At 40.9% G+C, this 144179-nt stretch overlaps 6 protein-coding genes across 9 annotated transcripts; 4 read left to right on the top strand and 2 right to left on the bottom strand.

Annotated features, from left to right (window-relative positions):
- The first annotated feature begins 829 nt into the window (after window positions 1-829).
- ubald1b (UBA-like domain containing 1b) lies at window positions 830-6040 on the top strand. Its single transcript, XM_062990313.1, has 3 exons — window positions 830-1027; window positions 1431-1484; window positions 5093-6040. The coding sequence occupies exons 1-3, from the start codon at window positions 920-922 to the stop codon at window positions 5354-5356; spliced, it is 426 nt and encodes a 141-aa protein (XP_062846383.1). The 5' UTR covers window positions 830-919; the 3' UTR covers window positions 5357-6040.
- A 22006-nt stretch (window positions 6041-28046) lies between these two features.
- On the top strand, window positions 28047-45372 carry cdip1 (cell death-inducing p53 target 1). Of its 3 annotated transcripts, XM_063012313.1 has the most exons (6): window positions 28047-28137; window positions 32129-32263; window positions 33854-33934; window positions 39072-39221; window positions 40005-40278; window positions 43401-45372. In XM_063012313.1, exons 2-6 carry the CDS (start codon window positions 32179-32181, stop codon window positions 43510-43512), a joined length of 702 nt encoding a protein of 233 aa, XP_062868383.1. In that variant the 5' UTR covers window positions 28047-28137; window positions 32129-32178; the 3' UTR covers window positions 43513-45372. The 3 variants fall into 3 exon arrangements, with proteins under 3 accessions (XP_062868383.1, XP_062868384.1, XP_062868385.1); XM_063012314.1 differs by lacking the exon at window positions 33854-33934; XM_063012315.1 differs by lacking the exon at window positions 33854-33934 and having other exon boundaries at window positions 39075-39221.
- On the top strand, window positions 40201-66730 carry snrnp25 (small nuclear ribonucleoprotein 25). 2 transcript variants are annotated; one of them, XM_063012335.1, is made up of 7 exons: window positions 40201-40278; window positions 54024-54268; window positions 54398-54488; window positions 58457-58562; window positions 61549-61623; window positions 66213-66294; window positions 66582-66730. In XM_063012335.1, the coding sequence occupies exons 2-6, from the start codon at window positions 54065-54067 to the stop codon at window positions 66268-66270; spliced, it is 534 nt and encodes a 177-aa protein (XP_062868405.1). In that variant the 5' UTR covers window positions 40201-40278; window positions 54024-54064; the 3' UTR covers window positions 66271-66294; window positions 66582-66730. The 2 variants fall into 2 exon arrangements, with proteins under 2 accessions (XP_062868405.1, XP_062868398.1); XM_063012328.1 differs by lacking the exon at window positions 40201-40278 and adding an exon at window positions 52561-52847.
- On the bottom strand, window positions 49086-52237 carry polr3k (polymerase (RNA) III (DNA directed) polypeptide K). The gene is made up of 3 exons (XM_062990314.1): window positions 52041-52237; window positions 51854-51941; window positions 49086-50596 (listed from the first exon to the last, which is right to left on the bottom strand). Exons 1-3 carry the CDS (start codon window positions 52149-52151, stop codon window positions 50469-50471), a joined length of 327 nt encoding a protein of 108 aa, XP_062846384.1. The 5' UTR covers window positions 52152-52237; the 3' UTR covers window positions 49086-50468.
- A 78-nt stretch (window positions 66731-66808) lies between the features above and the next one.
- LOC134331059 (cell death-inducing p53-target protein 1-like) lies at window positions 66809-75111 on the top strand. The gene is made up of 5 exons (XM_063012317.1): window positions 66809-67255; window positions 69157-69261; window positions 69450-69542; window positions 72855-73002; window positions 74420-75111. Exons 1-5 carry the CDS (start codon window positions 67111-67113, stop codon window positions 74526-74528), a joined length of 600 nt encoding a protein of 199 aa, XP_062868387.1. The 5' UTR covers window positions 66809-67110; the 3' UTR covers window positions 74529-75111.
- A 9530-nt stretch (window positions 75112-84641) lies between these two features.
- mrtfbb (myocardin related transcription factor Bb) lies at window positions 84642-121827 on the bottom strand. The gene is made up of 14 exons (XM_062990315.1): window positions 121724-121827; window positions 109622-109687; window positions 107219-107274; window positions 106985-107060; window positions 101631-101792; window positions 101342-101532; window positions 99784-99921; window positions 97072-97313; window positions 95075-95234; window positions 92129-92749; window positions 90463-90594; window positions 86838-86972; window positions 85659-85719; window positions 84642-85552 (listed from the first exon to the last, which is right to left on the bottom strand). Exons 1-14 carry the CDS (start codon window positions 121761-121763, stop codon window positions 85119-85121), a joined length of 2514 nt encoding a protein of 837 aa, XP_062846385.1. The 5' UTR covers window positions 121764-121827; the 3' UTR covers window positions 84642-85118.
- Window positions 121828-144179: the final 22352 nt, after the last annotated feature.

A 144179-nucleotide genomic window follows, 5' to 3' on the forward strand; every position in this document is an offset into this window, starting at 1 on the left:
TACTTTAAGAAAACACCATTTCTAACTTGAAGTCAACAGCTGAAAAATCATTAATAATAAGTTGGATAAGTTGAGTTCTTGTTGAGATCATTAAAGGGTTAAAGATGTGCTGCATGTTCCTCAGCACCATGAATCTCTTCTCTACTGGTCTAATACAGAAGTTATCTGAGGAAATATTTGTCCGTAGGTGAGTTTTTAAAAATAATGGACGTGTGTTCATGAGTTTTGCAGTCAATGAATTCCAAACAAATGTAATGATTTATGAAACGTTTTATTTGTGGTTCGAATGTAATCGGTAAAAATGGTAGGTAGATATCTGAACAATGTTAATGCTAATAATATGAAAAAAAACGCTGATGCTACAGCTTTACTTTGTTAATCATTGTTAACTTACATCAGTGTGTTGGAGCTTCTGAAATGTCCATATTTGCGTGTCTTTGGGTGAACGACGCACTTTTAGAAAACTCCGATAGCTTTTAGAGAACGTTTGCACATGCGCATTAATGTGTTTAACCACCGTCTAATTTACAAGCGCAGAGTCACCAAACCAGCGCGCAGTCCGTCACACATCTCACATCATTTACCTTCATTCTGTAGTAACGAGTAACGGATTTACATACAGCGAATGTAACGGAGTAGTACAAATACTTCAAAAAACTACTTAAGTACTGTACCGAAGCATTATTACTTCGTTACTATACACCACTGGTGACTCAGATGAACCCGAGTCCATAAAATGAACCGAATTTACCACCACTCATTAGGGTGTCAGTGGTGTACTTCAGTCTCTGAACTACCGGGGGCGCTGTTCGATACTTATGCATAAAGCTAAACACTGCATTAGCTGCATGGTTGGGTACGTCGAGTTAAAGGAGTCTAAACAAAAACGTTGAACTTTACAGATACTTTTGTATGAAAAATGGAGGAATTAAGACATATAGTTATGATAAACCAGTTCGTTTTGATAGCTGGATGTGCGTCAGACCAAGCGAAACAGCTTCTTCAAGCGGCGCACTGGCAGTTTGAGGTAAACTAGTCTACCAGTTTGTTTACTAATGCAGATCAATGTAACACTAGTGTATGTGTGTGTGTATATATATATATATATATATATATATAAAATGTACGCACATAACTATTAATTCAAAGATATTCGCAATTACCCATTTGAATTACATCATGTCTAACTTGAACTTTAGTTTTTGTATATATTACAGCAAAGGCGTTTAAACAGTTCACACGGTTAACTTGTTTTCTTGCTTAAAACACACTAACTTCTTGCAGTCAGTGATCAGATCAGTAACCGATTCACAACACCGATTTCCAAATAAAGAAAGTAGCATTTTATCATGTTTATTCTGTGCGAGACCTTGTATTTTACGTCCCGATTTATTTATTACAATTAAATCTGTGTTCTTTTTCGCCCATAGACTGCCCTCAGTACTTTCTTTCAAGAAGCCAATATTCCATACAGTCAGCAAATGGTAAGTTGAAGTTACACCTTATTTTAAATCCTATGTCTTATGTGAAGTAATGGACTTCCGCCATGTTGTGTTTAAATCCACGAGAAATAACGAACATACATTATAGGCTGTTTTAATGTAGTGATACAGAATGAATGTATTTCTGTTCTTTATATTTTAAGTAATGTATTATGGTACTGTAGTGTGTATGAGTTTAAAAGTTGCTCTATTTGTAAACGTGTCCTTAGCGGGGGAGGGGTAATTCCTGGAAAAAGAACATACCACAGCTTCCGAGTCTTCTGTTTACCACAGCCTCACCACACACACACACACACACACACACACACACACACACACACACACACACACACACACACACACACACACACACACACACACACACACACACACACACACACACACACACACACACACACACACACACACACACACACACACACACACAGCGTCCGTCTGTGTTCATTAAATACTCCCAAATAATCATTATAACTCTAAACTTAAAAAGATACCGTTTTTTTTTTACATTTACTTCGACTTCTATGTAATCGCAGACATTATGGACCCAAGATATTTCATGTTTTGTCTAGTCAGCTTCATTTCATTTGTTAATATACATCCATTCCATCCATTTCAGGCCTGCAACACATTCCAAAAAAAGTTGGGACGATAAAGCATTTACCACTTTGTAATGTTGTCATTCCCTCTCACAACACTTTAGTAAAGCAATAAGCTTATTGCTTTTATAAAACGGTGGTCAACATAAAATATAATAAAATAAAACAATGTTCAATTTATAAATGTTTTTATTTACAAAAAGCATTCTTCCGCGACACCAGGTAGTCTGTTAACAGTGTGCCATGTTGCTAGGCAACTTGAGGGCGAACATAACATTCGCAATAAACTTTCCTCCACAAACACTATTACACTATTTCTTGGACGAAACACCCGCTTAATGATTAGGATTACTGTTTGTATTAATCTGGACATTTCCGTGTATAGTACATGACTTAAAATAGTGTTCAACCAAGTTTGTACTTTTTCTTTTCAGTGGCGTATTAATATGGAATGATGTGAGGTGGTCATAGGTGCGCTTATATCGGGGATTTTACTACGGCTTCGAACGCGGCTCAGCCAATCAGATTTTAGGACCGGAACTATCCGTTTTATAAATAACATTTGGCACCAAGGTATTCATACCAAGCAATGAAGTGTTCCCATTCCTCACTGATCACTAGGGATGTAACGATACACTCTACCCACGATGCGATGCCATTCACGATACTGGGTTCACGATACGATTCTTTCCCGATTTTTTTAAACTGAAATTGAAGGTTTGACAAAATTTCCTTTTATTATTTCCCTTAAAAAGTGAATTAAAATACTGTATTTGTGATTATCTTTTATTTATATAAATAATGAATACCCTTTTATTTCTGAGGTAGGTACAAACTATGCAAAACAAGGGCTGGGCGATTTTCACGCGATGTTAGAAATGTGACAATCGCGATTGTTTACATACTTTATATTTTTATTAAAATACCAACATGTCACGAGGCAGAAACTGACCAGACGCTCGCGGAATATAAATCAAGGAAAGTTTAATATCAAAGGGGCAAAATCAGTGTACAAAATCATGCAGAGTCCAAAACCAGAGGATAAACAGACAGGCAGCGAAAACCAAAACAGTAAACGAAAGACAACAAGAGTCAAACACTGTAATGGTTAGATTTAGAAATAAGGCACGTAAACACGATCGGCAAAACTTCGCAACAAGACAAATAAACAAAATAGTTTAATTAAGATTCATGGAATTGAAACTAAACTAAATCAAAACTCCGGAGCGTGAGGACCGATCAGGATTGGCTGATCGGGGACATGTGATAGTCACGTGAGAGTCCATGGGCGCAGGGGAATTGTAGTCCATATTGTTAGAAGCAGACCATGCCACCTCCATCCACCCCCCAGACACAAAGCTGAGCTGACTGCTGATGTCCCCTAGTCTAGATACTGATACAGACTCACTTCATTGGTGAAAACAGTACACAGGCTCGTGTTCCCCTCAAGAAACCTTTTTGAAGTTTTGCACTTTTTGCACTTTTCTCAATGTAAGGAGGTTTTGCTTGCACATTATTTAAAGTGAGTTGTTTGTGAGCTATTCTTAAAAAGGTTATAGCTAATTAAGATTTATATTTTGTTTTAATTATTGTTAATTATTGTTATACAGTTATTGTTATAAAGTTTGAGCCCCTTGAAAGAATAATTATAGGTGGTGCTGTTACTATTTTCGCACTTCTACAGTCTTTTAAATTAAAATGCAAAAAAAACTCAAAAACGTTTGAGTCTTTTTTTTTTTAATTGCATTATACAAGAACAAACAAAAAAATCGTCAATCTGTAATAAATTTGAAAATAATTGAGATTTTTTTTTTTTTGTGCAATATCGCCCAGCCCTATGCATAACAATTTTAAATTAATCCCAATTTAATGCCAAGTTCACACTACACGACTTTCCAAGTCGTCAGGTCGCTGTACAGTTCACACTACATGACTGGATCTCTTGTAATCAAGAGTCTTTCAAGTCGGTGTGGCTTTTACACTACGCGACTGATCGGCGATAGGGGGTTTCACACTACACCATCTATCACCAAGCGAGCTTCTCTGGTCTCACGAAACCAAACGCGAGAAGTAACGAGGGGTTTAATGATACCACGGAACTGGACCATGGAGCAATGTAGGAATGTGTCCTGGTCTGATGAATCACGTTTTCTTTTACATCACATGGATAACAGGGTGCGTGTGCGTCGCTTACCTGGGGAACACATGGCACCAGAATGCACTATGGGAAGAAGGCAAGCCGGTGGAGGCAGTGTGATGCTTTGGTCAATGTTCTGCTTGGAAACCTTGGGTCCTGCCATCCATGTGGATGTTACTTTGACACGTAACACCTACCTAAGTATTGTTGCAGATCATGTACACCCTTTCATGGAAACAGTATTTCCTGATAGCTGTGGCCTCTTTCAGCAGGATAATGCACCCTGCCACAAAGCAGAAATGGTTTGAGGAGCACAACAACGAGTTTGAGGTGTTGACTCCAAATTCCCTAGATGTTAATTTAATCGAGCATCTGTGGGATGTGCTGGACAAACAAGTCCGATCCGTGGAGGCCCCACCTCACAACTTACAGGAGTTAAAGGATCTGCTGCTAACATCTTGGTGCCAGATACCACAGCACACCTTCAGGGGTCTAGTGTAGCCCATGCCTCGACGGGTCAGGGCTGTTTTGGCAGCAAAAGGGATGGTGGTCATAATGTAATGCGTAAACGGTGTGTATTCAAGACATGCAAGTGAGGTGAATTGGTGATGCAAAATTGTCTATGACTGTGTTTGACATTGAACTTGAACTGATGAACCTTGTGTAATGAGTAACTACCGATTCTGTCATGAATGTAACCAAAGTGTAAAACATGATGTTAAAATCCTAATAAAATAAAGAAATAAATCTTTAAACATGCATGCATTCAAATATACAAATATTAAGTGAAATCATGGTGCAACGTACAGTGTATGTATGCTTTTCACCTTACACCCATTTCTTATCTAACCCAACAGATGTGCACGCCTGCCAATACCCCAGCAACGCCCCCCAACTTTCCAGATGCTCTAGCCATGTTCTCCTGTCTCCGAGCTTCAGAAAGTAACGGTGCCAGTCCCATTTCATCTGTGGCTACTTCTCCTCCTTCTTACATCAACTGGGCCGTGGGTTCCACAGCACCCCCCGGGCAGCAGGCGCTCTGGACAGCCAATCAGCTCCCTTCACACAACTCCGTTAGTCAGCAGGCCTCATCTGCGCAGTCCATGGAAGCTGAAAGATGAGAACAAGCTGCTACTGGGTCAGGCAGGACTAGCAGCACAGGTTGTCCTGTTTGAAGATTCTGATTTCACAGTGGCCTAGAGAGAAACAATGACTGACTGTGAATAAAACACTGAAATACTGAACAATGTGGCACACAAGAAACAAACACATTGAAATTCTGAATGACTGCGTACAAACTAGAGACTCTTTAAATGTTGTGATGTAACAGCATCATGGATAAGTGTGTATTCAGCCCAGATTATTTCTTAGTTCCTACAGCAGGTCAGTCAGCCTGGAGTCATTTGTACTAGTGATTGCACTGAATTTTTTGAAATATGTCTAATTTCTGTCTGTACTGCCACGATCATGCCAGAAACTTGCCATCATGTCGGCATGTATTAGCGTGACCATGGCTGAGCTGAAAATTTTGAAAGCAATTGTCTGCCATGGTGTTTCAGTTAACAATTTAGCCTTGACTTACCGTTTAAGATGTGGCTGCCTTGCAGTTTAAGAATGAATTCTGGTTTTCTCAGCCTGGTTCATGTAATTTGACTTGAAGGCTGAAATTTAAATTATACTTTATGATCCATTGTACAAAATTATTTTGGTTTGTAATTTAAAAAGAAAAAAATACCCTGATTATTTGTTAACACTGATCTTTATTGTTTATTAATAAATATTGTTCCTTTCTTAAAACGAATACATCAATTATTCATTTAATTGAATTTTTATATTCATAAAAAACAAACAAAACACATCCAAGCAATCTTTTTTAATGCATTTTCTCCCCTTTTTCTCCCCCTTTAGTGCGTCCGATTGCCCAATCGCATCATGCTTCCTCTCTGCCTATGCCAATCCCTGCTCTGACCGAGGAGCTCGAAGCTAACCCACGCCCCCTTCGTGTCGTAGGCAGCAAGCCGTATGCATCTTATCACCCACCCACACATTGACGAGTGTTGTGCCACCTAGCGTTGTGTACGGAGAGACACACCCTAAGAGCACTCTTTCCTCATCTCTGTGTAGGCGCCTCTAATCAGCCAGCAGAGGTCATAATTGCACCAGTCTGACAGAGAGAGACCCATATCCGGCTTGGTCCCGCCCATCTGGGCAACAGGCCAATCGCTGTTCATGTAGCCACTCGGCCTCAGCCGGCAAGGCAGAGCTGAGGTTCGATACGAAGTATTCGAGATCCCAGCTCTGGTTGCAGCGTGTGTTTTTACCGCTGCGCCTTACACGCAAGCAATCTTATGGTTGCCACTGATGCCACCGATTGTCCCAGTTTTCATCAGGTCATACTTCAGGTCTGTTTTCACTATCACTGGGGTTTTTCTTCATTGTTCTGATGAGCTTGCTAAGGTCTCTGGATAGATTTTGGGCTTTACAACATGACTAGGCAGGGTTGCTGCTGTGTCATAAGTCTGGAAATGTAACTGGTAAAGACTTAATTTAAAGCAATGTTGAGCTCTGCAGAACAGTCCGTATTTTCTTGTATTGGTTTCTGTGTGTACAGGGTGGCTCTGTTTATCATCGCTTACAGAGTGACTGAGTAAATACATTTGTTTATGGGATGATCAGCATGCAAGCAGCAGGTTTTTGTGATTTAAAAACAATCAAACGAATATAAATCATTTCACATTTATTTCCACCCTAAATGTGAAAAAACTTTGTTTGACATTCTTTATACACTGATCATCCATAACATTAAAACCACCTCCTTGTTTCTACACTCACTGTCCATTTTATCAGCTCCACTTACCATATAGAAGCACTTTGTAGTTCTACAATTACTGACTGTAGTCCATCTGTTTCTCTGCATGCTTTGTTAGCCCCCTTTCATTCTGGTCTTCAATGGTCAGGACTCTCCCAGGACCACTGCAGGGCAGGTATTATTTAGGTGGTGGATCATTCTCAGCACTGCAGTGACACTGACATGGTGGTGGTGTGTTAGTGTGTGTTGTGCTGCTGTGAGTGGATAAGACACAGCAATGCTGATGGAGTTTTTAAACACCTCACTGTCACTGCTGGACTGATAATAGTCCACCAACTAAAAAAACAGTGCCCCACGTCCTGTGACCACTGATGACGGTCTAGAAGATGACCAACTCAAACAGCAGCAATAGATGAGCGATCGTCTCTGACTTTACATCTACAAGGTGAACCAACTAGGTAGGAGTGTCTAATAGAGTGGACAGTAACAGGACATAAAAATAACATTTACAATTTACATAACCTTGTAATGATCTTAACATTCCTAATAATAAAATTATTTCATTTTAATAATTATTAGTATTATATGACACATTCTGTCATATATTCTTTCTGTCAGAAATATTATTTCTTTAACTCCTGTAAGTTGGGAGGTGGGGCCTCCGTGGATTGGACTTGTTTGTCCAGCACATCCCACAGATGCTCCATTGGATTGAAATCTGGGGAATCTGTAGGCCAAGTCAAAACCTTAAACCCGTTGTTGTGTTCCTCAAACCATTCCTGAAGCATTTTTGCTTTGTGGCAGGGCGCATTATCCTGCTGAAAGAGGCCACAGCTATCAGGGAATACCGTTTCCATAAAAGGGTGAACATGCTCTGCAACAATGCTTAGGTAGGTGGTATGTGTCAAAGTAACATCCACATGGATGGCAGGACCCAATGTTTCCCATCAGAACATAACCAAAGCATCACACTGCCTCCGCCGGCTTGCCTTCTTCCCATAGTGCGTCCTGGTGCCATGTGTTCCCCAGGTAAGCGACGCACACGCACCCGTTCATCCACGTGATGTAAAAGAAAACGTGATTCATCAGACCAGGCCACCTTCTTCCATTGATCCGTGGTCCAGTTCTGATGCTCACGTGCCCATTGTTGGCGCTTTTGGCGGTGTACAGGGGTCAGCATGGGCATCCTGACTGGTCTGTGGCTATGCAGCCCCATACGCAACAAACTGTGATGCACTGTGTATTCTGACACCTTTCTATCAGAACCAGCATTAACCTCTTCAGCAATCTGAGCTACAGCAGCTCATCTGTTGGATCAGACCACACGGGCCAGCCTTCGCTCCCCACGTGCATCAATGAGCATTGGCCGCCCATGACCGTGTCGCCGGTTTACCACTGTTCCTTCCTTGGACCACTTTTGATAGATACTGACCACTGCAGACCGGGAACACCCCACAAGAGCTGCAGTTTTGGAGATGCTCTGACCCAGTCGTATACCCATCACAAATTGGCCCTTGTCAAACTCACTCAAATCTTTACGCCTGCTTATTTTTTCTGCGTCTAACACATCAACTTTGAGGATAAAATTTTCACTGGCTGCCTAACTGACAAAAGCACCTCCCAATGGCTAGGCTGTTTGGTCACTCCACCCCCTTCCTCAGATAGAGCCAATTATGTTTGCTGTAGATGCCTGATCTGCCGAAAGGACAGCAGAGATTTAAACCCCGAATCTCAACTGTAGTGATTTTCAGAGCATCCTAGTGTGTGTGACAGTGAAGAAGCCTCTGAAACGACTTGAGTATCATTGTTTACAAAATGCAAAGAACTATTTAAACACAAGCCTACACATCAGCCTGCTCAACAAGCCATTCTTAGCTTGCTCATTTGCAAAATTTGTTTAAATTCCATATTTGCATTTTTCACTTCAGTCTAACTTGCTCCGATGCTGCACCACCATTGCCCTGATTGAGGAGACCCGCAGACTATCACATGCCACAGTCTTACAGAGAGCCATATCACATAAGTAGACTCACACTCTGCTCTCTGTGAGACATCCGTTTCCTCTGCAAGCATCTTGACTTGCCAGCAGAAATGAGAAAACACTGTTGACCTTTCTCTTTCAGGCACAGCCAATTGTGCCAGTTGGATATGCCAGGCTAGGTCAATAGCATAGCTGATATTTGATCTCAGCAGTGCTGGGCTAACTGTGCCATCTGAGAAATTGAATCCACCAGTAAATAATCCCTTTAAACTAAACCACTACATGGATTTGGATTGCCTTTTAAAAAAAAAATTTCCCCCCTTTTTCTCCCACTTTAGCGCATCCAATTTCTGCCCTTCAATCATCCTCTCACTAATGCTGGTCTCTGCTCCTGATTGAGGAGGACGAGTCCGACACGTGCACAGCAGTCAAACATCTTATCACCTACACTGCAGTACAGCACTGTGTATGGAGAGCCACACCCTCTACCACACTCCTTTCTCATCTTTGTGCCGGCGCCACCAACCAGCAAGCAGGGGTCGTAATCGCACTAATCTGAGAGAGAATCCCTATCCGGCTTAACCCCGCCCCTATCTGAACAACAGGCCAATCGTTGTCCATGTGGTTGCTCAGCCCCAGCCGGCAGGCAGAGCCGAGATTTGATACAATGTATTCGAGATCTCAGCTCTGGTGAAGATCTCAGCATGTGTTTTTACCGCTGCGGCACCTGAGCGGCAGCTTGCCTTTTTTTGATTTGTGGTGACATCATAATTCCACATGGATGTTCGGGCCAGCTGCATGAAATAATGTAATTCAGGGTCACAAGAACATTCTGAAATCCAAGTCCAATCATTATCACTCATTCACTTTCTTAAGCGCTTATACAAATAGGGTCTTGGGGGGAGGGGGGGCATTGGGATGCTAGAGCCTATCCCAGCTTTTCAATGGGCGCAAAGCACACAGTAACACCCTGGATGGGGCGCCAGTCCAACGACACATACACACACACACCCATTCACCTATAGGGCAATTCAGTGTCTCCAGTTAACCTGACTGCATGTTTTTGGACTGTGGGAGGAAACCCACACAGACACGGGGAGAACATGCAAACTCCACACAGAAAGGACCTGGGGATCAAACCCTTCTTGCTGTGAGGCGACAGTGCTACCCACCGAGCCACCGTGCTTCCCCCAGTCATTATTATGACTAATAATAAACCCACTTTATGTAGTGTGTGTATGCTATATGATGGGGTGCAGTCAAAGTGAAAAATCCTTTGGTGGTTTTCTTGATGATCTTTAACTTAAGAGCTTAAGGTAATGTTAATTGCTATTTATTAAGTCATGTATCATTTACAAATTACAGACCACAGGGTGTTCCATTCCACTCTGGCATTACCACACATCTGCAACTACTGATACTCTGAGCTTTATCTAACGTAGTTTCACTATGACTGAGGTTTTACAAGAGCAAACCATCAAGCCAAGTTTCACACCAGAGAATGTGCTTCTACTCACGTTTCTTTTATCTTAGACTGTCAGTGATCCTGAATGAAATGATCAAACACAGCAGCTCCAAATTTCACCTGGCGATGTTAAAAGTCTTTAACCTGGTTCTGAGTGTCGGTTCCTTCCCTGAAATCTGGAATCAAGGTCTCATAACACCCATCTACAAAAGTGGAGATAAATTCGACCATAATAATTACCGGGGCATCTGTGTGAGCAGTAACCTGGGGAAGTTATTCTGTAGTATAATTAACTCACGATTATTACACTTCCTTACCGAACACAACGTCCTGAGTAAAAGTCAGATTGGTTTTCTACCAAATTACCGCACTACCGATCATATTAACACCCTACACACCCTGATCGAAAAATATGTAGTTCAAAATAACTCTAAAATATTTGCATGTTTTATTGATTTTAAAAAAGCTTTTGATTCCATTTGGCACGAAGGATTGTTTTATAAAATGTTAGAGAGTGGTGTAGGGGGTAAAACATATGATCTTATTAAATCCATGTACACAGAAAACCAGTGCGGAATAAGAATCGGCAGTAAGAGAACACATCTCATCTCTCAGGAGCGTGGAGTGAGACAGGGCTGCTGTTTAAGTCCAACTCTATTTAACATCTATATTAATGAATTGGCCTCCATGCTAGAGCACTCAGCCACGCCCGGTCTCACTCTACACGACTCCGAGATTAATCTCCTGCTGTATGCAGATGATCTGGTCCTGCTGTCCCCCAGCGCTCAGGGTCTCCAGCACAAACTGGACCTGCTGCAGCAGTACTGTCAGACCTGGGCCCTGACAGTCAACCTCAAAAAGACCAAAATTATGACCTTCCAGAAAAGAGCCAGATCTCAGGGAACCAAACACACATATAAATTAGGACACCATGAAATTGAGCACACTAAAGATTATACTTACCTCGGACTAAACATCAGTTCCACAGGAAACTTTAATCCGGCAGTAAATGAACTGAGAGAAAAAGCTCACAGGGCCTTCTACGCCATAAAACATCAAACATTCGTGGAAATTCCAGTTCGAATCTGGCTTAAAATTTTTGAATCAATAATTAAACCGATTGCTCTATATGGCAGTGAAGTTTGGGGTTCGCTTACACACCATCAATTCCATAATTGGGACAAACATCCATTAGAGACCCTGCACACAGAGTTCTGTAAAAGCATCCTAAAGGTGCACAGACACACCACGAACAATGCGTGCAGGGCAGAATTAGGCCGATTTCCACTAATTATCAACATACAGAGAAGAGCAATCAACTTCTGGAACCATCTAAATGAGAGCGACCCCCAATCTTATCATTATAAAGCCCTGAAACACCAAGAGCTCAGCAAACATACTAGTCCCCTCATCCAACTGGTCCTGAGTCACTACACCCATACACCACTAACACACACAGATACACCACTAACACACACAGACACCCTAATAACACACACAAACACATTACTAACACACGCCGCCACACCACTAACACACACTAACACAATAAAGACTCAGGAACAGAAGAAATCTGCAAACCCAATTAGAATAAACCAAATTACACAAAAACTCCGAACTAAATATCTGAATTATTGGGAAACTGAAACTAAATCTCAAAGTAAAATGCAGTGTTATTTGACCCTAAACAGACACTACAGTGCAGCAGATTATCTGAGCGCAGTATCCGACTTTAAATTAAGAAACACCCTGACGAGGTACAGACTGAGCGCACACGACCTGGCCGTGGAGACGGGGCGACACACCCGGTCCTGGCTGCCCCGGGAGGAGAGGTTGTGTCAGCACTGCACTCTCAGTACAGTAGAGACGGAGCTGCACTTCCTCACCCGGTGTACCAAGTACCACCACGTCCGCTCCCAATTCTTCCCTAAATTTAATAACATCATCCCCAACTTCACCTCCCTCCCAGACCCCGACAAACTGCCCCACCTACTGGGGGAACACAGAGAGAGCTGCACACTAGCAGCACTCTACACACACACCTGCCACCAGGTGAGGGACAGTGGGTGACCATGTCCCATACACACACACACACACACACACACACACGCACACACAAGCACACACACGCACAAACTGATTGTTTTACTACCTCATTATTGTAAATATTATACTTTTTATTGTTATTATTTTGCACTGTTTTTATTAATATTTTATTCTATTCTATATTTTTTGCACATGTAACTGTTCTGTATATTTTTGTTCTTTCTTATTTTTATTGTTTATATTTCCCTGTAACTTGCTTTGGCAATACGAATGTCCTTATTTGTCATGCCAATAAAGCTTCTTTTGAGTTTGAGTTTGAGATTCTCAGGTTGTTAATGTCACAGCTGTAAAAAAGGCCTAGACTTCTGCAGTGTCACTATAGTATGTGCTGTGGTTGTGCATTTTGCATGGTGTGATATGAATATCTGAAGGTCCCTTATTTCGAGAATTAAAATAGGTATCAGAATTGAAAGTGAAATTGTCATTATTTTAATGGACGAGAAAGACAGTTTGGGTGCTGCCTGCTTTTTTATGTCATTGTGTTTGTATCAAGAGGGTTGAAAGAGACACACACCTTTCGCAGGGACTGGCCTTTGTCACGTAACACTGGTTGTGGCTTTTTTCGCTGAAGTGTTTTTCTCAGCTCACAGCCTGAACACAATGTTCTAGTGAAACAAAGCAAATGTGGTATTAAAAAGATTATTTCGTAACAGCATGATAACTGTGTCACTTCCTCTATACAGTGAGCAGAAACAAGTATTTAACCCTTGTGAGGTGTTTGGGTCTGTGGGACCCGTTTACCAAAAGGAAAATTATGCTATTTATTATTATTTCAACCTCAGACTCTTTGTCTTTGGCTCATTTTGTGTGAAGAACATATAAAATAACACGTTTTTAATGAGTTTACACACACACACATTTACATTACACATGTGGTGTTCAGGTCCACTGGACCTGCAGGTATAAAAGTGTGTCCCTTTACTCTGTCCTACTACAACGTGTCCTGCTGTGAGTGTGTGCTGAGTGTGTGTGTGTCTGTGTGTGTGAGAGAGAGACAGACAGAGTGCCAGACAGAAACAGAGGCAGACAGACAGAGACACAGAGAGAGAGAAAGACAGACAGAAACATAGAGACAGGCAGAGAGACAGAAAGAGAAATAGACAAACAGACAGATAAAAACAGACAGACAGGCAGAGACAGACACAGAGAGAAACAGACAGAGACACACACAGAGAGAAAGACAGACAGAAACAGACGGACAGACAGAGAGAAACAGAGAGACAGGCAGAGAGACAGAGAGAGAAATAGACAAACAGGCATAGACAGACAGACAGACAGGCAGAGAGAGAAACAGACAGAGACACACAGAGAGAGAAAGACAGACAGACAGACAGAGAGAAACAGAGAGACAGAGAGAGAAACAGACAAACAGGCAGAGACAGACAGACAGATAAAAACAGACTTACAGGCAGAGACAGACAGGAGAGCAGGCAGTCAGAGAGAGACATACAGAGAGACATACTGATACAGACAGAAACCCAGACAGAGAAGCAGACAGACACGACATACATGCATCAAATGAATGTATGTAACACACACACACAGTAAAGCTGACCCTCATGTTTTGTATTGTTGGGAAACTGAAACTAAATCTCAAAGTAAAATGCAGTGTTATTTGGCCCTAAACAGAAACTACAGTGCAGCAGATTATCTGAGCACAGTATCCGACCCTAAATTAAGAAACACCCTGACGAGGTACAGACTGAGCGCACCCGACCTGGCCGTGGAGATGGGGTGACACACCCGGTCCTGGCTGCCCCGGCAGGAGAGGTTGTGCCAGCACTGCACTCTCAGTACAGTAGAGACGGAGCTGCACTTCCTCACCCGGTGTACCAAGTACCACCACATCCGCTCCCAATTCTTCCCTAAATTTAATAACATCATCCCCAACTTTACCTCCCTCCCAGACCCCAACAAACTGCCCCACCGACTGGGGGAGCACAGAGAGAGCTGCACACTAGCAGCACTCTACACACACACACCTGCCACCAGGTGAGGGACAGCAGGTGACCATGTCCTATACACACACACACACACACACAAACTGATCGTTATTACTACCTCATTATTGTAAATATTATAATTTTTATTGTTATTATTTTGCACTGTTTTTATTAATATGTTATTCTATTTTATATTTTTGCACATGTAACTGTTCTGTATATATTTGTTCTTTCTTATTTTTATTTTTAATATTTCTCTGTAACTTGCTTTGTCAATACGAATGTCCTTATTTGTCATGCCAATAAAGCTTCTTTTGAGTTTGAGTTTGAGTATAGGCAAGCATGAATAGACTGTGTTCAGTGGGACTGATGTGTAGACTGATACAGATACTGTATCAATATACACCATATGGCCAAAGGTATGTGGACACCCCTGCTACCTTACCCTCTTTTAACTTTGTTCAGGGAAGGTTCTTTCCTGTTTCAGCATTCAGACTGTGTCTTGAGGTTTTAATCAGTTTAAAGGAACTCCAACCTGAACCCCATCAAACACAGTTAGAATAAATTAAAATGTTGATTGCAATCCAGGTGTTTCGATCCATCAGAAAGCAAACGTGCCAATACCCACAAATACTTTTTCGACCTAAGATAGACAGATATACACTTAATTTATCCTAAAATGAATTATTGTTAATAATAAAATTGTTAAATGGGGTCAAATTCTGTTAAAACGCCTTCCCAGGGCAGCCTTCCCTTTTACAGCCACAAGGGAGGGGGATTAGGGATTATGTAAGGCAATTCCGTATTGAGGCAATCTTTTTGGAATAGAAAGTTCAATAATATTACGATCAGGTATATCTAGTATTCCTATTAGTGGTGGTAAATTCGGTTCATTTTATGGACTCGGGTTAATCTGAGTCACTCAGTAATGTGATCCGGTTCACTTGAGTCAGTTGAGTCACATGTACTGACATCTTGACTGCGATCCAAATATTTGGTGTCTGTTGTTGTTTTGCTTACAAAAATATGCTGTATTACTAATCTATACCACTACTACTGATAATGATAATAATAGCATGTGCATAAAATCAGCCACATAACGAACACCAGCGTGTTTAGTCGCTTGTTTATTGGAATATTTAACTTATTACTTAGATTCACGGACTGGAGTGAAGTCGGTTCAGCCAAATAATCTGAGTCCTTGGTGTTTTAGTGAGTCGGCTCACTCGCCTTGTGCACTTAGCAGCAGCCAGTCAGAGACTCATAGGATTCGGGTTAATTGAGATTTTGGACTCGTGATTCCTGATTCAGTACAAAGATTCGAATAATTAACCCGGGTGAATCAGGAACCGCCCAGCTCTAATTCCTATGCTAATCTACCACCGATCTGGGTTAGAATATCACCAGGGTCAATTGTGTTGACTCACTACCACTAGGGTCCAGGCTCTGAATCCCTGACAATATTATTGGGTGATCGGGCGCCTACATTAAGATATGATTAGCTATGTCTGTGTGAGGGAATGACTGAGGCCTGTGCCCAGTGATTCTGGGAGAGCCAGACCCGTCGCCACTTTTCGCACAACATCTTTGTTGATGCAAATTAAAACTTTAAGCATGTCAAAATGCACTTATGCATTGAAAGTATATTCTGTGGCAAAAGGGGTTTTTAGGGGTCTACTTTGCACTAACTTGCACAGTGTCTTAATGCTTTTATATACGTTTACACCTGCACCAAAAGAAATTCCTTGTACATCTCGTACTTGGCGAATAATCATGTTCATCAAGTTCACAGGGCTAGGAGGCATCTAAGATGGACCATCCCAGAGTGGAAATGCATTGTATGATACATGTGCATTTTTCATACTATACCAATTTTTATGATTTGGGTTTGTGTAATTGTTTTTTATACATAGTAGCAACTGGGGTGACCAAAACAACTGGATTTAATAATGAGGAGAGATGTACATATATTTTCTGGCCATATAGTATCTATTAAATATCATGAATTTTAATAATAGTTTAATAGTTTTCTCTCACTATATGCCTGGTGTGGCTTTGTCTTCTGTTACACACTTATTCATGATGATATTAAGGGTAGCATCAAACATTTATGTAACCACAAAGCCTAGAGCTTAGAGCAAAACAGGCAAGATTTTAATCTCAGTTTTATTCTACACACACACACACACACACACACACACACACACACACACATACACACATACAAATAAGTAAACTGAAATGAAACTGAGGGTTTAAGCCCCATCACTAAGAAGCTGACATAACTGGGCACATTAGCAAGACCTTTTACCTTCAGTGCCTTCAATTATATCCTCAACTGTATGTGTTTTTGCATCTGCTTTTACCATTTATTTTAATTTTCACTGACCTCTATCCTGGTCTGACTCATGGTGGGCCATATATCACATAAAAACACTGGCAGCAGGGCAGGAATACACCCCGGGGATCCAATGCATGGCCGTGCAACACTCACTCATACGTTTATTCACTTACTGACTTAGACCTAGAGGCAATTTAGTGTAGCTAATTCACTTTCTTTAAAGCACTAGATACAAGGATCCAAGTCCTTGATATGTTAGTATAGCATGAGGTCTACCAGCTGTGCCACAATGTCACAATTAATATTGGATCATCAAAAATACTTTTAAAAGCATTTAGACCCTTTGAATATTTGTGTTTTGGATTTAATTTTAAATGGATATAATTAATATCTATTAATCTACACCAAATTTTATTAACAATAATGATGAAATGAATACACATTCTTAGAATTTTTGAAAAAAGGAATTGAAAAAAACACACCTGGGTCTATAAAGCCCCACAATTATCATTTTGTGTGTGAAGAACATAAAATAACACGTTTTTAATGAGTTTACACCCCCCCCCCCCTACACATTTATATTACACATTTATATTACACATTTATATTACACATGTGGACCTGCAGGTATAAAAGTGTGTCCCTTTACTCTGTCCTACTACAACATGTTCTGCTGTGAGTGTGTGTGTGTGAGAGAGAGGCAGACAGAGAGAAAGACAGACAGAAGCAGATGGACAGACAGAGAGAAACAGAGAGAAGGACAGAGAGACAGAGAGAGAAATAGACAAACAGGCAGAGACATACAGACAGGCAGAGAGAGACATATATATATATATATATATATATATATATATATATATATACGTATATACATACTGGTGCTGGTCATAAAATTAGAATATCATGAAAAAGTTGATTTATTTCAGTAATTCCATTCAAAAAGTGAAACTTGTATATTATATTCATTCATTACACACAGACTGATATATTTCAAATGTTTATTTCTTTTAATGTTGATGATTATAACTGACAACTAATGAAAACTCCAAATTCAGTATCTCAGAAAATTAGAATATTGTGACAAGGTACAATATTGAAGACACCTGGTGTCACACTCTAATCAGCTAATTAACTCAAAACACCTGCAAAGGCCTTTAAATGGTCTCTCAGTCTAGTTCTGTAGGCTACACAATCATAGGGAAGACTGCTGACTTGACAGTTGTCCAAAAGACGACCATTGACACCTTGCACAAGGAGGGCAAGACACAAAAGGTCATTGCTAAAGAGGCTGGCTGTTCACAGAGCTCTGTGTCCAAGCACATTAATAGAGAGGCGAAGGGAAGGAAAAGATGTGGTAGAAAAAAGTGTACAAGCAATAGGGATAACCGCACCCTGGAGAGGATTGTGAAACAAAACCCATTCAAAAATGTGGGGGAGATTCATAATGAGTGGACTGCAGCTGGAGTCAGTGCTTCAAGAATCACCACGCACAGACGTATGCAAGACATGGGTTTCAGCTGTCGCATTCCTTGTGTCAAGCCACTCTTGAACAAGAGACAGCGTCAGAAGTGTCTCGCCTGGGCTAAAGACAAAAAGGACTGCTGAGTGGTCCAAAGTTATGTTCTCTGATGAAAGTAAATTTTGCATTACCTTTGGAAATCAAGGTCCCAGAGTCTGGAGGAAGAGAGGAGAGGCACAGAATCCACGTTGCTTGAGGTCCAGTGTAAAGTTTCCACAGTCAGTGATGGTTTGGAGTGCCATGTCATCTGCTGGTGTTGGTCCACTGTGTTTTCTGAGGTCCGAAGTCAACGCAGCCGTCTACCAGGAAGTTTTAGAGCACTTCATGCTTCCTGCTGCTGACCAACTTTATGGAGATGCAGATTTCATTTTCCAACAGGACTTGGCACCTGCACACAGTGCCAAAGCTACCAGTACCTGGTTTAAGGACCATGGTATCCCTGTTCTTAATTGGCCAGCAAACTCACCTGACCTTAACCACATAGAAAATCTATGGGGTATTGTCAGAGTCAGAGTCAGAGTCAGAGAGGTTTTATTGTCATTTCAGCTACATACAAGTACATATTGAAACGAAACAGCGTTCCTCTAGGATCACGGTGTAACACGGTACAAAAAGTGCAAGACAATACAAAACAGTGCAAATACAACAATAATACAAAAAATCCTATAATAAATAACTACAAAAGATATTCCTTATTATCCCTAATCTAAACAAGTAATTAGAACACAGGACTAAAGACAAGTGTTAGTACATGATGGTGAATAGATGGTACAATGGTTCCTGAGGTAGTGACATGTTGTACATTAGCAGCGTAAAATTGACAATGCAGATAAGGTGCCTAAAAAGTAAATATGGTGCAAAATACAAGTAAGGTGCAGAAATTATTGTGCATTTCCAGGAGGTGTGCAAAAATGCAAGTAACATAGTCAAAAATGCAAGTAACAGTCAATACAGTTCAGTGTGTGGCAGCAGAAAATGTCCGGAGGAAATTGTTACAGTACTGAGTTTAGGAGTCTGATTGCTTGTGGGATAAAACTGTTACACAGTCTGGTTGTGTTGGTCCGGATGCTGCGGTATCGTCTCCCAGACGGGAGCAGAGTAAAAAGTCCATGTGATGGATGGGTTGGATCGTCCACAATGCTGAGAGCTTTGCGGATGCAGCGGGTGTTAAAAATGTCCGTGAGAGATGGAAGAGCGACCCCGATGATCTTTTCAGCTGTCCTCACTACTCGCTGGAGAGTCTTACGGTCCGACGCAGTACAATTTCCGAACCAGACAGTGATGCAGCCGCTCAGGATGCTCTCGATTGTTCCTCTGTAGAACGTGGTGAGAATGGGGGGTGGCAGATGAGCTTTCCTCAGTCTTCTCAAAAAGTAGAGACGCTGCTGGGCTTTCTTGGTGATGGAACTGGTGTTAAGGGTCCAGGTGAGATTCTCCTCCAGATGAACACCGAGAAATTTGGTGCTCTTGACGATCTCAACAGATGAGCCGTCGATGTGCAGTGGGGAGTGGTCCCTTAGTGTCTTTCTAAAGTCAATGACCATCTCTTTGGTTTTATCCACATTCAGAGACAGGTTGTTGACTTGGCACCAGTTCGTTAGATGTTGTACCTCCTCTCTGTATGCTGACTCATCGTTGTTGCTGATGAGTCCCACCACAGTTGTGTCGTCTGCAAACTTAACGATGGAATTCGTGCTGTGCATCGCTGTACAGTCGTGCGTAAGCAGAGTAAACAGCAGTGGACTGAGCACACAGCCTTGGGGAGCGCCGGTGCTCAGTGTGGTGGTGCTGGAGGTGGTCTTACCGATCCGGACGGACTGAGGTCTCTCAGTCAAGAAGTCCAGGATCCAGTTGCAGAGAGAGGTGTTCAGGCCCAGCGTGCTCAGCTTTCCAATTAGATGCTGAGGAATGATGGTGTTGAATGCTGAGCTAAAGTCTATAAACAGCATCCTGACGTAAGTGTTCTTTCTGTCCAGGTGTGTAGAAGCCAGGTGAAGTGTAGTGGATATGGCGTCGTCCGTTGAGCGGTTAGGACGGTACGCAAACTGCAGTGGGTCCATGGTGGGAGGCAGTAGTGTCTTAATATGCCTCATGACTAGTTTCTCGAAGCACTTCGTGATGATAGGCGTGAGTGCTACGGGACGATAGTCATTGAAGCATGACACAGATGACTTCTTTGGCACGGGTACGATGGTGGTCGTCTTGAGGCACGTTGGAACGATGGCGCTGCTCAGGGAGATGTTGAAGATGTCAGTGAATACATCTGCCAGCTGGTCTGCACATCCTTTGAGCACTCGGCCAGGAATGTTGTCTGGTCCAGAAGCCTTCCGTGGGTTGACTCTGTGCAGAGTTCTCCTCACGTCCGCTGTGGAGAGACGAAGCACCTGGTCGTCACAAGGTGGGATCGTCTTCCTCGCCAACATGTTGTTCTGCGCCTCGAACCGAGCGTAGAAGTCATTCAGCGCATCTGGAAGGGAGGCATCACTGTCACAGACGGGTGGAGTCGTCCTGTAGTTGGTGATGGCCTGGATGCCCTGCCACAAGCGCCGTGTGTCACCGCTGTTCTGGAAGTGGCTGTGGATGTTCTGGCCGTGTGCGCGCTTTGCTTCTCGGATCGCCCGGGACAGTCTGGCTCTCGCTGTTCTCAGAGCCGGCTGGTCACCTGCTTTAAAAGCGGAGTCTCGGGCCCTCAGCAGTGCACGCACCTCTGGAGTCATCCACGGCTTCTGGTTGGGTCTGGAAGTGATGGTTCTAGTGGTAGTGACGTCCTCAATGCATTTGCTGATGTAGCAGGTCACTGAAGTCGTGTACTCCTCTAGATCAGTGTAATCGCCGTATGTTGCAGCCTCCCTAAACATGTCCCAGTCAGTGCACTCAAAACAGTCCTGAAGAGCAGAGATGGATCCTTCTGGCCAGGTTTTCACCTGTTTCTGTACAGGTCTGGAGCGCCTGATGAGTGCTCTGTATGCTGGAATTAGCATTACAGAGATGTGGTCTGAGTATCCGAGGTGGGGGCGGGGCTCCGCCCGGTACGCACCGGCAATGTTCGTGTAAACATTATCCAGCGTGTTCGCTCCTCTCGTAGCAAAGTCCACATGCCGATGGAATTTAGGGAGAACAGACTTGAGATTTGCATGATTAAAATCCCCAGCGATAATAAACAGTCCGTCTGGATGAATGGTCTGTAGTTCGCTGATGGCTCTGTAGAGTTCGCTTAATGCTTCCTTCGCGTTCGCGCTGGGTGGGAGATACACCGCGACAACAAGCACGCTGGTGAATTCCCGTGGTAAATAAAAAGGTCTGCATCTAACAATAGCAAATTCCACCATCGGAGAACAGTACGCCACAACAAGCACAGAGTCCTTGCACCATTCGGTGTTAATGTAAACACAAACGCCTCCTCCTCGTGTTTTACCGGACTGAGCTGCATTTCTATCGGCGCGATATGATGCTAGCCCGTCTAGCTGAATGGCACTGTCTGGAATGTTGTCGCTAAGCCATGTTTCAGTGAAAATTAAAACACAACAGTCTCTGTACTCACATTGGGTAGTTCGCTGAAGTCTGATACAGTCCAGTTTATTCTCCAGAGAGCATGCATTTGCGAGGAATAACGATGGTAGAGCCGGCCGGCTTGGGTTAGCTTTTAGCCTAGCACGGACCCCGGCTCGCTTTCCACGCTTCTGCTTCCTCGAGCACCGCTTGCGGCGCCCCCTCCCCCGGTCACCTGCTTCAGGTAACTCCGAGGACTGCAGGCCTGGTTCGCGAAGTAGGCAGAGTTCATGCAGAGTACGCCGCAGATCATCTTGGAGGTTGGTTTCTGATTGTTTTCTCAATTGTAGCAGTGTATGGCGGTTGTAAACTGAGTCAAAAGTGGTTTCCATACGTTTATAAACAAAACTGTCCTAAACAAAACTTACAAACTTTTCTGCAAAACAACAAAAAACACCGTTTTTCGACCCCAGAGCGGCCGCTGCGTGTTAACGCGCCGCCATCTTGGTTCATATGTGAAGAGGAAGATGCGATACGCCAGACGCAACAATTCAGAAGAGCTGAAGGCCACTATCAGAGCAACCTGGGCACTCATAACACCTGAGCAGTGCCACAGACTGATGGACTCCATGCCACGCCGCATTGCTGCAGTAATCCAGGCAAAAGGAGCCCCAACTAAGTATTGAGTTCTGTACATGCTCATACTTTTCATGTTCATACTTTTCAGTTGGCCAACATTTCTAAAAATCCTTTTTTTGTATTGGTCTTAAGTAATATTCTAATTTTCTAAGATACTGAATTTGGGGTTTTCATTAGTTGTCAGTTATAATCATCAACATTAAAAGAAATAAACATTTGAAATGTATCAGTCTGTGTGTAATGAATGAATATAATATACAGGTTTCACTTTTTGAATGGAATTACTGAAATAAATCAACTTTTTGATGATATTCTAATTTTATGACCAGCACCAATATATATATATATATATATATATACATATCTACATCTAAATTAATGAATAAATAATATGTCAGCTGGTGCTCAGGAGGTGCAGCGGTCTATAGTCCACCACCGTTGAGATCCAGGTTGGAACACTTGTTATTCTATGTCTTTGTCTGTTATATCATCTTTAATGGACTGTTCCAGATTTCCATTACACACAACACACACAGCTTTTTTCAAATTCAGACATTATGTTATTAGTGCTGTTTGTGTGTATGTGTGTGTGCGGGGAGGTGGAAACAGAGTTGCAATTCCTCCTTCACTGACAAAAATTCAAAATTTCACACAGATTTAAACACACACACACATACGTATATATATATATATATATATATATATATATATATATATATATATATATATATATACAGTGTATCACGAAAGTGAGTACACCCCTCACATTTCTGCAAATATTTCATTATATCTTTTCATGGGACAACACTATAGACATGAAACTTGGATATAACTTAGAGTAGTCAGTGGACAGCTTGTATAGCAGTGTAGATTTACTGTCTTCTGAAAATAACTCAACACACAGCCATTAATGTCTAAATAGCTGGCAACATAAGTGAGTACACCCCACAGTGAACATGTCCAAATTGTGCCCAAATGTGTCGTTGTCCCTCCCTGGTGCCATGTGTCAAGGTCCCAGGTGTAAATGGGGAGCAGGGCTGTTAAATTTGGTGTTTTGGGTACAATTCTCTCATACTGGCCACTGGATATTCAACATGGCACCTCATGGCAAAGAACTCTCTGAGGATGTGAGAAATATAATTGTTGCTCTCCACAAAGATGGCCTGGGCTATAAGAAGATTGCTAACACCCTGAAACTGAGCTACAGCATGGTGGCCAAGGTCATACAGCGGTTTTCCAGGACAGGTTCCACTCGGAACAGGCTTCGCCAGGGTCGACCAAAGAAGTTGAGTCCACGTGTTCGGCGTCATATCCAGAGGTTGGCTTTAAAAAATAGACACATGAGTGCTGCCAGCATTGCTGCAGAGGTTGAAGACGTGGGAGGTCAGCCTGTCAGTGCTCAGACCATACGCCGCACACTGCATCAACTCGGTCTGCATGGTCGTCATCCCAGAAGGAAGCTGACGCACAAGAAAGCCAGCAAACAGTTTGCTGAAGACAAGCAGTCCAAGAACATGGATTACTGGAATGCCCTGTGGTCTGACGAGACCAAGATAAACTTGTTTGGCTCAGATGGTGTCCAGCATGTGTGGCGGCGCCCTGGTGAGAAGTACCAAGACAACTGTATCTTGCCTACAGTCAAGCATGGTGGTGGTAGCATCATGGTCTTGGGCTGCATGAGTGTTGCTGGCACTGGGGAGCTGCAGTTCATTGAGGGAAACATGAATTCCAACATGTACTGTGACATTCTGAAACAGAGCATGATCCCCTCCCTTCGAAAACTGGGCCTCATGGCAGTTTTCCAACAGGATAACGACCCCAAACACAACCTCCAAGATGACAACTGCCTTGCTGAGGAAGCTGAAGGTAAAGGTGATGGACTAAACCCAATTGAGCACCTGTGGCGCATCCTCAAGTGGAAGGTGGAGGAGTTTAAGGTGTCTAACATCCACCAGCTCCGTGATGTCATCACGGAGGAGTGGAAGAGGATTCCAGTAGCAACCTGTGCAGCTCTGGTGAATTCCATGCCCAGGAGAGTTAAGGCAGTGATAATAATGGTGGTCACACAAAATATTGACACTTTAGGCACAATTTGGACATGTTCACTGTGGGGTGTACTCACTTATGTTGCCAGCTATTTAGACATTAATGGCTGTGTGTTGAGTTATTTTCAGAAGACAGTAAATCTACACTGCTATACAAGTTGTACACTGACTACTCTTAGTTATATCCAAGTTTCATGTCTATAGTGTTGTCCCATGAAAAGATATAATGAAATATTTGCAGAAATGTGAGGGGTGTACTCACTTTCGTGATACACTGTATATATACACCAATCAGCCATAACCACCTCCTTTCTACACTTACTGTCCATTTTATAAGCTCCACTTACCGTATAGGAGCACTTTGTAGTTCTACAATTACTGACTGTAGTCCATCTGTTTCTCTACATGCTTTTTTAGCCTGCTTTCATGCTGTTCTTCAATGGTCAGAACCCCCACAGAACCACTACAGAGTAGGTATTATTTGAGTGGTGGGTCATTCTCAGCACTGCAGTGACGCTGACATGGTGGTGGTGTGTTAGTGTGTGTTGTGCTGGTATGGAGTTTTTAAACACCTCACTGTCCCTGCTGGACTGAGAATAGTCCATCAACCAAAAACATCCAGCCAACAGCGCCCCGTGGGCAGCGTCCTGTGACCACTGACGAAGGTCTAGAAGATGACCAACTCAAACAGCAGCAATAGATGAGCGATCGTCTCTGACTTTACATCTACAAGGTGGACCAACTAGGTAGGAGTGTCTAATAGAGTGGACAGTGAGTGGACACTGTATTTAAAAACTCCAGCAGCGCTGCTGTGTCTGATCCACTCATATCAGCACAACACACACCAACACCACCACCATGTCAGTGTCACTGCAGTCCTGTAGGGGTCCTGATCATTAAAGAACAGGGTGAACGCAGGCTAAAAAGGTATGTAGAGAAACAGATGGACTACAGTCAGTAATTGTAGAGCTACAAAGTGCTTCTATATGGTAAGTGGAGCTGATATAATGGACAGTGTGTAGAAACAAGGAGGTGGTTTTATTGTTATGGCTGATCGGTGTATACACACACACACACACACACACACACACACACACACACACACACACACACACACACACACACACACACACACACACAGAGAGAGAGAGACCCAACTTCAGACCCAACCAGACCCAACCAGAAGCCGTGGATGACTCCAGAGGTGCGTGCACTGCTGAGGGCCCGAGACTCCGCTTTTAAAGCAGGTGACCAGCCGGCTCTGAGAACAGCGAGAGCCAGACTGTCCCGGGCGATCCGAGAAGCAAAGCGCGCACACGGCCAGAACATCCACAGCCACTTCCAGAACAGCGGTGACACACGGCGCTTGTGGCAGGGCATCCAGGCCATCACCAACTACAGGACGACTCCACCCGTCTGTGACAGTGATGCCTCCCTTCCAGATGCGCTGAACGACTTCTACGCTCGGTTCGAGGCGCAGAACAACATGTTGGCGAGGAAGATGATCCCACCTTGTGACGACCAGGTGCTTCGTCTCTCCACAGCGGACGTGAGGAGAACTCTGCACAGAGTCAACCCACGGAAGGCTTCTGGACCAGACAACATTCCTGGCCGAGTGCTCAAGGGATGTGCAGACCAGCTGGCAGATGTATTCACTGACATCTTCAACATCTCCCTGAGCAGCGCCATCGTTCCAACGTGCCTCAAGACGACCACCATCGTACCCGTGCCAAAGAAGTCATCTGTGTCATGCTTCAACGACTATCGTCCCGTAGCACTCACGCCTATCATCATGAAGTGCTTCGAGAAACTAGTCATGAGGCATATTAAGACCCTACTGCCTCCCACCATGGACCCACTGCAGTTTGCGTACCGTCCTAACCGCTCAACGGACGACGCCATATCCACCACACTTCACCTGGCTTCTACACACCTGGACAGAAAGAATACTTACGTCAGGATGCTGTTCATAGACTTTAGCTCAGCATTCAACACCATCATTCCTCAGCATCTAATTGGAAAGCTGAGCACGCTGGGCCTGAACACCTCTCTCTGCAACTGGATCCTGGACTTCTTGACTGAGAGACCTCAGTCCGTCCGGATCGGTAAGAACACCTCCAGCACCACCACACTGAGCACCGGCGCTCCCCAAGGCTGTGTGCTCAGTCCACTGCTGTTTACTCTGCTTACGCACGACTGTACAGCAATGCACAGCTCGAATTCCATCGTTAAGTTTGCAGACGACACAACTGTGGTGGGACTCATCAGCAACAACGATGAGTCAGCGTACAGAGAGGAGGTACAACATCTAACGAACTGGTGCCAAGTCAACAACCTGTCTCTGAATGTGGATAAAACCAAAGAGATGGTCATTGACTTTAGAAAGACACTAAGGGACCACTCCCCACTGCACATCGACGGCTCATCTGTTGAGATCGTCAAGAGCACCAAATTTCTCGGTGTTCATCTGGAGGAGAATCTCACCTGGACCCTTAACACCAGTTCCATCACCAAGAAAGCCCAGCAGCGTCTCTACTTTTTGAGAAGACTGAGGAAAGCTCATCTGCCACCCCCCATTCTCACCACGTTCTACAGAGGAACAATCGAGAGCATCCTGAGCGGCTGCATCACTGTCTGGTTCGGAAATTGTACTGCGTCGGACCGTAAGACTCTCCAGCGAGTAGTGAGGACAGCTGAAAAGATCATCGGGGTCGCTCTTCCATCTCTCACGGACATTTTTAACACCCGCTGCATCCGCAAAGCTCTCAGCATTGTGGACGATCCAACCCATCCATCACATGGACTTTTTACTCTGCTCCCGTCTGGGAGACGATACCGCAGCATCCGGACTAACACAACCAGACTGTGTAACAGTTTTATCCCTCAAGCAATCAGACTCCTCAACTCAGTACTATAACAATTTCCTCCGGAAATTTTCTGCTGCCACACACTGAACTGTATTGACTGTTACTTGCATTTTTGACTATGTTACTTGTATTTTTGCACACCTCCTGGAAATGCACAATAATTTCTGCACCTTACTTGTATTTTGCACCATATCTACTTTTTAGGCACCTTATCTGCATTGCCAATTTTACGCTGCTAATGTACAACATGTCACTACCTCAGGAACCATTGTACCATCTATTCACCATCATGTACTAACACTTGTCTTTAGTCCTGTGTTCTAATTACTTGTTTATATTAGGGATAATTAGGAATATCTTTTGTAGTTATTTATTATAGGATTTTTTGTATTATTGTTGTATTTGCACTGTTTTGTCTTGCACTTTTTGTACCGTGTTACACCGTGATCCTAGAGGAACGCTGTTTCGTTTCAATATGTACTTGTATGTAGCTGAAATGACAATAAAACCTCTCTGACTCTGACTCTGACTCTGAGAGAGAGAGAGAGCAGGCCTCTCTCCACGGCTACGTCAAATCCTCCTTCAATCCATTAGTGAATGTTACTGGAGAAGGCGAGAAGGGAGAGCTGTTTGCTGCTCAACGTAACTTTACCAGGTTTTCTCAGATTTTATTTGCATTGGAATACTCGCTTTAAAGGGTAAATGTTTCTCATGATTTATATTGTTTTAATACATAGTTTTTTTGCATTCATGCCGAAGTGCGTATGTTTAAACTACCGTTATCCGCCCTGTCAGTGTGGCCTGATTAACCGTTAGCTTATTTATGGGGAGATCCCTTATTGATTATTCATTTCAGTGTATTATCTTAATCGTGTGAATTGCATCGTGCTGTATAAATGTGATTTATGAGTTATTTGTGACTGGTATTACTGGACTGGTTATGTATTTGCAGCCTTTGTTTACACACCATATCAGTGAGCTAGTCTGCTGTGAGGCTGCGTTCACAACAGCATACTAGCGCCCTACGTAGGGAGAAACATTACTTACCAGTGCTGGAGAAGTACTTTTTAACAGTACTATGTACTACGCTAGTGCGTTGTTATATTGATACCAAGCCATTATGCTTTAACTGCTCACATTGCACAGTGTAGTCAGACAGCCAGCGTTAGTTATAATGACATGTACTAGATCAATGTGCTAGCTATGTGCATTTCAGCAGATGGGTGTGTGTGTGTGTGTGTGTGTGTGTGTGTGTGTGTGTGTGTGTGTGTGTGTGTGTGTGTGTGTGTGTGTGTGTGTGTGTCTTCAGTCTTACATCATTAGAGTTAACTAAATGTAGCTCACTTGCCAAGCACTCATACCGTAGTGTTGTTAATTAGGTAACTAGGCTCTGTCCCAAGCCACATAATACCTTACAAAATAATTATGTCATTGTTATTTTTACACACTACTGAGTGTGTAGTTTGTGGTTTGGGACGTTGCCCGACCTTTAGAATCTAAATGGAACCTTATTTGGTTTGACTATTTACATAATACTGTAATGTTGTCTAAACATGTCGTTGAGGCTGACTGCTATCACGGTCAGTACCAGGCATTTAGAAAGCAGTCCGAGAATAGACTGTGAGTATTGACACATATACAAATCCAGTAATCCAGGCCTTGGTGTCATGCATGGCCACAGTGGTTATGTTGCTGTCAAATCAGCATTATGTGGACAGAGCTAAATAATGACCCTCCCAGTTTCCAGATTTAAACATAACCGGGTCTCCGGGTGGCCAGCCGTCCGGCTTTAGGTTGGACGGTCCGATTTTAGGTTGGACGGTCCGGTTTTTCAGCTGCCAGTCCTCCGCCCATGCAACGCTAGGACGGACACTTAAAAATCCTGGTTACATTTTTGATCGATATTATCTGTCATTGGCTCAGGTACATGTCAAAACAAATGCTCGCCCACCATTGGCCAATCGCAGAAGGTCCGTCCTCTAAATGCTAGTCTGTGATTGGGTGGTTGAATTTCGCCCGCTCGCTTTGTTCTGCATACACCTCTACCTGAGTCGATTAGTAAACTTTTGGAGGCAGCGAGGAACAGACTTCAATATTAAAAGTAGACACAACATGGTGAGTAAAACAGTAATTTGTTATAGAATTCTTGCTTAAATTGGTCAAGAACTCTGTTATATGGGTTATGGTTTTATTCTGTGTGTTGCAGTATCATGCCCCCCTGTTCCTGGTATGATGTCCTCCTTTTGGGGTGTAATGTCCTCCTTTTTGTGACTATGAATGTGGCCGGCCTATCTCAATGAGAGCTTCTGGAGCTCATACTGTGAAGTAGACCTCCAACTCTTTTATTGTCCTAAAACAACTGCATTATTATCCTCTTTAAAATGCCTCAGTGAACCACCACAAACTAGTCAGGACTTTTATCACAGCATTTATCCCAATTGTAGCCACAACAAGGCTCACAGTTGTACTTCAGACAGCCTGTTTTTTTCCAGTGCCACCCAGAGGCCATGTACAATACAATTATCAAACACACTGGTCATGCACATGATGAAATATTCTGAAAATATTTATGATAATGAGTATGATAAAAAGTGCCTTTGTGGTGGCACAGCGGTAAAAACACACGAATCCCAGCTCTGCTTGTTGTTCTGCCGATTGGCCTGTTGTTCAGATATGGGCGGGCCTAAGCCGGATGGGGTCTCTCTCTCATGACTGGTGCAATTACGATGATTGATGGCGCCTGCACAGAGATGAGAAAAGAGTGCTCTCAGGGTGTGTCTCTCTGTACACAATGCTGAGCTGCACTGCACTCGTCAAAGTGTAGGTGATAAGATGCATACGGCATGCTGCCCACGTGTCGGAGGGGGGGTGTGGGTTAGCTTCGTTCTCCTCAATCAGAGCAGGGATCAGCATTGGTGGAGAGGAAGCATGACGCAATCGGGCAGTTGGACGCGCTAAAAGGGAGAAAAAGGGGAGAAAATGCGTAAACAAAATATATATATAAAAAATGTGGACGCATATCTTTGTCTTATATAGACTGACATTACTTAACATTTGTTGTAAGAACAGTTCTGCATTTCAGCTGCTGGTCCATTACTGATAAGAGTGTTTGTGGTTGGAAGTGTGCTTTTACAAATGAATCAGAACAGGTAAAAATTGGCCCACAACATAAGCAAGCACAATTATGCTGAAGCAATAATACAATTGTTTTATTTTTACTACAACAGTCTTACAAATAAACAAATTAGGTGGGGCGCACAGTGGCTGAGTGGGTAGCACTGTCGCCTTACAGCAAGAAGGTGGGACGGTCCAGGTGCTTTCGGTTTGGAGTTTGCATGTTCCTCCCGTGTCTGTGTGGGTTTCCTCCGGGAGCTCTGGTTTCCACCCACAGTCCAAAGACATGCAAGTGAGGTGAATTGGAGATATTAAATTGTCCATGACTGTGTTTCACATTGAACTTGTGAACTATGAACCTTGTGTAACGAGTAACTACCTGTTCTGTCATGAATGTAACCAAAGTGTGTAAAACATGACATTAATATCCTAATAAATAAACAAATTAGGTGGAAATGACACAACACTAAGGTTCTAAACTCAGAATTCTTTTAGAGGTCAGTGGATATAGAGAACAGAAACTGACCTAACTTTGCTACTTTTGTTTGTTTTAGCTGGATGTTTCTATCAAGCTGTTCTAACTAAGCAGTGAGTTGCAACACTGACTGCCAGCCAGTTATTGATGTTCAATATCATTCATTGCCTGACCTTACAGATGCTTTTTTAATCAAATGGCCACAAATTTCCACAGATGGGGGCAGCTCTATGTTAATGTCCATTGTTTTAAAATAGAGGTCAGTGGATATGGAGTGGAGAACAGACACTTACATAATTTCACTACTTTTGTTTGTCTGAGCTGAATGTTTCTAGCAAGCTGTTCTAACTAAGCAGTGGAATGCAACATTGATTGCCAACCAGGAATTTGTGTCTTATATCTATGTCTGACCTCTGGCTTTTTTGACTAAATGGCCACAAATTTCCACAGATTCTTTAGAGTGGTGGCTGTTATGCTTACACAGGGCAGCTCTATGTTAATACTCATGGTTTTAGAATGGGATGTCCAATAAACGTATGGTAAGGTATCCACATAATTTTGGTCATAAAGTGTATTATTGACTGCAAATTGTGTAAAGAAGGTAAAACAGCCTGGCCTGCTATACAGTTTTTAGAATTAAGCAATCTATAAGGTCGGCCTGGGTTCGATCCCCAGGTGGGGCGGTCCGGGTCCTTTCTGTGTGGAGTTTGCATGTTCTCCCTGCGTCTGCGTGGGTTTACTCCAGGTGCTCCGGCTTCCTCCCACAGTCCAAATACATGCAATTGAGGTAAATTGGAGATTTAAAATTGTCCATGACTGTGTTCTATATAACCTTGTGTGAACTGAACCTTGTGTAATGAGTAACTACCGTTCCTGTCATGAATGTAACCAAAGTGTAAAACATGACGTTAAAATCCTAATAAACAAACAAACATATATCTATACGGTCAAATATCTGTAAGACTTAAGCAATTTATAGACATTTAAGGGGTTAAAGTAATGGTTATTTAAATAATGTAAACTTAAACTTTTTAATTAGTGAATTAATTATTTGTGGTATCATTTAACTAAAACTGAATGTTCCGTTTCTCCCTCTTCAGAGCTTGAGAGACTGTGCAGGTGGAGAGTAGTACTTTCCCTGAAAAGCAAAATGTCCAGCGACCCCCCTCCTCCCTATCCAGGGGGACCCAGCGCCCCTGTTCTTGAAGAAAAGAATAAACATCCTCCGGTCTCTGGTATGTCTCATTATTTTTTATTTTGTCATCACACCCTATATGGAATCATAGTTGTCAAGTACAGGTTTAATTTGACTCTGTCAGAAGCTATACTTTTTTAGTATTTGGAACATTTTGTTACCAGCAGAAGTGGAAAGTAACGAATTACATTTACTCGCATTTTTACAACCAGTAATTTTACTTTTACTTAAGTATGTTTTGTATTAAGAATTGTAATTCACTACATTTTAAATAACATCCGTTACTGAGTAAAAAAAAAAAAAAAAAAGAAAACAATAAAAAACTCGACATTAAACCTTAAACCAGCCTTAAAGTTAGGCTGTTTGATCCGGCCCGCTGAGCATTTATGCATTTATGTGCTTTAGAGTAGGGCTTGCGAACCTAATCACTGAGTTAACGAGTCAGAAACGACTCACTCTGTTTCATTATGATGTTGTGCATAAACAACTCCATGAATCGGTTTATTTGGTGAAGAGATTCAGATGTATAAAGCAATCAGAGCTTCAGAATTCACATTCTGGGCGGAATTTCAATCTCTTTCTTTATTGGTTGTTCTATAAATGACAGTTTAGTGAACGAATCACCAATTTAAGCTTTTTACCGGGAAAGCCGAGAGAATAAATATAGTTTTCATTAGTTAGGTGGATAAAACATACAAGATGGTCTTATATAAAGTGGATTATATCCCTAATGGAACAACACACGGATATAGATCAGGTAAGCAGATAAGTGGTTATGATTTTCTGTTGCTGTGTGACTGATCTGGGTCGCGGTTCTGCTGTTCATGGTTGGCTTTCATTTTGCAACGATAGCAAAGCATTATGAAATATTGTGATTTTTTATGTTCATTTATTTTTGAGTATTTATTTAAGTAAAACTGACAGCATAAATGTGATTGTGAGATTCTGCTGGTTTGTTTTTGATTTTGATCATGTTCCTATGACGGGGTAAGACCCGTTATATTTTTTATAGGTGCAACCCTAACCGCCTAACCCATTAATTGAGGATAAACAGAAATAATGCTGTTTTGAATTGACAACAGCAGTTGCAGTTTGTTGGAAAATGACGTCCCTCCTTCTGTTAAAAAAGTAACGAAGTAACGTTTACTCTGAGTACATTTTAAATGAGTTACTTTTTACCTGAGTAGATTTTTAGACTAATAATTTTACTCGTACTTCATTAAAGTAATAGTACTTTTACTTGAGTACCATATTTTAGTACTCTTTCCACCTCTGGTTACCAGTACCCTCATGTTGGATCACAGAGTTGGCAAACCCCATCAGGAAACCAAGGGGACCAGGAAAGAAGGCTGGCTATGCTTGTTAATGACTGCCATTGTTTCAATTCAACACCCGAACAAAACTGTGGAACACAGAGTTTCACCATGTTTCTGCAACATTTAGTCTTTTCAAGTTTCTAGGGATTCTACCATATCTATTACAGGGTTCAGTCGAGTTCACAAAAATACGAAAGATCTTGGTTTGAATTGGTAAATTAGTAAATTGTTAGGATGTATAGCAATTTTCTATTTTATTTGTAGTTGTTTTACATTTTTTTAAAATCCTGTTTATGCATTTTTCTTGTATTCAGTTACCCAGTTGTATCCATCCTCGACTGCTGCACACCCCTACCCTGACAGAGGAGAGCCGTACCTAACACACGGCCTGACAGGTGTAGTAGCCAATTGCTTCTTTTCACATGCACAAGGCAGGTCCACGCAAGGATCAGTATTGTGTACAGATAGTCACTGTTCCAGTAGTGGCCACAATTACAGCAGCAATGAGGATTTCCTTTGATTCGCCCTCTTTGAGACATAGCCAACTATGTCTGTGTAAGCACCCAGCTGATCGATACCAGAGCTGAGATTTGAGCTTAAGAACTCAGCAGTGGTGGGCTAGCATGTTTGACTGCTGCACCACATGAGCACCTTTTTGCTTTTGTTTTAGTCCTTCATATAATATTTCCGTCATATTTAAGTCATTTAGTTGCTACTGGTTTTAATCTTTAATCGGACTAAATCACAGTTACAAAAATTACATTTTCAAGGAGGACTGTGGCTCCCACCCGCCCCCTCCAACACACATGCAGCCGCCAACTGCTTCGTTTCACTTGCCAGGGATGGGGTTTCAGAGAATGCAGTATTGAATGCGCTTGTTTGTTTGTTCATTTAGATTTTTAACAGCATGTTTTACACCCTTCAATTACATCCACGACAGAAATGATAGTTACTCGTCACACAAGATTCATCATTTCACAAGATTATATAGAACACAGTCATGGACAATTTTGTATCTCCAATTCACCCCACCTGGGGATCGAACCCAGGACCTTCTTGCTGTGAGGCGACAGTGCTACCCACTTAGCCACTTAGCCGTCGTAATTGCTGTGACAAGGAACCCTGTTTAAACCACAGCCAATTGTGTGTCTGTGTAGGTCGGTTAATAACACAAATGAGATTTGATCTTGAGAAGCTTGGGAACCCAGCAGTGGTGGGATAGCAAACTACAGCAGTCTATGGCACATATGCAACAGCTAGCATGTGGGGCATGTTTGCCTGGCACACTGATTTGTGAGAATAATTTTGTGAGAGTAATAAAGGTATTTCAAACTCAGGACCTTATTGGTTGGGTCCTTTTTTACAACAAGCAGTTAAGTGAGGGTGGAGTAATTTAATCTAGTGGCTACTCCAGGTGTCAGGAGTGAGTCAGGTTTAAGTTTGTGCAAATTTAGTGTAATATAGCAGTTAAACGTGCTAAAGTGGACATTCATTCATTTAAACAAGAGTGGACAGATTTGTATGGATTTATTCAGCAGAAAGACCAGACTGTGTGTGTTGCAAGTGTGTTGTTCATTAAAACTTTAAAGCTTGTTTTAGGATGATGCTGACAAAACAGAATCAGTAAAACAAGTAATTTCAAGGTACAAAAGACAGACAAGTGTTCTTCAAAATTTAAGCCATGGTAAAACATATATTATGCTTGTTTATAAGTTACAAGATAGCTTAGTGTATTGCTAATGTACAGAGTATACACTATATGGCTAAAGTGTTTGGACACCTGACCATGTGCTTGTTGTATAAGACTTTTAAAAAACAAATAGTATTTCAACCTTAAATCAAAAAAAGTTGGGACAGTATGGAAAAAGCAGTGTTTCTTACATTTCCATTGACTTCTGTTTCATTGCATGAACCCAAGATACAAGATGTTTTGTCTGGTCAACTTCATTTCATTTATTATTAAACATCTATTCCTGCATTTCAGGTCTGCAACACATTCCTAAAAAAGCATTTACCAGTTGGAAATGTTGCTGTTCCTTTTCACCACACTTAAAAACATTTTGGCACTGAGAATACCAAGTAATGAAGTGTTTTAGGTGTTATTTGGGCAGCTTGGTGGCTTAGTGGGTAGCACTGTCGCCTCACAGCAATAAGGGCTTGGGTTCGATTCCCAGGTGGAGCGGTCCGGGTCCTTTCTGTGTCAAATGTTCTCCCAGTGTCTGCGTGGGTTTCCTCCGGGAACTTCGTTTTCCTCCCACAGTCCAAAGACATGCAGTCAGGTGAATTGGAGATACATGATTGTCCATGACTGTGTTTGACATTAAAGACTTGAACTGAACCAGTAACCAGTGTTTACCGTTCCTGTCATAAATGTAACCAAAGTGTAAAACATGACGTTAGAATCCTAATAAATTTAATTAAATTCCTGCAAACGTCTTGAGGTGTGCAGCAGTTTGGGGTTGTCACTGTCACTTTTTTCTTTCCTATAATTTTACAAATTCTCTCTATTGGGGACAGGTCAGGACTGCAGGCAGGCCAGTCTAGTACCCGTACCATCTTCTTCCGTAGCCATGCCTTTGTAATGTGTGCAGCATGTGGTTTTGCATTGTCTTGTAGAAAAATGCATGAACGTCTCTGGATTTGTGTTACTCCGTATTGTAGTGCTCGACAAAGATTTGCCAAAGTAATCCCCGGCCCACTTGGTTATGTAAGCTATTGATGGATAGTTTTTGATACATTGCTGTCTGAGGGATCTGAGATCGTAGGTGTTAGGCTTGCGGCTGCAATACTCAAAAAGAAAATTCCTCCAGGTTCCTTGTATTGTTTTGTCATATTATGGACAATAAAAGGAGAAATATGCAAATCCCTTTGATCCTTCTTTTCTCATGCATTTGTTGACAAACTGGAGATCCTCTGCCCATCTTTGCTCCTCAGAGGATTAACTTTTTGTGGACACTGCTTTTGTACTACATCATTCTTACAATCACCTTATGTCACTTGTTTGAAATTGCCCTGGTCCCAACTGTTTTTGGAATGTGTTGTAGGTCTAAAATAAAAGAATGGATGGATATTAACAAATGTTAATATTTGAAATATAGTTGACCACACAAAACATATAAATTCATTCATTCATACTGTCTGCAATTTCTGATTGGGTTATATAATAGAGTTACTTCTTCTATGTGATCCTTTTAGCTCTGACAACAGCCATTATTCTGAGAAGGCTTCTTACAAGACTTTGAAGTATGTGGGGAAATTTTGCCCATTCAGTCAAAAGAACACTTATCTGGCTGGGCACTGATGTTGGTCAAGAAAGCCTCAATTTATGTTCCAGTTTATTCCAAAGCTGTTCAGTAGGGCTGAGGTCAGGGCTCTGTGCAGCCACTGGAATTTCTTTAAACCCAGCTTTATAGACATTGCTTTGTGCACAGGGGTGCAGTCATGCTAAAACAGGAAAGGGCCTTGCCTAAACTGTTTCTGCAAAGTTGGAAGCATATCATTTCTTTTATATAAAGTATTTATTATACCTGTTAGCAATTGTTGTTGATGAAACATATGAATTCAGTAATTAGAAGGGGTGTCCTAATACTTTTGTCAATAGTGTACATGCTAACAGCTTGTGTTATACACCGATCAGCCATAACATTAAAACCACCTCCTTGTTTCTACACTCACTGTCCATTTTATCAGCTCCACTTACCATATAGAAGCACTTTGTAGTTCTACAATTACTGACTGTAGTCCATCTGTTTCTCTACATACTTTTTTAGCCTGCTTTCACCCTGTTCTTCAATGGTCAGGACCCCCACAGGACCACCACAGAGCAGGTATTATTTAGGTGGTGGATGATTCTCAGCACTGCAGTGACACTGACATGGTGGTGGTGTGTTAGTGTGTGTTGTGCTGGTATGAGTGGATCAGACACAGCAGCACTACTGGAGTTTTTAAATACCATGTCCACTCACTGTCCACTCTATTAGACACTCCTACCTAGTTGGTCCACCTTGTAGATGTAAAGTCAGAGACGATCGCTCATCTATTGCTGCTGTTTGAGTTGGTCATCTTCTAGACCTTCATCAGTGGTCACAGGATGCTGTCCACGGGGCGCTGTTGGCTAAATATATTTTTGGTTAATGGACTATTCTCAGTCCAGCAGTGACAGTGAGGTGTTTAAAAACTCCAGCAGCATTGCTGTGTCTGATCCACTCATACCAGCACAACACACATGAACACACCACCACCATGTCAGTGTCACTGCAGTGCTGACAATTATCCACCACCTATATAATACCTGCTCTGTGGTGGTCCTGTGGGGGTCCTGACCATTGAAGAACAGGGTGAAAGCAGGCTAAAAAGGTATGTAGAGAAACAGATCTACTACAGTCAGTAATTGTAGGACTACAAAGTGCTCCTATATGGTAAGTGGAGCTGATAAAATGGACAGTGAGTGTAGAAACACTGGGGCCAGTGATAGCTCAGTGGTTAAGGTACTGGACTAGTAAACAGAAGGTTGCCGGTTCAAGCCCCGCTACCACCAAGTTGCCACTGTTGGGTCCCTGAGCAAGGCCCTTAACCCTCAATTGCTCATTGTGTTCCGCTCAGTGTGTAAGTCACTTTGGATAAAAGCGTCTGCTAAATGCTGAAAATGTAAATGTAAAATGTAGAAACAAGGAGGTGGTTTTAACGTTATTGCTGATCAGTGTATGACTTCAATTTATTGTATGGCTCTTTTTTGTAAATCAGCATATTGTACCCAAAAGATTGTTGACCCCTACAATGTTCCTACAGTTTCAAAACAAAAAAATCTATGTATAATAAACAGTTACTGCCCACTTTATTAGGAACACAATACTTTGTACTGGGGACCTCCCTCTGCTGCTCTCCCTTGTTTTTAGAACAGCCTCAGTTTTTGTGGGAAGGTGTTGGATGCATTTAGTTGAGATGTTGGTCTGTTATTGCTACAGACGTTCTGCTTTACCATATCCCAAAAGAGCTTTTTTGAATTGAGGTCAGAATCCATTAAAGTGCACTGAACCCATCGTCACGTTTATGAAACCAGTTTAGGGGAACTTGTGGTTTGGGACATAATGCATTATCGTGCTTGAAGTAGCCATTATAAAATGGTAATTCAGGCCATAAAGGGATGCACATGGTGAGCAAATTCTAATAGGCTGATGCATTTAGAAGATACTTAATTGGTAGGTTGGGTCCGTGGACTCCAGCATTTTTTGACACTATCAGGATTTAGAAACAGGGTGTTTTTGGCTTTAGAAATGTCATTTCTTGGATGTGTTTATATAGTCTTCTCACGTTTCCTTGTAAACTTTATGGGGTTTCCAGTTTTGGAGATACTTAAACTAGCCTATCAAGCACCAACAACCATGCCACACACAAGGTCACTCAGATTGTATTTTCCCTATTCAGATGTTTTGTCAGCTGCCACGTGACCGGCTGATTGGATTAATAGTTCAAATCTGAAATAATTTATAATGTTCAAACGATTACCATAATACCATTCATTTTATTTCTTAGCAGGCCCAGCCCCGGTAATGACTGGACCCCCACATGGACAGCCGTTGCCTCCAGAATATGGTCCCCCACCTTATGAAGCCACAATGCAGCCAGGGTTCATTCCGCCACATGTGCCAGGCGAGGGCCCTATGCCCATGCCCGACCCACATGGTAAGTCTAACATGGTTAGGGTAATGCTTTTTTTTAATATATATATTTAGTTTTATGCATTTTCTCCCCTTTTTTTCCCCTTTTCTCCCGTCATGCTTCCTCTCCACCAATGCCGATCCCTGCTCTGATTGAGGAGAACGAAGCTGACCCACGCCCCCTCCGACACGTGGGCAGCATGCCGTATGCATTTTATCACCTGCACTTTGACGAGTGCAGTGCAGCTCAGCGTTGTGTACGGAGAGACACACCCTGAGAGCACTCTTTTCCCATCTCTGTGCAGGCGTCATCAATCAGCCAGCAGAGGTCGTAATTGCACCAGTCATGGGAGAGAGATTCCATCCGGCTTAGTCCCGCCCATATCTGAACAACAGGCCAATCGTTGTTCATGTGTCCGCTCAGCCTTAGCCGGTAGGCAGAGCTGAGATTCGATACGATGTATTCGAGATCCCAGCTCTGGTTTTAATCTGTTATACCACATATTGACATTTTGGGGGAAAATGTTTACCCCGGTTTAATACAATTAAGTCATCCTTTTCACCTAGAGTGTGGCACTTTTGATCTTTTGGATTCCTGGTTGGAAATGGCTATGATCTATGGAAACATTTATTTCTGTTTTTTATCATGGAATATTCAAAGTATTGATTTGGATGAGGTGCAAGCATGAATGTTTGCATGATGATGTTGACACAGCTATTACTAACCATCAATACATTTCTTACTGCCTTGGTTAGAATTCTACTTTGTCTTGCTAGAATCTCATAAAATTCTTCTTATGCTTTGAAGGTGGTTACTACCCTCATCCTGGGCACTACCCCCACCCTATGCCAGGGCAGTTTGGTCCAGGGCCCAGTCATTTTGCCCCGCCTGTGGGACACACGGCCACGGTGATTGGCCCACCAGGCACCGCTACAACAGTTACAGTGTTGCAGGGTGAGTTATTCCAGTCAGCACCAGTGCAGACGGTGTGCCCGCATTGCCAGCAGACCATAGTTACGCGCATCAGCCATGACGTGGGCCTCATGAACACGCTCTTCTGTCTTTTCTGCTTTTTCGTGGGGTAAGTTGAGCTTGTGTCCTTCTGCAATCAAACTTAAATGTGTTTTTTCCTTGTGCATATTTGGAATTGATTGAAATAGAGTTAGGTCAGTTTGTTGGATTGTGAGGAGTTTTAAGTCAAGTTAATGTTATTTGTATAGCGCTTTTTACAATGGACATTGTCTCAAAGCAACTGCACAGACTCCAGGACCAACAGACCAAAACCCCCTGCTGAGCAAGCCAAGGGTGACAGTGGCAAGGAAAAACTCCTTTAAAAATACAGGAAGAAACCTTGAGAGGAACCAGACACCCTGGAGGATAACTTAAATGAGCAGAATCCACACAAATCATAACACAGTTGCACTCGAGAGCGTACAAAAAAAATCTATAAGTGCAGAACAAGATACACAAAGCCAAGCAGGCATTACTTTTCGGACTTTGTGCTACCAGACTTGTTTAATCTTTTATCATGTCACAAACGCAGCCAATTGCAAAAAAACAGCAATTAGTTTTACAGCAGCTATTTGGACATCTTGGTTTTTGTTTGTGTTACCCTTTGTGTTGTGTTACCCTTGTGGTACTTGTTTCCCTTTGGGAAAGTTAAAGTATTGCTCTTTATTTTATTTGGAAGGTTTTAAAAAGAAAAGGTTTATCCTATAACCTAAAGCACGCCCATATGTTTTAATATACACCGATCAGCCATAACATTAAAACCACTTCCTTGTTTCTACACATACTGTCCATTTTATCACCTCCATGTACCATATAGAAGCACTTTATAGTTCTACAATTACTGACTGTAGTCCATCTGTTTCTCTGCATGCTTTGTTAGCCCCCTTTCATGCTGTTCTTCAATGGTCAGGACTAGTCATGCAACGATACACACAATGCGATTTTTTTCCCCCCGATTTTTTTAAACAAAATGAATTTAAAGACAAATTATGACAAAGATTCCTTTTATTGTTTTTCTTTAAATAAAATAAAATACTGTATTTGTGCTTATCTTTTATTTATCTAAATAATGAATGCCCTTTTATTTCTGTGGTAGGTACAAACTATGCCAAATAATGCTTATTGTGTATATGAAAATATTGTACAATGAATATATTATTATGATTATATTTTATTATTAATATTATGAAATAATTATTAAAACAAATCCAACATTATATAAATAAATGAATAATACAAATAATAAAGTATCCTCACATGAATACATTTGGCTGGAAAATCCCCTACCTGGCAACTTTGTGAAGTGCTGTCAACCAGGCGAGGTGAATAGCGCCAGTGCCCTCTGCTGTTTAAAGTGAATATCGATTCATCTTAAATGAATAACCGTGCACCGATTTTTAACTGACTTGTGGTGCATCGTTACATCCCTAGTCAGGACTCTCCCAGGACCACTACAGAGCAGGTATTATTTAGATGGTGAATCATTCTCAGCACTGCATGATGCAGACATGGTGGTGGTGTGTTAGTGTGTGTTGTGCTGGTATGAGTGGATCAGAGTTTTCCCTTGCCACTGTTGCCCTTGCCCTTGGGGTTTTTTTGGCCCTGAAATTTGAGACAATGTCCATTAAAAAAGCGCTAAACAGATAAATGATAATGATTGATTGATTGATTGCTAGCCCACTACTGCTGAGATCCGGGTTTTTAAATCTTAAGCAGTGCTTTTGACCGGTTGGGTGTCTGAGGTAGAGGGTTTGGGGTATGGTCGAATAGGCTAGCCATTTGGAGATGCACTTGTTAGTGCACTCTTAGTGCTGGTCATAAGCGCAGATAAAAATAAGAGGAATGCATCAGGAAAAGCATCCGGTGAAAATAAGATGTCTGATTATTAGGGATGTAATGATACACTCTACCCACGATACGATGCGTTTCACGATACTGGGTTCACGATATGATTTTTTTAAACTGAAATTGAAGACAAATGATGACAAAGTTTCCTTTTATTATTTCTCTTAATAAAATAAAATACTGTATTTGTGATTATTTTTTATTTATCTAAATAATGAATGTCCTTTTATTTCTGAGGTAGGCACAAACTATGCAACACAATTTTGAATTAACCCCGAATTTGGCAACCAGGCGTATGGCGCCAGTGACGTCATCAAGGCGAGGTGTATAGCGCCAGCGCCCTCTGCTGTTTAAAGTGAATATCGATTCACTTTACATGTGAAATTTGAATCGTGGAATTTTTGAATCAGATATTAACTGTATTGTGGTGCATCGTTACATCCCTATTAGGGGTTAAAAATCGGTGCACATGTGCCACAGTTTGAATCGGTTATTCATGTAAGGTGAACAGCAGAGGGCACTGGCGCTATTCTCCTCGCCTGGTTGACGGCACTTTACAAAGTTGCCAGGTAGGGGATTTTCCAGTCAAATGTATTTATGTGAGGATACTTTCTTTATTTGTATTATTCATTGATTTATATAATGTTGGATTTGTTTTAAAATTTCATTTCAGTTTTTTTTCACAATAAGCATTATTTGGCATAGTTTATACCTACCTAAAAAATAAAAGGGCATTCATTATTTATATAAATAAAAGATAAGCACAAATACAGTATTATTATTATTTTTTAAAGAGAAATAATAAAAGGAAACTTTGGCATAATTTGTCTTCAATTTCATTTTGTTTAAAAAAAATCATTTTTGTACGTAAAAAATCGTATCGTGAACCCAGTACTGTGAATCGTATCACATCGTGGGTAGAGTGTATCGTTACATCCCTACTGATTATGCATGCAGCTTGATCTTATAATGTGATTTCAAATACAAATTACTCACACACATTTTAATCAGTGTAAGGTTGGATAATAATATGTAAATAATACTATTGTTACACTTTATTAAGCTAAAACTCTCCACAAACTGTATTTATTGGTCTCCATGGGTTAAATCGGACCCAAACTGTAAGGCTTAACTTTTTGCAATGTAAGCCTCCACAATGATTTCCAAAAAAGCATTGGCAGTTGTTAGACATTTGTTAAGCAGTTAAGGTTGAATGCAATTATTAAACCGAGGTAGGACAGGCCATGCCAGTAATATGTGACTACTAATTAAACGTAAATAGAGACTCAGTGACCTCCATGCTGTGCCATTTCTGTCACCTCCGAATCCTCTTTCTTTATTTTGCAGTTGCGACCTCGGTTGCTGCTTGATCCCATGTCTGATCGATGACCTCAAGGATGTAACACACACCTGCCCCAACTGCAAGGGCTACATCTACACATACAAACGCATATGCTAACAGTGTCCCTCAGCAACCCTCAGCGATTGTACCGAGATCTCATGGCTCTGCACCTCTCCTCTTTTCCTTTACTGCTCTGTGTGCCGTGCTCCATTTGGCCCAGGTTTTTGTTTTTTACTAGGTGTTTATTATCAGCTACTGACTGTATATAACTATGTACAGGGTTTAGATTCAGTTTTTGACACTGCAAGTTAATTTAAAACAAAACCTGTTGTAGGAATATGAGGTAGCAGACCTCAGTGAAGAAGGGATGACGAGTCAGTACTTTTTATATGCACAATGCAAATATTCATTCATAGTGTTGTGAAGGTGCTGTTGGGATTTTTGTACTGATTCTTGATAAAGCAGCTAAGGTTTGCTACAATTTGGAGAAGGAACAGTCACTTTATTAATCATTGTGGAGCAGGTAGCAGAACTGAACTATGAAGCCTGTTTCAGGGTCAATGTTAATTTTATTCGAATGATTTCATGTCATTATTTTATGCATTTTAATGTTAATGCTTAATTGAAAGCCTGTAAGGGCTGTATCTGTGACAACAGTAATGGCCAAGGACTATAGTCGTAGTTTCAGAATGATGGTGTTTTAATGACATGAGAACACTGTTGTATGTATATTTAGTGTCTCCTGATAACACACTGCTGTGTAGAATGTGCAGATGTACATGAAGATTTCTTGAGCTTATATGAAATGCAATGCAGCCGTCCATAACAATCGTCTGTGTGATATAAAAAAGATATAAGACGTGTCATGCACCATCTTTAAGTGGTGCCATTGCTACACTGTCCATTTTCATGTTCGTATCATATACAGGTACAGTGTCTGAAAAAAGTATCCCCAATTATTAACACACAGAGCAGTATCAAGGATGGAGAGTCACGCACTGCTCTCCATTATTCACTATCTCTGTGCAGATGCCTTTAACCAGCCAGCCAAGGCCGAAATTACAGCAGTAATTTATTTAAATTACAGCAGTTTTTATTTAAAATTGGGCTTCAATTTAAATTGGGCATAGAGTTTTAATCCAAGATTTCCTCTGTAATGCAGAATGACAGTTAAATTTTGAGGGGTAGCCTGACCTAAGCAGTTTGGCTGTAATTTCACCCTCACCTCCCCCAACATAATGTGTTACTTTACACTGAAGCTAATCCTGGGATAACAAGAGGCAAAAATACTTTTTTATTTGCTGATGACTGATGCCAGTGCAACTGGAAAAATTAGTACTTGAACTGTATGATTTAGACAATGAAATATTAAAATAGTTTGGGGATGTATACTTTTTCAAGGCACTTTGTGTCTATTGCTGTTCTGTTAAACTGTGAATGTTTTACCTAAAACTATCCACCCTTGTGGCTACCTGTTTCTTCCCCTCTTTTTCCACTATACCATGTTAACAGCTTTCTTACCTGTAATAACATTACTATCATTTCTAAGGCAGCATGACGGAAGCCAGAAGGAAGTTAAATAATCAATCAACCTTTTCCTCTCTATGTTTGGGTAAAGTTGTAGGGGCCAGATCTAGCTTTTTTTTCTACCAGTTACTAAAATAAAACAGATAGCTTTATGTTGCGCACATTTACAAATGAATGCATACATACACACCCAATTCTAGTGTACATACCTATGTTACATTACTCAGTCTTTATACACTGATCAGCCATAACATTAAAACCACCTCCTTGCTTCTACACTCATTGTCCATTTTATAAGCTCCACTTACCATATAGGAGCACTTTGTAGCTCTACAATTACTGACTGTAGTCCATCTATTTCTCTGCATGCTTTTTTTAGCCTGCTTTCACCCTGTTCTCCAATGGTCAGGACCACCACAGAGCAGGTATTATTTAGGTGGTGGATCATTCTCAGCACTGCAGTAACAATGACATGGTGGTGGTGTGTTAGTGTGTGTTGTGCTGGTATGAGTGGATCAGACACAGCAGCACTGCTGGAATTTTTAAATACCGTGTCCACTCACTGTCCACTCTATTAGACACTCCTACCTAGTTGGTCCACCTTGTAGATGTAAAGTCAGAGACGATCGCTCATCTATTGCTGCTGTTTAAGTTTGTCATCTTTGAGATCTTCATTAGTGGACATAGGACGCTGTTGGCTGGATGTTTTTGGTTGGTGGACTATTCTCAGTCCAGCAGTGACAGTGAGGTGTTTAAAAACTCCCACCAGCATTGCCGTGTCGTACTCACTCATACCAGCACAACACACACTAGTCAGTGTCACTGCAGTGCTGAGAATGATCCACCACCCAAATAATACCTGCTCTGTAGTGGTCCTGGGAGAGTCCTGACCATTGAAGAACAGCATGAAAGGGGGCTAACAAAGCGTGCAGAGAAACAGATCAGTACAGTCAGTAATTGTAGAACTACAAAGTGCTTCTACATGGTAAATGGAACAAGGAGGTGGGCATAATGTTATGCCTGATCGGTGTAGTTTCGAAAACATTTGGATTAATAATTAAAATGTAATATTATGAATTGGTACAGGCCATGTGTTAGAGCTTATATGTGATGTGTGTAAGTCCTTAAGTTTCCTCAAGGTACTGTTCTCCCACCTCTCAAAAATAATGCAGAAGTTGGCTTGACTGCTTGGCTTGCTTTACAGTCTCAGAAATGGAAGTTCTTAAAAGTACCCTTTTCTTGCTGAAGTTAAAATATCAAGGGTACATCTGTTAGACTGTTTTAGATTTCCCATTGATGCAAGTTGAGGAAAAAAGACTTGTATTAGACAGAGACAGAACCTACACAAATTGACTTGACAAAACAGAACTCGGGCAGAGTGGTCTCAGGAACTACAGCAACTCTGCTCTAAACTAACTGGTTAGCTCTGCTATATGATTTTGCAAGATACAAAATGCACCTTGAAGCTTTATTCCCTATCACACTGGATAAAACGATCCAGTGTCATAGGTCATTCATTAAACATCCAACAGTAAAACACTGAAATAGGAGGACATATTTGTTACTTCTATCAATTCATCACTACTAACAGATTGTACTGTATGTGTGTCTAGTCTCCATGTACCTAAAGAACACTATGAAAATACTGTAACCTAAACCTCGACATATGATTCTCTATCTATCTCAATCTAATGTAAAACAGTATGCATGCTCTTCTGAATTTGAGTCTTTGCACTGTCTGAGCTGACTCCCTTTAATGCAACATTGTGTTAAACCCAGTAGGCCTACAATGCTTTATGAAATGGCTGAATGCTGTGAAAGACTGATTTATATGTAAAGCTCGTCTTGCATAACATTAGATGAAGTTACAAGTAGTTTGTGGTATTATACATCTAAACTGGATCTCTTCTGTGTAAAGTAAAACAAACTGACTGTGTACCGTTATTATTTTAAAAATAATAATAATAATAATAATAATAAAAAAAAACAATTTTCTGTCGGTGGTCACTTTATTTATCCAGCAGATTTTACTCATACACTTGCAGGAGTTCAGTCTAGAGTCATTCACTGTAATTAATGCCTTGCAGATCAGTTTAAACAATATCAAGGTTCAAGCAGAAGTAAGACTAAACAGATTAGGCTCCAATGACTTGGGTTAGTTCCTCGTCCTTGTGGGATGCCTCTAGGTATTTTAGATTTTTCAGTAAATTTAGACTTTAGATTTGAGTAATTACACTGGCTACACTGGCACACTAATTCTGGGACAATTTTTCTGCCTTGTGCCCAGTGGTCCCAGGATTAGCAGACTAAGATGCACACTCTCACAATTACTCTGAGGGTTGCAAAGTAAACACTTACTATTACATAAAAATTGGTGAGCCCACGGTCTTTATATATATAGTGACATATGTGAATACCCCAGCAAGTAAATCTGATTGTGGCAATTGATTTCTGAGAAAATTCTGGTCTTCTTTGATTTGCTACATGACCACCTTCCCATTGGAAAAACTTGCCCTTGATCCAATATGGCGGCCATGTTCCGGACATAGCCTAAAAGATAAGAAAAGAGTGTCCTGGGACTTTACTGTGCAAAAAAGAAGCCTTATGTTAACCATGTCCAGAAGCGGTGTCAACTTCTCTGGGCTCAGAGGCATCTAGGATGGACCATCACACAGTGGAAACGTGTACTGTGGTCAGATGAATCAGCATTCCAGGTCTTTTTTTCGGAAAAATGGACGCCGTGTGCTCCGGACCAAAGACGAAAAGGATCATCCAGACTGTTATCAGCAACAAGTCCAAAAGCCAGGGTCTGTCATGGTATGGAGCTGTGCCCTTGGCAAAGGTCATTTACACTTGTGTGATGGCAGCATTAATGCAGAAAAGTACATTGAGATCTTAGAGCAACATGTGCTGCCTTCAAGACGTCATCTTTTCCAGAGACGTCCATGCATTTTTCAACAAGACAATGCAAAACCACATGCTGCACACATTACAAAGGCATGGCTGCGGGAGAAGAGGGTACGAGTACTGGACTGACCTGCCTGGAGAATTTGAAATGAAAAATGCGAAGACGACCCAGTTCTGTTGCACATCTTAAGACGTGTTTGCAGGAAGAATGGGACAAAATAAAAGCTTAAACACTAAATCACTTGGTATCCTCGGTGCCAAAAAGTTTTTTAAGTGTGGTGAAAAGGAATGGCAACATTACAAACTTTTTTTTTAATGTTTATTAATAAATGAAATGAAGTCGAGCAGACAAAACATGAAATATCTCAGGTTCATCCTGTCTGCAATCAAATAAAAGTCAAAGTAAATGTGTGTCCCAACTTTTTCTGATTTGGGGTTGTACATTTTAAAGCAAGGACTTCTAACAAACGGTTACGCTTATTATATGATTTGTAATAAAAACACTGGATTGAATTAAACAAAACAACAAAATGATTTCTAGTAGTAAGGCAATCAGGTAACAACTGTATGTTAACATTCAAAGTCAAAGAATTTTCTTACTTGTGACAGACAAAACATTCGTGAGGCCTAACAGTAAATACCTTGTTTTTCAAGCAAATGCAAATTTTTGCACTCAACTGTATGGTGGCTGATGGCAGAATCAAATAATCAACCGGTATGGCTACGTATACCTCAGAAATAAAGCTGCAGTATGTAATATTATTTTCTGTTGCAAAAATACATTAAAATGCTTAATTACAAAGTTGGTACACTATCAAAATTAGAGCTCAAATCAGAGCAACGACCCATTTTTGGACTTACTGTTTAGATTCACATGTGTATTCACTGTTCTAAAATATTTCCCCCGACCCCCGCGCACAATGCTGTGTACTGTGCAGGTGAGTTTGCCTCACAGAGTGCAGCAGCTAATCGCGGTCTCGTTTCTCTGGTGCAGGTTTGTTGTTGTACAGTAAAATGTTAATTTGATCGTATTAGTCTATGCACATCAGATAACTAGTTATCAAGTAGTCTGTATATTACAATAATAGACTTTCTGAAATGTAGTTATGGCTTTTGTTTTGGTGTGCCACCTCAAGATTTTCAGTGGCCCCATCTGGCCACCCTTATAAAAATGTCTGGGGGCACCACTGACACCAATTAGGATTGTTTTTAAACGTCCAATATTACAGCTACAGTATAAATTTACAAATTAGAAATAGTTGTAACCACAGCATAAGCACTTTATTAAGAGCATTTGAATAGTTATGTAATTATTCAATCAGCAAGACATGGAGCAGGAGTGCATTTCACAAATTTATACAGACACTGGCATGAGGTTCAGGTAGGAACTTCACATGTGGCATGGTTATGGGTTTGAGTATGGTAAGAACAGTTAATCTCTTTTTTGAATAACAGTCTGTACAATTTACAAAGAATGATGGAAATAAAACATCCAGTAAGCAGCAGTTCATTGGACAAAAATGCCCTGTGTAAAAGAGAAGTCAGTGAAGAATTATCATTCTGGTTTGAGCTGATAGGAAGGCTACAGTAATGCAGCCACTTGTAAACAAAACAGCTTCATGTCAAATAATGACAGACTTACAGAAACAGAAAAAACATAGCCTAGACTGATAAATATGACAAGCAGATGGTTGTGTTGAAATATGGCACAGACAGCATAAATTAATCTACCCAACCTGACTTGTCAACAGTTTTTGCTAGTGATGGTAGAGTAGTAGAGTGTAAAATTGTTTCTTAGCACTATGTAAGCTCCCTTATACCAATCAAGTGTATTTTCAAAGCTAAGTATTGCTGCTTACCATTAGTTTCTGGCCACAAATAAGACTAAAAATTTGTACCCAACTTTTCTTCCAATTTAGTCATATCCAAATACCCATTTGCATTCTGCTTCCTCTACTACTGCTGACTCCTGGCCAAGGAAAGCCATGACTAACACACGCCCCCTCGACAAAAGCATTAGCATACTACTTCTTTTCACCCAGATGAGGCGTTCATATGGAGAACCATATCAAGCATGGTGAGTCACATGCCGATCTCCATTATCCCCCGTCTCTGTGCAGGCACACCATCATCCAGCAGAGGTCAATATTGCAGCAGTCATGAGGAATCCCCTCCGGCATTCTCACCCTTGGTTGAGCTAATCATTGTCTGTACAAAGCGCCCAGCTTGCCGATAGCAGATGTCAGCTAACATGTTTTACTGATGCATCACCCGAGCTCCCCAAGTTTAATGTACTTAAATGGCTTCACAAGATCTGAATCCAATAGAGCCTCATTAGAATGTAGTAAAACAACTGATTGCCGGTATGAATGTGCAGCTGATGCAATCACGTAAACAAGAATTAAAACCTTAAAGAAATGTTTCCAATACAAGTTTTAGCTGTTCTTAAATAAAAAAAAGTCCTTCGCTGTATTGGTATAGTTCCTACAAGAAAGTGGCCAGTAAGTGTAAATCCCATTAATTTAGAACCTGGCAAGACATTTAAGGCAAAACTACTGAATGAACAGTGTGTGTAAAGGAAAATGTTCCTCTTAGATTTTTTTCGTACAGCTGGTTGTCCATATAGAAGCAACACAAACTTAGTCCCTCCATCGATGGCCACACTGTTGACTGCAACACTTGTAGAAAGTAGTCATTGGTTCATCAGCAGATCGGGTCTGTATCTGCATGAAATAAGCTCTTGGGTGCTCACACTTGGGACAGGTTTCTAAAGAATACAGAAAATGCAAAATAGAATAAAATAGAATGAATACAATAGAATGCCTTTATTTGTCATATATATACATATACATGTGTACAGTACAATGACATTTTTTCTTCGCACATCACAGCTTGTTTTTGGAAGCTGGGGTCAGAGCGCAGGGTCAGCCATTGTACAGCACCCCTGAAGCAGAGAGGGTTAAGGGGCTTGCTCAAGGGCCCAACAGTGCTTGCATGGCAGAACTGGGATTCAAACTCTCAACCTTTCAGTTGATAGCCCAAAGCTCTACTCACTAGGCTACCACTGTCTGAAAATATGGACCTTAGCAAGTTTGAAGCTGCTTTAAATTAAAAATAATATTAACAAATGTACTAGTTATTACCCTTTGAGTAATTCAAATGTTTTCTAATGAATTATTAGTTAAGTATGTAACTGAAGGTACAACAGCTGTGTTCTTATAAATATACAAACCCCATTTCCAGACAAATTGGGACACTTACAGAACGTAACTGTCAAAACTCAGAAGCCATGATTATATGTCATGTCTTGCCATATCTGATGGGGATTAGGAATTTATACTTTTATGTACATTTGTCTTTGTTTTATGTGAATCCTACTGTAGTGTGAACCTTTCCCCCCCCCTTTTTCTCCCACTTTAGTGCATCCAATTTCTGCCCGTCAATCATCCTCTCACTAATGCTGGTCTCTGCTCCTGATTGAGGAGGACGAGGCTGCTCCACGCCCCCTCCGACACGTGCACAGTAATCGAACATCTTATCACCTACACTTGACGAGTGCAGTGCAGTACAGCGCTGTGTACAGAGAGCCACACCCTCTACCCTCTTCCTTTCCCATCTCCGTGCAGGCGCCGCCAACCAGCCAGCAGAGATCGTAATCGCACTAGTCTGAGATAGAGTCCCCATCCAGCTTAATCCCGCCCCTATCTGAACAACAGACCAATCGTTGTCCATGTGGCCGCTCAGCCTCAACAGGCAGGCAGAGCCGAGATTCGATACGATGCATTCAAGATCTCAGCGTGTGTTTTTAGCGCTGCGCCACCTGAGCGGCCTAAGTTTGAACCTTTTAGTACGCTTGGTGCCAAAAAGTTCGCAGCGATGCAGACACAAGTAAAATTATGCATTTCGACTCGTATATTTTCAAAAGTAAACATGTTTTATCTTTTCTCAGTAGATGGAAACGTGTCAGAATGACTGTCCGTGGTACTTGCAAAACAACTAAGTAATATTACTCCTTTTATTTTACCTGCTGTTGAATCTACATTCTCCCAAGCAGCAGCTCCACCAAGAACATCATCCACCTCTTTAAGTTTGGGGTATTTTCTGTTGTTTACCTGAAAAGATCATAGTAAAAAGTCAGTCATTAACATAAGGATCAGGATCAGAATCAGAACTAAGGTACAGCAGTATTATTGTGTTGACATGAAACTCACCTTCCTCGTGATGTTGTGAACATATGGGCATGTGTTACAAGCGAACCTGTAACATTTCTGCCCCTCCTCTACTACCAACACATTTCCACATGTTGGACAAAACAGTAGCATTTTTTTAATGCGCTACAAACTATATTTACTCGTCTTACAGGATAAAAGAAGTATTTGCAATGCTTTATTAACTCGTTACCTTCAGCTTTCGTCAGCTAACGTTGCTAATGTACCCGTTTATTAGGCTCGACTAGAAACACAATCAGATGAATTTTAAAATGTTATTGTAGATACATTTTAATAGATATAATTTTACTTTGTTAGGAATTTAAACACTTACCCTTTATAAAGTTAAATAGTATATTTATACTATATTTATGTTGCGTGGAATTCTTATTATTCGTTTATTTTTATTAGCGGAACAACTTACAATACATTCAGTTCTCACCAGGTGCAATAACCAATGAACAGTACTGAAGCCCCTGGCTGGATTACAAACATCGCCACTTAAGACTTAATAGTGCACTTTAAAGGTTACATTGGCTATTGCTTTTTTTTCTACTTAGTGCACTTCTATAGGGAACACGGAGCAATTTTAGTTTCAGCCAGTGACGCTTATGGAAACCTTCTAACAGTGCTGCATGTTAGTGTTGGCGCTCTCAGAGTGCGCTTGTTTGTTATAGTATTAGCCGTATTTGTTTATATTGAGAGACATTGTGGTGTACATTTTTAGAGTCGCATATTAATTTGTTTACGGTAATTTGAAAGCAGCGAGCAAGTCAAGAGCGAACGTAATTACTGGCGTAGCTGCGAAAGGTAAATTTGAGTTCATTGCAAATGTTCCACACTACATATTTATGACATCTAGTATCTTACAATAGTGTAATAATACAATGAAAGCAATTAAGGGACCAGCTCAGGGGCCCAACAGTGGCAGTGGTGGGGTTTAACCACTTGGCTTTAACATAAATAGTGTAGTACCTTATATATAGCATGTTCTCCCCGTGTCTGTGTGGGTTTCCTCCTGGAGCTCCGGTTTACTCCCACAGTCCAAAAACATGCAGTCAGGTTTATTGGAGACACTGAATTGCCCTACAGGAGAATGGGTGTGTGTTTGTGTGTCTGCCCTGCCATGGACTGGTACCCTGTCTAGGTTGTTACTGTGTGCCTTGCGCCCATTGAAAAGCTGGGATAGGCTCCCCGCCACGACCCTAATTGGATAAGCGGTTAAGACAGTGAGAGAGAGAGAGACCGGGGCTTAAACACTTGGTCTTAACATAACTAGTCTAGTACCTTAACCCCCGGGTTACCACTGCCCAATTTTCCATGTAGTTTGTTTTTTAAACCGAAAGCGAGGGTGGCATGGTGGCTCAGTGTCTCACTGTCGCCTCACAGTAAGAAGGTCCTTTGTTCCATCCCCAGGTGGGGCGGTCCGGGTCCTTTCTGTGTGGAGTTTGCATGTTCTCCCTGTGTCTGCGTGGGTTTACTTCGGGAGCTCCGGTTTCCTCCCACAGTCCAAAGACATGCAAGTGAGGTGAACTGGATATACAAAATTGTCCATGACTGTGTTTGACATTGAACTTGTGAACTGATGAATCTTGTGTAAGAGTGTAGCCAAGGTGTGTAAAACATGATAAATAACCTAAAATCCTAATAAATAAATAACCCAAGGTAAAAATCAAACCAAACTTTTTAGGACCCATTTGGCTCTGCAGCACCCATTCTTTAGCTGCACTGTCTACAAGTACCGAATGTACTATGTGTAAATGAACAAGTAATTAATTAGTTCTGTCCATTTTTTTTCAACGATCTTGGACACAGAATGCCTTTATTTGTCATATTGCAGCTCTTTGGAAGCTAGGGTCAAAACACAGGTTCAGCCATTGTACGACGCCCCTGGAGCAGAGAGGGTTAAGGGTACTAGAAGGGCAAAGCCATTTGTAACTAGTATTTGTAACTACCGGTACTTTGTTTGTTTTATATTTTCCATAGAAGATAAAACCAGAATTCAGTAAATTCTCTGCTAATACAACATGGATGAGAACCTAAAAGAGACAGAAACCAAAGCTGTGGATGAAACCGAAATAAAAGATGAACATACTGAAGAAACTGTAATCCCTGAAGAGCAAGAAGAGGAAGATGAAGAGGCATTACCACATTCAGAATTTTTGGATATTTTTGAAGAAGGACTGGCTTTAATTGTACAGGACCCTTTACTATGTGATCTGCCCATTCAGGTTTGTAATCAGATCACTTATTTTACAACATGGTATTATTTACACATTACTTAATTAGATTTTAGTACTTATAAAGCAAAACGATTTATACTTATTCATATTTTATGAATATGTTTTTTTCTTATTTAGGTCACATTGGAGGAGATAAACTCTCAGGTAGCTCTGGAGTATGGCCAGGCCATGACTGTTCGTGTTTGTAAAGCTGATGGAGAAGTTATGCGTGAGTTTATCTTTATTAAGACCAGGCAGTCTAAACTGAGCTGGTAGACTTTTGAGTTGAATGTTTAACTTGGGGCTCTCTATTATGCTTGCCCACTCTTATGCTAGGCTTCGAATTTTATTGGTGCTCCTAGCGTCCACACAGACATGATTGGTTAATTCACGATTGTGAATCCACTGCCGCTTGCACAGCCTCACATCTGATTAAGTAGAGCCAGATCTAGCTACCCTGTTCTTTTAATCTAGTAGTAAATTATGCTTCAGAGCAAGCAAAACCTGCCAGTGGGCAAAAACATTATAGCAGACATCCCAAGTTGCAAAAACTCATTTCAGGGAGGTACACCTGGACCTCGACCCCGACCCCGACCCCCCCAAGCCCAAAAAAAAAAAGCTAAAAAACCTCTCGCACACACCAAAGGATATGGGTGATAACAGAACTTTTAGGAGCTGCTAACTGAGCTACTAAGCTAACTGTTCGTGTTACAAACACATTAATGTGTACTACATAGTGCACTAGATAGTGTGAAAGATAATAGATTTATGTTCCCTACATAGTGCACTTGATTGTATATTAGAAAAGAATGTATGTTCATTAGTTAGTGCACTAGATAGTGTACTAGAAAATAGACTTATGTTTCTTACATAATGCTTTAGGTAGCGTATTAGTTAACAGATTTAGGTTCCCTACATAGTGCACTAAATTGTAAATCAGATAATGGATTTATGTTCACTACATAGTGCACTAGATAGTATTTTAGATATGAATTTATGTTCCCTATGTAGTGCACTAGATAGTAAATTAGACAATTGGTTTATGTTCCCTACACAGTGCACTAGATTGTATATCAGATCACAGATTTATGTTCCCTACATAGTGCACTAGATAGTGTATTAGATAACGCATTCATGTTTACTACATAGTGCACTAGAAAGTATAACTAGATGATGATTTGTGTTCCTTACATAGTGCACTAGATAGTGTATTACATAATTAATTATGTTCCCTACATAGTTCACTAAATTGTATATCAGATAACGGATTTATTTCCCTACATAGTGCACTAGACAGTATATTCGACAATTGATTTATGTTCCCTACACAGTGCAATAAATTGTATATCAGATAATGGATTTATGTTCCCTACATAGTGCACTAGACAGTATATTATACAATTGATTTACAGTGTATCACAGAAGTGAGTACACCCCTCACATTTCTGCAGATATTTAAGTATATCTTTTCATGGGACAACACTGACAAAATGACACTTTGACACAATGAAAAGTAGTCTGTGTGCAGCTTATATAACAGTGTAAATTTATTCTTCCCTCAAAATAACTCAATATACAGCCATTAATGTCTAAACCACCGGCAACAAAAGTGAGTACACCCCTAAGAGACTACACCCCTAAATGTCCAAATTGAGCACTGCTTGTCATTTTCCCTCCAAAATGTCATGTGATTTGTTAGTGTTACTAGGTCTCAGGTGTGCATAGGGAGCAGGTGTGTTCAATTTAGTAGTTCAGCTCTCACACTCTCTCATACTGGTCACTGAAAGTTCCAACATGGCACCTCATGGCAAAGAACTCTCTGAGGATCTTAAAAGACGAATTGTTGCACTACATGAAGATGGCCAAGGCTTCAAGAAGATTGCCAACACCCTGAAACTGAGCTGCAGCACAGTGGCCAAGATCATCCAGCATTTTAAAAGAGCAGGGTCCACTCAGAACAGACCTCGCGTTGGTCGTCCAAAGAAGCTGAGTGCACGTGCTCAGCGTCACATCCAACTGCTGTCTTTGAAAGATAGGCGCAGGAGTGCTGTCAGCATTGCTGCAGAGATTGAAAAGGTGGGGGGTCAGCCTGTCAGTGCTCAGACCATACGCCGCACACTACATCAAATTGGTCTGCATGGCTGTCACCCCAGAAGGAAGCCTCTTCTGAAGTCTCTACACAAGAAAGCCCTCAAACAGTTTGCTGAAGACATGTCAACAAAGGACATGGATTACTGGAACCATGTCCTATGGTCTGATGAGACCAAGATTAATTTGTTTGGTTCAGATGGTCTCAAGCATGTGTGGCGGCAATCAGGTGAGGAGTACAAAGATAAGTGTGTCATGCCTACAGTCAAGCATGGTGGTGGGAATGCCATGGTCTGGGGCTGCATGAGTGCAGCAGGTGTTGAGGAGTTACATTTCATTGAGGGACACATGAACTCCAATATGTACTGTGAAATACTGAAGCAGAGCATGATCCCCTCCCTCCGGAAACTGGGTCGCAGGGCAGTGTTCCAGCATGATAATGACCCCAAACACACCTCTAAGACGACCACTGCTTTATTGAAGAGGCTGAGGGTAAAGGTGATGGACTGGCCAAGCATGTCTCCAGACCTAAACCCAATAGAACATCTTTGGGGCATCCTCAAGCGGAAGGTGGAGGAGCGCAAAGTCTCGAATATCCGCCAGCTCCGTGATGTCATCATGGAGGAGTGGAAAAGCATTCCAGTGGCAACCTGTGAAGCTCTGGTAAACTCCATGCCCAGGAGAGTTAAGGCAGTTCTGGGAAATAATGGTGGCCCCACAAAATATTGACACTTCAGGAACTTTCACTAAGGGGTGTACTCACTTTTGTTGCCGGTGGTTTAGACATTAATGGCTGTATATTGAGTTATTTTGAGGAAAGAATAAATTTACACTGTTATATAAGCTGCACACAGACTACTTTTCATTGTGTCAAAGTGTCATTTTGTCAGTGTTGTCCCATGAAAAGATATACTTAAATATCTGCAGAAATGTGAGGGGTGTACTCACTTTTGTGATACACTGTATGTTCCCTACACAGTGCACTACATTGTATATCAGATAACGGATTTAATACGCGATTGGGGAAAGAAGTCTGTGTCGCCTGCGTGCGCATGTCTGTGTGCGCTTTTGGCCGCTCGTTCTAGATTCCGGGAGATTTTATCTGACTTGCGGGCATCAGGGAGCCGCTATGTACACTCGGGATGTCTGTCATAGGATTCACTTAACTAGTGAATTAGCATATGAATTTACAATTTCTCCCCTCCTGCTATACATCTGGAATATTTGTAGAGAAACAACAGTAGTGTTTATGACCACAGACCATCAGCGACCCAAAATCTATGCATTAATTGCTAGCTCCTTAAGACCATGTTGATGTTTGTCCTTAGCATTAAATCAAGTCAAGGTGTAAGAATACACTAAGCTTGATTGAGTTCAAGATCCCTTTATTTTAAAGCACAAACAATTTGGGACCAATGTGTCACCACCACCTTTATCAAAACCCCAATTAAGAGTGTTCATTCCCTTCATTACAGTTCCAGTACCAAATATTTTACAAAGACACAAAGGTTACCTGTTTATGTGCATGCCACAGTCTATTAATCAATGGTAGATTAATTGTTTGTAATCCAGGCAGTTGGGTAACGCAGTATCACGGTCACTCTACACAAACTGACCAAAAACAGGTGATAGATGGTTCTAGTGTCACAATCAAACTAAAGTTAAAGCGAATAGTAGGAATAGTAGAAGCTAGTACTTTCAAAACAGTGCAGTCTCATCAGAGTAAATCGGCTTAACTATGTAAACAGGTAACTGCACTGTGTTACAGAACATACTTGTATAGACATACACTGTATCTGGTACAGTTATACTCAGCCCAGACTGTAGGTTGAGAACCCCCGCACAAATGTAGTTTACCTTGCAACCACTGCAGCCAAAATTGTACTCCATGCACTTTAAATGCACTGGTGCACGTTATAAGATCAACATTTTGTATTGTCACAGCCTAGCTATTCAAAAGATTGAGAACCATTGCAATAACCCATGCCTACAAGCATTAATTTGGAGGGTTGTTTAAATTAGATACTTTTGATTGACTGTTTTGGAACAGACTGATTAGGTGAATCTGTCTTTCAGAGTAGGAATTTGTCGAATTTATCTTTCCTCCAGCTATTGTGGTTGTGCAGTCTGCTACAGTGCTGGACTTGAAGAAAGCTGTTCAGCGCTACATGGAGCTGAAGCAGCAGCGTGAAGGAGGTATCAAACACATCAGCTGGTAAGTATCTGATCTGTTGTGAATGTTCTTTTTTTATACCACGGCCACAAAAAACCTTGTTTCTAATTGGGTGTGGAGTGAATTCATTCGTTATAACAAAGACCCTACTAAATTCACAGGGAATTGTGCTTAACCCTTAAGAGATCCTTTAATATTCTGACACATTTGTCCCTAAGGACAAAAAATTACCACTTCCCAAAAACTGCTGTAAAAATATCATACATTCATATTTTTTTCCACTTTAAATGAGTCAGACTTTTAAAACTACTTCTGCCTGAAATATACATATCAAATATTTTTGGAATTTTTAACCCTTTACAGGCCAGTTTGTTTACATAGCACCACTGTTTTTTTATCGAAAAAACCCTAAAATAATTTCCATAAAATACATTTCAAGGAGCATTTGATAATTATTGTTATTAGACCCTGAGGTGGGTCAATGTTTTTTTTGCAGTGTCAGATTAAAAAAAAACAACAACTCACACTTGAGGTCCTAAGGACAAAAATTGGCCGCTTCCCCAAAACTGCTGTAAAATATCATACATTAATATTTTTTTCCATTTTAAATGAGTCAAACTTTTAAATCTACTTCTGCCTGAAATATACATACCAAATATTAATAATATTTTTGGAATTTGTAACCCTTTACAGGCCAGTTTGTTTACATAGCACCACTGTTTTTTATCAAAAAACAAAAAACTAAAATAATTTCCATAAAATACATTTCAAGGAGCATTTGATTCTTATTATTATTATTTTCAATGGGACATTTTTTGTCCTTAGGAACAAATGTGTCAGTTTTTGTGTAGCTTAGCCATTTTAGGCTAATTTAAGGAATTGACATAACAATTCTAAAATTAGTTAAAAATGAATATCCTCTGGCAAATATGAGGTGTATTCAACACAGCCAAAATGGTTTGAAAAAAAAAAAAAAAAAAGGCACAAAATGTCCCTAGGATCCCTTAAGGGTTAATTTCGCGGACCTCAGTTTTTTTAAAAATCACAGATTTCACAGATTTCACAGATTTTTACAAAAATGTGCCATATTTCATGGCAGTCATTAAATAACACCCATAAATTGAATAATAGAATAAATGGAAGCTACAATACACAGCACAGCCTACCTTAAAGGTTGAATGTAAACCTGAAATCTCCAGCAACGGTGCGAGACTCTGTCTGAAACAGGAAAATACCCGTCCATGTTTTGACAACCAACCCCCCTCCCCACCCCCCGCGTTTACAGAATAGTAGTAGTTTTTTTTTGAGTAGTGTGTTTAGCTGCTTTAGACTTCAACATCTTGGACATTTTGACTAACTGATGGTTAACTGAATTGCTGTGGATTATCATCCTGTCTGGTAGTAGTAGTAGTAGAACTTTATTGTCACTATAAATTGCAACAGGTACAATTACAGCGAAATTAGCCATCAAGCCGTCCAGAACATTCAATATGACAAGGGGGGGGGGGGGGGGGGGATAAATATGGAAGACAGGACGGGAAGAAAGGATAAGAAACAAGAAATAATAAACACATTGGGAGAGTAGGAGATAAAAAAAAAAAACAGCAACCAGATTGTGCTCCCTGAGGAGCACACTATGGTAACACGAAAAAAAGCCCCTTACAGCACACAAGCACATGTAAACATAAGAACATAACAGTCACACAACCATTCAACAGGGATGTGGGGATCGATGAAAATTTACCAACTACGACAAGCAGCCATCCGGCGATTCGCAGCCATAACCAGCGCGCGCTGCAGACCCGTCCTGCCGTATTGGTGGGATTAAGCTAAGAGTGGAGACGTTGGGTTGGGGGTTGGGAAAATGTTCTGTCAGTCCTTTATTCCTGTAAGCAAAAAGTCTGTACAAAGTTCGCGATAAGATGGCGTTTACAGCAGTTGCTACCCAGAATGAAAAACAAGCCAGAGAGCAGGGGAGGGTAGGATACGAGATGACCCGTAGCAACAGATCCTCTGGAGGAATTTCCTTATCAGCGAGGCCGATTCTGATAACAGGGTAAGCCGAAGAGCAGAAATGACTTGTTTTTTTAATCTGAGCACGAGTACAAATTTCTCATCACATGCTCTCAGATTGAGTCAGTCTCTGGTTCAAACCGTTTTGCATAGCCGTTAGTTTCTCCAAGATGGAATCCATATTGCGATTTATAGTCACAGTCTGAGTTCCAACGGCTCTGCCCATCATATCAATCAAATTGGGCAGTTTCTGGGGACCTTTGACAACTGACCCAACTCTTTTAATTTCCCGATACAGCAGGGTAAAGCCTAATCCAATCAGCAAAAACCCCACAATCAAAGTTCCGAATAGGTAAACATCCTCTATGTCCTCTAACGAAAGAGGTGCCAGGCACACGACCCTCCACTTCTCCCACGAGTCCATCGCGTATCCCTCCATCTGCGTTCCGCCGGGGCATGTGGGTTCCCCCGAACCCGAACTTCTCGATGAGAAGATGGTGTCAATAGCATTCAGAGACCATTTAACCAATTCCATAATTTGTTCTTTGAAGAGCAGTGCTAAGAGAATCCCTGTAGAGTAGAGTAGACGAGACAAGACGATACAGGAGAAGCCAAGCAGGAAAGATAAGGGAGGAGAGAGAAGTGCGACCGCCTTCCACGAGAGCAAGAACAGAAGAAAGCATGACATACACAGGAAACACTGCTTTACATCCCAGTGTTTTTGCAATTGCCCTGTTTGTTATGTGTTTGTGTATTCGGATTTGAATGTTATAAATTACTGGACAGGTAGTTACAGGTTACACATGATTCATCAGTTTAAGTTTAATGTCAAACACAGTCATGGATGATTTTGTATCTCCAGTTCACCTCACTTGCATGTCTGTGGGAGGAAATCGGAGCTACCCACCGAACCACCATGTCACCCGTTTGTTATTTCCTTATAACAGGACAGTTAACTTATGAATCTTAATTGATTCCTGATTTTGTATTTGAAGGTTTGTGTTTTACTTTACAGGAGATACGTGTGGCGGACATTTCACCTTGTCTTTAATGGAGAAAGACTAGAGGATGACAAAAAGAAACTGAAAGAGTAAGTTTGAGCAGTGCTTTTAGATTAGTTTCAAATGTTTATTCATTCTCTGCACTCATTTGTAGGTTTACTGAATATTCCGATGAAATCACGACAATTCTAATCTTGCTTATTATCATTACAAGTCAATGGAAATCGTTTTGGCACCACCAGCTTGTATCGTATTGTATTATCATATGATAACATTAAAACCACCCCTTGTTTCTACACTCAGTGTCCATTTTATCAGCTCCACCTACCATATAGAAGCACTTCTTGGTTCCACAATTACTGACTGTAGTCCATCTATTTATCCACATACCTTTTTACCTGCTTTCACCCTGTTCGTCAATGGTCAGGACCCCCACAGGACCACTACAGAGTATGTATTATTTAGGTGGTGGATCATTCTCAGCACTGCAGTGACACTGACATGGTGGTGGTGTGTTAGTGTGTGTTGTGCTGGTATGAGTGGATCAGACACAGCAGCACTGCTGGAGTTTTTAAATACCATGTCCACTCACTGTCCACTCTATTAGACACTCCTACCTAGTTGGTCCACCTTGTAGATGTAAAGTCAGAGACGGTCGCTCATCTATTGCTGCTGTTTGAGTTGGTCATCTTCTAGACCTTCATCAGTGGTACCAGCACAACACACACTAACACACCACCACCATGTCAGTGTCACTGCAGTGCTGAGAATGATCCACCACCCAAATACTACCTGCTCTGTAGTGGTCCTGTGGGGGTCCTGACCATTGAAGAACAGCATGAAAGGGGGCTAACAAAGCATGTAGAGAAACAGATGAACTACAGTCAGTAATCGTAGAACTTTTAAGTGCTTCTGTATGATAAGTGGAGCTGATAAAATGGACAGTGAGTGTAGAAACAAGGAGGTGGTTTTAATGTTATGGCTGATCGGTATATACAGTGTATCACAAAAGTGAGTACACCTCTCACATTTTTGCAGATATTTAAGTATATCTTTTCATGGGACAACACTGACAAAATGACACTTTGACACAATGAAAAGTAGTCTGTGTGCAGCTTATATAACAGTGTAAATTTATTCTTCTCTCAAAATAACTCAATATACAGCCATTAATGTCTAAACCACCGGCAACAAAAGTGAGTACACCCCTTAGTGAAAGTTCCTGAAGTGTCAATATTTTGTGTGGCCACCATTATTTCCCAGAACTGCCTTAACTCTCCTGGGCATGGAGTTTACCAGAGCTTCACAGGTTGCCACTGGAATGCTTTTCCACTCCTCCATGACGACATCACGGAGCCGGCGGATATTCGAGACTTTGCGTTCCTCCACCTTCCGCTTGAGGATGCCCCAAAGATGTTCTATTGGGTTTAGGTCTGGAAACATGCTTGGCCAGTCCATCACCTTTACCCTCAGCCTCTTCAATAAAGCAGTGGTCGTCTTAGAGGTGTGTTTGGGGTCATTATCATGCTGGAACACTGCCCTGCGACCCAGTTTCCGGAGGGAGGGGATCATGCTCTTCTCAGTATTTCACAGTACATATTGGAGTTCATGTGTCCCTCAATGAAATGTAACTCCCCAACACCTGCTGCACTCATGCAGCCCCAGACCATGGCATTCCCACCACCATGCTTGACTGTAGGCATGACACACTTATCTTTGTACTCCTCACCTGATTGCCGCCACACATGCTTGAGACCATCTGAACCAAACAAATTAATCTTGGTCTCATCAGACCATAGGACATGGTTCCAGTAATCCATGTCCTTTGTTGACATGTCTTCAGCAAACTGTTTGCGAGCTTTCTTGTGTAGAGACTTCAGAAGAGGCTTCCTTCTGGGGTGACAGCCATGCAGACCAATTTGATGTAGTGTGCGGCGTATGGTCTGAGCACTGACAGGCTGACCCCCCACCTTTTCAATCTCTGCAGCAATGCTGACAGCACTCCTGCGCCTGTCTTTCAAAGACAGCAGCTGGATGTGACGCTGAGCACGTGCACTCAGCTTCTTTGGACGACCAACACGAGGTCTGTTCTGAGTGGACCCTGCTCTTTTAAAACGCTGGATGATCTTGGCCACTGTGCTGCAGCTCAGTTTCAGGGTGTTGGCAATCTTCTTGTAGCCTTGGCCATCTTCATGTAGCGCAACAATTCGTCTTTTAAGATCCTCAGAGAGTTCTTTGCCATGAGGTGCCATGTTGGAACTTTCAGTGACCAGTATGAGAGAGTGTGAGAGCTGTACTACTAAATTGAACACACCTGCTCCCTATGCACACCTGAGACCTAGTAACACTAACAAATCACATGACATTTTGGAGGGAAAATGACAAGCAGTGCTCAATTTGGACATTTAGGGGTGTAGTCTCTTAGGGGTGTACTCACTTTTGTTGCCGATGGTTTAGACATTAATGGCTGTATTTTGAGTTATTTTGAGGGAAGAATAAATTTACACTGTTATATAAGCTGCACACAGACTACTTTTCATTGTGTCAAAGTGTCATTTTGTCAGTGTTGTCCCATGAAAAGATATACTTAAATATCTGCAGAAATGTGAGGGGTGTACTCACTTTTGTGATACACTGTATTTAACTTACCTTGGTTTTAATTTGGTTATCATTTCTAAACATCTGCTTTGATGAATTACATGGAAAAGGTCAGCAGCAGTAGCACAATGGAGTAAGGTAATGGACTAGTGATTAGAAGGTTGCTGGTTCAAACCTTGTGACCACCAGTTTGCCATTGTTTGCTCCCTAAATAGGGTATTTAATCCCTGATTAATTAAGCTGTATTTGGTTAACATTGTAAGTCACTTTGGATAAATGCATCTGATAAATGCCATTAATGTAAATCCTAGAGCCAGTAATGCATGCAAAGTGATTTTTTATATAACCCCAAATCAAAAAAAGTTGGGACATCATGGAAAATGCAAATAATAAAAAACACAGAGTTTCTTACATTTACTTTGACTTTTATTTGATTGCAGACAGGATGAACCTGAGATATTTCATGTTTTGTCTGCTCAACTTCATTTTATATATTAATAAACATCCATTCCTGCATTTCAGGTCTGCAACACATTCCAAAAAAGTTGGCACATTAAAGCATTTACCACTTTGTAATGTTGCCATTCCTTTTCACCACACTTAAATAAAGCAATAAGCCATGAGAGACCGTGCGTTACTGCGATTTTATCATGGGGAATGACGTTTTTGTCACGACGCAAAGCGGAGTGCCTAAAACTTCTTTCCCCGTGATAAAATCATAGCAGTAACGCACGGTCTCGAGTGGCTTATTGCTTTTATAAAACGGCGGTCAACATAAAATACAATAAATACAACAATGTTTAATTCATAAATGTATTTATTGTGTATAAACGTACAATAAAGCATTCTTCTGCGACGCAAGGTTGTTCGATTAACATGTTACTAGGCAACATGAGGGCGAACATAACATTAACTTTTTCTTTTCAGTGGCAAATTAATATGGAATGATGTGAGGTGGTCCTAGGTGTGCGTTTATCGGGGATTTTACAACGGCTTTGGACGCGGCTCAGCCAATCAGATTTTAGGACCGGAACTATCCGTTTTATAAAGATGTTTTGGCACCGAGGATACCAAGTGATTTAGTGTTTCAGGTTTTAGACCCTGGCTTTTGGACTTGTTGCTCATAACAGTCTGGATGGTCCTTTTCGTCTTTTGTCTGGAGCACACGGCGTCCATTTCTTTCCAAAAGAAAGACCTGGAATGCTGATTCATCTGACCACAATACACGTTTCCACTGAGTGATGGTCCATCCTAGATGCCTTCTAGCCCAGAGAAGTCGACGCCGCTTCCAAAAGGCTTCTTTTTTGCACAGTAAAGTTTTAAGTGGCATTTGTGCATGTAACTCTGTATTATAGTGCTTGACAAAGATTTGCCAAAGTAATCCCTCACCCATGTGGTTATATCAGCTATTGTTGAGTGGCGGTTCTTGATGCAGTGCTGTCTGAGGGATTGAAGATCACGGGTGTTCAGCTTACGCACTTGAAACTCCTCCAGATTCCTTGAATGGTTTAATGATATTATGCACTGTAGAGGGAGAAATATGCAAATCCCTTCCAACCTTTCTTTGAGGTACATTGTTTTTTAAACATTTTAATAATTTTCTCACACATTTGTTGACAAACTGGAGATCCTCTGATCATCTTTGCTCATCAAAGACTCAGCTTTTACTGGATGCTGCTTTTGTACTAAACCATGATTACAATCACATCATTGTTTAGTTTTTTCCACCTCATTACTCGCCATAAATTGCCCACGTTCCAACTTTTTTGGAATGTGTTGCAGGCCTGAAATGCAGGAATGGATGTTTATTAACAAATGAAATAAAGTTGAGCAGATAAACATGAAATATCTTGGGTTCAAACTGTCTGCAATCAAATAAAAGTCAAAGTAAATCTAAGGAACACTGCATTTTTATTTTATTTGCATTTTCCATACTGTCCCAACTTTTCTGATTTGGGGATGTACTCTTTATTTGATCTCAGTATGTTTATTACAGGTAAAAATTACAGCTGGCTATATATGATCTCCTTTCCTTGCTTAGTATGTTGCTTGAATGTACTGTATATATGTTTGCCCTCAGCTATGGAATACGAAACAGAGATGAGGTGACTTTCATGAAGAAACTGAGGAAGAAATGATTGTATTTGAGAGCTCTCCTTCAGGTAACCACATGCCACTTTCATTTACACAGCTAAGATATCATTTACTTTAAGGAAATGTTTTTTATCTAACATTCACTATTCAAAACGGTTTCAGGGGAAGGATAGTAAGCTTTTGTTACATATAGAAAATCATCTCATTTGCATTAGGATGCAAATGCACAGTTAAACTGGAACTACACAGAGTTTGTTTTTAGATTTCAGTTGATCTACATATGATTTAAACAAACAATTAAACAAAAAAGATGTTTTACACAATTTTGAATCACTTTTTTAATCCTTTTTTTCAGACCTTTCTTGAAATAAGCATCTGAACTCCAGACGGTTCCTTGATCCAGAAATATGCAGCCTCACAATTAACCCCATGTTTTAAATATTGAAGCTTCTTCCTGGTGTCATGATATAAAATCCCCTCTGAGAATAACACACTGTCAATTCAGACGATAGCTGGTATCAGGAGCTTTATTTTAAAAGGATCTTATTTTAGATATGATTTTTATTTAGTATAGGTATAGGTTTCTTTATTGGGTCATTTTATGGCTACTTTGGTTTCAAGGTATAGTACTATGGTTCTTTTTATGTTTGTACATAGTTTTATTTTTATGTAAGTGTTCCATTCTTTTCCACCAATTATTGGTTTGAGGTGGTTTGGTGATTTTAAAGCTCACGTTGTATTGCACCTGAATATGGGATTTACTGCACTAAGCCCTTTGTGTCTTTGATTGACGATATTCAACGAATATGATTATATATGAGCAAAGAAAGCAACGAGCAGCAAGACAAAGTAGTGGATAGAATCACTCTCTCTTGACGTTAATTATGCCTGAGACATCGAAAGAGCGGGAACTAGAAAAAATCTCTTTGGAGTTACGGGAACTGACGCAACTCAAGGAACAGCTTAATGACCGACTCCGTTTACTTGCCATGCTGAGGGAATTCCAGCAGAATGCTGGCACTCATGAAGGTCAGTAACATAAGTGTGCTGGTTCTGTTAGCTTACATAGTGACAAAAAACTTGTACACATACATTTGTAATGACCTGTCTGTCATGACTGTGTGGGGTTTAAGTGATTTTTGAATTTTTTTGTTTATGAATAATTGAATTATGTAAATTTTCCATGTATTTTAGTTGTTTTTAAAACTTTGTTTTGGGTTTTCAGCATTTTTATGTCCTCAGTTTTCCACTCAGTGGGCCATTGTTGCCTGACATTAACAAGCTTCTGGTACAAGTCTGGTTAACTGAAGCTACTCGGCTGAAATTGAAGAGTTCAGTGAATTTTGTTGGTTTACTGGCACTGACTTTTCAGTGAAAGCCAGATTTTCCAGATAGGGGTGATAATAGGATATTGAGAAGGACAGCACAAAGGTTTAATTTTTGTGTAATTGGTTTTTTTAGCATCCCAACATCATCATGCTCCACAAAAAGTACCGTTTAGTTAGGTTTAAATGCCTCACCCTTTTTCTGCTAACATGGACAAGTAACTTAATAGACAAGTAACTGTGGACAAGTAACTTAATCTATATTGCTAATTTTACTACCCTACGAAGGCTTCTTGTATCAGTTTTGTGGTCAGTTTGTGGTCAGTTGAAACAAACTTAGGTCTAGCTTATAGGTTCCAATTTCAACACTCATTAGCCTGTAATATCATGAATATGTGTAGCTTGTTTGACTGGGAACAATCACCTGTGTTTTAGAATTTCTTTTCAGTGGTTCTTGGATTACCTTGGAACAACCGAAGGCATTTCCTCTCAGCATTAGGTTAATGTTTGAGTTTGTGATTTGTTTCATGTATGGTGTACAGTATATGTGGACAAGTGTTGGTACAGTCAATTATGGGACCTAAAGTACTCAAAAATGTAGTCTGTTGGGTGTGGACAAACTAGCTCTATTCATATGGACACAAAGAAGTCACCAACTGTAATCAATCATATGACTAATGAGGATTTAGAAGGCCAATGCTTCAAAGTTGGAGTTTGCATGTTTGCAAGTGGAGTTTGCATGTTCTCCCTGTGTCTGAAGGGGTTTCCTCCGGGAGCTCCGGTTTCCTCTTACAGCCCAAAGACCTGCAAGTAAGGTGAATTGGAGATATAGAATTGTCCATGACATGGAATTTTAGCGATTCCAGTTGCCCGATTGCGTCATGCTTCCTCTCCACCAATGCCGATCTCTGCTCTGATTGAGGAAAACGAAGCTAACCCACACACCCTCCGACACATAGGCAGCATGTCATATGCATCTTATCACCAACACTTTGACGAGTGTAGTGCAGCTCAGCACTGTGTACGGAGAGACACACCCTGACAGCACTCTTCTCATCTTTGTGCAGGCGCCATCAATCACCCAGCAGAGGTCGTAATTGCATTAGTTATGAGAGAGACCCTATCCGGCTTTTAATATCCCACCCCTATCTGAACAACAGGCCAATCGTTGTTCATGTGGCCGCTCAGCCTAGCCGGCAGGCAGAGCTGAGATTTGATACGATGTATTCGAGATCCCAGCTCTGGTGTTCAGCTTGTGTTTTTACCGCTGCGCCACCTAAGCGGCCATGACTGTGTTTGACATTAAACCTGTGAATCTTGCGTAACCAGTAACTACCATTTCTGTCATGAATGTAACCAAAGTGTGTAAAACATAATGTTAAAATCCTAATAAATAAATAAATACCTCATATTAAAATGGTGAAATGTATGACTTCATTATTCACAGAAAAAGAACAGTTATGGAAATAACTGACAACCCAAGACTTTCATGTGCATCTTTTAGCTTGAATTGTATGAATACTGAACTGTGTAGCGAGTGTGTGTAACATGTTTAATTGTCTGTTTAATTCTAAATCATTTTAATGATATCTGTTGTTTAAATAGCTAAGAACGATGAATATGATCAGATCTGTGAGGAAGTTGATAAACTCACAAAACGGAAGAAAGAACTACATGAACTGCAAAAAAGACTTGACTTAAATTCTGCAGGTAACACGTTTTCATTGCATGCTTGCTGTTTCTGTGTATAATATTACATAAATATCCTCATTTTTTTCATTTTCATCAAGCGCTCTGTCCTGGTCAGGGTCGTGTTGGGTCCACATTCACCAGGATACACTGGGTGCAAGACACAACTGACGATGTGAATTGTAACACATTTTTATTTGCATTTACAGGTGACTGTATAATTGCAGTCCCAGTCTATGGTCCTGATGGATCTTCTGTTGGCAATCAGATTTTTGTTGTGGAGAGGCCACCCTCTTATCAAGGTTAGTGCAGAGATGTTCACAAATCACAAAATACGAGTCCAAAGTCACGAGTCTTTAGGCTAGAGTCTAAGTCAGGTCACAATTCTTTAGGCTAGAGTCCGAGTCAAGTCACGAGTCTTTAGGCTAGAGTCCAAGTCAGGTCACAATTCTTTAGGCTAGAGTCCGAGTCAAGTCACAAGTCTTTAGACTAGAGTCCGAGTCAAGTCACGAGTCTTTAGACTAGAGTCTAAGTCAGGTCACAAGTCTTTAGGCTAGAGTCTGAGTCAAGTCACAATTCTTTAGACTAGAGTCCGAGTCAAGTCACAAGTCTTTAGGCTAGTGTCCAAGTCAAGTCACGAGTCTTTAGGCTAGAGTCCAAGTCAGGTCACAATTCTTTAGGCTAGAGTCCGAGTCAAGTCATGAGTCTTTAGGCTAGAGTCCGAGTCGAGTCACGAGTCTTTAGGCTAGAGTCCGAGTCAAGTCACGAGTCTTTAGGCTAGAGTCCGAGTCAAGTCTCGAGTCAATATAATATACACAAATACACATACAGTGGCAAGAAAAAGTATGTGAACCTCTTGGAATTTTATCGTTTTCTGCATTAATTGGTCATAAAATGTGATCTGATCCTCATCCAAGTCAAGTGTATTGACAAATATAATGTGCCCAAAATAATAACACAAAAAAATAAATTTTCTTTCAGGTCTTTATTGAACACACTCATTCAACATTCAAAGTGGTAGTGGAAAAAGTAAGTGAACCCTTGGAATTAATAGCTGGTTGACCCCCCCTTGGCAGCAATAACCTCAACCAGGCGCTTCCTGTAGCTGTGGATCAGACCTGCACATCGTTCAGGAGGAATTTGAGCCCATTCTTCCTGGCAGAACTGCTTTAGCTCCGTCATGTTCCTTGGATGCCTCATGTGTACGGCTCTCTTCAAGTCAATCCATAGCATTTCTATAGGGTTGAGATCTGGGCTCTGACTTGGCCACTCCAAAAGGCGGATTTTGTTTTTCATAAGCCATTCTGTTGTGGACTTGCTCCGGTGTTTTGGGTCATTGTCCTGTTGCATCACCCAACTTCTACAGAGTTTCAGCTGGCGTACAGACACTCTCACATTATCTTGTAAAATTTTTTGATACACTTGGGAATTCATCTTCCCCTCAATGACTGTAAGCTGACCAGGCCCTGATGCAGCAAAGCAGGGCCAAATCATGATGTTCCCTCCACCATACTTGACGGTTGGGATGATATTTTCATGATGATGTGCAGTGCCTTTTTTACGCCAGATGTATCGCTGCGTGTTCTTTCCAAATAGTTCAATCTTAGTTTCATCTGTCCACAAAACATTTTGCCAGTACCGTTGTGAAGTGTCAATGTGCTCTTTCGCAAACTTCAGGCATGCAGCAATGTTCTTTTTAGTAAGCAGCGGCTTCCTTCGTGGTGTCCTGCCATAGACACCTTGCTTGTTCAAGGTTTTACGAACTGTAGACTCATGAACACAGATGTTAGCCTGTACCAATGCCGCCTCCAAATCTTTGGCTGTCACTCGGGGTTGTTTCTTCACCTCATTGATGAGTCTCCGTTGTGCTCTTGGGGTCATTTTGACGGGGCGTTCACTTCTTTCAACCCTTTCCAGCTTTATGTAAATCAACAATTTTTGATCGTAGATCCTCTGAAAGCTCTTTTTGGCGAGGCATGGCTTACATATGCGTATCCTTCTTGTGTGGAGCAAACTCAAAAAGTCTAAGTGGTTTTTATCAGTCAAAGTAGCTCTAGTCCACACCTCCAAACTCATTTTCTTAAGACTCCAGGTATGCTAACACCTGACTCCAATTAGCTTTTTTGAGATCATTAACTCAAGGGTTCACATACTTTATCCACTAGCACTATGATGTTTTTATGGTTGTTCTCAATGAAGACATGAAAGATCAACATTTTTGTGTGTTATTCTTTTAGGCACATTATATTTGTCGATACGCTTGACTTGGATGAGGATCAAATCACATTTTATGACAAATTAATGCAGAAAACCATAAAATTCCAAGAGGTTCACATACTTTTTCTTGCCACTGTATATTGGAAATGTAGCGTAGAAATAAACAAATAATATGTAAGTTCAGATAAAAAACAACAACAGATTAGCAACTGTATTTTGCCGTTTTACTTAGTGACTTTACTTTCCTAGTCATTGTGCAAATGAATGTAATTTCCATAACAAGAAGGTACCAGTTAAAAGCTAAACTGATACGTTTTGTTTTCATTGCAAAACAAAAGCACGCGATAAATCACGACACAGCGGCCAAAATCCAAAACACAGCAAAAACAATCATAACCACTGCTTACCTTAGCTTATGTTCTCCCATATGCTATTACATTTATAACCGTGTGTCCCATTAGGAATATAATCCGTTATTTTGTAAATGTGCTTATAATTAAAAACCTCCAAACTTCCCGGTTGTGAAGTAAAACAGGAACTCGTTAGAAAGCCAATCAAACGTTTCACTGACAATCATCTGTGTGACTCAAACTGAATGAATGCAAATAACAGCATTTCCTACTAAAAATTAAAATCAGAAGGTCTGATTGGTCTTTCAACCATTATGAGCGTTCTATTCACCTCAGTTGTTCCTGTGAAGTGCACTACGTTGGGTACTCCACCATTTTAAGTGAGATTCCAATCCAAAGGTAATGAAAATGTTCAAATGAAGTGAACTTCAAACTGTGTAGGGAGTAGGGAATGACGCTGGCTGTAACATTTGACCATTGCGTGTGTTGCGGGTTAAGGCGGCCGGAGCGTTGTTAGAGAGCAGGAAATGACATATATATAATAACTAATGTTAACACATGTTGACGCTAGGGACTCTTGTTGTTTAGAAGTCATTTTTTGCGAGTCATGAGTCGAGTCAGAGTCATTTGAAACGAGTCCGAGTCTGAAGTTGCTGTGTGTGTGACTTATGTGTGACTCTCTGGGTTAGTGTTTAGTCAGGTTAGTACATTGTCTGGATTTAAAATGGTTCCATTTAAATCAGTAAAAGAATGTAGATAAAATGTAAGTCAAAAGCTGAAAAGCTGATTAATAGAGAAACAACATGTTTACAAAAAAATTACATTTAGGGCTTTTAGCAGAAGCTTTTATCCAAAGTGACTTACAAAGAGACTTGCTCAGGGGCGCAACAGTGGCAACATAGTGGTAGTGCAGATTAAACTAACTTTTTGTTATATTACCAACTGTACCTGATACACTGACATCTCACTTTTAACACATATCTAAGAATTAGAATCAAATATGACCTTATTATTATGGCAAAAAAGTAATAAGTGTGTGTGTTTCAGCTCCTCAGGTCATTTTGGACATAAAACAACTGCCCCCGCAGCCCTCACTAACTCGCTGCCCACACTGTGAACAGCACATCACTACAGAGGTCAGGACTGTTGTTGGGAACACCACCTGGCTACTGTGCCTAGTTTGCACTTTCATTGGGTGAGTTATATTACAACATGAATTTGATTTAAACCACTAATGTATTTTATACCATGTACTCAAATTATGTTTACTCACAAAGGAACATTATATGGCCAAAGGTATGTGGACACCTGACATCCGAGTGTATATACTATATAATAAACAATAATAGGCTGGTTTAGGCTTTGCTTTTTGATGTCTCTAAAAAAAGAGATTAGAATGCAGTATTAATTCATTTTTACCCTGGTCTCCCCACTCACCAGATCTCAATCCAGTAGTGCACCTTTGAGACAGTGTAGTCTAGCTTCCTCAAGGGTTGATGTGTTGCGCATTTAGAGAAGATTTTTTTGCTCACTTCCCTTGTAGTGTTAGTCATGATTGTTTAGGTTACCATAGCCCTACTGTCAGTTAAAACCAGTCTGGTTATTTTCCGCTGGTCTCATTTACTGACGAGCCTTTTACGTCTGCAGGAGTGCTGCTTTTTGTATGTCTAACCTCCCCACCACCACCGTTCTGCATAAATTTCAGAATCTGGCAACAACAACCATGCCTAACAACCATGTGTCAGTAACTGACACCCCTAAAAATTCCAAGAAACAAAATGAAACTAAAAAGGTTCTCATTTGAATTTAACTTTTATTTCATTTGAGGGTTTAAGAATTCTTAAGCAGTTATTCATGACCTACTGTTTTAGATTTGTACCAAATGTAAAGTGCGTTACAAATTAAATGTATTTTTATTATTATTATTACTGTTCTACTGGGGTAAGACACAAAGTTGACACAGAGAATATACAAATAAAAGTAAAAAGTAAGTAAAAAATACTGTAAATACTGTAATACTGTGTGTATTTTATGCCTAACAGTAATAAAGTTAAAACCACCGCTCAGGTGGCGCAGCGGTAAAACATGCTAGCACACCAGCGCTGGGATTTCGAATACATCGTATCGGCTGGGCTGGGCGGCCTTATGAACAACGATTGGCTGTTGTTCACAGGGTTGGTAAGTCGGACCAGGGTTCCTCATAACTGGTGCAATTACGGCCTCTGCTGGCTGATTGATGGTGCCTGTGCAGAGTTGGGGAATAATGCTGATCAGGGTATGGCTCTCCATGCACAAAGCTGATCTGCATATAAACTCGCCTCATGCAGGTGAAAAGATGCTGTCGGTACTGCACATGTGTCAGAGTTGTGAAGCTCCTCAGTCAGCAGTGGAGGGTTGTATCTGTGGAGGTGAAGCATAACACAATCAGGGGAATACGACTAGATTACGGGAGAAAAAGAGGGAAAAAAAAGTTAAAACTGTAGTTTTATGCTTTTTTCTGATAAATCTTATTGGGTGGGTGGTTATTGATTAATAAGCCTAGTCAGCTTGACTTCTTGCTAGTTGCTACCATATGAAAGCATTAATGTCCTCTGTATTGTTTTCTTTCTTAGCTGTTTTGTTGGTTGCTGTCTCATCCCCTTCTGCACAAACAACTTCAAAGACGTGGCGCACAAGTGCCCAAAGTGTCGCAGTCACATACACACATGCACCAAATTGTGAGAGATAAGATGATGATAAGGAAAGGCCTCATTTCTCAGAAGATGAGTTTACATTCTGGCTGCATCAGATTTCACATTCTGTTCCTTTTGTAAGTACAAAGAACTTGACTCATCCTCTGGAACAGGGTTTCTAATCATATCCACAAAGACACACAGGTTTGTCGCAGGGTTTTCTTACAAACCAGACACAAGCAGACCTGATTTTGCACATTAAAATGGCTCAGTGGCATCATTACTATGTTGTTGTAATTATAGTGCTTAGAATGGTGAGGGGGTAGAGGAGCAAAACAAAGTGTGACAGCTGAATTTTTAAAGGAGGCGGTTGATATGATTTGCAGTAATCCCAGTGTAAATACATGTAAAGTTCACCCTGTTTCAGTGGGTTTGCACCAATACACACACAAGGTGGACTGGCTATATGAATGTGTCATGTGTGATGTCCTGTGATGAACTGGCAGCCTCTTTAGGGTTTATTTCTGCCTTTCGAGTGGTTTCAAAATGTACTGGACAGACTGCAACCCATTCTTAGGGTTTTCCTTGGATCTAAATATTTAAACAAAATACTGAATAAAAAGCATATTCATACCTCAAAAACAGCTTCATTCTTTTTTTTAAATAATACAATTTATTATTATTATGACTTATTTTTCAAATGACTGGAATATGTTTAGATCTGTCTTTTTAGGAATTGTTTAAATTTTGAGTATAGTAATGAAAGTATACCTATCAACCACAACATTAAATCCACCTCCTTGTTTATACACTCACTGTCCGTTTTATCAGCTCCACTTACCATATAGAAGCACTTTGTAGTTCTACAATTACTGACTAGTCCATCTGTTTCTCTGCATGCTTTGTTAGCTCCCTTTCATGCTGTTCTTCAATGGTCAGGACCCCCACAGGACCACTATAGAGTGGGTATTATTTGGATGGTGGATCATTCTCAGCACTGCCGTGACACTGACATGGTGGTGGTGTGTTAGTGTGTGTTGTGCTGGTATGAGTGGATCAGACACAGCAATGCTGATCGAGCTTTTAAACACCTCACTGTCACTGCTGCACTGAGAATAGTCCACCAACCAAAAATATCCAGCCAACAGTGCCCCATGGGCAGCGTCCCGTGACCACTGATGAAGGTCTAGAAGATGACCAACTCAAACAGCAGCAATAGATGAGTGATCGTCTCTGACTTTACATCTACAAGGTGGACCAACTAGGTAGGAGTGTCTAATAGAGTGGACAGTGAGTGGACGCGGTATTTTAAAACTCCAGCAGCGCTGCTGTGTCTTATCCACTCATACCAGCACAACACACACTAACACACCACCACCATGTCAGTGTCACTGCAGTGCTGAGAATCATCCACCACCTAAATAATACCTGCTCTGGTGGTCCTGACCATTGAAGAACAGGGTGAAAGCAGGCTAAAAAGATATGTAAAGAAATAGATGGACTGCAGTCAGTAATTGTAGAACTACAAATTGCTTCTATATGGTAAGTGGAGCTGATAAAATGGACATTAAATTATGTTAAACTACTATATATTGACAGATCCCTGCTGGTGACATCCAGTTTAAATAAATATAATGCAAGGCTGTGTCTTAGTAACGCTTGAGAACGAGATGGTTAAGTTGTAGACATGACTTCATAGGTCATATGCTCTCCGGGGATTAATGTGCTCTTGGTATGCTTGGTTCACCCTCCATTTTTGGAATCGTGTGCATAACAGATGATCACTTTTTACTAAGTAGTGGCCATGCAGTACAGGATGCCACCAGCAGGGTTCCTCAATATACGTACATAAGATTATATGGCAAGTTTACCCTGTTTATGTATGGTTGGGCTTAAAGACGGACTTGTAAGATATTGTAAATGTGTAATAAAGTTAATTTCTATTATAAAAACAAACTGTGAGTATTCTCAAAAGGAATAAAAATAGTTTATTCAGACGGCCAGTACACAAACACAAAATACTGTATGTACAATAAAGAAAATACAAAGTTAACTCAATGTGTTATTTACAAATGCACAGGCGTGCCACTGCTTTAGAAAATGCTAATATTTACACCATGCTGAAATATTTGGTATTACAATCTACAAAATGTAAATACAAAGATCATCTACAAGAGCTGAAGCGTTCATTTTCCAGTATGTACTAGCTTTTGTACGATACATCACACTAGGCTGAGGCGTTCTGATCCTCCCTTAGTTTATTAAATCATGTGCTGGAGTCTTTTGTTAATTCCCCATAATGCAAGAGTGTCTAAACCTGTTTATAATAGATCAGCCTCATCCCTCTGGCTTTTTGACTGGACGCTTTGATCTGGGCTCAAGCCGTTTTTGTGTTGGTCACATGGATGCTATAATTCTATAAAAGGTTATGAAACATTCAGATGCTATCAAGTTTCTCTGTAGAACTCTTTCATTCAGGACTCAAAATTCCAGTAATTTAGTGTAAAATATATTTGTTTAGGTTAATACAGTTTGAATTTGTTGTTCCAAATTCGTCTACAATGTTGTTACAATGATCTAATTGTGTGCAGAAAGGTCTAAACTAAGATTAATTATAGCTAACCAAATTATACTGAACTAATAATCGAAAGATCGCTGGTTCAAGCTCCATCACTGCCAGGTTGCAACTTTTTGGCCCTTGAGCAAGGCCCTTAACCCTCAATTGCTTAGACAATATACTGTCACAGTACTGTAAGTCGCTTTGGATAAAAGCGTCTGCTAATTCAAAAAATGTAAATGTTGATTATTTATGGCTGTATGATATTTATGGCTATGCATGAGAAAACACTACAGTAGACCCTTGACTTACGAATTTAATTGGTTCCAAACGGCTGTTCTCAAGTCAAAATGTTCGTTAGTTAAACCTATTTTTCCCATAAGAAATAATGTAAACAGAATTCATCCGTGCCAGACCTCCCAAACCACCCCCTTACCTAACCTTTCTAATGTCTTAAATGGTCTTTTTTGTTATAAATACAAGTATATTTCCCTTAAATCTTAAATTATAGAATAGACATTACTGTAATAAACAATAATAAACAACAATACACAGTAGTACTGTACTGTACATAAACACACACCACATTTCAGTACAGTACGTGTGCTGTACCATACACCATAATACATTACCTTCTTTTTATATAAAATGTATCTACCAGAAACAACAATAACTCTCATATTTCTCTATTATTTCCTTCTTTATTTCAATAGTGTTGTATTTTGTAGGTGTAATTGCACGAAAGAAAGAATACTTTACTGAGACGATTTCCTTCTTCTCTCTCACTCACTGTCCCCTCTGTCTGATACACAGAAACATCTACTGGCAGGATTAATTATACAACAACAAATAATAATAACTTTTTTTTATTTTCTCACCACTGCGCTTTCTCTGCACCTTCTTTGAAGCCATTTTAATATAGAATTTTACAAAATATAAAGAAAACACAGAAAAAACACCGTCCGCTGTCCGAATGTTCGCTCACTGTATATATATATATATAGAGAGAGAGACGGTTGGAGTCAACTTGTTCATGACGTCACGTGTTTCGCGAATTTCGGTTCGTAATCCTAAATTTGTTCGTACGTTAAATTAAAAAAGATTGCTCGTTAATCCAAAATGTTCGTATGGTAAATGGTTCGGAACTCAAGGGTCTACTGTATTTGAAATAAATATTCTTTAAAGCTCTGTTACTAAACCCCAGACAGCTATCAAGCCAATGGAAAATAATGTTTAAATTCAGAACTACTGCTTTTGTCAGAATTTGGTTTGTTGCCACTTAATGTGTCTATTACTTGGATAAAATCAAAGAGATGTGATGCAAATGAAGACTTTGGGCCATTTGAATTTGCTGGACAGGACAAAAGAAAGGACACTAGAATATAAACCAGGGAGTTTCTAACATTACTTACTATTAAAAAGATTATAAATTAGTATTAAATGAGGTCACCCACCTCTACATTTCTAGACTCCCAATCATGTACAGTGTATCACAAAAGTGAGTACACCCCTCACATTTCTGCAGATATTTAAGTATATCTTTTCATGGGACAACACTGACAAAATGACACTTTGACACAATGAAAAGTAGTCTGTGTGCAGCTTATATAACAGTGTAAATTTATTCTTCCCTCAAAATAACTCCATATACAGCCATTAATGTCTAAACCACCGGCAACAAAAGTGAGTACACCCCTAAGAGACAACACCCCTAAATGTCCAAATTGAGCACTGCTTGTCATTTTCCATCCAAAATGTCATGTGATTTGTTAGTGTTACTAGGTCTCAGGTGTGCATAGGGAGCAGGTGTGTTCAATTTAGTAGTACAGCTCTCACACTCTCTCATACTGGTCACTGAAAGTTCCAACATGGCACCTCATGGCAAAGAACTCTCTGAGGATCTTAAAAGACAAATTGTTGCGCTACATGAAGATGGCCAAGGCTACAAGAAGATTGCCAACACCCTGAAACTGAGCTGCAGCACAGTGGCCAAGATCATCCAGCGTTTTAAAAGAGCAGGGTCCACTCAGAACAGACCTCGCGTTGGTCGTCCAAAGAAGCTGAGTGCACGTGCTCAGCGTCACATCCAACTGCTGTCTTTGAAAGATAGGCGCAGGAGTGCTGTCAGCATTGCTGCAGAGATTGAAAAGGTGGGGGGTCAGCCTGTCAGTGCTCAGACCATACGCCGCACACTACATCAAATTGGTCTGCATGGCTGTCACCCCAGAAGGAAGCCTCTTCTGAAGTCTCTACACAAGAAAGCCCGCAAACAGTTTGCTGAAGACATGTCAACAAAGGACATGGATTACTGGAACCATGTCCTATGGTCTGATGAGACCAAGATTAATTTGTTTGGTTCAGATGGTCTCAAGCATGTGTGGCGGCAATCAGGTGAGGAGTACAAAGATAAGTGTGTCATGCCTACAGTCAAGCATGGTGGTGGGAATGCCATGGTCTGGGGCTGCATAAGTGCAGCAGGTGTTGGGGAGTTACATTTCATTGAGGGACACATGAACTCCAATATGTACTGTGAAATACTGAAGCAGAGCATGATCCCCTCCCTCCGGAAACTGGGTCGCAGGGCAGTGTTCCAGCATGATAATGACCCCAAACACACCTCTAAGACGACCACTGCTTTATTGAAGAGGCTGAGGGTAAAGGTGATGGACTGGCCAAGCATGTCTCCAGACCTAAACCCAATAGAACATCTTTGGGGCATCCTCAAGCGGAAGGTGGAGGAGCGCAAAGTCTCGAATATCCGCCACCTCCGTGATGTCGTCATGGAGGAGTGGAAAAGCATTCCAGTGGCAACCTGTGAAGCTCTGGTAAACTCCATGCCCAGGAGAGTTAAGGCAGTTCTGGGAAATAATGGTGGCCACACAAAATATTGACACTTCAGGAACTTTCACTAAGGGGTGTACTCACTTTTGTTGCCGGTGGTTTAGACATTAATGGCTGTATATGGAGTTATTTTGAGGGAAGAATAAATTTACACTGTTATATAAGCTGCACACAGACTACTTTTCATTGTGTCAAAGTGTCATTTTGTCAGTGTTGTCCCATGAAAAGATATACTTAAATATCTGCAGAAATGTGAGGGGTGTACTCACTTTTGTGATACACTGTATGTTAATTTAAGCAGTATTTTATCAGTTATTTCTTGGCTAGGGATACTTTGTGAATGCACTTATGTCCAGGGTAAAGACCCAGTAAAATTGTTGGTACTTTCTTGTAGGTTCATGAATGAATAAAAGGTAATATACACTGATCAGCCATAACATTAAAACCACCTCCTTGTTTTTACACTCACTGTCCATTTTATCAGTTCCACTTACCATATAGAAGCACTTTGTATTTCTACAATTACTGACTGTAGTCCATCTGTTTCTCTGCATGTTTTGTTAGCCCCCTTTCATGCTGTTCTTTAATGGTCAGGACCCCCACAGGACCACTACAGAGTATGTATTATTTAGGTGGTGGATCATTATCAGCACTGCAGTGACACTGACATGGTGGTGGTGTGTGAGTGTGTGTTGTGCTGGTATAAGTGGATCAGACACAGCAGCACTGATGGAGTTTTTAAACACCTCACTGTTACTGCTGGACTGAGAATAGTCCATCAACCAAAAATATCCAGCCAGCAGCGCCCAGTGGGCAGCGTCCTGTGACCACTGATGAAGGTCTAGAAGATGACCAACTCAAACAGCAGAAATAGATAATTGATCATGTCTGACTTTACATCTACAAAGTGAACCAACTAGGTAGAAGTGTCTAACAGAGTGGACAGTGAGTGGACACAGTATTTAAAAACTCCAGCAGCGATGCTGTGTCTGATCCACTCATACCAGCACAACACACACTAACACACCACCACCATGGTATTGTCACTGCCGAGCTACTTAAATAATACCTGCTTTGTGGTGGTCTTGTGGGGGTTCTGACCATTGAAGAACAGGTTGAAAGCAGGTTAAAAAAAGCATGTAGAGAAACTAATGGACTACAGTTAGTAACTGTAGAACTACAAAGTGCTTCTATATGGTGGAGCTAATAAAATGGACTGAGTGTAGAAACAAGAAGGTGGTTTTAATGATATGGCTGATCAGTGTATATACAGTAATATCAGTGTTTTACATATAGACTTTGTCCTAATTTTAGTTTTAATTAGTGCTGTCATCATATATCTCAAAGATTAAGGCCTTCAAACTGTCATTTGCAAAGTTTTGTACAGAATATTTTGTACATGTATTTTTGTACAGATGTATTTTTATGTGTATGTATAACATTTTTAAAAATAATTTAGCAAGTTGATCAACACAATTATTAAATATACAGGCTGCTCTTATATTAAGGGGTTGCCACAGCAGATCACTCTGGTCTGCATACCTGATTTGGCACAGTGTTAACGTCAGGATGTCCTTCCTGGTGTAACCTTTATTTTGTATGCATGTTTGGGGCCAGCACTGAGAGTGCCCATCCAAATGGCTAGGTTGTTCAAAAAAATGTAGCAAATTTTTTAATGATTACATAAAATGCAACATAAATAATGTACCATTTATGTTTAAACTTATGGGAATGGGAGTGTAAAAAAAATGGTATCTCACATACCATTGAAAATTTGCTAGCAATAGTTAAAATATTATAAAATGGATTTTTAAATACAAAAAAGCTGCCAAAGCAACTAGGAGCTGAAAGCTACACTGACAATACTGGAACTTATGACCCACATTCATCAGTCATTAGTGAATAAAATGGAAACTGCCAGCAACCAATTCAAGTTAAATCGGGCCAAGATGAAACAAAAAAAAATTATATTGCTGAAACACTTAATGTCAACATTTGCAATAGACGTTTCTTATAGACATTTGTTTTCATTGCACTGGGTTCAACAGTCTGAAACAGTTTAATACTTTCCACTGGTGAAACCTAAGAGGACCCTTCCACACTAATCCAGATTCACGTGAAATGTTTTGTCTTCCGTCCACATCAAAACTAGTACAAAAAATTTTACATTTAGTTTGTGCATACTACCTGAGCCAGCAGGTTTATGTTTTTTTTCTGCCAGTCATGACATTTGATTTAGTGTGTAGCAGCAAAGCTGACAACATTTATTGTAATTCCTATTATTTTTTTATTTCAGTTTCATATTTCATGCAGCTGGTCTGGGTTCCCTGGAGTCCTTGGGCGCAATGCAGTAACAAACCCGGACAGGGCACCAATCCATTGCGGCTTGTCGGCCACCCCCCCCCCTCAGACCAAGCCAATTACACTGATCAGCCATAACATTAAAACCACCTCCTTGTTTCTACACTCACTGTCCATTTTATCAGCTCCACTTACCATATAGAAGCACTTTGTAGTTCTACAATTACTGACTGTAGTCCATCTATTTTTCTACATACTTTTTTAGCCTGCTTTCACCCTGTTCTTCAATGGTCAGGTCCCCACAGTACCACCACAGAGCAGGTATTATTTAGGTGGTGGATCATGCTCAGCACTGCAGTGACACTGACATGGTGGTGGTGTGTTAGTGTGTGTTGTGCTGGCATGAGTGGATAAGACACAGCAATGCTGCTGGAGTTTTTAAACACCTCACTGTCACCAGCGCCCCATGGGCAGCATCCTGTGACCACTGATGAAGGTCTAGAAGATGACCAACTCAAACAGCAGCAATAGATGAGCGATCGTCTCTGACTTTACATTTACAAGGTGGACCAACAAGGTAAGAGTGTCTAATAGAGTGGACAGTGAATGGACACAGTATTTAAAAACTCCAGTAGTGCTGCTGTGTCTGATCCACTCATATCAGCACAACACACACTAACACACCACCACCATGTCAGTGTCACTGCAGTGCTGAGAATGATCTACCACCCAAATAATACCTACTCTGTCGTGGTCCTGGAAGAGTCCTGACAATTGAAGAACAGCATGAAAGCAGGCTAAGAAAGCATGCAGAGAAACAAATGGACTACAGTCAGCAATTGTAATTGAACTATATATGGTATTCTATATATGGTAAGTGGAGCTGATAAAATGGACAGTGGGTGTAGAAACAAGGAGGTGTTAATGTTATGGCTGATCGGTGTATGTCTGTATGTAGACACCCATCTAGCCGATAACAACAGTAGGGATTTAAACCCTTGATACCAGTGGTAGTGGGCTAACTCAGTTTAGCACTGCGCCACCCAAGCGGCCATAATTTTGTATTCAATGCTAATATTTGGAGAACTACTGCCTAAGTTTGGTGTCTCCCTGAAATATGAAGTACACAATTTTACATCTGTGGAGATTTTAGTGAATGACTTTGTTCGTCATGTTCTTTTCCCAAGCTTTGCATCTATTATATTGATTTCTTATGTTGTACAATCATTTCTGCTGCTGTCCTGCTGATCCTTCGATACTAAATCTGCTGTCTCACATTCCTCATTGAAACCTTCATGAAACTAATGTTGTTTAGTTGAGCTGTAAAACGTTAATGTAAATCCTACATCACAATTATTTTTAATAGTTGTAATGATGATAATCCAGCAAGATTACATCTGCTCAGGTGCATTGATTTAGAACTACATAGTACACTAGCTAGGGTGTCATTTCACACTATGCAGCCCGGAAATGACTAGCAGGTGCCACCTATCTAAACCATGGATGTGAACTATAGATAACTAAATAAATGATCAGGTTACATGTTAGTTAAGCTGTTGTGTTTTGTAAGTGTAAAGAGATTAAATGCAGTAAATCTTATGCAAGGTATGAACTGTAATATGTCTGTACAGAAGGTAAATGGAAATAACGGTACTTGTGAGTTATACTGGAAAACACTAGACAGGGCGGCAATCCGTTGCAAGGCCTCTGTCGTCCCTGCTCCTCAGATACACTGATCAGCCATAACATTAAATCCACCTCCTTGTTTCTACACTCACTGTCCACTTTATCAGCTCCACTTACCATATAGAAGCACTTTGTAGTTCTACAATTACTGACTGTAGTCCATTTGTTTCTCTGCATGCTTTGTTACCCCCCTTTCATGCTGTTTTTCAATGGTCAGGACTGTTCCAGGACCACTACAGAGTATGTATTATTTAGGTGGTGGATCATTCTCAGCACTGTAGTGACACTGACATGGTGGTGGTGTGTTAGTGTGCGTTGTGCTGGTATGAGTGGATCAGACACAGCAATGCTGCTGGAGTTTTTAAAAACCTCACTGTCCCTGCTGGACTGAGAATAGTCCACCAACCAAAAATATCCAGCCAACAGCGCCCTGAGGGCAGCGTCCTGTGACCACTGATGAAGATCTCAAATATGACCAACTCAAACAGCAGCAATAGATGAGCGATCGTCTCCGACTTTACATCTACAAGGTGGACCAACTAGGTAGGATAATAGAGTGGACAGTTAGTGCTGAGAATGATCCACCACCTAAATAATATCTGCTCTGTGGTGGTCCTGGGAGAATCCTGACCACTGACCATTGTGGAACAGCATGAAAGGGGGCTAACAAAGCATGCAGAGATGGACTACAGTCAGTAATTGTAGAACTACAAAGTGCTCCTATATGGTAAGTGGAGCTGATAAAATGGACAGTAAGTGTAGAAACAAGGAGGTGGTTTTAATGTTATGGCTGATCGGGGTATATCCAATCAAGTCGGTGTAGATGCCAAGCTGGCTGATTGAACCTCTGATATTCAAACCTGGATCTCAGTGGTGGTAGGTTAGTGTAATATACCACTGTGCCACCCGTGTCCAAGTAAATACTTTGTAGCATTAAACATTGGCCCTGTAGATGTTTGTACATATTAGCACTGGGGTCAAGCAGTGCACTGTTATCCATGAGAAAGAATGCAAAAATTGCAAGAGTGTAAGAGTGTTTTGCTTGTGATTCAGCAGACTCCTCTGGTGTTAAACTGAGGGGGGTAGATAATACAGTACAGCAAGAAACACGGCATGAAACTATGGTTCAAGGTTTTCACAAACCCACTGTATCTGTACTGGTACGAACAAGGTCTCTAAGACAACTCCTCCCGCAAGTCTGAACATCTATTTGATGTAGCTCATATATCAGAAGGTTGTGCCTTGCTGCTCCTTTTAGTTCCAGTGCAAATCATGAGTGTCCAGAAAGTCGGACGAGAAGACCCCAGCGGGTGGGGAGATACCCGTTGTTCCTGGCACGTTCAGCTCCAGCCACTCCATGTTCTCCAGGTTGGTGTCTTGCAACGAGGGTAACGGCGAGTGGGAGAAACTCAGATGACCGGTGTCCATGGGCGAGTGGTGTGGCTCCAGCAACAGTTCCTCCATCAGACGAAGGCCATGGGGCTCAGTGTCAGGTGCCAGCGTGCCCTCCAACAGTTTCTCCAGCTGGTGGTCTGAAGCCAGTGCTACAAAATTGGGCATGTGGGCCACATGGACCTGTGGTGGAGGACGAGACAACGCTGTGCTGACAGGGAGAGTAGTGACGCTGGCAGTCACAGGTAGACGTTTGTCCTGGGACAGAGGTTCTTCACGGATCAAAGGTGAAATTTCTGGCAGGGTAAGAAAAATAAAAAGTGGGTAAGAGGATTTATGAAGTTAAAATCTGCTGACTGATCTATGCTTACTAAACTCTTTCAAAGCAGATGTTTTTCTCACCTCCTGTTTCAATCAGGACGTCAAACAAATCATCCATGTGCTGACTGGTCGCAGTAGGGACCTTGAAGGGAAAAAAAGGAGTAAAAATAACATGTGGGTTACAGTAAATTGAATCTGACATTACATCACTTTTCTACATGCCATCAGCTAAAAATATGTATATATAAACATACACCGATCAGCCATAACATTAAAACCACCTCCTTGTTTCTACACTTACTGTCCCTTTCATCAGCTCTACTTACCATACAGAAGCACTTTGTAGTTCTACAATTACTGACTGTAGTCCATGTGTTTCTCTGCATACCTTTTTAGCCTGCTTTCACCCTGTTCTTCAATGGTCAGGACCACCACAGAGCAGGTATTATTTAGGTGGTGGATCATTCTCAGCACTGCAGTGACAATGACATGGTGTGTTAGTGTGTGTTGTGCTGGTATGAGTGGATCAGACACAGCAGCGCTGCTGGAGTTTTTAAATTCCGTGTCCACTCACTGTCCACTCTATTAGACACTCCTACCTAGTTGGTCCATCTTGTAGACGTAAAGTCAGAGACGATCGCTCATCTATTGCTGCTGTTTGAGTTGGTCAACTTCTAGACCTTCATCAGTGGTCACAAGACGTTGCCCACGGGGTGCTGCTGGCTGTATATTTTTGGTTGGTGGACTATTCTCAGTCCAGCAGTGACAGTGATGTGTTTAAAAACTCCAGCAACACTGCTATGTCTGATCCACTCATACCAGCACAACACACACTAACACACCACCACAATGTCAGTGTCACTGCAGTGCTGAGTATGATCTACCACCTAAATAATACCTGCTCTGTGGTGGTCCTGTGGGGGTCCTGACCATTGAAGAACAGGGTGAAAGCAGGTTAAAAAAAAGTATGTAGAGACTAGTATGGACTACAGTCAGTAATTGTAGAACTACAAAGTGGAGGTGATAAAATGGACAGTGAGTGTAGAAACAAGGAGGTGGTTTTAATGTTATGGCTGATCGGTGTAGACAGATGTTACATATCAGGTATTCAATCACACGTACAAGCTAAAAAGATGATACATTTGCAATTTCATTGATTTTTCAGTAGGTGGCGCCAGACTAATGTGAAAATTATAGCAGTAGTCCTAACTCTTCTGAGGTCAAAGAGACATTTTCTGCAATCACCGAATTGCACCTTACCTGCATGGTAGTCTGAAGTGCTCTGGTTTGTTTGATGGCCTCCTCGTAGCGAGGGGGATCTTTACTCTTGGGGCTTTGATGATTGCTGAATGGAGATGGTGGAAGGATTAAGGTAGTCTGGCCGGGCGATGAAGGCTAACATGAAAAAAGAGAGTAGATCTTAATTAAAAAGTGAATTATTTAGCTCTAAAGGCTTTCGATTCTAAACCTCCGATTGCTCATAAAATGCCTCCAAGTGTCTGGAACCTAATCTGAAACACTGGGTGCAAGGTGAAAATACACACTTAATCTCTTACAGGGCACCACACACCCACTCGTGAAGCCTAACCTGCAATTACTTCACACAGACACTAACCAGAAAAATAAATCACACCTGGTTCCATGAAGCTGTGCTCCTTGTATCTGACCTGCTGCATCACTACCATCACCATGACTTAAAAGCTGCTGGAGAATGGTTATCACTGTCTACAGTACAGCCAGCTTTATATCAGTATGGATTTAGAGGCTGCTATGCAAGCAAGAAGCTCCTGGTCATGCTCTGTATTCGTCCACAAGGTTAGCAACGAATGTTAGACAGTTTAAGTTGCTGATTTTTTAAGGGGTTCCTTCATTACACAGCAGCCTATAAGCTTATTGTCATGTAAAGCAATCTTTACTGTATACACTGATCAGCCATAACATTATGACCACCTCCTGGTTTCTACACTCACTGTCCATTTTATCAGCTCCACTTTACCATATAGAAGCACTTTGTAGTTCTACAATTACTGACTGTAGTCCATCTATTTCTCTGCATGCTTTGGCCTGCTTTCACCCTTTTCTTTAATGGTCAGGACCCCCACAGGACCACTACAGAGTGCAGTGACACTGACATGGTGGTGGTGTGTTAGTGTGTGTTGTGCTGGTATGAGTGGATCAGACACAGCAGCGCTGCTGGAGTTTTTAAATACTGTGTCCACTCACTGTCCACTCTATTAGACACTCCTACCTAGTTGGTCCACCTTGTAGATGTAAAGTCAGAGACGATCGCTCATCTATTGCTGCTGTTTGAGTTGGTTATCTTCTAGACTTTCATCAGTGGTCACGGGACGCTGCCCACGGGGCGCTGTTGGCTGGATGTTTTTGGTTGGTGGACTATTCTCAGTCCAGCAGTGACAGTGAGGTGTTTAAAAAATTTCAGCAGCATTGCTGTGTCTGATCCACTCATACCAGCACAACACACACTAACACACCACCACCATGTCAGTGTCACTGCAGTGCTGAGAATGATCCACCACCTTAATAATACCTATTGACAAACATTGAAGAATAGGGTGAAAGCAGGCTAAAAAGGTATGCAGAGAAACAGATGGGCTATAGTCAGTAATTGTAGAATTACAAAGTGCTTCTATATGGTAAGTGGAGCTGATAAAATTGACAGGGACTTTAGAAACAAGTAGGTGGTCATAATGTTATGTCTCATCAGTGTATTTAAGTGGATATTTACATAATCTGCGTTATACAGTGTAAATGTCAGTAACATTTTATGGTGTACTTAGTGATCTGTTATTTAATGAAATTGCAGTAGTATTAATTGCTTAGGCCCTGAAGCAGCAAAGCATCCCCACAACATCACAAAATCACCAGCATTTGTAATTATTGATGTACTTACACCAAATAGAACAGAACCTATATCTTTTAAAAAATCTATTTTGACCAACCAGCCTGCAGAATGTTTTTCCAAATGGTTAATCATTTGTTGTTGTTTTTTTGGCAAATGTAATGCATCTTAATCAAATGAACAGCTAAACTAATTGTGAGCTCAGAACTATACAATTGCTTGGTATGCACTCCAAGCAATTTCATGCCAGTGGAGCATAAAATTAGCCAATAAGGACGGGGGTTCTACATCATAGACACTTGTGGCGATCAGGGATGTTGGGTTGCTGTCGTTCTACCTCTCTTGTCCGATCACTCAGGTTTAATGACGGTGGGGAGGTGGGCGCTGACATCCTGTGAAAGCCTTCATGACTTTGTAACTTGTTAGCTCTACCTTTTAGTTATGCTGTAATAACTAGGGGTGCTGGAGTCTTATGCTACTTTCTGTAAAATGCATTTTCTCAATTTTTCTCCTGATTTTTTGCACGTCCAAATTTTTACCCAATTGCGTTATGCTTCCTCTCTACTGGTGCTGACCCCTGCCCCTGACTGAGGACAGCAAACTGACACACGCCCCCTCCGACACGTGCAGTAGCCAACTGCATTTTTTTCACCCGCACGAGTCGAGTTCACATGCCATCAGCCTTGAGTACGGAGAGCCACACCCTGATCAGCATTATTCCTCTACTCTGTGCAGACGCCATCAATCAGCCAGCAGAGGTCGTAATTGCATCAGTTATAAGATCCCTATCCGGCTCCTCACATTGAATGAACAACAGCCAAACGTTGTTCATGTAGCCACCCAGTCCAACCGAATGGCAGAGCTAAGATTGGATACGTTGTATCTAAAATCCCAGCTCTGGTGTGCTAACGTGTGTTTACCGCTGCGCCACCTGAGCGGCCTGACATTTTACTCTTAATGAACTTTTAACTACATTTTCTGTTTACTACCCCAAGGTGGTTCTAACAGAAACCTGTTTACCCACCTATGGTTAAAGCCTGCAAGTAGAGACTGCTGTGACAACAATGCAGCTCCTGCTAGATATGATGGCAACCTAGCGTGTTTGCACCAAAAATGTCCAGAACTCACTACGAACTTAATCACAATCTGGACTGAAAGAACTGAAAGAACTAATGAAGAGCTTCAACCACTTGTTAATTATTTTCGATAATTATAACTTTTAGTTTACATTTAGATTTAAATTTAGGTTTCTTCTTGTAATTTTAAGGAAGATTTTCCTTGTCACTGTTGACCTCCACTTGCTCAACAGGGGTTTTTGGTCAGTCGGTCCTGGATTCTGTGAAGTTGCTTTAAGACAGTATCTATTGTAAAAAGCACTATGCAAATAAATTTGACTTGAAACCACCTACTTTAATGATGACTTAAACCCATCATCATCAAATTATTAAAACATGGCAGCTGTCTTGGCTAGGAGATCCATACTATGGAGAACAAACTGGGTCATTCTGGGTGTTCCGTTTCCAGATATTTTTTGTTGTTTTTTGGTTGTAAACATTGCTTATTGCAGCTTTAAAGCCAGGTGCTAATGACACGTGTTGGCTTGCTTGCAAAGCTACAGAAAGGTCAACAAGTGTGATTCCTATTCATCACTTAGCACCTGGTTCACCACCTGTGATTTGATGCTGTATGGTTATATGTCAACAGCTGACATTAGCAGATATCGCCTTGGCAGTGAACATGACAAGTGGGAGACTCTAACCACGTAGCAGGAAAGCAACTTTTTATTTAAACTCTTGAATTTGAGCCATCTCACTGAGCACCTGGAGCGGCCTTGTTGCTTTGAGAGATTGCTGACGTGGATTTATGAAGTGAGCAGAAAGTGCAAAAGATAAGGTCGGCTAAATGGAGATGAAAGACTGTGGGTTCTACTCGAGAGCTGCTGATTCTCACATTTCTATCAGTGATGTACACAGACAACGTATAACAAACAAGCTAAAATGAAATGCTGAGGGTGGTGTTAAAAACCTGAGGTGCAGCTTGAGTTTGATTCCCATGCTGCTGGAATGCCGCAGTCTCTGTTTTCAGCGGCTGCAGAAGTTGAGATTGCACAACGCTTTGATCAGAGGTGGATGCTGTGGTTTGGAGAACCGTTTGTGGCTGAACAGAAAAAAAAAAAACAGATCAGAGATTAAAAATGATGACAATAACAAGTAAACATCAAAGCCTTAAAAATTTAATTTGGCCTCAAAATTACTTTCATATTTCATTGCCTTACACTGCACAATTTAACTATAATAAAGTGAGATTTTTCTGGTTCAACTATAAAACAGTTTATTATACCAAAAAATAACACCCCATACGCTTACAACCCAAAAAGGCTTGTAATTGTAAAAATAAGTTTGATTTTGTGCAATCGCTTTCCTGATAGCCATTTGTGTAGTAAATTTGTAGACTAGCTAAATACCATCACAATAATAATGAACCTAATTAAGATAAGGTATGGTTAGTATGGTAGAGACTGTACAAGGTAAAATCAAGATGAAGACGAAGAGCATTCCAAACAAGTTAGGGATCTAATCATGTAGGGAAGGATACAAGGCCAGTAGGGAGAGGTAGGGAAGGATACAAGGCCAGTCAAAGGCAGTCAATATACCTTAGCTCAGTCTTGATAAAAATATATAAACTCCAACCACACTTCTTGGGTAATGCCAGTCTTCTTAATTTGATCAGCAGACCCAATTTGGTCAGGACCGATCGGTGGTGCACAGTACAATGGTCTTTTGATAACAACAGTGACAGACAGTGACCCAAAGCACAGTCCCAAAACAACACTGTAGTGGTTTAAAGTGAAGAAAATATACAGCCATAACATTAAAACCACCTTCTTGTTTCTACACACATTGTCCATTTTATCAGCTCTACTTACCATACAGAAGCACTTTGTAGTTCTACAATTACTGACTGTAGTCCATCTGTTTCTCTGCATACCTTTTTAGCCTGCTTTCACCCTGTTCTTTAATGATCAGGACCCCCACAGGACCACCACAGAGCAGGTATTATTTAGGTGGTGGATCATTCTCAGCACTGCAGTGACACTGACATGGTGGTGATGTGTTAGTGTGTGTTGTGCTGGTATGAGTGGATCAGACACAGCAGCTCTTCTGGAGCTTTTAAATATCGTGTCCACTCACTGTCTACTCTATTAGACACTCCTACCTAGTTGGTCCATCTTGTAGATGTAAAGTTAGAGACGATTGCTCATCTATTGCTGCTGTTTGAGTTGGTCATCTTCTAGACCTTCATCAGTGGCCACAGGACACTGCCCACGGGGCGCTGTTTGGCTGGATAAATTTTTTGATGGTGGACTATTCTCAGTCCAGCAGTGACAGTGAGGTCACACACTAACACACCACCATGTCAGTGTCACTGTAGTGCTGAGAATCATCCACAACCCAAATAATACCTACTCTGTGGTGGTCCTGTGGGGGTCCTGACCATTGAAGAACAGCATGAAAGGGGGCTAACAAAGCATGCAGAGAAACAGATGGACTACAGTCAGTAATTGTAGAACTACAAAGCGCTCCTATATGGTAAGTGGAGCTGATAAAATGGAAGTGAAGTGTTGGGGGATGGATACTTTTTAAAAGCACTGTAAATTAAGAAAGACCAGTGGGGCAGTGTGCAAAAAGACCTGTGGCAGGTGGATGGTGGTGGGGAGCAGGATATGGTGTCCTGACTGAGCGCTGAGGATGGTCTGGGATGGCTGTACCCTTTGAGAAGCCACGTAGAACTGCTGTTCCTGCTTCAGGGTGGAGCTGCAGCTCGAAGAGACATCATGCTCCTCTTTGATTTTGGCCGGAGGGCCTAGCTCGATCTGCTGCTGTGTTTCTTGCTGCTGCCTCTTTTCCACTTCTAGCTGCCTTTTTAGCTTCTCCACGAGACGCTGCTCCTGCTCCAGCTTGCGCATGAGTTCCTCAATCTGGCGCTCCTTTTCATGGAGACGCTGGTCCTTATCGGAGGCCACAGCTGGAAATAAGGTTTTGTCTGATTTCGGGCTAGATGGAGACATGGTCACTGCTTTGCTGTTGCTGCTGTCATCCATAGTGCAACTAGACACTTCTGAGTACGCAGGAGACACAGGCGGGGTCATGCTCACGCTCTCTGTATGCAGATTGGCTAAAGGTGAAAGAGCATCATTGGTCAGGGTTTGATGAGTGTTGTTCTGGTAGGGCTTGAGTCGTTCTATAAGGTCTGTTTTAGTGCCAGATACAGGAAGACCCCGTAGCTTCAGCTCCAGCTTTAGCTCAGCCACCTGTGGAATGTCATGCACATGATTAGATGTTTGGTTACACCAAAAAGTAAGCAAGCACTTGCTCATTGTTTCCTTACTTGTTTACATACCACATCTAGTAAACATTTTCTGAAAGGAGTCAATTCTATGTCAGTTTACATGAAACGACACTAACACCAGCTTACATATACACACTGATCAGCCATAACATTAAAACCACCTCCTTGTTTGTACACTGATTGTCCATTTTATCAGCTCCACTTACCATATATAAGCACTTTGTAGTTCTACAATTACTGACTGTAGTCCATCTGTTTCTCTACATACTTGTTCTTCAATGGTCAGGACCACCACAGAGCAGGTATTATTTAGGTGGTGGATCATTCTCAGCACTGCAGTGACACTGACATGGTAGTGGTGTGTTAGTGTGTGGTGTGCTGGTATGAGTGGATCAGACACAGTAGTGCTGCTGGAGTTTTTAAATACAGTGTCCACTCACTGTCCACTCTATTAGACACTCCTACCTAGTTGGTCCACCTTGTAGATGTAAAGTCAGAGACGATCGCTCATCTTTTGCTGCTGTTAGAGTTGGTCATTTTTTAGACCTTCATCAGTGGTCACAGGACGCTGCCCACGGGGCGCTGCTGGCTGGCTGTTTTTGATTGGTGGACTATTCTCAGTCCAGCAGTGACAGTGAGGTGTTTAAAAACTCCATCAGCGCCGCTGTGTCTTATCCACTCATACCAGCACAACACACACTAACACACCACCACCATGTCAGTGTCACTGCAGTGCTGAGAATGATCCACCACCTAAATAATACCTGCTCTGTGGTGGTCCTGGAAGAGTCCTGACCATTGAAGAACAGGGTGAAAGGGGACTAACAAAGCATGCAGAGAAATAGATGGACTACAGTCAGTAATTGTAGAATGACAAAGTGCTTCTATATGGTAAGTGGAGCTGATAAAATAGACAGTGAGTGTAGAAACAAGGAGGTGGTTTTAAAGTTATGTAATGTTGTAAAGTGGTGTATGATACTATATGATCAAAGGTATGTGGACATCCACCAATGAGCTTGTTGTAGTTGACTTGCAATTGGCACTCCAATTAATCTCAATAGTATTTAATAGGGTTAAGGTCAGCGCTCTGTCCAGGCCACTGGAGTTCTCCCACAACAAACGTATCATAGTATATCTGTTTGGACCATCCTTTCATGCACAAACTGAAAAAGGCCTTCCTCAAACTGTTGCCACAGAGGAAGCTTATCAATTATTTTAGATAACTGATATTATACACTTGTAATGTGATGTACATTTTCACTGACTGCTTTATCCTGGTCAGGGACAAAGTGGGTCCAGCAACACCTAGAATCAACAGAGGTGGAACTCTATGACCAGTATTTGAGATAAATACCTAACATTGTCTGTTCGAAAACCTAGTGAGCTCTCTGCATAGACAGCATTTTATGTCATCCTACATGCTCCCGAGAAGAAGGCTGTTAGAATTCTTAGATGCCTTAAAATGCTGCCTTATGATGTGCCTGATTTTGAAGCTATAAACTGCCTCAATAACCAGGGAGCAACCGATGCTTCCTTAGCAGTGAAGGCAATCCCAGCATTCAGTGCGACACAACTTTTCTTAAAGAAAATCACAAATATGGAGGACAAATATGAGGAGCAACAAACAAAGTAAATAAATTCTCATTCATTTTTCATTTGTATAAAGGTGCACAAGTGTCATTTATTTGCAAATTCGGTTTGTCAGTGACAGTTTAACCATTTTAGGTACACAGAGGGAGATGTTAGCTGGCATGCTAACGGGTTGTGCCATCTCAGCCCATTGGTTTGAATGACCGGAGGCTAACTTACATTTTACATTTACATTTTCGGCATTTAGCAGATGTGTGTCAATAAGTCAATGACTTATTAGAATCCTCTCTACTTAGGCAGCTGCCTAGGTAGGCAGTAGACAGTAGGCAGTAGACTAACTGTGTTAGTAGTGTGTCAATAAGTCAATGACTTGTTAGAATCCTCTCTACTTAGGCAGCTGCCTAGGTAGGCAGTAGACAGCAAGGCAGCTCACTAGGTTTTCAAACAGACCCACTATCTGGTGGCAGCAATAAAGTGATATGCCCCTTAGATATGGCCAGCTGTTTCTGTAGAGCACCTGACCAGGCCAGTGGCACTGCCAACTCCAACAGGTTTGGTGCACTATTTCTAGACTGCTATGCCACCCGAGTGCCAACATTAATCTGATGTTAATCAGTGGCCTTAAGCTTACACTTATTGTTAATCATATCACTGTTGTGTAATCTGTTTCGCAAGAAACCCTTTTGTTATCACCCACCTTCATTTCATCCAGGTTGGCAGGCAGAGGGCCAGGTTTAGCGTTCTTCATGCTGTTGTTGTGTCCGAGGACTGCACTCGAAAGGGTCACTACAACAGAGGCTTGGCCGTTCCCTGTTGTTACTTTAGGACAGCTCGTCTCAGATTCTGTCACAGGCATGCTGTACACACAGAAGGATGTTGGTTAGATGTTAGTTGTAAGGGAACATCCTGTGTCCTCATTAGTCACAATCAACGAGCTGTGTTTCAGACAATAACAGCAGCAGCTCATCTGATATAAACTCCGGCCAAAGTGCAAAAGAATATGAGGAACTGACGTGCTCAGGCTGAGGCGCTGACACGTCCACTAAAAAGAGACTAATAGGTGAAACTACGGCATTCACAAACTAAACTGGACATTAAAGCAGCTGTGTTAGGTGCTTTCACATTTTTGTTTCATTAATTAAAGAGCATATTAAATCTTATTAAAGAGATGCAGAGTGACACCAAGCGATTCCAGGCTTAGTAAGCATCTATAATTCAAACCCCATTTTATATCTTACTAGTCACCAACAGTATTTTATTGTTTAAAGGTAAATAAAAAGTGATGTGAAACAGTGAGAATCACCTTTTCCCTGCCATGTATGTACATCTCTCCTGACATCACATAAACAGTTTGTCTCAATTTGAAAAGATCAGTGGGTCAAGGAATGCTAAAGAAAGCATCCCAGCAGGGTAAGCGGCACTGACTCACTCCATAGGAAAACAATGACACAGCCAGCACAAGTGCTTTTGCCACATATCATGTGAACTTCACAAAAATACGTGGTACAAAAATATCCAATGGCTTTAATCTCAGTAATTGATTTTATATTCCATTATGAGCAGTAGTAAGACAGTTAGGAACCCCTGCTTGACCATTCCCCTCCCTACAGACACAGCCAATCGTGCAACAGGCTAGTTTGACAGCACAGCTGAGACACAAACTCAAATCTCGGTGGTGGTGGTGGGCTAGAATGTTGGACAACTACGCCACCTATCTTATGCATTTTCCCTTTTTCTCTCGATTTTAGCACGTCCAATTGATACCCAATTGCGTTATGCTTTCTCTCCACTGGAGCTGACCCCTGCCCCGGACAGCGAGACTGTCACACGCCCCTCTGACGCGTGTGCAGTAGCCAGCTCTGGTGTGCTAGCGTGTTTTACCGCTGCGCCACCTGAGTGGCCATGCATTGCTCTTTTAAGACAAAAAGACAGAAGACTTTCTGACAACAGTTCTCAGCAGCAAGCCAATGGCCCAAAGCGTATCCCTACTATAACAAAAGCCTGTGCACAGGACATGCTCTTGCAATCTGACAGAAAATGTATCCAAGTTTATTTTAGATAAAAGAAAACCAGCACAGACAAACCAGTTAACTGCTGATGGGACTTAGTCTAACCAGTTATGATTTTGCATTCAGCTGTTAGCATCTAGTGGTGGTAAATTCGGTTCATTTTATGGACTCGGGTTAATCTGAGTCACTCAGCAATGTGATCCGGTTTACCTGAGTCAGTTGAGTCACTTGTACTGACATTCTGATTGCAATTGATTTACTGCATGAAAAAGATTCGAATCATTAACCCAGGTGATTCAGGAACTGCCCAGCTCTATTAGCATCTCAATTGTGCTGTTGACCCAATTGAGCATCCAACAGCCACAATGTGACTGAAGGAGGGGATTGACTGGGTTCCTCATTGCTGCTGCAATTGCTACCCTTGCTGCCTGGTAATTCTTTTAGGCATTATAGGTTACAATAAAGGTGGAAAAGTTTTGAAATGATTCACCTTGGTCTCATTTTTGCATCACAATAACCTGGCATTGTAACAGGTGTATGTAGACGTTTTATATCCACTGTGTATTCCTGCCTGAAGTTTTCTGAATAATCACTGGACCCACAGCAACTATTACGGATGAAGTTGTTACTGAAGCTAAATGCAAGTGTTTACGTCAGTGCAGTATTTCTCAGAGTGAGGACACACCTGAGAGGTGCTGGTAGGATGGCTTGATAATTGAAGTGCTGTTGTTGAAGGATCTGCAGGTGTAAAAACTGCTGCTGCTGCTGAAGCAGACGGGCATAGGCCGAGTCCATCGGTGCCTCACTGGGCTCCTGCTTCTGGTCCGGTGGAATGTACTGGTGGTATTTAAGCTTTCGCACCCTGGGCTTGGGCTCTTTGTTTTTCTTGCTGCGGCTCTTTTCACTCGGCAGTCTGGGCTGGCTTTGCTGAAATGACAGAGGGAAGTAAGAGGAGAGGCAGGTTTGAATTAGGCAGGGTCACACCTGAAAACACATTTACACGCAGAAAGACTGATTGCTTGTCAGTGTCAACAATGAACCTCAGGCCTCAATTGAGAGATTTGTGAGTAAAGCTATGGTTTTTTGTGAAGAGGTTGGCCATGAATCAACACCTACCTAAAATGACAGGATGGGGAAACAGGATGCCTGAAGGAGGACGTGACCCCTATTGTATTAAAACACTCAGCTACAGGATACACATGAAAAAGGCTCTGGCATCTGAGTGAGGGAGCTGTAATCTACCGAGCTTTAATAATATCATTTTAGCCTGACTTATATCAGCACAGATGCTTAAATTCAGCATGGAGAGACAACTGTCAAGGCAAATATGTGCAATATACTTAGAGGGTACGGATTATGATAAGTGCACAAGATATTGCATTGGTTTTGCTTTGTGGGAAAGTTTCATCATAAGGTTAAGTGTTTCATTTGACCTCCAATCAACGACAGGATGCATATGCTGCTGTTTTCACAGTTGTTGTATTTATTGACTCATTTTGACCTTTACTTTGACTAAGAAGCCTCGGACAGAAACAAGATGTCAAGCTACATGTGTTTACTGTCACCTTGTGTGTGTGTATTTTGCCCGCCTTTTATGTCCTCCCAGGGACTTTTCAATCACACTTTGTACTCTATAAGACAGGTTTGTCCCAAACAGTCCACATCAAAGAATATTTGGAGTACGCTATGCAACTTTCTGCCAGATTTCACACCCAAAGCCCAAAGGAGAGTCTTGTAGTGGAAGCTTCTCAGTGACTACAACCCCAAATCATAAAAAGTTGGGACAGTATGGAAAATGCAAATAATAAAAAAAACATAGAGTTTTTACATTTACTTTTGACTTTTATTCGATTGCAGACAGGATGAACCTGAGATATTTCATGTTTTATCTGCTCGACTTCATTTCTTTTATTAATAAACATCCATTCCTGCATTTCAGGCCTGCAACACATTCCAAAAAAGTTGGGACAGTAAAGCATTTACCACTTTGTAATGTTGCCATTCCTTCTCACCACACTTAAAAGACGTTTTGGCACCGAGGAGACCAAGTGATTTAGTGTTTCAGCTTTTATTTTGTCCCATTCTTCCTGCAAACACGTCTTAAGATGTGCAACAGTACGGGGTTGTCGCTGTTGCATTTTTCGTTTCAAAATTCTCCACACATTCTCTATTGGGGACAGGTCAGGACTGCAGGCCAGTACTTTTCTGCATTAATGCTGCCATCACAGAAGTGTAAATGACCTTTGCCAAGACCCTTTGACCATGACAGACCCTGGGTTTGGACTTGTTGCTGATAACAGTCTGGATGGTCCTTTTTTTCTTTGATCTGGAGCACACGGTGTCCATTTTTCCAAAAAAGACCTGGAATGCTGATTCATCTGACCACAATACACATTTTCACTGTGTGATGGTCCATCATAGATGCCTCCGAGCCTGGTGAAGTCGGCTTCTTTTTTGCACAGTAAAGTTTTAGGTGGCATTTGTGCATGTAACTCCGTATTGTAGTGCTTGACAAAGGTTTGCCAAAGTAATCCCTCACCCATGTGGTTATATCAGCTATTGTTGAGTGGAGGTTCTTGATGCAGTGTCATCTGAGTGATTGAAGATCACAAGCGTTCAGCTTAAGCTTGCACCCTTGGCCTTTACGCACTAAAATTGCTCCCGAATCCTTGAATCATTTAATGATATTATGCACTGTAGAGGGAGAGATATGCAAATCCCTTCCAATCTTTCTTTAAGGTACATTGTTTTTAAACATTTCAATAATTTCCCACACATTTGTTGACAAACTGGAGATCCTCTGATCATCTTTGCTCATCAAAGACTCAGCCTTTCCTGGATGCTGCTTTTGTACCAAACCATGATTACAATCACCTGTTGACATCACCTGTTTGGAATCACATCATTATTTAGTTTTTTCACCTCATTACTAGCCCTAAATTGCCCCTGTCCCAACTTTTTTTGGAATGTGTTGCAGGTCTGAAATGCAGGAATGGATGTTTATTTATAAATGAAGTTGAGCAGATGAAACATGAAATATCTCAGGTTCATCCTGTCTGCAATTAAATAAAAGTCAAATAAATGTAAGAAACTCTGTGTATTTTTATTATTTGCATTTTCCATACTGTCCCAACTTTTTCTGATTTGGGGTTATACATTATAAAATACATTATTTTATTTATTTGCATTTAACAGTGTCAAATAGCATTAATCTCACACACATACAAAACAAGCATTTTTCTGCTTTCAAAGCTTAGCGAGTCCTTTCTAGGTTTTATAAAAAGCTTCGTCTGACAACCAGACAAAATACTGCTGTTTCAATGCTGAGTCACTGCTTACTGGATTAAGTAAAAAATAACAACGGCAGGAAATGACATCGGCACAGCTTGTTGCTCACCTTCACAAGGGTATGGCCTTGTTTTATGTGGGGAGCAGAGGTGACTGTCTGAGAAGACGTTTTGGGCTGAGTGTTCGCTTGATCCTCCGCTGATGTTTGACTGAGCAAGTCTGAGCTCTGGCTCGTAGGTGGACAGGCCTGAGATAGACAGAAACCACATGGCTGTTAGACTTCAAACACAAGGGAGGATGAGCTAGAGTAAATTTATCTTTTTAACAATACAATACAGACAGTGCAGACTGAAAGGGAGCCAGAAACACAGAAATGCATCCAAAAGCGGTAACGAATTGCTGACCATCTACACAGAGCTGTATGGAACCACTGACATCATATAGACTGGATCCAGTCGCTTTGTATGTTTCAGTGGGGAAGAGAAGAGGGAAGTGGTCCATTGCAAACTGATTAGCAGGGTTGTATTCAAGATCAAGACCCATGCCAACAAATATCAAGACAAGACCAATATTAAAAAGTCTAGCACAGAGGACTATCTACAATAAAAGAATATCAGGCAGGACTACCTCAACAATAAAACAGTTCAAGTGTATGAAACAATGTGACCTGTTAGCTGACAAATTAATACATTTTGGTCCAGAACCCAAAGCCCAGACATAAAACCCATTGAAAATCTGTGGCGGGACCTGAAAATAGCAGTTCAAAGATCATAGTCATCCAATCTTAAAAAATGGGATAAACTGCCCAAATCTAGGTGTGCAAAGAAAACTGTATTCAAGAATTCCAGAACACTTGCAGCTATAACAGCTGTAAAAAGGGCTTCTATAGAGTGTTGAATATAGGGTCTAAATATTTTTGTAAATAAGAGCTTTCAAATTTTAATTGGTTTTATATGTGTATATAAAGTTAAAAAACACTAATAAAGTTTTAGATGCACCTGTAGATTTTTTGTTTTTTGCATTTCCCCCCCATTTTTCTTCCCAGTCTAGTCATATCCAATTACCCGATTGCATTACGTTTCCTCTCTACTGATGATGACCTCCACCCTGATTGTGGAGAGCCGAGACTGACACACGCCACCTCCGACACGTGTGCAGTATCCGACTGCATCTTTTCACCTGCACGAGTTTTTTTATATGCGGATCAGCTATGTGTACGGAGAGACACACCCTGTCCACATTATTCCTCGTCTCTGTGCAGGCGCCATCAGTTGGTTGTAATGCAGGTTGTAATTGCATCAGTTATAAGGACCTTGAACAACAGCCAATCGTTGTTCGTGTAGGCGCCCAGCCTACCAGATGGCAGAGCTGACTTTTGAACGAACGAATTCGAAATGTCAGCTCTGGTGTGCTAACGTGTGTTTTGCCGCTGCGCCACCTAAGTGCTGATGCACCTGTAGATTGTTAAGCAAGAAAAAAAGTATCTTCTTCCAAATTACAGGACAAGGACCTTTAGACTTTGGGAAAAGACACTGTTTTATGTACTTTTAAATGGGTCACCATCTACCCTCAATCATAGTAGCTTTACATGGCTAAACATGGACAACTGACCATTAAGTTTTTGTACATCCTATTCCAAAACCACAGGCATTAATATAATGTTTCACCTGTAAGTTGGAGGCAGTGGTTGGACAACTGGTTGGAGTAGCAGATGAGAACTCTGGTAGTCTGGCTTCTCTGGGTGAAGGAACTGAGCACTGGGATTCCTGACTGCCTGGATCGTCTGGGGCCAAAGCTTCACTGCTGTCCTCATCAAAGTTATACACATCCTGGGTCTTTTGGTGGTTTGTGTCACTTACTGTGACGAAACACAAAGCCATATCAAAGCCATATTTGGTACTTGGACAAAGAGAACATATTCAGTAAACTAGCTATATTCATTTAAAAATAATTTACCAGTTATGGCTTTCTTCACACTGGAGTCTACAGGTAAGATGTTTTTCTCCACAAGTTCCATCGGACCAGGTCGATGTGCGATCTTCTCATTGAGGTCATCGGCCAGTCGAGCCCTTTTGAGCTTCATCTGCGTGGCCTGCAATGAGGGCTCAGCCTGGGTCTCTAAAACAAAGAGCTATGTGATCAATACGAAGCAGATTATGGCAGTAGGGTACCTGGGGAGGCACAAGCCTACTACCACTAGGATTCAGGATACAAATCCCCATCAGTGCTATCGACCGGTCATGTGGTCATTGGCTGTGTCTAAGGTGGGGTGGCTGTGGCGATGCAATGGATTGGCATCCTGTTACTGCATTGCACCCAGTGTTTCCAGGGAAATTAGACCCACCACGAACGAGATAAAGTGGTGGTACAACACAGCCAATCACACTTGTGTATATGCCCAACTGGCTCATAGCACCTTTGAGATTTGAACCCTGGATCTGTGTATTTTACCACTGTGATACCCAATAATTCTTTAGAATTGAAGGTCAACAATTACACCGATCAGCCATAACATTAAAACCACCTCCTTGTTTCTACACACATTGTCCATTTTATCAACTCCACTTACCATATACGTAGAAGCACTTTGAAGTTCTACAATTACTGACTGTAGTCTATCTATTTCTCTACATACTTGTTTAGCCTGCTTTCACTCTGTTCTTCAATGGTCAGGACCACCACAGGACCACGACGGAGCAGGTATAATTTAGGTGGTGGATCATTCTCAGCACTGCAGTGACATCAGAGTGGATCAGACACAGCAGCGCTGCTGGAGTTTTTAAATACCGTGTCCACTTACTGTCCACTCTATTAGACACTCCTACCTAGTTGGTCCACCTTGTAGATGTAAAGTCAGAGACGATCGCTCATCTATTGCTGCTGTTTGAGTTGGTCATCTTCTAGACCAGAGGTCACTAACAGGCGGACCGCAGTCCGGGTCCGGACCCAGAAGCTGTCCCATACGGACCTGGACCTACAGCCAAAACAGAAAGTTATTTGAAACCTGATGGAGCGCTTCTATTTTAACCGGCGCAGCTTTTGTAGTCTTTACGGTAGCGGTTTAGCGGATGAGAAAACGCACAGACCAATCACGTGACACCACTCAGCCAATCAAGTCTGTGCATTCCAGCCGGTAAACACTGCGACTCTACAGTGCAGACAGATGAGAGAGTTAGAGGCGAGTTACATGTGAAAAGACGGTGGAAAGAAAAAGAAAGATAGCGAACGTACAAAAAACGAAGGGAGAGATACAGACGACTGTGCAGGAGAAAGTTGAGAAAAAGACGAGTGAGACAGGAGACAAATGGCGCTCTCCAAAAAAGAAACGTGTACATCGAAAATACAGCATTTAATCCGTGATGGAGAGACTCATCTCTGTTCTTACTTCCCACTGGAGCACAATTTATTTTTATTTTCTCTTAATTTGATAAGAGAAAGGTTTGATAAGGTGGGGCGGCCCGGGTCCTCTCTGTGTGGAGTTTGCATGTTCTCCCCGTGTCTGTGTGGGTTTACTTTGGGAGCTCCGGTTTCCTCCCACAGTACAAAGACGTGCAAGTGAGGTGAATTGGAGACACTAAATTGTCCATGACTGTGTTCGATATAAACTTGTGACCTGATGAATCTTGTGTAATGAGTAACTACCGTTCCTGTCATGAATGTAACCAAAGTGTAAAACATGACGTTAAAATCCTAATAAACAAACAGACATCTGATTTGACAGTCAGTTATTGATTACATGCAGATGTTGATACAACTACTAGGCTACTTATATATACAAAATATAGATAGCTCAGTGGTTAAGGTACTGGACCAGTAAACAGAAGGTTGCTGGTTCAAGCCCCGCCACCACCAAGTTGCCACTGTTGGGTCCCTGAGCAAGGCCCTTTGTGCTCATTGTGCCCCTTTGTGCCCCTCAGTTGCTCATTGTGTAAGTCGCGCTTATATATATATATATATATATATATATACAGTATATATATATATATATTAGGGCTGTCGAAGTTAACGCGATAATAACGCATTAACGCAATCTCAATTTAACGCGATTATAAAAATTAGTGCCGTTAACGCAAATTCTAGTTCATGTTGAGACTTGACTGGTAGAACAAACGTTTTAATGTCGGACTTGCCACCGTTTTTTATTTGCGGTTTGTTAACATAATGTTACCGAGCGTGGTAGTGATGCACTTGCATAATAAAGAAGCTGCCAGTCCTCCATTCACGTAACGCTAGGACGGACACTTAAAAATCCTCCTTTTGGAGTGAACTGGTTTCATTTTTGATCAATATTATTTACCATTGGCTCAGGTACATGTCGAAACAAATGCTTTGTATTTCATTGGTTTAACAGCCTCATTTGACTCCTTATAGAGCTACCACTGGCCAATCGGAGAAGGTCCGCCCTCTAAATGCTTTTCTGTGATTGGGTGGTTGAATTTCGCCCGCCCTCTCTGTTTTGTAAACACCGCGCTACCTGAGTCAATCACTCAGCTCTCATGATCAGGAACGCGGTGAAAATGCCAAAAAGTAAACTTTTGAGGCAGCGATGAACGGACCTAAATATGAAAAGACACAACATTTAGTGAGTAAAACAGTCATTTGTTATATAATTCTTGCTTAAATTGGTCAAAAACTGTTATATGGGTTCTGGATTCATTCTGTGTGTTGCAGTAGCATGTCCCCCTGTTCCTAATAAGATGTCCGGCTTTTTGGGGTGTAATGTCCTCCTTTTTGTTACTATGAATCTGGCCACCCTAGTCTAAACACACTCAGTTCGTGTAGAAACGTCCATTAAACCACTGGATAGTATTACTGCCTAGTATGTGAGTGAATAAAACTCCCTTACAGTTTTCTCTTGTCCCAGCAGTTTTTAACATTAGTACATTTAGCATAAAATGTGTTCACCATTGTAATTGTAACATTTCACTTAAAAATCCTTGTTTTCTATAACATTTACACAGATTTTTTTAAATGCGATTAATCGCGATTAACTATATGAAATTCTGAGATTAATCGCGATTAAAATTTTTAATCGTTTGACAGCCCTAATATATATATATATACAGTGTATCACAAAAGTGAGTACACCCCTCACATTTCTGCAGATATTTAAGTATATCTTTTCATGGGACAACACTGACAAAATGACACTTTGACACAATGAAAAGTAGTCTGTGTGCAGCTTATATAACAGTGTAAATTTATTCTTCCCTCAAAATAACTCAATATACAGCCATTAATGTCTAAACCACCGGCAACAAAAGTGAGTACACCCCTAAGAGACTACACCCCTAAATGTCCAAATTGAGCACTGCTTTTCATTTTCCCTCCAAAATGTCATGCGACTTGTTAGTGTTACTAGGTCTCAGGTGTGCATAGGGAGCAGGTGTGTTCAATTTAGTAGTACAGCTCTCACACTCTCTCATACTGGTCACTGAAAGTTCCAACATGGCACCTCATGGCAAAGAACTCTCTGAGGATCTTAAAAGACGAATTGTTGCGCTACATGAAGATGGCCAAGGCTACAAGAAGATTGCCAACACCCTGAAACTGAGCTGCAGCACAGTGGCCAAGATCATCCAGCGTTTTAAAAGAGCAGGGTCCACTCAGAACAGACCTCGCGTTGGTCGTCCAAAGAAGCTGAGTGCACGTGCTCAGCGTCACATCCAACTGCTGTCTTTGAAAGATAGGCGCAGGAGTGCTGTCAGCATTGCTGCAGAGATTGAAAAGGTGGGGGGTCAGCCTGTCAGTGCTCAGACCATACGCCGCACACTACATCAAATTGGTCTGCATGGCCGTCACCCCAGAAGGAAGCCTCTTCTGAAGTCTCTACACAAGAAAGCCCACAAACAGTTTGCTGAAGACATGTCAACAAAGGACATGGATTACTGGAACCATGTCCTATGGTCTGATGAGACCAAGATTAATTTGTTTGGTTCAGATGGTCTCAAGCATGTGTGGCGGCAATCAGGTGATGAGTACAAAGATAAGTGTGTCATGCCTACAGTCAAGCATGGTGGTGGGAATGCCATGGTCTGGGGCTGCATGAGTGCAGCAGGTGTTGGGGAGTTACATTTCATTGAGGGACACATGAACTCCAATATGTACTGTGAAATACTGAAGCAGAGCATGATCCCCTCCCTCCGGAAACTGGGTCGCAGGGCAGTGTTCCAGCATGATAATGACCCCAAACACACCTCTAAGACGACCACTGCTTTATTGAAGAGGCTGAGGGTAAAGGTGATGGACTGGCCAAGCATGTCTCCAGACCTAAACCCAATAGAACATCTTTGGGGCATCCTCAAGCGGAAGGTGGAGGAGCGCAAAGTCTCGAATATCCGCCAGCTCCGTGATGTCGTCATGGAGGAGTGGAAAAGCATTCCAGTGGCAACCTGTGAAGCTCTGGTAAACTCCATGCCCAGGAGAGTTAAGGCAGTTCTGGGAAATAATGGTGGCCACACAAAATATTGACACTTCAGGAACTTTCACTAAGGGGTGTACTCACTTTTGTTGCCGGTGGTTTAGACATTAATGGCTGTATATTGAGTTATTTTGAGGGAAGAATAAATATACACTGTTATATAAGCTGCACACAGACTACTTTTCATTGTGTCAAAGTGTCATTTTGTCAGTGTTGTCCCATGAAAAGATATACTTAAATATCTGCAGAAATGTGAGGGGTGTACTCACTTTTGTGATACACTGTATATATATATATATATATATATATATATATATATATATATATATATATATATATATATACAGTATATACTGTATATAGTTAAACATTCCGGACCTTTGCTTCAAGAAATTTTCTCTAACTGGACCTCTTTAAATTTTAGTTGAATACCCCTGTTCTAGACCTACATCAGTGGTCACAGGACGCTGCCCACAGGGCGCTGTTGGCTGGATATTTTTGGTTGGTGGACTATTCTCAGTCCAGCAGTGACAGTGAGGTGTTTAAAAACTCCATCAGTGCTGCTGTGTCTGATCCACTCATACCAGCACAACACACACTAACACACCACCACCATGTCAGTGTCACTGCAGTGCTGAGAATGATCCACCACCCAAATAATACCTACTCTGTGGTGGTCCTGTGAGAGTCCTGACCATTGAAGAACAGCATCAAAAGGGGGCTAACAAAGCATGCAGATAAACAGATGGACTACAGTCAGTAATTGTAGACTACAAAATGGACTGACATAATAGACAGTGAATGTAGAAACAAGGAGGTGGTTTTAATGTTATGGCTGATCAGTGTAAATATTCAGAGAAAATCTTTAAACCCAGATGAGTGTTTTTACCTTGGAGAATATGCATGCGGATCAGTTCTGCACGTTCAGGTCTACTGCGAATCTTGTGCTTAAGAAAATTCTCAGTCTGGCAAAAGCGAAACACAAAAATAAAACCAAATTACTCAATCAGCATCACTTTCCATAATCCATTGACAAACTACAGTTAAAACAATCACTTAAATAAACACAAATGTACTTTCTGCTCTTTAAAAAAGATTTAGAATCCATCTGTGAGGGTCTCACCCTGGCTCTCTCCAGGCTTCTGATCTGCTCATGAAAGGCAGCAGGTGTCTTCAATGCTAAACAGAGAAATACATCAAATCAAACATCAAACAATGCCGTTAAATTCCTCTGTACTTTTGCCATTTTATGGACAGATGTTTACGGAATCTCTAATAAGTGTGTTCAGTTGGTCTGAAGACGGTAAACCACAGACTGATGTTACCTGCATAACAAACTAGTCAGTATAAATTTTATTACACATCTAGTTGCCTAACTGATTTTTACAATGCACGTGCCTGTAGGGTGAACAGGATGTGACTTTTACCCATTCATCACAGAAACCATGAAGCTTTGAAGACGTTTTTTGTGGCTTTGTATTAGTCATCCCACTAAGCGAGCGTCCCATTTCTGCTACATCAACTGCCAAACGCCCGTTACAAGAGAAGTACCTAAATGCAACTTTGAAGTGTTCCTGGTATCAAGTGATTTGATTGCTTATTTTACCATCTAAATGTAACTACAAGCAGAATAACTGAACAAGTCAAAGTTATTCTATTGTCCTACTAATCTGCAGGGGGGAGTTTTAACAACAAAACCATAGTCAAAGTCATGAAGAGCCAGAAATCAGACCACTGTTCTTACGCTCTGCGTTTTTATATATAGTTCTAAAATATAGTGCAGGTCACTCAAACCGAATTTAAAATAACCAGAATATGTGTATAGAAATTTAAACTATAAAAATGCTCAATACTACCACTACTACTAATAATAATAATGATAATATAGGAGGTACTGGGTTTGATCATTGCTTTGTGTCTGTGTGTTTTCATCCCGCCATCCTGCCATCCCCCCAAAAAATTTATAGAAGGTAACTTAACCCTAGTCATACACTGATGAGCCACAACATTAAGACCACCTCCAAAAAGTGTGTTTGTTTGTTTGTTTATTAGGATTTTAACGTCATGTTTTACACTTTGGTTACATTCATGACAGGAACGGTAGTTACTCATTACACAAGGTTCATCAGTTCACACAAGGTTATATCAAACTCAGTAATGGACAATTTAGTATCTCCAATTCACCTCACTTGCATGTCTTTGGACTGTGGGAGGAAACCGGAGCACCCGGATGAAACCCACGCAGACACGAGGAGAACATGCAAACTCCACACAGAAAGAACCCAGACCGCCCAACCTGGGGATCGAACCCAGGACCTTCTTGCTGTGAGGCGGCAGTGCTACCCACTTAGCCACCGCCCCCCAAAAAGTGTGTAGCAATGCCTATTTTATAATAACTGTGCATGTGACAATCATGTGGGCTGATGGTAGGTACTTGTAGTACACCTGTTGTTAATACAGACAAAACAATCAGGTATAAAGACCTGAGTTACTAAGGGGCAAATCTTTGTTGGAAGTATCTCTGAAACAGCAATGCTCACATCTTTTAATAGTGATGAATTAAATGTGTAATAACACAGTGCATCAAACCCATTTGTCTATGGGGCTGTTAAATTATAAAGTGCCCATTTTAACTTGGACATCGGACCTGAACGTCAAAAGGTCCAACGAATCCTGTTTTCTCCAAGATCATGTGCACGGCTGAGCATCGTCTACCCACAGATATGCTGGCACCAGGATGCACTGTGAGACGATCCAACCCTCAACATACAAAGTTGAAGGACTTGATGGCAACGTTTTGGTACCATATACCCCAGACATACCTTCAGATGTCTTGTGTAGTCCATATATAGACGGGTCAGAGCTGTTTTGACAACATAGAAGGCGTGTGGTTCTAATGTTTTGGCTCATTTGTGTAAGTAAGTAAATGTGCAAGCACTGTGATAAATTGGCACCCTGTGAGTGTGTTCTGACCTTGCACCTAGTGTTTTAGGATGGGTTTAGACTTCTGACAAGGATTAAGGGCTTAGTAAAGAACAACAAATGCAAGAAAGTTATTATCTGTGCTAGATCAAACGTTTTTACTAATTGTGGAACTTTTCAGCAGCTCCAGTATTTTAAGGGGTTGCCATTGTGGATCATTCTGTTTCGCATATCTGATTTGGCACAGTTTTTACACCAGATGCCTCTCCTGAAGCAACTCTCTTTAACTTTATTCATGCCTGGGACCAGCACTGAGAGTGCACTGACAACTGCATATTCCGTTGCCTCCTTGAAACATTAGCCCATCATGCCCGATCGACCAAAAGCACCACTGAGATTTGAATTTTAGCAGTGGTTGGCAAGCGTACTTTATCACTGCACCAATTGAGGAGCCCTATTGAACTTTTTTTAATGAAACAATTGTACTAAAAACTACTACAGTATACTACAGTAACCTGGTGTATTTAAATAAAGGTTTAAGAATAAACATTTTTGCAACATAAAATTTGAGAGCAGTGTATTTAATATTCACATGCATACTCACGTGGCATAATGCCCTGGTCCACAAGCTGTTCCCGAGTGCGTCTCTGCTGGAGTCTGAGCTGCAGAACTGAAGAGGGAAACAAACAAAACAGTCCACAAGATATCAACTGCTGCAATCTTTCTGACCCCATTTACAAATTCTCAAATACAGCTTTACAATGGAACAGCAAAAAGCTGACAGTTATGAAACTCAAAAGCCAAATTTAGTCCTTTCTATTGAAAGCAACCCCACATGGACAAAAGTACTAAGACAATTGCTAACAGGTGTAATAAATCAATTATATAAAGGACAATGTATGCTTCCAACTTTGCAGCAAAAGTTTAGGGAAGGCCCATTTCTGTTGCAGCATTACTGTTCTCCTGTGCACAAAACAAGGTCTATAAAGACATGAAGAAAAGCTTGGCTTAAAAAACTTTAGTGGCCTGACCTCAGCCCCATTAAACAGCTTTGGAATTAACTGGAACATCAATTGAGGCTTTCTTGACCAACATCAGTGCCCAGCCATACTTATGCTTGTTTGACTGAATGGGCACAAATTGTCATAGACATACTTCAAAGTCTTGTGAGAAGACTTATCAGAAGAGTGGCTGTTTTTATAGCTGAAGAGATCACATACAGGTCACTCTATTTTAATACCATTTGTTGTTAAAATGGCTTGTCCAGCAAGCTCGTGGTCAGGTGTCCGAATACTTTCGGTCATATATTGTACATCTCAAACACAATTAAATTCCAGTATTTATACATGAATGGCAGGTAGAATGCATTGTAACGTTGAACAGATAAAGATTCCCTTTATACTTGCAGACACTTTTATTTGAAGTGACTTGCAGATGTGCAATGCAAGTAATTAAGGGTTAGGGGCCTTGTGCCAGTGACCAATACTGGCAACCTGGCAGTGGCAGGTCTTGAACTAATGACCTTTTAATTACCAGTCCAGTACCTTCACCGTTCAACTTTAACTACCCTTCCCTGTCACCTCTCTTTGCTTTTAACTATTTTACAGAGTCTGTATACAGCCTGTATTTATTTAGCAGAATACAATACCATCCAAAAGGCACTACATACACTTCATTATAAGGAATCAGACAAAATATACGAAGGATCTTCAAAAAGTTTCCACACTTGTATATTTTTGTTGGTAACGGTGAGGGCAGGAGGAGTAGTAATTGGTCGTGTCTGAGAGACTGAGAGAGAGCTTATAGTCCGGATTTAGCGCCATCTGATTTCCACCTTTTTGGATGCTCAAAGAAGCTTTAAGGGGAAGAAGATTTTTATGTGATGATGATGTGAAAGCAGCGGTGCATCAGTGGCTACACACTCAACCCAAAATTTTTTTTGCTGATGGCATTAAAAAGTTGGTTTGACACTGGGAAAAATGCATTGGATGGTAACTATGTAGAAAAGTGATGTAATTTGTTTTTGTTTTTCTTAATAAATAGAGTTATAATATAATATTATATAAATAAGTGCTGAAACTTTTTGAAGAATCCTCGTACTAGTTGGCCAAAAATACTGTATGTTCTAATTTTTTATTTGTTTTTGTCACACCCACTGTGCACAAAACAAGATCCAAAAAGACATGGTTTGACGAGTGTGTTGTGGAGAAACTCCACTAACCTAAAACTGTGAGTCTGATGTCAGTGGTTAGAAATGAACTTAACCAAATCCAAGGTGTTTCATTAATAAAACATCTTCACTTGATACAATTCCAGCAAGATACATTACTACAGTAAAATATAGTAGCAGGTAGATAGACAAACAGATAGACAGACAGATAAATAATTAGATAGACAGACAGATAGATAGATAGATAGATAGATAGATAGATAGATAGATAGATAGATAGATAGATAGATAGATAGATAGATAGACAGACATACAGATAGATAGGCAGACAGATAGACAGACAGACAGATAGATAAATAGATATATAGACAGACAGAGATAGATAGATAGATAGATATATAGACAGACATATAGATAGACAGACAGACAGATATATAGATAGACAGACAGATATATATATATATAGATAGACAGATAGACAGACATACATACAAATAGACAGATAGATAGATAGACAGATAGACAGACAGATATATAGATAGACAGACAGACAGACAGATAGGCAGATAGATAGACAGATAGATAGACAGATAGATATATAGACAGACACAGATAGATAGATAGATAGATAGATAGATAGATAGATAGATAGATAGATAGATAGATAGATAGATAGATAGATAGATAGATAGAGATAGATACTTTATTAATCCTGAAGAAAATTATACTTATACTCTGATGACACTTGTTAGCATGGGAAAATAAATAAGACACATTACAGAGGAATCTTCAATATTACAAGCTGCACCATTTTCAAAAGAAAAAAAAACAAGGGAAAATCTTTTTTCCCCCTTTTAAACGTTTCCTTGAGTGGCCCAGGCCAAGTACTGAACCCTAATAACAGCTAGACATTACAACTGCTGTTCAACACCACATCGAAACCAGCTGCCTCAGTATGGAGAGCACCAAAATTATGGCTTAGGCAAGAGGTAAACAAGAAGAATAAATCCACATGATACATCTATCCATTCGGATTACGGGATAAAACGTTTGTGCAGGCACTCTAGGAAAATATTTCATATTACCTGAAGTACAGGAATTCAGTTAAGCAACACAAACGGGCAGATACATAAATTCATACTGAATACTAGAGAAGTAGGAATATTATTGTAATAAAACATCTGTGATGTGTTCATTCTCTTAAACCTTTATTTAGCTGACAATTTTTTTATTGATTTCACAGACCAACTTAATTGTATTTTAAAATATAAGCACATTTAGAATTTAATGCCTGCAACAGACTCAAAAAATTGGACAGATGCATGTTTATCACTATCACTTTTACTATTACTTACACGTTTTAATAGTTTGGTAACTGAAGATACCAGTGGTGGCTGCTGGTCTTTCAAAGAGGGGAAGCTCATTGTCGGCTTACATCATAAAATTTGCCAATTTATTTATACATAAATTCTGCCCTCCGTTCCTTTTCAAGAAAATGGCCTGAAAATCTGCGATGGGACTGAAGCTCCCAGTGATGGTGTAGATCTCAAAATAGCTGTCAATCAAAACGGGATTCAGCCTTTCGACTGATCCTCCAATCATCTTGCAGAAGCTCAGCGTCCAGACCCGCCCACAGCTCCATTCACCACCAGAGACGCTCAGCGTCCGGGGGCGGGACAAAATCGTGGCATTTATCCAATGATCGGCGAGTTTCGAAGCAATGAAAAAAAACATTCCATGCTCAGCTTCTACGGGCAAATGCATTGATGCTGCAGGAATGGATGAGAAGTTAACAAAATCAAGTCAGTCGATTTGTGATAAGTAGCTGATTCTGGACGAACTCGTCTTCGAGATGAACGTGGGCTTCGAGGTTTTTCTCCTCCGACCCCCCCCCAATTCTCCCCTAATCTAGTCATATCCAATTACCCTGATTGTGTTACGCTTCACCTCTACCGATACTATCCTCCACTGCTGACTGAGGAGCTTCGCAACTGACACACGCCCCCTCTGACATCCAATTTTCCAGAAAAGAAGCTGAATTAAAAATGGGTCTATATATATTTATTTTGCAGCATGTAACATACATTTCTCTTTTTCCTGTTTCACAAAGTTAACTTTTATTTTTAGGAAATAAAATAATCATACAGGGAAAAGAACTGGGGGCCTGACATTGCTTTTCATGTAGAGTAAACATACACTGATCAGCCATAACATTAAAACACCTCCTTGTTTTTACATTCACTGTCCATTTTATCAGCTCCACTTACCATATAGAAGCACTGCATACTTAGCCTCTTTTCACCCTGTTCTTCAATGGTCAGGACCCCAAAGAACCACCACAGAGTAGGTATTATTTGGGTGGTGGATCATTCTCAGCCCTGCAGTGACACTGACATGATGGTGGTGTGTTAGTGTGTGTTGTGCTGGTATGAGTGGATCAGACACAGCATCGCTGCTGGAGTTTTTAAACTGTCACTGCTGACCTGAGAATAGTCCACCAACCAAAAACATCCAGCCAACAGCGCCCCGTGGGCAGCGTCCTATGACCACTGGTGAAGGTCTAGAAGATGACCAACTCAAACAGCAGCAATAGATGAGCGATCGTCTCTGACTTTACATCTACAAGGTGGACCAACTAGGTAGGAGCGTCTAAAAGAGTGGACAGTGAGTGGTATTTAAAAACTCCAGCAGCGCTGCTGTGTCTGATCCACTCATACCAGCTCAACACACACTAACACACCACCACCATGCAGTGCTGAGAATCGTCCACCACCTAAATAATACCTGCTCTGTGGTGGTCCTGTGGGGGTCCTAACCATTGAGGAACAGGGTGAAAGCAAGCTTAAAAAAGTTGAAAAATTAATTGTAGAACTGCAAAGTACTTCTATATGGGAAGTGGAGCTGATAAAATAGACACTGAGTGTAGAAAAAAGGAGGTGGTTTTAACATTATGGCTTATCAATGTATATTACTGCTACAGGCAGATATAAACATGGGAGAGAGGCTGTCTGAGACAATTAGCGTAGAAAGCAAGGCGTATGAACAGTCCAGTGATTACATCAATGGTGCGTGATGTCAGATGACTATTAGAAATGTTACAAGTGCTAAAAAGCATAATGCTTAATCTTGCTGTGGCTGTTTATCTTCATCCATTACGTCTGCAGAACATAAAATGGGTGAAAGGACTGGAACAGGACTAAGAGAAAAATCATCAAATCTAGCTTTTGAATCCCTAAAGTGCTTTGTTCCCATCCTAATAAATAACAGAAGAGACATTTACACATTTATAAGCACAGAATTGCAGCTTGTTATTTTGGCACTCAGACATTTGAAGAGGAAACTAATGGTCAGTAGTAAGTGATGGTACAAGATGTTTTTACACTTGCGTACATGGTGATGCTGTCATAAAGTTCAAGAGGAGGTCAATACACCATGGCCTCATGCTCCTAGAAAAGCATGTACTGTGTCTAACAGGGTGCTGACTAAAAATAAACCAAAGCACTGTGAGAACAAGGCCTGGGAAAACAGTAGAGTCTGGGGGCAGTGTGGAGCGTCACTCCCTACAGGCCTGACAAGAGGAAGTAGTAGGGGAACTTGGTCTGGATCTCAGCTTCCCTCTGCCCCTTTGCCTAAACAGTAAAATCAATCAATTTTCCTTGTGTTATATTCTCATGTCAGGTGGTGATGTGCATCTTAAAAATGATCTCAAGTGTTCGGCTGGCATCAGTCAGACAAAAATACATGTTTACATTTACACTATTTAGCAGACGTGCTGTTTCTGGCACTGTAGGCTCCTATCCAGAGCAACTTACAGATGTACTTTAATTCCTTATTCCAGTGCAAAAAGGCAACAGTCTAACTTTACATTTTCCCATATGCATTTTGAAAACATGCTAGCACACCAGAGCTGACATTTCAAACTCGTAGGTTCAAAACTCAGCTCTGCCATCCGGCAGGCCTACATGAACAACAATTGGCTGTTGTTCAAGGGCAGGGTGCTTGAGGGGGATTCCTCATAACTGATGCAATTATGACCTGTGCTGGCTGAATGATGGCACCTGCAGAGTCGAGGGATAATGTGATCAGGGTGTGGCTCTCCATACACAAATCTGATCCACATATGAACTCGCCTCGTGCAGGTAAAAAGATGCAGACGACTACATATATATATATATAGAGAGAGAGAGAGTCTGGGTCTGTATATATATATATATATACAGTGTATCACAAAAGTGAGTACACCCCTCACATTTCTGCAGATATTTAAGTATATCTTTTCATGGGACAACACTGACAAAATGACACTTTGACACAATGAAAAGTAGTCTGTGTGCAGCTTATATAACAGTGTAAATTTATTCTTCCCTCAAAATAACTCAATATACAGCCATTAATGTCTAAACCACCGGCAACAAAAGTGAGTACACCCCTAAGAGACTACACCCCTAAATGTCCAAATTGAGCACTGCTTTTCATTTTCCCTCCAAAATGTCATGCGACTTGTTAGTGTTACTAGGTCTCAGGTGTGCATATGGAGCAGGTGTGTTCAACTTAGTAGTACAGCTCTCACACTCTCTCATACTGGTCACTGAAAGTTCCAACATGGCACCTCATGGCAAAGAACTCTCTGAGGATCTTAAAAGATGAATTGTTGCGCTACATGAAGATGGCCAAGGCTACAAGAAGATTGCCAACAGCCTGAAACTGAGCTGCAGCACAGTGGCCAAGATCATCCAGCGTTTTAAAAGAGCAGGGTCCACTCAGAAGAGACCTCGCGTTGGTCGTCCAAAGAAGCTGAGTGCACGTGCTCAGCGTCACATCCAACTGCTGTCTTTGAAAGATAGGCGCAGGAGTGCTGTCAGCATTGCTGCAGAGATTGAAAAGGTGGGGGGTCAGCCTGTCAGTGCTCAGACCATACGCCGCACACTACATCAAATTGGTCTGCATGGCTGTCACCCCAGAAGGAAGCCTCTTCTGAAGTCTCTACACAAGAAAGCCCGCAAACAGTTTGCTGAAGACATGTCAACAAAGGACATGGATTACTGGAACCATGTCCTATGGTCTGATGAGACCAAGATTAATTTGTTTGGTTCAGATGGTCTTAAGCATGTGTGGCGGCAATCAGGTGAGGATTACAAAGATAAGTGTGTCATGCCTACAGTCAAGCATGGTGGTGGGAATGCCATGGTCTGGGGCTGCATGAGTGCAGCAGGTGTTGGGGAGTTACATTTCATTGAGGGACACATGAACTCCAATATGTACTGTGAAATACGGAAGCAGAGCATGATCCCCTCCCTCCGGAAACTGGGTCGCAGGGCAGTGTTCCAGCATGATAATGACCTGAAAACCAACTTTTAAGCCGACCACTGCTTTATTGAAGAGGCTGAGGGTAAAGGTGATGGACTGGCCAAGCATGTCTCCAGACCTAAACCCAATAGAACATCTTTGGGGCATCCTCAAGCGGAAGGTGGAGGAGTGCAAAGTCTCGAATATCCGCCAGCTCCGTGATGTCATCATGGAGGAGTGGAAAAGCATTCCAGTGGCAACCTGTGAAGCTCTGGTAAACTCCATGCCCAGGAGAGTTAAGGCAGTTCTGGGAAATAATGGTGGCCACACAAAATATTGACACTTCAGGAACTTTCACTAAGGGGTGTACTCACTTTTGTTGCCGGTGGTTTAGACATTAATGGCTGTATATTGAGTTATTTTGAGGGAAGAATAAATTTACACTGTTATATAAGCTGCACACAGACTACTTTTCATTGTGTCAAAGTGTCATTTTGTCAGTGTTGTCCCATGAAAAGATATACTTAAATATCTGCAGAAATGTGAGGGGTGTACTCACTTTTGTGATACACTGTATATATATATACACCAATCAGCCATAACATTAAAACCACCTCTTTGTTTCTACACTCACCGTCCATTTATCAGCTCCACTTACCATATAGAAGCACTTTGTAGTTCTACAATTACTGACTGTAGTTCACCTATTTCTCTGCATGCTTTGTTAGCCCCCTTTCATGCTGTTCTTCAATGGTCAGGACCACCACAGTGTAGGTATTATTTAGGTGGTGGATCATGGTGGTGGTGTGTTAGTGTGTGTTGTGCTGGTATGAGTGGATAAGACACAGCAATGCTGATGGAGTATCCATTTGTCTCTTGGACACATAAAATATGTGTTTTCTTTAACTTCTAAGGTGTGAGTCAAGCTGATTCCTGTTCAGGCTCAAAGGATACAAGGTATGAATTATGTTTAACCAGTGCTTTAAGATTAGTGGGGACTGGTCCATTTTTTGGCACTGTAGGCCAGCATTAATATTTTAAATATGCCGTGTGAAGCTACAGAAAGCTATTGCAGGGATCAGAGCAGTAAGGTGGCAGCTCTTAAGTAAATCAATAAATTTAAATAACATTAATTAAACACCATATCCATATGACTGTCATTATCAGAAAGAGTAATATAATAACTTTGCAAGTCTTCCAGGACTACTGGATAATATCACAGCTTTATCTGAACTTGAGGGTGGCAGGTAAGCACCCTGTCTCAGGCCATGCTCAAGCATGTGAATCAAAAGTAAAAGCTAATCTGTTGAATGAACCCTGGTTGACCCATTATGATACAAGATGGTGCAGATATGGTGCAACAATATTTTCACTGACCAACTTGATTGTAATTCAAGTTCAGGGGCCCAGCAGTCACAACCTGGTGGTGGTGGTACTTGAACCGGTAACCATATGAGTCCAGTAGCTTAAGCTACCATGGCCCCCTGGCTACCATTTAATGCATGCAACACACTTAAAAGACAGGTCTGAGCTGCAGGCAGGCCAGTCAAGCATACTCACTCTATGAGGCTATGCTGTTGTATCACATCCAGAATGAGATCTGACATTGTCTTGCTGAAACAACCATTGACTTTCCAAGAAAATATGTTGCGTTGATGGTATCATGTGTCTCTCTAAAATCCCAATATACACCTTAGCATTAATGGTACGCTTACACATATGCAAGTCACGCATGCAGTAGGTACTCCGATACCACATGTCATGTTTGGCATGGAGAACCCAGCATTTATTCTTTCCAAAAACAAGCCAAATTCTCATTTCCACTCTCTTTTGGTCCATCTGAGATGAGCTATGGTCCAAAGAACTCTATGTCAATTGCACAGAACAGATGTATGGCTTTCTCTTTGCACAATAGAGTTTCAGGTTGCATTTCTTGATGCAGCGGTGAGCTGTGTTAAGTGACAACAATTTTCCAGAGTACTTCCGAGCACTATATTAATTACTGTAATGGCATATGAGGTCACACATATTTAACAGTGGTAATGTACTAAGATTACTCTACATTTTCTAAACCTTTTCACAACATTTTGTACAGTAGGTGGAGAAATGCAATCTTAAAATGAGGGATAAACTGTTATACTGATTGGTAAACCATTACACATCTTTGTTTACAACTGTCTCAACTTTTTTGAGTGTGTTACAGGCATTGAATTATAAATGTGTTTATATTTTGGTCAGCCAAAACTTCAAAAGCATCGTTCTCATCTACATAATAGTTCAATAGAATTAACAAATAACAGATTCTTGTTTTTACTGCATTTTACAAAATGTCCCAATATTCTGGGAACTGGGGCTCGTAAATAAATTTTATTGGCTTGTGATGCCTTTTCACAAGAAACAAACTGATGGTGCACTGGACTTTGTTGATGTTAGGTCTAAACCCTGTCCACTCTCACTCTCACAAGTGGCACAGTATTCAGTATTCACCTGATCTTCCAAACAAAGGCTCTAGAGGTCCATGGATTTCGTCATGCATGTCTGTATGCCAGGTAGTTATGTGTGTATCTTAAAAGTACTGATCACAGGATTTTTAAAGCAAAATCCACATACAGTCATGTGAAAAAGTTAGGACACCCCATGAGAACCTTTAAACATATGAACATTTGGGCTTCATTCGAACAGTATTGAGAGATGGAGCTTATATAACTAAACAACAAAAATGTTAAAAATTACTTTTAAACACAAGTTGTAAAATGTAATGAACAAAAATAGAAATTGATTGTGAGGAAAAAGTTAGGACACCCTATGCTCTAATAGCTTGTATTTCCCCCTTTGGCTGAAATAACCTCAATTAGACGTTTCCTATAACCATCTACCAGTCTCTGACCTCGACTGGGAGAAAGTTTTTCCCACTCCTCCATGCAGAATTTCTTCAGCTGTGTGAGGTTTGAGGGGTTTCTTGCATACACAGCCTGTTTCAAATCACCCCACAGCATCTCAATACGATTAAGATCCAGGCTTTGACTTGGCCATTCCAGAACTCTCAATTTCTTTCTTTTGAACCATTCCTTGGTGGATTTACTGGAATGTTTTGGGTCGTTGTCATGCTGCATGGTCCACTTCCGCTTCAGTTTCAGTTTTTGGACAGATGGTCTTACATTTTTCTCAAGCACCCTCTGATACAGTGAAGAATTCATCGTGGATTTTATAATGGAGAGCTTGCCAGGCCCTGCTCCATGCTTCACAGTTGGTATGAGGTTCTTATGCTCAAATACTGTGTTTGGTTTGCACCAAACATGTCTTCTGTTACTGTGCCCAAATAATTCAACTTTGGATTCATCTGTCCAAAGCACATTGTTCCAGAAGTGCTGGTCTTTGTCTAGGTGTTTTCTGGTAAACTTTAGTCCTGCCCTGATGTTTTTTTTGACAGCAAGGGTTTCCTCCTTGCTCACCTCCCATAAAAATCAAACTTGTGCAGTCTCTTTCTGATGGTAGATGCATGTACCTTGACATCAACTGTGGCAAGAGCTACCTGTAGGTCCCGTGATGACATTGTAGGATTATTGGAGACTTCTTTTCACATCTTGCGGCCTGCTCTTGGGCTGAACTAGCTAGGACGGCCTGACCTGGCCATGCTGGCAGTTGTTTTAAATGTTCATCACTTGTAAATGATTTGTGGAATGGCTGATTTCTAATTGTTTTGAGATAATTTTTAAGTTTTAAATCCCTTCCCAGACTCATATGCATCTACAACCTTCTTTCTGAAGGCCTCAGAGAGCTCTTTAGATCTCACCATGGTGATAACACTCAATCAAACTATTGTCTGAGGTTTAAATAAAACTCCAATGTCCTCTAACGATGGTATAATCATTGCAGCTGATGTGGTGCACCTGATTTTAATTTTAGACATTTTAAGAAGTAATAAATGTGGGGGTGTCCTAACTTTTTCCTCACAATAAATTTCCATTTTTGTTCATTACATTGTACAACTTGAGTTTAAGTATTTTTTTCAGTTTTATTTGTTAGTTATATAAGCTCCATCTCTCAATACTGTTTAAATGAAGCTCAAATGTTCATATGTTTAAATATGTTCAAAAAGACAAAGGTTCTTATGGGGTGTCCTAACTTTTTCACATGACTATGCTGGATGCTGCATACACTCTACCAGTCAAAGGTTCGAACAAACCGGATTAAATGAATTTAATTTTTTGCCCAACTGAGCAAAGATAAGCCGACACATGTTCAGCAGATGCTAAAGCTTCTTCAAAAGTCTTAGATCACAGAATGAACCTGGTTAAGAGAAATCCATAACATCGCAAAGCTATCATCCAGCCAAAAGATTGCATTTTAAAGAAATACATATATAATACTAATATAAGGGTTTTATTTTGTTTACCACTTGGGGGTCATGGAATTCCGCAGTGTTTAAAAAACACAAACTATTTGACTAGGCAATTGAATAAGCAATTGAAAAGTTTGCTAATGCGCTGGACTGTGTTTATATTACATCTGGAAAATAAACCAGCTTGACAAATGTTTAAAGTTTCTGCATATACAAATGTGCTTACTGGGAAACTGATGCTATACACAAAGGGTGGATATAATATCCGAACTCGCACCTAAAGAAGGAGTTTGACTGAAAAGACCTGATCAAAAATGGCATACGAAGCTGTACAGCTGATTTACTCTTTATCTAATGCAAAAGTTTAGACACCCATGGTCAAACTGTTTTTTTTTTTCATTTGCTTTTTAACATCCACTACAAGGACCAAACTTGTGGACTTCTTCCATACCTAACATATCGAATCATGCCTTTATGGACCACAGTTATACTTCAAAATGAAATGGCCCGGCTGAAACACCGAGGCTTATAATGTGTAATGTTCCAGATCACTTACCTTAAGTCTAAACCAGGTGTACATAGTACTATGACAGTATTTTCCCAAGCTGTATTTTTTCTCTTACTAGTGAGTCTTCCATATAGCAAGTATGCAAGTGGTTTTTGGCTTAGATTTGAAATGTGGCCACTCACATTGAAACAAACAAGCTTTTTAAATGCAGCTAAGACTGTCCCACAGTGATTGTCATCATAACTATGTCATCATAACTATGTCTGGAACAACATGACGAGTCCACACAGCATAAAAAAACAGCAATGTAATCAAGGTACTAGCAAGCTATGATACCATGTTTAGAACAAAGCACTACTACTAGTTCAGGGAAAAAAAAGTGGCCCAGCTTTGACTTTACCCCTGCAGACGGTTGGGGATTCAACTTCCAGACAGGCCATTAGAGAGCCGAGAGAAGAGCCGGTAGTCCCATGGAGCGCCGGTGACCAAGCTGAACTCCCTCCCTCTTTGTGTCTCTTCTCTACTCTGTCTCAGTCCTGCATGCAGCTATCTGCGCAGACCGAGCGTCTGCATGCCCTGACACAGCTCGACCAATGACAACAACAAAGGAGGAGCTGTGGGCGGAACCAGAGTGCAGTGCTTGGAAGAGGAAATTGTTAACCCTCTGGGGAACTAAACCGCACAACACTCCAGATTAACTTGGAAGCTCAGCAGCCACTATGACCAGTAGTTTTCCAAAGTTTGCAAGCACTATTTTTATGAGCCAAAACTATATTTCAGATTTGGGGGTGATTATATACTGCTTGAGGTTATACAGTTCTGCTCAGCTAGAACAAACACGTATAGTTTTGTACCCTGCTGAATTTGATTAATTTCATTTTTAACAACTGCTTTACCCTGGTAAAGGTCATGGCAAGTTCGATTCCACCGGGAAACACTGGGCACAAGGCAGGAATACGCTGGACAGGAAGCCAATCCACTGCAGGGCTTCGCCACCTCCCCAAGACATAGCCAATTATGTCTGTTTAGACACCCAGCCAGCCGGCCTAGCGTAACAGAATGCTATGCCACCCAATCGCCTCTTAAATTAGGTCAATAAATTATTTTGTTCAATAATTGCAGGTGCTACTTCAACTTGAATTTTCTATTTTTCCCACTTTCCCCCCCCAATTTTCTCCCCTAATCTAGTCATGTCCAGTTACCCTGATTGCGTCCTCTATACTGATTCGACCCTTCACCACTGACTGAGGACTCCGGCATGTACAGTCAGTACAGACTGCATTTTTTACCTGCACGAGTGGAGTTCATACACCGACGGGCACTGTGTACGGAGGGCCACACCCCCATCTGCATTATTCCTCAGCCCTGTGCAGGCGCCATCAGTCAGCCAGCAGGGGCCGCAGTTGCACCAGTTATGAGGACCTATGATCCAACTTTTTTTATCCATAACCCTATGAACAACAGCCAATCGTTGTTCATGCAGCCTCCCAGCCCAGTCGGAAGGCTGAGCTGAGATTTGATACGATGTACTCGAAACCCCAACTCTGGTGCGCTAGCGTACCTTACCGCTGCGCCACCTGAGCGGCCATTAAGTAAAATCTATAGATCTTAAGGGGGCCCAAAATTTTTTTTTTGCAGTGGGGCCCATGAGCTCCTAGTTACGCCACTGGAGCACATTACTGTTTTACATTTTGAAAAACACAAAAACCTCACAGACAATGAATAGAGTTAATCAGACAGTACACAGTGGGTGAAACCCTGCAGTGATAACAAATGACTAACTAACATTTTTAGCCAGTTACTGGTAACTGTCTGGTACACTGATAACAATGAGTCAGAACTAATGAACTGAAGCAAACATCCTTGACTCTTGATGTTCTATGCCATTTGTATAATAGAGAGATCAAATTCATCTGTAATGTGTAGTTTGGTGTAGCTGTAACTATTGATTCGGATTGATATTGTAACAATATGGTGTGTTAAACATATATGAGGATTTTTCTCTGAATTTTTCTCCCCTAATCTAGTCGTATCCAATTACCCTGATTGTGTTACGCTTCACTCCACCGATACAACCCTCCACTGCTGACTGAGGAGCTTCGCAACTGACACACGCCCCCTCTGACACGTATGCAGTACCGACTGCCTCTTTTCACCTGCATGAGGCAAGTTCATATGCCGACCAGCCTTGTGCACTGAGAGCCACACCCTGATCAGCATTATTCCCCAACTCTGTGCAGGCGCCATCAATCAGCCAGCAGAGGTCATAATTGCACCAGTTATGAGGAACCCTGTTCCGGCTTACCAGCCAATCATTGTTCATGTGGCTGCCCAGCCCAGCCGGATGGAAGAGCTGAGATTCGGGGATTCTTAAAAGTAAAGTGACATATTATTGTAGTTTACAAATAAATGTAGTGGTAGCTCACTGGTTAAGGTACTGGACTAGTAAAGGGAACGTCCAATTACCAGTACAAGGTTGCCATTTTTGGGGCACTAAGCAAGACCCTTCACCCCCAACTGCTTGGGTTAAAAGCTCCTGCTAAATGCTGTAAACATAGATGAATGTTCTCACAGATCAGTATATGAGTATATGGTTGGGTGACAGTTGGGCCCCTAATGCCCAGTTCACTCTACACAATGTTTGCCCTCCTTTTCGCTCGCCAACTGGTTGCCGCTAGATGTGGCAGCTCGGAGGCTCACAAATCGGCTCTCGATCGCTATGTGTGAACTGTTCAACGACTCGTTCCAAGTGGCTCGCTGAATGCTCAAGAAAAATATCTAGCACGTTAAATATCTGGACCTGTCGGCGACTCAATATCATGTAGTGTAAAAGGTGTTGTGATTAGGTTGTAATTGTTGTGAGCACAAAATACAGAAGGGAATCCCAGGGGGAGGAGTTGTAAATATCTGGAACAGGGGCATACTATACACCAATCAGCCATAACATTAAAACCACCTCCTTGTTTCTAAACTTACTTTCCATTTTATCTGCTCCACTTACCATATAGAAGCACTTTGTAGTTCTATAATTACTGACTGTAGTCCATCTGTTTCTCTGTTAGCCACCTTTCATGCTGTTCTTCAATGGTCAGGACTCTCCCAGGACCATTACAGAGTAGGTATTATTTGGGTGGTGGATCATTATCAGCACTGCAGATACACTGACATGGTGGTGGTGTGTTAGTGTGTATTGTGCTGGTATGAGTGGATTAGACACAGCAGCGCTGATGGAGTTTTTAAACACCTCACTGTTACTGCTGGACTGAGAATAGTCATACCAAAAATATCCAGCCAACAGCGCCCCATGGGCAGCGTCCTGTGACCACTGATGAAGGTATAGAAGATGACCAACTCAAACAGCAGCAATAGATGAGCGATCATCTCTGACTTTACATCTACAAGGTGGACCAACTAGGTAGGAGTGTCTAATAGAGTAGACAGTGAGTGGACACGGTATTTAAAAACTCCAGCAGTGCTGCTGTGTCTGATCAACTCATACCAGCACAACACACACTAACACACCACCAACACGCCATTGTCACTGAAGTGCTAAGAATGATCCACCACCTTAATAATACCTGCTCTGTGGTGGTCCTGGAACAGTCCTGACCATTAAAGAACAGGGTGAAAGCAGAAAAAGTATGTAGAGAAACAGATGGACTATAGTCAGTAATTGTAGAACTACAAAGTGCTTCTATATGGTAAGTGAAGCTAATAAAATAGACAGTGAAAGTAGAAACAAGGAGGTGGTTTTAATGTTATGGCTGGTGTAGTTTCTAACAGAATACATCGGCACACACAAGCTTTACAGTATTTGTGACTTCAACACAAAACCATAATACCAATGTTGCATTGTAGTAACTCTCACTACAGAACAGACAATCCTTGCTGGCCACATAGCCAAATCCACTCCTTTACCCAGAGTCATTTATTTTTCCTACTTGCTTTTACGCTACACATCAGCGCTCAAACAACTTCTTGCTGGTGTGCATTTTTGGACATGGTATCATTAAACCTCTTGTCACTTCTTGTGTGTGTTTTCATGACAAAACGTATCGCCGATCAGTCGTGTAGTGTGAACCTGGCATAAGTAATCACGTGTACTGATTCATGTGTACTGCCTAAACCAATAACACAAGCAGTTGTACACGTCTTGTCCTTATTGAACACACAGATTTATCATTCACAGTCCAAATGTTAAAGAAGGTTACCCACCCCCACCCTGAAAGTAACAGCTAAAGATCTGAGAAATGTCTGGAATTTGTCTGCAAAATTCTACAGTGGATTGAGCAAAAGAGCCATGTGTCAAGTTTGCGTAAGACCACCTAGATGTTCTAAAAGATGTCAAATCTACAACCCCAAAATCAGAAAAAGTTGGGACAGCATGGAAACACGTCTTAAGACGTGCAACAGTACGGGGTCGTCATTGTCTTATTTTTCGGTTCAATATTCTCCACACATTCTTTATTGGGGACAGGTCAGGACTGCAGGCAGGCCAGTCCAGTACCTGTACCCTCTTTTTCCGCAGCCATGCCTTTGTAATGTGTGCAGCATGTGGTTTTGCATGGATGTCCCTGGAAAAGACGACATCTTGAAGATCTCAATGTACTTTTCTGCATTAATGCTGCCATCACAGAAGTGTAAATTACCAAGGGCACTGACACAGCCCCATACCATGACAGACCCTGGCTTTTGGACTTGTTGCTGATAACAGTCTGCATGGTCCAAAGTAATCCCTTGTCCATGTGGTCATATCAGCTATTGTTGAGTGGCGGTTCTTGATGCAGTGCCGTCTGAGGGATTGAAGATCACAGCCGTTGAAGCGCTTGGCCTTTACGCACCGAAATTGCTCCCGATTCCTTGAATCGTTTAATGATATTATGCACTGTAGAGGGAGAAATATGCAAATCCCTTCCAATCTTTCTTTCTTTGATCTTTCTTTCTTACACATTTGTTGACAAACTAGAGATCCTCTGATCACCTAAATGCTGCTTTTGTACCAAACCATGATTACCACATATAACATATGACAGTTGTACACGTCTTGTCCTTATTGAACACACAAATTTATATTTCACAGTCCAAATGTTAAAGAAGGTAACTCACCCCCACCCTGAAAGTAACAGCTAAATATCTGAGAAATGTCTGGAACTTTGTCTGCAAAATTCTACAGTGGACTGAGCAAAAGAGCCATGTGTCAAATTTGGATAAGACCACCTAGATGTTCTAAAGACTTCTGGGACAGTATTTTTGTGACAGATGAGGATAAACAGCTTGACAAAAAATGCACAACACAGTGTTTGGTAGAACAAAGGCACTGTGATTGTATCAGCTCTTGTGTTGTGAGAATATTATGATTCTGCTTGTTATTTGGAATGTTTTGGGAGCAGTGGTCAAGTCTTCCTTTAATAATTCGTCAGCCATGAACCAAGGAAAACAAACAAGCACATTCCATCTTTGTTTTTGCGATAAGAGCCTCAGTGAGTCAAGCGTTCAGATGTATTTCCGTGGAGCAGGGCTAAACCGAACCTGAAGATGACCAAAGAACAGGAGTTGACTGGAAGATGCAAGGAAATGAATTACAGGCATGCCTCCTGGACACTGTACTTCCTTCCCTGCAGCCTTGAGGACGTACTGACATTCTCCCCTCAAGTGCTTGTCTCTTGGGCAGACAGACCTCCACTGGGAGGACAACATGTACTGTGCTGCTGGATCCCAGGGATAGACTTTATGTGAAAATGTCAAGCGCAGTTCAGTGCCAGTCGGCCCGACCGGATTGGCCCCTGTGAGCCTTCACATAATGGTTCACATGCCAGTAAAACATTTTCAGCCTCTAGCCCTGGACATGATTGTGAGAACCAGACGATGCGGGCATAGAGGTGACCCAGGGAACTTGACGTCTGAGTTATCGGAGTTTTAAAAAGGCCAGGAAGCTTGTCAGCACCAGGCAAATCATAACAGTGACAAGGATCAGCAGCATTTAGCACAAATCCAAGATCCGTTGATATCAGAGCGCTTGACTTCAGATCGAGGCTGAGAAAGATATTAGTTTACATTAGTTTACCAGTCAAAACCCCCGGACGAACCAAGTAAACACTGAACAAGAGTTTAAGGGCCGGGTTAGGCTGTGATTACATGTTGGCGTCTGTATGCAATTCCAATGTAATTCCTCCATTTTTTATCTCCGCATACACATTTTTCAGCTGTCTGAAGGGGTTTACTTTCTCAGTGTCAGAGCAGGGCTGGATTACAAACAGATGAAGAGGAAGTGAGAAAGATAAAGCGTTATGGACCTAAACATACTAGCCACATTAATTTGCTTACCGTTCTTGCGTTCCCTGATGGAAGGAAAATCTGGGCAAGACTGTAGTGACAGCCACTCCATGTCATCGGTCACAGCTTCACTCCTTGGACTCAGAACCAGTACCCCCTGTTCCGTCTCCACTCCCAGACTCCCCCGAGGCTCCATGTCTCCTCAGGAAAAAGGGGCAAAGGTCTCCTTGGAAACAAGTATGGGGTGGAGCCAGAAGACGATTGAAAGCTCAGACTGTGCTCTATATGGTGGATGAAAAACAACAATATTAAGTAAGTCATTATTAGAGTAAACAAATGTCATATTCTGTCTTTGAGCTTTGAATTATCACTTCATGCAACACGTACATCTCTTAATTAAAGATGTGTATTGATTAATTCTGCCAGTAATCGTCATACACTGATCAGCCATAACATTAAAACCACCTCTTTGTTTCTACACTTACTGTCCATTTTATCAGCTCCACTTACCATATAGGAGCACTTTGTAGTTCTACAATTACTGACTGTAGTCCACCTGTTACTCTACATACTTTTTTAGCCTGCTTTCACCCTGTTCTTTAATGGTCAGGACCCTCACAGGACCACTACAGAGCAGGTATTATTTAGGTGGTGGATCATTCTCAGCACCGCAGTGACACTGACATGGTGGTGGTGTGTTAGTGTGTGGTGTGCTGGTATGAGTGGATCAGACACAGCAGCACTGCTGGAGTTTTTAAATACCATGTCCACTCACTGTCCATTCTATTAGACACTCCTACCTAGTTGGTCCACCTTGTAGATGTAAAGTCAGAGACGATCGCTCATCTATTGCTGCTGTTTGAGTTGGTCATCTTCTAGATCCTTCATCAGCGGTCACTGGACGCTGTCCCTGGGTGCTGTTGGCTAGATATCTTTGGTTGGTGGACTATTCTCAGTCCAGCAGTGACAGTGGTGTTTAAAAACTCCAGCAGCACTGCTGTGTCTTATCCACTCATACCAGCACAACACACACTAACACACCACCACCATGTCAGTGTCACTGCAGTGCTGAGAATGATCCATCACCCAAATAATACCTGCTCTGTAGTGGTCCTGGGAGAGTCCTGACCATTGAAGAACAGCATGAAAGGGGGCTAACAAAGCATGCAGAGAAACAGATGGACTACAGTCAGTAATTGTAGAACTACAAAGTGCTTCTATATGGTAAGTGGAGCTGATAAAATGGACAGTGAGTGTAGAAACAAGGAGGTGGTTTTAATGTTATGGCTGATCGGTGTATACAGTTTACTTTTAATACATGGTCTCATTTTCAATAATAGACAAATATTCTGCCTATCTAAATAATTGGGCTTCTTTTCCAAATGTTGGGTGTTTCAATTGGATATAGAGAAGTTAATGGTTAACCAGTTAGCTGACACTGACAAAAAATTTGATTGTTTTATTATTGCTGTTGATTAAAATGACCATTTAAATTCCTTTTCACAGCCTAAAGTTGATTTATGTAAGAGTTCAGACTGCTGATTTGAGACTCTCTCTTACCTTTAGTGCGTATGCACCAGCTCATTTAGAGAAGAGCAGTCATTTAAATTTTTTAAACTAATTTAATGCATTTTTATTATTTAAATAATTAAAGATTTAATTAATTAACATTAAACATTAAAATCACAAACGTAATCTATTCTGTCAGTAAGGAGTCTTGGCCTGTGTTTTTTTTTTTTTTTTTTTTGTAAAAATGATGGGGATATTTTGCATCACCACCCAGTATAGAAGCAAAACTGTTATCATTGCTTATCATCTCACAATAACTGCACTTATAATGTCAGGATGAGCTTTAATTTACCAACCAGTGACTGTTTATCATCTTCATTCTGAATGCTAAACTAGTTCATAGTGTTAATGTGTATTATGTTTTCAATAATTTCCTTCGGGATAAATAAAGAATCTATCTATCTATCTATCTATCTATCTATCTATCTATCTATCTATCTATCTATCTATCTATCTATCTATCTATCTATCTATCTATCTATCTATCTATCTATCTATCTATCTATCTGTACATCTCGAGTGGCACAATGGCTTTTGTAGCCTAGGGCAGTTGTAGCCTAGCGGTTAAGGTACTGGACTAGTAATTGAAGGGTTGCTGATTCAAGCCCCACTGCTGCCAGGCCTTGAGCAAGGTCCTTAACCCTCGGTTGCTTAGACAATGTACTGTCACAGTACTGTAAGTCGATTTTGATAAAAGGATCTTCTAAATGCCAAAAATGTAAATGTAAATGGCTTGGTGGGTAGCACTGTCGTCTCACAGCAAGATAGGCCTGGGTTCAATCCCCAGGTGGGGCAGTCTGGGTCCTTTCTGTGTGGAGTTTGCATGTTCTCCCCGTGTCTGTGTGGGTTTTCTCTGGGAGCTCCGGTTTCCTCCCACAGTCCAAAGACATGCAAGTGAGGTGAATTGGAGATACAAAATTGTCCATGACTGTGTTTGACATTAAACTTGTGACCTGATAAATCTTGTGTAATAAATAACTGCTGTTTGCCATGAATGTAACCAAAGAGTGTAAAACATGATGTTAAAATCTTAATAAACAAATACAGTGTATCACAAAAGTGAGTACACCCCTCACATTTCTGCAGATATTTAAGTCTATCTTTTCATGGGACAACACTGACAAAATGACACTTTGACACAATGAAAAGTAGTCTGTGTGCAGCTTATATAACAGTGTAAATTTATTCTTCCCTCAAAATAACTCAATATACAGCCATTAATGTCTAAACCACCGGCAACAAAAGTGAGTACACCCCTAAGAGACTACACCCCTAAATGTCCAAATTGAGCACTGCTTGTCATTTTCCCTCCAAAATGTCATGTGATTTGTTAGTGTTACTAGGTCTCAGGTGTGCATAGGGAGCAGGTGTGTTCAATTTAGTAGTACAGCTCTTACACTCTCTCATACTGGTCACTGAAAGTTCCAACATGGCACCTCATGGCAAAGAACTCTCTGAGGATCTTAAAAGACGCATTGTTGCGCTACATGAAGATGGCCAAGGCTACAAGAAGATTGCCAACACCCTGAAACTGAGCTGCAGCACAGTGGCCAAGATCATCCAGCGTTTTAAAAGAGCAGGGTCCACTCAGAACAGACCTCGCGTTGGTCGTCCAAAGAAGCTGAGTGCACGTGCTCAGCGTCACATCCAACTGCTGTCTTTGAAAGATAGGCGCAGGAGTGCTGTCAGCATTGCTGCAGAGATTGAAAAGGTGGGGGGTCAGCCTGTCAGTGCTCAGACCATACGCCGCACACTACATCAAATTGGTCTGCATGGCTGTCACCCCAGAAGGAAGCCTCTTCTGAAGTCTCTACACAAAAAAGCCCGCAAACAGTTTGCTGAAGACATGTCAACAAAGGACATGGATTACTGGAACCATGTCCTATGGTCTGATGAGACCAAGATTAATTTGTTTGGTTCAGATGGTCTCAAGCATGTGTGGCGGCAATCAGGTGAGGAGTACAAAGATAAGTGTGTCATGCCTACAGTCAAGCATGGTGGTGGGAATGCCATGGTCTGGGGCTGCATGAGTGCAGCAGGTGTTGGGGAGTTACATTTCATTGAGGGACACATGAACTCCAATATGTACTGTGAAATACTGAAGCAGAGCATGATCCCCTCCCTCCAGAAACTGGGTCACAGGGCAGTGTTCCAGCATGATAATGACCCCAAACACACCTCTAAGACGACCACTGCTTTATTGAAGAGGCTGAGGGTAAAGGTGATGGACTGGCCAAGCATGTCTCCAGACCTAAACCCAATAGAACATCTTTGGGGCATCCTCAAGCGGAAAGTGGAGGAGCGCAAAGTCTCGAATATCCGCCAGCTCCGTGATGTCGTCATGGAGGAGTGGAAAAGCATTCCAGTGGCAACCTGTGAAGCTCTGGTAAACTCCATGCCCAGGAGAGTTAAGGCAGTTCTGGGAAATAATGGTGGCCACACAAAATATTGACACTTCAGGAACTTTCACTAAGGGGTGTACTCACTTTTGTTGCCGGTGGTTTAGACATTAATGGCTGTATATTGAGTTATTTTGAGGGAAGAATAAATTTTCACTGTTATATAAGCTGCACACAGACTACTTTTCATTGTGTCAAAGTGTCATTTTGTCAGTGTTGTCCCATGAAAAGATATACTTAAATATCTGCAGAAATGTGAGGGGTGTACTCACTTTTGTGATATACTGTATGTACTTCTTACTGTTTGACATTACTGCCATGTTTACTATGTTGTGTGTTTTATATTGTAATGGGACACTATAAGCTTAATTATTGCCACCATTGTTTATCGGACTAATTACCGGCTAAAAGGCAAAATTTGCATCCCTAACTGGAGTTATAGTGTGTATAAGAGACTGTCCTATAACAAAGGACCTGTTTTACATACTACTGTATGACATATGGCCAAGGCCTTAAGTGATGTACATAAAATCAATTCTGGAATGGCAAAGTCCTTATGGCCACAGTTGTCTGGTAACTATAAAAGAAGAAATCTCAAAGAACAAAGGAACAAAGCCAAGACATAAAACCTCTTCAGGTCAAATAATAAGAAGAGTGTTGCAAAGAGAGAACAAAATGTTATTTCCATGTCTGCCTGAAGGAAGTTTTAAATTCATATTTGATCAACAAACGTTTACTTGTGTCTCTGTCCTAAAAGAGGTATGGCACGGAACATGTTTACTGCAGCACAGCTGGATCTTTTTAAGGAAAAGAAAACCTTTCTGATCACAGAGCTTGGTTTCCAAAACTTTTTAAAAGGATCTGTGGAAATAAAACCCCACGACCACCACATTCATACAGCACAAATGAGGTTTTAAACATAAATCAAATAAATAATACAGAACATTACAGTTCTATCCAAAGTATTAAAACTAATTTCACAAGTATCCAGCAATTACAACCTCTGCTGGCTGGTTGATGTATAATGCGTTGATCAGGGTGTGACTTTCCGTACACAATGCTGAATACATTGGATACATTAAATTCGGGTGAAAAAAAGGAGAAAATGCATAAACAAAATTAAAAAAGTTTGTGTTTAACGATTTAACATTTTTAATTCGTGTAGCATTTAAGTGCCTCACGTTTACTGGTTAATTTGCACTATGAGGTGGTCCTAGCAATCCTACAGCAATTCAGTTAGCAATCGGTTAGTCAAAATGTCCAAGATTGGTCATCTTCTAGACCTTCATCAGTGGTCACAGGACACTGACCACGTGGTGCTGTTGGCTAGATATATTTTTGGTTGGTGGACTATTCACAGTCCAGCAGTGACGATGAGGTGTTTAAAAACTCCATCAGTGCTGCTGTGTGTCTGATACCAGCACAACACACACTAACACACCACCCTCATGTCAGTGTCACTGCAGTGCTGAGAATGATCCACCACCCAAATAATACCTACTCTGTAGTGGTCCTGTGGGGTCCTGACCATTAAAGAACAGCATGAAAGTGGGCTAACAAAGCATGCAGAGAAACAGATGGACTACAGTCAGTCATTGTAGAGCTAAAAAGTGCTTCTATATGGTAAGTGGAGCTGATAAAATGGAGCGTGAGTGTAGAAACAAGGAGGTGGTTTTAATGTTATGGCTGATCAGTCTATCTATCTATCTATCTATCTATCTATCTATCTATCTATCTATCTATCTATCTATCTATCTATCTATCTATCTATCTATCTATCTATCTATCTATCTATCTATCTATCTATCTATCTACATTTACAGTGGCAACCTGGCAGTGGTGGGGCTTGAACCAGCAACCTTTTGATTACTAGTCCATTACTTTAACTGCTAGGCTACAACTGCCCATAACCCCAATTTAGTAGGGCCCTAATTGTTCTGCCTTTAATAAAGCAATACATAATATCTACTGTGCATGTGTTGTGTTTTAACAGTAACTATTTATTTGTTGGTGAACAGTTGGCCATGAGTTTAAAAGTCACTATTTTCTTTAGTTTGGAGAAGCATCTTAGACCAACCATCAAAAAAATCTATGTTAAAAACGCTGTAAAATTGATTATGTGCAGTAAAACTAGAATAGTCAGATTTGCTTATGTTTTTGCTGACCTGAGCCACGGTTCAAAACGTAATGAAACTCAGACTAGAAAAACATTCTGGTCTGGAACAGAGGCAGCCACTCACGTCAATGGATTAAAGTGTGGAAATGGAAAATAAGTCCTGACAGGATAAGATGGACACGCCGTAGGTGTGGTTTGTGATTTCCTTGGCCAGCTTGCTTTTTAATGCCAAGCTAAAGACAGGGTGACTAGGCTTTGGCATAACCACAAAAGTGCTTATCCAACTGACCAAGACGTATGTGTGTCTGGTGTTTCTTTTTCCATGCCGAAAATAATGATTGGGGTTTGGATGATGAATGTAAAAGATTATAAATGCAAACTGCTAGTCATTATATCACAAATTTCTTCAAATCTAAGATGTAAAGCAGAGCAGATACTTATGGAGTAATTAGTAGTTATCTTACGATTTTATCAACTGCAAATCATGATAAATTACACTGTTTATTTGTAATTGTGAGGAATGGACGTACACCATATTGCCAAAAGTATGTGGACACTCATTATTTATTTAGATGTGGAGTTTTTAAACTCACACATTGTGAGTATAACAATAAATTATATGATTTTAACATTGTGGCAACTGTCCATTCCTGTTCCAGGATGAACATCCCCCCATCAACCCTAATGATTACCTTTGGAACTAACCCAACAATTGCAAATGCAGGTCAGAACTTTCGGCATTTAGCAGACGCCTTTGTCCAAAGAGACTTACAGTACTGTGAAAGTATACAGTCTGTGCAACTGAGGGTTAAGGGCCTTGCTCAATGGCCCAACAGCAGCTACATGGCATTGGTGGGGCTTGAACCAGCGACCTTCTGATTATTAGTCCGGTACCTTAACCACTAGGCAACAACTGTCCTGTCCTGAACTGTCATTCAACATTAGTGCCTAATAATACAAAAGCTAATTTGATTCCATGGGTAAACTTTCCACAGACACACTTCAAACTTTGTGAACAGTCTTTCCAGAGGAGGCTTTTAGAGGCTGGTAGAGTTCATGGTTATGCCCATAGTTTTGCTGATGGTCAGGCATCCAGATACTCTTGTTCATATAGTGTAACACACCCAAAGAGAATTACTATAAGTCAGACTCCTTCTTCCAGTTACTTTTGTGGGATTTAGGGAGATTCTAAATAACCCTCATGTTCTTTTCATTATCATTAACCTCTCTCTGGGGTGTAGTGTCAATCATTGGAAAAGTAGGGCCAGGTCCTCAGGGAGAACAACATCGCCTTTGAAGCCAAACAGCTGCTCGAAAAGGTCATTATGGCGTAAACCAAAGAAGTTAATACAAATGTACTTTTCACACAGCATGCTGGAGTGTGGATAAAAGTACCATATGACTAGTTTTAGCATAGCAGCAGAAGTATATTATATCCTGCAAATCTATAGTTGGAAGAAAAAGTTTGTGAGTCCATTGAATCACCTAAATAACTGTGTTATAGGGCTGGGCGGTATGACCAAAAATTTGTTTCACGGTATTTTTTTTTGTATTACTGGGACTTTTTGTATGTCTGTGGCTTATTGTACTGTCATATGTACAAAGAATATAAATAGTTTTAAAATTACCATTTATATTATGAAGGTTTTGAGTACTATAAGCTTTATATGAAACAGTTGCAATAAATAAAATTTTATTGTTTATTTAATATTTAAGTATTGTACAATCACCCTTAGCTCTCCCTTTAACAAATAAAACAATGTTTGCAAACTCCACTGTACAACTTGACCACTGGTCTTTCGTAGAAAAGTGGACAACTTCATATCTCCGCTTCCAGTTCGCTTATAACGCTGGTTTATCAACTGACCTGAAGTATTTTCGCTCCGTAAGACAAACCTGGAATCTACTGTTTTAATTATTGCTCTGAAAGCTTCTTTCTCGACTATCTATAGAGGAATATTATATGATTTGCTGCCTACTGAAGCTTACAGCTGCTGTTTTAACTATGCTATGGTATGGCAGTATTTGGAAAAATTCATACGGTATGAGAAATCAAAGATGGTATAACGAATGTACCATCATACCGCCCAGCCCTATGGTGTTAGTTACTCATAAGATAAATTAATGATTCTTATATACTAGGGAGGAGTGTATGATGAAGATCAGCAGATGGCAGTGCAGATCTGATCAGCTAAGGTAGAAAAATCAGCTTAAAATCCAGTCGATGTTATTGACATTGGAATGACTAGAAGTGCTTTGACTAACCTTTTAGTTTAGCACAATGCAGAACTTATTCCTTAGTTTAACTTATTTCCTACTTTTAATTCTTAGAATTAAGATAAAAAGAGATTTTGGTGTTCCCCTGCAGACATACTGTAATTTGTTTGATACATGTAAAATTTACCTAATTATCCAAAATTAAATAATTAACATTTCAATTAGGCCAGAACAGTACCAGGGTCCTGAGACCTGGGTTTGATCCTTTTTTGTGGTCACTGTCTTTAACGACTGAAGTTTGTTCTTAATTTGACAAAGCTAGATAAGATGACATACACAAATGGTTATTTTTATTTTGGATGTTGATCATATTTTTCCCATGTTAAAAACATGAACATATTTTCTAGGCTTTCCATGGGGACAGAGAAAAGATGACAGAAGGATGGAACAAGATCATCAGCCTGGCTGCTAAGCACACTACGTCATGTTGACTCTGAAACAGATCAAGTCAAGATTTATCTACAAACGTGATATTTTATAAAATGCAATAAAAAGAAAAATCTGTGATTTGTTGGTTTTCCTAAATCTTTATTAAACTAACAAAAGAAGAAAGAAAGAAATTCAAATGTATTCACAGATCACCTAAATTGTATTTTGTAGATATAAACAATAAATAATAAATAAATTAGTCTTTTACCATCTGCCATGCATAATATTGTGAAAAGGTTCAGAGAATCAGAAAAAAATCTCAGTCCACATAGAGCAATGCGGGAACCACTGTGTGACTTTCGAGCCCTTAGACCAGGGGTTTTCAACCTTTCCCCCCCCCATCAACTCTCACACAGAAACCAATGCGAAAGCTATTGACAAAGCTACAATAATATTATTAACGTTGTGCACATCATACATACGATGCAATTTTGCTGATTGAAACATTTACTTCAAAAACATAATACAGACCTATTTTATTTGATGTGATGGCTGAGCCTGTTTCTGCGAGCACATCATAAATCCGTGGTTCAGTTTCAGTTACAGCTAGTTGTAAATCGTAAGCAGTACTTGCTTTTGATGTAGATGAGAGCAGAAAACTTTACTTCACAGAGCCAAGTATAGGCGAAAGTACATCATTTACTAAGTTCGCTAGTTCTCTGCTTTGACTGACAGAAAACTAAGGAAAGCTAACTTTTAGCTCCATGGACAGAACGAGTCCGACTTGACTACCACTCTCTGGTAATAGCCAGTTTAATTAAGCCTCCCAGTAAGACAAGCGAGTCACACAAGATGTTCTGTTGTAGCTAGTGTTTATTAGAAACTGCATTGTTTATTAATAACTGTAAAAATGGAGACTGAATGAGGAGAGAAACTTGCACATGTGTGCACATGCCTCGCTTCATACGAATCGACTCCTGAATCACTTATAGCAATACTGTGAACAGAGCATCTCCCACTATACACCTCTCTTAAAGACACACACACACACATACACATGTCCCATAACAGCAGTCATTATTTTTGTCACCTTTTTATCTTCACTGTTAGCCCTATTTTTAAGTTTTGCTAGCCAACGGTGCTTTTTTCAGACTGAGCTGGATAACATTAAACATGCGCATGTGCATAGTCAGCGAGACTAATCAAATATGTCTCCTGTGGGTGAAAAATGAATTGCTTTAGTTTTAAAAGTAAAACAATCTCGTAATGGTGTCTCCAGGAGGATTAACCATTTATAAATCCTATAAATTTTTTTTTTTTTTTTAAAGGTACTTAAAAACCAAAACCAGTATGAATAAAATTTTACTTCTGCTTTTACTTAAGCTACATAAGCTACAAATATATTTTATTAGTAAATTTTTCATCATTATTTCAGCAAATCAGCCTCTTAATAGCCTGCAAAAAGAGGTGTTTGCTTCTAATGACATGTGGTTACCATGAGAACTGGGATCTGGTTGTGTGTTGATAAGTCCCACTAAACAACTGCTGGACAGATATTTATGGATGAGGACCTCTTCACTTGAGAGCTCAAAGAAAAGATATGGTAAACAAGCCCACAAAAGCCTAGTCTGCATTAATAGAGATCCTCTCTGTGCTCTGATCCCTGCTGAAACACCACAAGGTCCTCACCACAAAGAACGGCTTAAATATATTTCAGGTATTTAATGTATTAATGCAGCCGAGTCGTCTCTGTCAATGTACATACAACTTGCAACTCGACAAAGTGCAGTTTTATTTCCAAGATCTGATTAATAAGATGCATAATATGAATTAAATAGAATTAAATAGAAACTGCTCTGAACTTAAAGAAGTGCATGAGCACTTGCCCCATATTTACGTATTTTATTAAAACCCGCATGTAATTTGCAGTTCCAATAACGTGAAAAATTATTAAAGCAGGCTATGGACATTCAAACTGGGCAGCAAAGCAGTGTAAAGTCAGCGAATTCTACAACCCCAAATCAGAAAAAGTTGGGACAGTGTGTAAAATGCAAATAAAATAAAAATGCAGTGTTCCTTACATTTACTTTGACTTTTATTTGATTGCAGACAGTTTGAACTCAAGATATTTCATGCTTTATTTGCTCAACTTCATTTTATTTGTTAATATACCTTCATTGCTGCATTTCAGACCTGCAACACATTCCAAAAAAAGTTTGGACGGGGCAATTTAGGGCTAGTAATGAGGTAAAAAAACTAAATAATGATGTGATTCCAAACAGGTGATGTCAACAAGTGACTGTAATCATGGTTTGGTACAAAAGCAGCATCCAGGAAAGACTGAGTCTTTGATGAGAAAAGATGATCAGAGGATCTCCAGTTTGTCAACAAATGCGTGAGAAAATGATTAAAATGTACCTCAAAGAAAGATTGGACGGAATTTGAACATTTCTCCCTCTACAGTGCATAATATCATTAAAGGATTCAAGAAATCTGGATGAATTTCAGTGCGTAAAGGCCAAGGGCGCAAGCTTAAGCTGAACGCCCGTGATCTTCGATCCCTCAGATGGCACGGCATCAATAACCGCAGAATAAGACAAAATGAAACCTGAAACACTAAATCGCTTGGTATACTAGGTGCCAAAACGTCTTTTAAGTGTGGTGAAAAGGAATGGCAACATTGGTAAATGCTTTACTGTACCAACTTTTTTTGGCATGTGTTGCAGGTCTGAAAAGCAGGAATGGATGTTTATTAATAAATGAAATAAAGTTGAGCAGACAAAACATGAAATATCTCAGGTTCATCCTGTCTGCAATCAAATGAAAGTCAAAGTAAATGTAAGAAACTCTGTGTTTGTTATTAGTTGCATTTTCCATGCTGTCCCAACTTTTTTGGATTTGGGGATGTATTTTACAATAATGAATTTTAAAGAACTATTAATCAGAACTGCACTGGTTTAACCTGCACCACTGTCAAATCACCACTTTTGGTCCCTTAACCTTTAATAGCAGTCATTGCTAATGCTGTACATGTAAATGCTCAGTCCAGACAGCAAGAAGCAAGAAGCAAGAAGAACACAAGACCCAGGGTCGAGTGCTAAATAGACCAACAACAGCTGGTATTCCGGTATCTACTGTTAATTTAAACCAACATGCTGAGGCATGCATTATCTCATCCATACATACAGAATCCTCACGACTAACTAAGCTCTAGATTGCTGTTTTGGCTGCGTCTATTCACTCTACCTTACATCTTCCTTCAGTAAATCAATATACTTATGCTGTGGTTTAAGCAAGTTTGTGCAATGGCTGTGTCTGGATACACAATACATCTGACTGGAGTGCAATTTCTAAACCTCAAATTACAGTGCAATTGATTTGTAAGGGGGTGAAATTGGCCAGACTGGGCCATTATAGTAATGCCGGTACATGCAGTACAGGGAAAAGTTCTGGGTTCAGGTTTGGCAGAAAGAACAGGGTCTGCCATGTTTCTGATTGTACGAGTCTGCCATGCCATGGTATGCATACTGGCTCCACCTAGAACAGGAAATAAGGATCTGCATGACCGAGTGCTCAGTGTAAACAGTACCCCTGTCCCTGAGGAGTCTCCACAAAAATGCTGATGATGCCCAAAAATCAATTTATAAGCTGGATTTTGCTGTAGGATAATGTAGAAGAAAAAAATCATTGCTGTGCAATCTTTCAGCTTTTAATAAACAGCTTTTAAAACATGCCTCAAATCCAGAAATGTTAAGACAGAATTCAAAATACAAATAATACAGTGATTTGTTTATCTACAACCCCTAATTAGAAAAAGTTGAGACAGCATGGAAAATGCAAATAATAAAAAAAACACTGCAACACATTACAAAAAAAACTGGGACAGTAAAGCATTCACCACTTTGTAATGTTGCCGTTCCTTTTCACCACACTTAAAATACATTTTGGCACCGAGGATACCAAGTGATTTAGTGTTTCAGCTTAAGATGTGCAACAGTACGGGGTCGTCGTTGTCACATTTTTCGTTTAAAAATCCTCCACACATACTCTATTGGGGACAGGTCAGGACTGCAGGCAGGCCAGTCCAGTACCTGTACTCTCTTCTTCCGCAGCCATGCCTTTGTAATGTGTGCAGCATGTGGTTTTGCATTGTCTTGTTGAAAAATGCATGGACATCCCTGCAAAAGATGACGTCTTGAAGGCAGCATATGTTGCTCTAAGATCTCAATGTACTTTTCTGCATTAATGCTGCATCACAGAAGTGTAAATGACCTTTGCCAAGGGCACTGACACAGCCCCATACCATGACAGACCCTGGCTTTTGGATTTGTTGCTGATAACAGTCTGGATGGTCCTTTTCCTCTTTGGTCCGGAGCACACGGCGTCCATTTTTTCCAAAAATGACCTGGAATGCTGATTCATCTGACCACAATACACGTTTCCACTGTGTGATGGTCCATCCTAGATGCCTCCGAGCCCAGAGAAGTTGACGCCGCTTCTAGACATGGTTAACATAAGGCTTCTTTTTTGCGCAGTAAAGTTTTAAGTGGTATTTGTGCATGTAACTCCGTATTGTAGTGCTTGACAAAGGTTTGCCAAAGTAATCCCTCACCCATGTGGTTATATCAGCTATTGTTGAGTGGTGGTTCTTGATGCAGTGTCGTCTGAGGGATCAAAGATCACAGTCGTTCAGCTTAAGCTTGCGCACTTGGCCTTTGTTCTTTGAGGTAAATTGTTTTACATTTACATTGTTTTACAAAAACATTTTACATTTTCAGCATTTAGCAGACGCTTTTATCCAAAGCGACTTACACAATGAGCAATTGAGGGTTAAGGGCCTTGCTCAGAGACCCAACAGTGGCAACTTGGTGGTGGCGGGGCTTGAACCGGCAACCTTCTGTTTACTAGTCCAGTACCTTAACCACTGAGCTATCACTGCCCACATTTCAATAATTTTTTCATGCATTTGTTGACAAACTGGAGATCCTCTGATCATCTTTGCTCATCAAAGACTCAGCCTTTCCTGGATGCTGCTTTTGTACCAAACCATGATTACAATCACCTGTTGACATCATCTGTTTGAAATTACATCATTATTTAGTTTTTTCACCTCATTACTAGCCCTAAACTGCCCCCAGTGATGGCATAGTTACCTTTAAAAAGTAACTTAGTTACTTTATTGATTACTTGATTTTAAAAGTAACTGCGTAGGCGATTGAAGCGGAATAAGAAACAAGAAAGACGCGGAAAACTGAGTCCTCTGTTCACAAGTGTAAGTAAGATAAATAAAATAACATTTTTAGAGACAAATAAATAACAAAAAGATGAGAAATATCCCAAATTTTGGCGAGTGGGGTTTGTAATGAGTCTGTAACTATGGTGATATTACGTCATCACGTCCCTACGTGTAGTACGTAGCGGTGTTGTGTGCATACTGCACACTTCTGTACTGAAAGTATGTACTTCTTTACCGGTCGAGTAGTGCATACTTCCTCCAATCTAGTGCATACTCTGTAAGTATGAGATTCCGGACGCAGCTCGTGACTTAATTGTTGCATAGGCCAAACGTCACTCCCCGAGACGCAAAAATAGTAACGCACAGTAACTTGGATAAGTAACTTTAATCTGATTACTGGATTGGAAATAGTAACGCGTTAAATTACTTGTTACTGAAAAATGTGGTCAGATTAGAGTAACGCGTTACTAAGTAACGCGTTACTGACATCAGTGACTGCCCCGTTCCAACTTTTTTTGGAATGTGTTGCAGGCCTGAAATGCAGGAATGGATGTTTATTAATAAATGAAATGAAGTTGAGCAGATAAAACATGAAATATCTTGGGTTCATCCTGTCTGCAATCAGATAAAAGTCAAAGTAAATGTAAGGAACACTGCATTTTTATTTTATTTGCATTTTCCATACTGTCCCAACTTTTTCTGATTTGGGGTTGTACCTTTTTATGTTTGTGTCTATAGTGATGGCACATAAGAGTGTGGATTTAGTGTGGATTTGCCTCAGTGCTGCTTTAAATGTGGTTTTTGAGTCTCCGTCAAGTTCCACTATTTTCTAAAATTATGTTTACAGGCATCTAAAACATTGGACTGGCAAACACATTTAAATGTAGCATTAAAATTTATAAAGTAAGTTTGGTTGGCTAAAAAGTCATAAGCACATTATTTACATCTATGAAATTGAATGCTTTACTGCTGCCGACTCTGTAAGGTGGGTAGCTAAATTTATCCTAGAGACAAGCCAGAATAAAGGCATAAAAAAGACAGGGAGCAAAACAAAATCCACACCCCCGCGTTTCCTTGTGCATGTGTGTGTATATGTGGAATTTAAATTTAGTCATTACAAAATCAACAGTGTGAGACTTGCTCGAGTGAGAAAAAGCAAAGAGAGGGGGAATTCCTTAACCATTACCAAAAACAATCCCACATTTAAAACAACTTTCCCAGAAAGCCAGCTATGTCCCCAGGGCTCATATTAGGGTCCTGGTGCAAATGACCTTTGCTTCTCCAACATGTTTTTGCCCTCCCACTCTCCTCTGGTGACTCTCAGCAGGAGTTTCCGAGGGAGTAACGTAAGCCCAAAATAGCATTCAGCGCTCTGGGAGACTGTGATTTTTATTAAAAAAAATGTCATAATAAAGCCAATGGTGCGGTAATGATTTATTATAATGACAAGCGTGCAGCCTTGAGAGCACATTGTAAACCCAATGTAGAAAGAGTTTAACTGGAACAAGTAGGGAAGTCTTACTTATAAGTAATGTACTTTAACTAGTAATTTAATTTGAGGTGAGAGCGGTGCAGCGGTCTATTATGCTTGTCCACTACTGCTGAGATCTGGGTTTGTTTCTCAATAGTGCTATCAAACGGCCAGGCGTTTACACAGACATGATCAGCTACGTTAAGAGAGGGTGGCCAAAGCCCTGTGATGAATTGCTGCCCTGTCCAGGATATTTCTGCCTTGAAACCCGCATATATACATACACCGACCAGGCATAACATTATGACCACTGACAGGTGAAGTGAATAACACTGACTTATCATAACTTATCTCTTCATCATGGCACGTGTTACTGGGTGGGATATATTAGGCAGCAAGTGAACATTTTATCCTCAAAGTTGATGTGTTAGAAGCAGGAAAAATGGACAAGCGTAAGGATTTAAGCAAGTTTGACAAGGGCCAAATTGTGATGGCCAGACGACTGGGTCAGAGCATCTGCAAAACTGCAGCTCTTGTGGGGTGTTCCCGGTCTGCAGTGGTCAGTATCTATCAAAAGTGGTCCAAGGAAGGAACAGTGGTAAACCGGCGACAGGGTCATGGGCGGCCAAGGCTCATTGATGCACTTGGGGAGCGAAAGCTGGCCTGTGTGGTCCGATTGAACAAACAAGCTACTGTAGCTCAAATTGCTGAAGAAGTTAATGCTGGTTCTTATAGAAAGGTGTCAGAATACACAGTGCATCACAGTTTGTTCCATATGGGGCAGCAAAAGGGGAACCAACACAATATTAGAAAGGTGGTCATAATGTTAAGCCTGATGTTTACAGTTTACATATGACATTATATGTCATTCTACATATTTTAATATGCTCATTCACATACTTTAAATTATTTAACTGAACTCAAGTTTAGAACACCTTGCACTTAATAATTTAGTGCCTAAGTAATAGTTTAGCAGGTATATCAAAATTATTTACCCTTTATAACACACTAATCAATAATGTACTGAATCGTAGTAATAATCTGGTACCAATATTTGTGTCGTTATGTTTGACATGTATCATTTTATTGTTATGCTTTTATAATAAACAAGTTACCTGTGACTTAACAAATGAGTGAGCAGTTTAA

Source organism: Trichomycterus rosablanca, chromosome 2, assembly GCF_030014385.1.
Source record: "Trichomycterus rosablanca isolate fTriRos1 chromosome 2, fTriRos1.hap1, whole genome shotgun sequence".
NCBI lineage: Eukaryota > Metazoa > Chordata > Actinopteri > Siluriformes > Trichomycteridae > Trichomycterus > Trichomycterus rosablanca.

Coding starts and splice junctions, on each gene's coding strand:
- ubald1b (XM_062990313.1), top strand. CDS start 920: ATGGAGGAATTAAGACATATAGTTATGATAAACCAGTTCGTTTTGATA. Junction 1,028..1,430: donor CGGCGCACTGGCAGTTTGAG/GTAAACTAGTCT, acceptor TTTCGCCCATAG/ACTGCCCTCAGTACTTTCTT. Junction 1,485..5,092: donor TTCCATACAGTCAGCAAATG/GTAAGTTGAAGT, acceptor CTAACCCAACAG/ATGTGCACGCCTGCCAATAC.
- cdip1 (XM_063012313.1), top strand. CDS start 32,179: ATGTCCAGCGACCCCCCTCCTCCCTATCCAGGGGGACCCAGCGCCCCT. Junction 33,935..39,071: donor CCTAACACACGGCCTGACAG/GTGTAGTAGCCA, acceptor TTTATTTCTTAG/CAGGCCCAGCCCCGGTAATG. Junction 39,222..40,004: donor GCCCATGCCCGACCCACATG/GTAAGTCTAACA, acceptor TATGCTTTGAAG/GTGGTTACTACCCTCATCCT.
- polr3k (XM_062990314.1), bottom strand. CDS start 52,151: ATGCTACTGTTTTGTCCAACATGTGGAAATGTGTTGGTAGTAGAGGAG. Junction 51,942..52,040: donor TTCACAACATCACGAGGAAG/GTGAGTTTCATG, acceptor TGATCTTTTCAG/GTAAACAACAGAAAATACCC. Junction 50,597..51,853: donor GAATGTAGATTCAACAGCAG/GTAAAATAAAAG, acceptor TGTATTCTTTAG/AAACCTGTCCCAAGTGTGAG.
- snrnp25 (XM_063012335.1), top strand. CDS start 54,065: ATGGATGAGAACCTAAAAGAGACAGAAACCAAAGCTGTGGATGAAACC. Junction 54,269..54,397: donor TATGTGATCTGCCCATTCAG/GTTTGTAATCAG, acceptor TTTCTTATTTAG/GTCACATTGGAGGAGATAAA. Junction 54,489..58,456: donor AGCTGATGGAGAAGTTATGC/GTGAGTTTATCT, acceptor TCTTTCCTCCAG/CTATTGTGGTTGTGCAGTCT.
- LOC134331059 (XM_063012317.1), top strand. CDS start 67,111: ATGCCTGAGACATCGAAAGAGCGGGAACTAGAAAAAATCTCTTTGGAG. Junction 67,256..69,156: donor GAATGCTGGCACTCATGAAG/GTCAGTAACATA, acceptor TTGTTTAAATAG/CTAAGAACGATGAATATGAT. Junction 69,262..69,449: donor ACTTGACTTAAATTCTGCAG/GTAACACGTTTT, acceptor TTGCATTTACAG/GTGACTGTATAATTGCAGTC.
- mrtfbb (XM_062990315.1), bottom strand. CDS start 121,763: ATGGCCTGTCTGGAAGTTGAATCCCCAACCGTCTGCAGGG. Junction 90,595..92,128: donor CCACCATCCACCTGCCACAG/GTCTTTTTGCAC, acceptor TTTTCTGTTCAG/CCACAAACGGTTCTCCAAAC. Junction 86,973..90,462: donor AAACTCAAGCTGCACCTCAG/GTTTTTAACACC, acceptor TTTTCATGTTAG/CCTTCATCGCCCGGCCAGAC.